General features: G+C 40.7%; 10 protein-coding genes and 6 non-coding genes across 19 annotated transcripts in view; 12 read left to right on the top strand and 4 right to left on the bottom strand.

The window, feature by feature from the left end:
• The first annotated feature begins 25558 nt into the window (after positions 1 to 25558).
• On the top strand, positions 25559 to 40520 carry adgrg3 (adhesion G protein-coupled receptor G3). Its single transcript, XM_035528739.1, has 12 exons — positions 25559 to 25669; positions 31333 to 31417; positions 32527 to 32620; positions 35020 to 35157; positions 35545 to 35673; positions 35806 to 35857; positions 36081 to 36172; positions 36292 to 36410; positions 38139 to 38401; positions 38570 to 38660; positions 38766 to 39052; positions 40289 to 40520. Exons 1-12 carry the CDS (start codon positions 25618 to 25620, stop codon positions 40387 to 40389), a joined length of 1503 nt encoding a protein of 500 aa, XP_035384632.1. The 5' UTR covers positions 25559 to 25617; the 3' UTR covers positions 40390 to 40520.
• Positions 40521 to 42809: 2289 nt separating this feature from the next.
• sinhcafl (SIN3-HDAC complex associated factor, like) lies at positions 42810 to 46869 on the bottom strand. Its single transcript, XM_027010619.2, has 6 exons — positions 46799 to 46869; positions 45517 to 45654; positions 45322 to 45421; positions 45114 to 45228; positions 44724 to 44874; positions 42810 to 44636 (listed from the first exon to the last, which is right to left on the bottom strand). The coding sequence occupies exons 2-6, from the start codon at positions 45651 to 45653 to the stop codon at positions 44456 to 44458; spliced, it is 684 nt and encodes a 227-aa protein (XP_026866420.1). The 5' UTR covers position 45654; positions 46799 to 46869; the 3' UTR covers positions 42810 to 44455.
• Positions 46870 to 47701: 832 nt separating this feature from the next.
• Positions 47702 to 82166, bottom strand: dennd5a (DENN/MADD domain containing 5A). Of its 2 annotated transcripts, XM_035527130.1 has the most exons (23): positions 81931 to 82166; positions 66753 to 66824; positions 65805 to 65914; positions 64919 to 65642; positions 62260 to 62447; positions 59977 to 60291; positions 58423 to 58638; positions 58030 to 58264; positions 57061 to 57211; positions 56699 to 56792; positions 54201 to 54332; positions 53560 to 53712; positions 53360 to 53447; positions 53104 to 53188; positions 52040 to 52168; positions 51505 to 51626; positions 51236 to 51381; positions 50991 to 51109; positions 50210 to 50391; positions 49987 to 50069; positions 49766 to 49889; positions 49489 to 49657; positions 47702 to 49153 (listed from the first exon to the last, which is right to left on the bottom strand). In XM_035527130.1, the coding sequence occupies exons 1-23, from the start codon at positions 82028 to 82030 to the stop codon at positions 48970 to 48972; spliced, it is 3921 nt and encodes a 1306-aa protein (XP_035383023.1). In that variant the 5' UTR covers positions 82031 to 82166; the 3' UTR covers positions 47702 to 48969. The 2 variants fall into 2 exon arrangements, with proteins under 2 accessions (XP_035383023.1, XP_026867213.2); XM_027011412.2 differs by lacking the exon at positions 66753 to 66824.
• On the top strand, positions 71134 to 71190 carry LOC113579298. The gene has a single exon (XR_003410857.1). It is a non-coding gene; the product is annotated as a U7 small nuclear RNA (small nuclear RNA).
• LOC113579267 lies at positions 71538 to 71596 on the top strand. The gene has a single exon (XR_003410851.2). It is a non-coding gene; the product is annotated as a U7 small nuclear RNA (small nuclear RNA).
• LOC113579300 lies at positions 71940 to 71997 on the top strand. The gene has a single exon (XR_003410858.1). It is a non-coding gene; the product is annotated as a U7 small nuclear RNA (small nuclear RNA).
• Positions 72713 to 72770, top strand: LOC113579260. The gene has a single exon (XR_003410850.2). It is a non-coding gene; the product is annotated as a U7 small nuclear RNA (small nuclear RNA).
• A 2043-nt stretch (positions 82167 to 84209) lies between the features above and the next one.
• tmem41b (transmembrane protein 41B) lies at positions 84210 to 87991 on the bottom strand. Of its 2 annotated transcripts, none has more exons than XM_027010599.2 (7): positions 87783 to 87991; positions 87161 to 87278; positions 86920 to 87048; positions 86171 to 86264; positions 85921 to 86025; positions 85619 to 85757; positions 84210 to 85449 (listed from the first exon to the last, which is right to left on the bottom strand). In XM_027010599.2, the coding sequence occupies exons 1-7, from the start codon at positions 87868 to 87870 to the stop codon at positions 85280 to 85282; spliced, it is 843 nt and encodes a 280-aa protein (XP_026866400.2). In that variant the 5' UTR covers positions 87871 to 87991; the 3' UTR covers positions 84210 to 85279. The 2 variants fall into 2 exon arrangements, with proteins under 2 accessions (XP_026866400.2, XP_026866409.2); XM_027010608.2 differs by having other exon boundaries at positions 86171 to 86225.
• A 466-nt stretch (positions 87992 to 88457) lies between these two features.
• Positions 88458 to 103147, top strand: ipo7 (importin 7). The gene is made up of 25 exons (XM_027011431.2): positions 88458 to 88649; positions 91314 to 91395; positions 94772 to 94925; positions 95012 to 95170; positions 95263 to 95419; positions 95534 to 95623; positions 96177 to 96271; positions 96399 to 96483; positions 96572 to 96706; positions 96975 to 97074; positions 97185 to 97261; positions 97874 to 97990; positions 98145 to 98234; positions 98510 to 98675; positions 98842 to 99002; positions 99107 to 99235; positions 99687 to 99753; positions 99875 to 100000; positions 100154 to 100251; positions 100334 to 100429; positions 100558 to 100778; positions 100936 to 101144; positions 101359 to 101565; positions 101667 to 101783; positions 102094 to 103147. Exons 1-25 carry the CDS (start codon positions 88566 to 88568, stop codon positions 102189 to 102191), a joined length of 3120 nt encoding a protein of 1039 aa, XP_026867232.1. The 5' UTR covers positions 88458 to 88565; the 3' UTR covers positions 102192 to 103147.
• On the top strand, positions 95680 to 95860 carry LOC113579271. Its single transcript, XR_003410852.2, has one exon. It is a non-coding gene; the product is annotated as a small nucleolar RNA SNORA23 (small nucleolar RNA).
• On the top strand, positions 97592 to 97772 carry LOC113579277. The gene has a single exon (XR_003410853.2). It is a non-coding gene; the product is annotated as a small nucleolar RNA SNORA23 (small nucleolar RNA).
• A 386-nt stretch (positions 103148 to 103533) lies between the features above and the next one.
• pkd1l2a (polycystic kidney disease 1 like 2a) lies at positions 103534 to 119413 on the bottom strand. Its single transcript, XM_035524260.1, has 41 exons — positions 119089 to 119413; positions 117752 to 117907; positions 117467 to 117655; positions 116392 to 116502; positions 115787 to 115934; positions 115442 to 115671; positions 114919 to 115323; positions 114678 to 114772; positions 114408 to 114555; positions 114104 to 114293; positions 113614 to 113722; positions 113375 to 113507; positions 112601 to 112933; positions 112354 to 112496; positions 112076 to 112258; positions 111703 to 111840; positions 111477 to 111632; positions 111263 to 111387; positions 110963 to 111083; positions 110665 to 110796; positions 110286 to 110511; positions 110001 to 110191; positions 109663 to 109893; positions 109377 to 109478; positions 109116 to 109294; positions 108868 to 109014; positions 108519 to 108718; positions 108165 to 108403; positions 107718 to 107919; positions 107186 to 107634; positions 107003 to 107099; positions 106408 to 106548; positions 106142 to 106327; positions 105726 to 106056; positions 105387 to 105520; positions 105173 to 105300; positions 104931 to 105091; positions 104514 to 104724; positions 104336 to 104437; positions 104093 to 104224; positions 103534 to 104006 (listed from the first exon to the last, which is right to left on the bottom strand). The coding sequence occupies exons 1-41, from the start codon at positions 119408 to 119410 to the stop codon at positions 103863 to 103865; spliced, it is 7500 nt and encodes a 2499-aa protein (XP_035380153.1). The 5' UTR covers positions 119411 to 119413; the 3' UTR covers positions 103534 to 103862.
• Positions 119414 to 121013: 1600 nt separating this feature from the next.
• On the top strand, positions 121014 to 126878 carry bco1l (beta-carotene oxygenase 1, like). 2 transcript variants are annotated; one of them, XM_035528019.1, is made up of 11 exons: positions 121019 to 121399; positions 122188 to 122316; positions 123429 to 123558; positions 123650 to 123797; positions 123897 to 124044; positions 124625 to 124845; positions 124950 to 125219; positions 125317 to 125422; positions 125568 to 125662; positions 125942 to 126053; positions 126167 to 126878. In XM_035528019.1, exons 1-11 carry the CDS (start codon positions 121315 to 121317, stop codon positions 126313 to 126315), a joined length of 1593 nt encoding a protein of 530 aa, XP_035383912.1. In that variant the 5' UTR covers positions 121019 to 121314; the 3' UTR covers positions 126316 to 126878. The 2 variants fall into 2 exon arrangements, with proteins under 2 accessions (XP_035383913.1, XP_035383912.1); XM_035528020.1 differs by lacking the exon at positions 126167 to 126878 and having other exon boundaries at positions 121014 to 121399; positions 125317 to 125387; positions 125942 to 126030.
• Positions 126879 to 129003: 2125 nt separating this feature from the next.
• On the top strand, positions 129004 to 132270 carry bco1 (beta-carotene oxygenase 1). Its single transcript, XM_027010873.2, has 11 exons — positions 129004 to 129082; positions 129191 to 129319; positions 129987 to 130116; positions 130218 to 130365; positions 130447 to 130594; positions 130726 to 130946; positions 131058 to 131315; positions 131401 to 131506; positions 131618 to 131712; positions 131799 to 131910; positions 132110 to 132270. Exons 1-11 carry the CDS (start codon positions 129019 to 129021, stop codon positions 132268 to 132270), a joined length of 1572 nt encoding a protein of 523 aa, XP_026866674.2. The 5' UTR covers positions 129004 to 129018.
• A 548-nt stretch (positions 132271 to 132818) lies between these two features.
• Positions 132819 to 134569, top strand: bola3 (bolA family member 3). The gene is made up of 4 exons (XM_027011796.2): positions 132819 to 132969; positions 133235 to 133367; positions 133462 to 133550; positions 134004 to 134569. The coding sequence occupies exons 1-4, from the start codon at positions 132940 to 132942 to the stop codon at positions 134067 to 134069; spliced, it is 318 nt and encodes a 105-aa protein (XP_026867597.2). The 5' UTR covers positions 132819 to 132939; the 3' UTR covers positions 134070 to 134569.
• A 1461-nt stretch (positions 134570 to 136030) lies between these two features.
• vat1l (vesicle amine transport 1-like) overlaps positions 136031 to 141277 on the top strand; it is a 20083-nt gene continuing 14836 nt past the window's right edge. Inside the window, exons 1-7 of the mRNA XM_027012931.2 lie at positions 136031 to 136414; positions 137263 to 137392; positions 137939 to 138154; positions 138629 to 138771; positions 140185 to 140288; positions 140869 to 140924; positions 141096 to 141277. The exon at positions 141096 to 141277 is cut by the window's right edge and continues 13 nt beyond it. Of these exons, the coding sequence (XP_026868732.1) occupies positions 136200 to 136414; positions 137263 to 137392; positions 137939 to 138154; positions 138629 to 138771; positions 140185 to 140288; positions 140869 to 140924; positions 141096 to 141277 (1046 nt within the window). The 5' untranslated portion in view covers positions 136031 to 136199. The remainder of the gene's footprint in view (positions 136415 to 137262; positions 137393 to 137938; positions 138155 to 138628; positions 138772 to 140184; positions 140289 to 140868; positions 140925 to 141095) is intronic.

Genomic DNA, 141277 nt, shown 5'->3' with positions numbered 1-141277 from the left:
ACGTTTGTGGTTAAGTGTGAACCCACAACCTAGCCAGATAGCTATCAATCTGAATTTTTCTCCCCAGTAAACAGCCTCTCCTTCTCTATAAAAGCCTTCATAAAGGCTTCAAGTGATGATCTGGTCTCTGAAAATTACTAACTTCTGTAATGAGCGCTGAGAATAAGATAGCTAGTTAGCTACCAAGATAAAGTTACAGAAACTACAAAATTATTCAGGATGAGCATGTAACTGTAATAAATAATTAAAAATTACTTAATTAATAACAGCTTGGCATTCAAAAAATTTAAGGAATATCAGTAGGCTGCATATTTAAGGTGTCTAAGAACTGAGTATATTCTATGCAAAATGTTGTCTATGTAACAACACAAAATGTTGTCTATGTAGAGCTCAGTAGGTATTGAGACAGACTCTGTAATTTGAATTGCAAACAAAAGGAAACAAATATGAAAATATATTTATATTTTTGCATTCCCTCTGGTGCTACTATGTTGGACTTTCGAAATTTGCTTGTCAAGTAATATATTTGTATTTTTATGTAGTCGTATGATAGTCATTGGTAGATTGGTATTGGGCAACACAATTCATATGTTTTTTCCTGGTTTGAGGGGTTTAGATTATACTAAAAACACCAAAAGACACTATCAGACATTCTTTGTCACTGTGCTTTCTTAAATACTTGGATTCTGGATTCCAGAAAGGTTTGCTTATTACTGTATTTATTTATTACTGCTTTTTTCATTTACTTGATTCAGGATTGCTAAAGCTTATTGAACTTTCCTGAAAAGCTCTGCAGTTTTCATTTTTCCTCTATGCATTTAAGCCTTTAATTTAAACAATTAACATTTACAATAACTTTTATACAAATAACTTTTAAAACATTTTGAGTCAATCACTTTGCCAAGTAATCAAAATAATAATAAAAACAAAGGCTATGCAGATGCTGTTGCACTGTTGTACTTATATCTGTGTTAACTGTTCACACTGATCATACTTTAATCTTTTAAGAAAACCTGCATTACCTGGTAACTGCATTTTAGGCAGGACGCTCTGTTCTTTTATTCTTTTTCCAGTCAGATGTAGTCAAGGCACAGTATAATATTCTGTTAAAGGCATCTTCACTAACCTACAGCTTTCATTAAGTAGCAAAATATAACTTTCCCTGCATTAGCAACATGGCTAAGTGAGAGCAGTCAACTTCAGGTAGTAGTTAATTCAGAGTATGCTTTTATCTGTAAGAAAAGTGACCAAGAAGCTCGAGAATACTGATACCACAGTTATTACTGTTTCCATCATTTTATTTTATATCCCACCTGCTAATTAACTAGACAACAAAGGCGGTGGCTACAACTTTAAACAAGGTGTTACACCCATAATGCTCAGTACATATTAAAATAAATATAAATATCGGAATTCCTGAAATCAAAAGTCAATTAACAACCATGAATTACTCATAAATGTAACTGACAAATGTCATAATTAAATGAATTGTCAAACTAAACATCATCAGGTAATGTAAGTCCTTATGGCCGTACTGATTTCATGCCACTTTGATGTATTTTTTATTCTGCCTGTTTCAATAAAGAAGATGAAACTTACTATAATGATTCTCATTATACTCATTGTTCACGTGAAAGGAGGAGGTCCCTGCAATAATTATGTAGGTAACTACACCCAAGTCAATTATCCATCTGCCAACTATTTTAGTTTCTGACCAGTGGATTACTGTTGTCTGTACATTTGGGTGGTAGACCACTCTTAACGCAGTAGTTACACAGACACATGTAAAACCTCTAGCAACACTGCTGTGCTTGACACACTAAATAGTACAACACCTAGAACAATTCCACTTCTGTGTCAAGGCTACTCTTGTGTTGGCAAATTAGTCTGCCAGCCAAATAATATCAAGCCACTTTTTTGTTGAACGTGCTATATAAATAATGTATCAATAAATGATATCTATGCCCATTACACTCTCAGCGTCACAGAATGACCGACCACTCAAAGGTGAAGTAAGTCTCAGTTGAAGGATCGTGGGCATGTGTTATTGGATAGGCATCCCTGACAATACATCGCTAAGCTCTCTCTATTGTGTTCCAGAAATGCGCCAAAAACAAGACGAAGAGATGCAAGGACCAAGCCAATGGGACCTCAGCGGTCAACTCCATTCTGCCCAGCGTCTTTTCTCCTGTCCTGTGTCCCTGTCCAGCCAAAGGTCCAGTACCCTGCTTGTCCTGTCATGGAGCCCCAAGTCTGCCCCTGTCCTCAGGCCCAATCCAAGGACCTTGCAATGCCATCCCCAGGGAGGGCCCAGGCCCGACTTTCCTGCTCCTCCCAGGGAAGATCTCCATGCTTTCGAGGGGGGGCATACTGCAATGGCTCGCTACCCTTTTCCCTAGTTCACGTAGTATAGCCCGCCATGTGGCTTTGTGTTGTTGTTGTTGTTCCTTTGATGAGTCTCAAGTTCCTTTATTTGACATGTCACAAATACCTTCACCAGAAGGTTTTTTTTTTAAGTGTAATATTAGAAAAATATTTTAGTTTCTTAATTTCTTTAAATCATCTATTTTTATACCTGTCAAATACAAATAGGAATTATTTAAAAATGGTTAACAATCTATGATTTTTTTTAAAACATTCAAAAGCTGAGATCTTGACAGCACTGTTTTGTTTTTTATTCTTGTAGGGATCATTTGCGTCTCTGAAATTCTTAAAGATACAATAAAGCATATGAAGACTGCTCATTGTGACTTTGAAAATAACCAGGGCAAGGCTATAGAGTAAGTACCCCAACATCAACACACACATCAAAGAGGTCTGAGCTAAAGTGGGCAAATGGAGGGGATGCAGAAAATGCATGGTTAAGGTATTTAACTAGTAGTCAGAAGGTTGTCAGTTCAAGCACCACTGCTGCCCAGTTGCTACTGTTGGGCCCCTGAGCAAAGCCCTTAACCCTCAACTGCTCAAGTTGTACTCAGTCAGAATTGTAAGAATTGAAAACTCTGATTTTAAATGGGGTGACCAGTATTTCAGGGTGATGGCTATAATCTTTGGTGAATGGTCCGTATTAGAAAATGCATATATGTACTATCTTTGCTATTTCATACAGGACAGTCAAGACACTGGAGACAGATCTTGAAAGCATTACAATTTGTATGCCAGGATTCCTGAAAGAAGAAAACATTATAGCATACCTATACAAAGTAGATAATCATGTTGGAAATCTTACAATTTATGCTAGTGATGTCATGGTAAGATGTGGTTTATATTATTAACTGAAGATGGTTTATTGTGTTTGTGTTTTTATGATTTAATGCAGTTGTTTCTATGCATTTCTGAGTATCTTCATTATTTCTCAGAATATAAATACATTCTTTTTATAATCAGTGCAATGCAGTGAAGTTGTAATGGCAATGGTGAAAGTCACAGTAGACAGAGATATCAAAGGGTAAAACAGGATCAATGTCAAAGTACCAGACAAGCTCAGAATCAAACTAGATCTACAGGCAGTTAAAGAAAAGTCTGACTAAACAAAACCTGTAACCTTGCAATGAGTAGAAAGAGTGAGAAGCAGGTATTCAGAAGAGGTGACTGTTAGATGGGTGATTTTATCAATTTTGGGTAATTGTAATTGTAGATGATTACATTTGTTTAATTAGTTGACCTCAAGTTGTATTGTGCATACTTCTACTTGGTTGTAACAAAAACCTGACGTCACAGCAACAGCAGTAAGACTGCCTATACCCAAGCTTTGAAGTGGAGCTATGGAGTGTACAGGTGCATGATAATACCTGGTGCTAGCCATCAAGTAGTTGCACAGATATGCTAGCTAACTGAAGGAAACCCACCAGATAAGCTAATATCATCGGCAATAGTTTGCTGAGATCATTCCAGCAGTCGAGAGGTACTTCCCTTCATTGGAATCTGCCTTAGCTTCCCTGCAACTCTCATGGTCTATTCCAGTAATAATAAGAAAAAAGTTAATGAAGACTACGTTTGTTTTATACTGTGCTTTTTAGATAACTTCACAGACTTCACAACAGAGCAAAATGGGGAAAAAAGAATCAGCCAACACAATATGTTTTACAGTTACAATATGTCCAGCCATCATTAGTTGAATGCATGCTTCTATTATTTTTAATATAAAAAATAAAACATACTTAACCGAACAGCCAAGTCATTTGGATTTTTTACGAGTTAACTTGTAACCAGGACTCAGGATTGGATCCCAAAAATGCCATGTCATCCATGTCTGGTGTGTTTATACATTGTTTAGATGTAGATGTGTCTATTGTTAAATGGCACCTTTAGACTTACAATTTCAGTTGCCAAATCTGAGTACAGGTGATGCCACAAGACAACAGCAAAAGAATATTTGGACATTTTCTCTCTTTTGTAGGAAAAAAGGTAGTACTAGGGCAGACAAAATATAGTTGTCCAGCTTGCAAAATATCTCTGGTCAGTGAAGAATGGTGTAATCACTGTTGTATGTTGGGCAATGTCATGTAGCTTGACTATTAAGTGCTAATGTAAAAGGGCCTTCATTGAACCCATGATATACTGCATGTTCATTTGACTAAACATAACCATTGTTTAAGGACACAGTGTTTTTAATTTTTTTCAAAACAGGCATCTTCAAATGCAGCAGAGGTGGTGAATACTAGCGTGCAGGTCTTCCTTCCAGAGGAGCTTTTTGCAGAAACCTCCTGCAGAATCACAGTTCTCTTCAGTTTGATAACCTTATCTACGAATGATAAGGTACAGCCCTGTAATCCTAATCACTTTATTGTCCTAGTCGAATCAATGAACATTTCTCTTTCTCATTCAAGATGATGTAAAATTGTTAAACTGTTATTTTCATTGTAAACACATGTAGATTAGATCAAAAGACAAATAGGAAGTGAATAAAAAATAAAACATCTTTATTTGGAATATCTTAGAGTCTAAGTGATTTGTTAACTGGGAATACTACCATATTTTGTCTTCCCATTATATCTGATCATTAACTTTGGCTAATTGAAATTGCATGTCTTTTGCACTCTATTAGTCTTTGGCTTTAAGAAAGCATACACCTCACTTGTTTCAGCAGATAAAAAGGCTACAGAAAAGGCTTGGAAAAGGATATCAAAAGAGGTTAACAGGAAGTTATTGATGTCTTTGAGCAGTAGTGGAATGAGTGCAATAAAGTTAAAACGATACTCTCGCTGTTCAACATTTGCTGGCTTTATTTCCTTCCTTCTGTTTTCCATTTTTAGTGCGTTTTAGGGGATCGATGGAGAATGGCCACCCACTTTATGCATTGCACACCGCTTACTACTACTATTACTAATACAACTACTACTACTACTACTAATAATAATAATAATAATAATAATAATATTAATAATAATAATTGTGTACATTTGAATCCTTGTACTAAAATTGTAGACAATTCAGTTTGTCAACATATGTCATTTGGAAATGTCAATCTGATTTTGCATACTTACATCTTAGTCAATTATAAGTCTAGGAACTATACATAGACAAGCAGCCCTAAGTGCTTAACTGAAATTTCTCTTTCCTTCTGGATTCACTACTTTCCATCTGTTCATGATCCATTTTGAGTGAGCATAGTATGCCTAATATCCTGCTTTTCCTCATCTTACCAGCCCTATGCATGATTTAAGGTGTTTAGTGTCTGTCCTTTGTAAATAATATGTAAATGAGGCACCAGTAGACCGATGTTGTTACTCATTTCATCATCGTACAACAGTTTCATGAAACAGACCTGAAGTTTGCAAGTCATTCAAGGCAAGTCGTTACCATTATGTGAAAAACCCCATGATGACATGATTAGGCTTAAAATATTCTAAGCACATGCCTCATGCATGTAAATAAACAAAGGTCCGAGGAATTCGAGGAATTAAACACTCTATTTTTTCTTTGAGTAGCTTACACTTTATAGCTGTTTGCTGTCTGGGCATGGCTTTTTTGTTATTGTCGGGCATAATGAAATCAAGTAACTTTTGTCCCTCTACATCATCATTTATTCACGAAAACCCTTTTCCATGACCTTTTCTGTGTTTATCATTATCACCATTCCAATGTATCCACCTCATCCATAAAATCTTTTTTTTTTGGGGGGGGGGGGGGGGGATTCTGGTGAGGTTACAAAAATGTAAACATTTTTCCTTTTCTAAATTATAAGAGGCTGTCTTTTTATTTACATGTTATAAGAGGCTGTCTTTTTATTTACATGAAGTCTAAATGCATCTTCCTTTCATTGCCCTCAGCTATGGAACGGCAGTGTCAGTAATGGCCAGCTTATTGGTGTGAGCATCAGTAATATCTCTATCTCAGGTTTGAAGCAACCTGTGATTATCTCAGTGTCTGCGAAGTCATTTGTAAGTTCAAATTACTCTTAAGTATCACAGCACACCATGTTTTAAATTACACAGAAGCACTATTTTTCTAGTCATTTCTTTTTATTTCCTTCATAGGAAATACATTATAGAAATTTAGTGCCAAAGTGTATATTTCTCAACTACAGCTCCTGTGGTAAGTTGAATCACTAAAGAGTATTTGGATTATAATCACTCTTTACTGTCACAAACAACTGTGTGGTCCTTGATTGTGTTCATATTCACAACTCAATGACAAAACAGGTCGCAGTTTAAAATTTGTACAAAATGATTTCTGATAATTAAGTCTCTCTGACAAAAACTGTTTCAAGGTTATTCATGAAAAATATTGAAATCCTTGGTTTGTAACTTTGAGGCTCTTAATTCTGACAGTTAACTGTTTCTAGCCATGCCTGTCCTACAGCAAGGCCATTGTTTCAATGTTCTTTCTGCTGATGTATAAAATGTATGAGATATAAAATACAATTTCTTTTGCATAATACACGAGCAGTGAACTTTCATCTATAATGTTTGAGGTGGTGCAGGTTTTAATACACTACAAAATGCAGTGCATTATAATATATTCTATCTTCCACTGACTAGTTGACTACCGCTGGTGTATCATAATTACCACATCTTGGTTTGAGTTGGGATTATATTTTAAATAATCTTAAATAACACTTATGTATAATTGTGTTTAATACACTACTTAAAACTTCACTTGCAAATGTTTCTTCCTGAAATTAATGCATACTGTTAACAGGTATTCTCTTTTATTTCTTATAACAGCGTTTGAAGATTATGGTTGTTCAACAATATGGAAAGCAGGAGAGGACTGGATTAACTGTTTGTGTAATCACCTAACGTATTTTGCTATATTACTGGTACAGCTCCAACAATTTCAGCACACACAAAAAACGTCCAACAATCATAAACTGGAAATTGTGATCATTTCTGAGATTAAGAATTTTGTATTTGTGTTTAGATGTCTCCCAGCAATGTGTCCGCTGAAGACACAAAGATTCTAACGTGCATCACTCTAATTGGGTGCAGTTTGTCTTTGCTCTTTCTGGTGGTCACTATCCTACTCTACATTATAAAATGGTAAGATTATATCATTTTTGCACAATTTACTTTATCCTTTTTGCATAGAGCAGCAGCTTCCAAGGTACCTTTGCAGTAAATAATGTAAGAATCTGTAGGCCTCCTGCTAGATATTTAATGATAAAGTAGAAAAGTAGATTCAGAAGATAAAGCAGCATTCAGAAGTTCAGAAAATAGATACTGAATAAAGTTAGCATTATGTATTTTAAAAAGCATTAATTAAAATCAATTGCTTCTCTCTCTCTCTCTCTCTCTCTCTCTCTCTAACTCTTTTTCTCTCCCTCCCGCCTCTCTCTATTTCACTCCAAGGCGTACTGTTGCAGATCAATCTCACAAAGTGCATATCAGCCTGACTGTGGCCCTCATTCTGTTGAATGTACATTTCTTACTAAATCAGGCCCCACAGGTACCCATAACATGTATCTACTTGGCAGTACTACTGCACTACTCTCTGATGGCCACCTTCACCTGGATGGCTATCGAAGGCTTCCACCTGTACCTGCTGCTGGTGCGGGTCTTCAACATCTACACCAGGAGATACCTACTCAAATTAAGCCTGGTGGGCTGGGGTAAATGTCACCATTGACATAAGGTACCTTTCCATTCAAGTGGCTTTCTATGAAAATTGCTTTAGCAATTAAAAATGTTCATCAATGCAGTTAAATTCTATAATGTTGACAAAACGTTTATCCGTTCAACTTTAGCAGTCTGTCAGTAACACCTTTTGCATAAATGTAGTGTCATGTGACAGCTAGGGTTTCCCTTACATGAGCGCTTACCAAAAAATGCTGTATTAAAGGAAAAAGGTTTTGAATCAGGTATATACTTCCCCAATAATTAGCTACTGATTTAAAGTTTTTATCAACACATACTGGTTCTGACATGTCAATACTGCTATAATGATCAGTTTTCAGCCATTAGTTTCAGTTTGCCACTATCTCCTTTGGATATTAATGATAATTATATCTGCCACATAGTTATGCACTGGCCAATATTTAGTAGCTGTATGAGTCCATCTTGTGACACTTATCAGTTGTTATAGGAAAGCTAAGAAAGCCAAAGAATTTGGAACATACATGAAAGAAGAGATGGAATTGTCAAATCAAGCTTTTTCTGCCGGCAAACCAAAAACAGAAAAATGTCATAACGCAACATATTTCTATCACTAAAAATCAGTTTGATGGAAACAAGCTGCTGAGCAGAAGAATTCGCTAACGTCTTTTTCATTAATTTTCATTACATCATTTGCAATTTGTGCAGAAAGTTGATGGAAACATAGCTATAGAGTATTTAAATTATTTGAGTTATATCAGTATTACTCAAAATTATGTCAGATTACCTTAGATAAGTTTTATTTTTCTATAACTATTAGAAATGTATAAAAGCTGTTTATGTTCTTGACATCATATTCTTCAGGCCTCCCTGCTGTTGTTGTTATTGTGATCCTTATCGCTGACAAAACCATATATATGGAAGGGTCCTCTCCTGCAGGCAACAGTACCTTCAGTAACATGTGAGCAAAAAAGTGGCAATGTTTTGCAATGATTAATTCTGTAGCAGACACACAAGTCTAAAGAAAAATATATAAGTCAGTAAATGTGTGATTGGATGACAACACTAATGCCAATTTTTATTGACAATATTCTACTTCTCTGTCTCCACCTCACTCGACCCCTATCCCCATCTCCATGCAGCTGCTACATCTCCAGTGATGTAGTAAAGAATGTCACCACATTCAGGTTTTTCTGTGTGGTATTTCTCTTTAATTCAGTCATGTTGATAGTAGTCCTGTGGAACATCCACTTCCGACAACCTGCGAACCAAGGCAGGAATCTAAAATCTATGGCAAAGGATGCTTTTTTAGTTGTGGGCATTGCCTGCCTACTGGGCATCAGCTGGGGTGTGGTCTTCATCTCATTTGGTCAAGCAACCACCCCTGGCCTCTACCTCTTCTGTATACTAAACCCACTGCAGGGTGAGCCAAGTTGACACCATGTCTACATTGCCTGTCTGTCACTTAAATTCATTACATTTAAAGCACTGGACCTCATGCAGAATCTTTGGTATTCTATTCCTTAATTTGTTTTAATTTGTATGATGCAAGTCATTTTTTTACAACTGTGCCAGGTCAGAATTAAGTATTATAAATTCACCAAATTACATTTGTAAACAGCTTATTTGACACCACAAAATTTCTTTATAAGCCTAAACATGGGACCTGGAAGAACCAGAAACCTGGAATAGTCACTCTGAAAAAATCAGATAGTCACTCAGAATTCTGAAACCAGTCTGTCACTGGATGACAGCAAATACAGATACACAATATACAGACTACAAGTAACATATAAAGCTAAAATGGTTAGCACCATATTGTCACTGCAAGAGCCACACAAGACAACAGACAAAAGTATAGTTGTGCATTAACACCTGGTGGTGCAGATGACAGATGCAAAACAAGCAAGTGGTGAGAACCTATGAGGTTTCTGTTCAGCATTAAGCATAAATGGCATCAATGCTGTTTAAGATTAAACTTTGGTACAAATTTGTGGGATCTTAATGGGACTTACTCTCCCTTTTTTCTTGCTTCCTCAGGCTTTTTTCTTGTTCATTTGGCAATGGGTGTCCAATTCATCACACAGCAAGAATCAACCTATTGTGGACACAAAAACCTCCACTACTTAAATGCATCTCTGTGGCCACAATGTTGTTCAATTTCAAAGTTTATTTGTCATGTACATAGTCATACATGGTATAACTGGCAGTGAAATGCTTTTTGTAACTGCTCTGTCCGTGACTGAGGAGAGATGCAGGGAAATAGAATGTGCTTTAATGAATAAATAAATATGTTATGAATAAATTTGTTATGATGAATGAAGAGTGGAAATGTATACTATGCATATATACACTGTACAATTCCAGTTTTTACAATTTACAATTGACCATTTTTCCAGCTTTTTTTTTTATAATGATGTTATTGTGGATATCATACGCAGAGTAGTCCCATCAGTTCCATTAGTGGCCCTGATTCAGGACCCGAATGGCTTGTGGGAAGATGTTCCTCTTCAGTCTCTCTGTGTTGGTCTTCAAGGAGCGAAAGCGCTTCCCTGACCTCAACAGAGAGAAGAGCCTATTGTTGGGATGGGTGGAGTCCTTTACAATCCTTCTGGCCTTGGTCTGGCACCGCTTGTAGTCCATGGTCTGCAGGTCAGGAAGTTTTCCTGGCACCAGTTCTCCAGGTGTTTAATCTCCTCCAGGTAGGCCCTCTCATTGTTGTCCAAGATCAGGGCAATGGCAATGATGGTGGAGCTGGAAGTGGCCACACAGTCGTAGGGGTACAGTGAGTAGAGCAGGGGGCTTAGCACACAACCCTGGGGAGCTCCGGTGCTGAGGGTGAGGGTGGATGAGGCGCAGTTGGCCACCCGTACTGATTGTGATCTGCCTGTTAGGAAGTTGGAGATCCAGTCACACAGGGATGGATGCAGTCCTAGATCTTCCAACTTGGTAGTGAGTCTGGAGGGGATGATAGTGTTAAATGCTGAACTGTAGTCGACAAACAGCATTTTAACATAATTACTCCTTCCTTTGTCCAGGTGGGTCAGTGTGGTGTGGAGCACATGTGCAATTGCATCATCAGTGGAGCGGTTGTGGCGGTATGCAAACTGCAGTGGGTCGATGGAGGCTGGCAGTGAAGAGGTGATGAAGTCTCTGAACAGCTTATCAAAGCACTTCATCACGACTGATGTGAGGGCAACAGGGCGGTAGTCGTTGAGACAGGAAGGCCGAGGTTTCTTCGGGACAGGAATGATGGTGGACTGTTTGAAGCAGGATGGGACGATACCGTGTGTCAGGGATAGGTTAAAGATGTCAGTGAATACCGAGGCTAGCTGGTCTGCGCAGGCTTTGAGGATTCTCCTGCAGATGTTGTCTACTGTGTTATTATTGTGTTAATATGTATACTGTTTACACTCTGCTTTTATGCCGTGATCTTTTCCTCCTGTATTTGTCTATTTCTGAGTGTTTCTTTAATGGTATTTTCCTTCATGGGTAATTTCTTTGCTTGATGAAAAAAGTTTCTGAACTATTTTTCCTCAAAAATGTGCCACAATTTCTCTCTCTCTCTCTCTCTCTCTCTCTCTCTCTCTCTCTCACACACACACACACACACACACTTATTAAATACATCAAGTTGACATTAATTTCAATTTTTATTTTACCTGTTCAAGCACATCTTAGTCTTCAAGAACCCTTATCCAGGACTTCCTGTTTCAGTGGGGTATAAATATGAGGTAGCGTTGTTTGTCATCATAGACAAAAACTAATTAAACTAATTAAATGACATAAAGAATGACCTTCATGAACCAGCCAATGTCTATTAAAAAATGAAAATGTCAATTTATATACTGTTCAGGGAATAATTAAGCACTAATGTTTAAACCAGATATTTGAGAAATATACCCTAACAAACATAGCAGCTGTGACTTATGTGGTGTCTACACACCCCTCTTCTGGTACTACTATCATGCCATCTGTTCCAATTTCAAACGCTCATATCAATCACCCACCCACAACTCTTAAAAGTCACATTTGTGCATGAGCTTTCATAACAAATGTTGCAATTTTGTTTAAAAATTGTAAGCAAGTTACATGAGTACCATACTATTCTGGCTAAGCTACTAACTACCATACAATTTTCAAAACATTTGATATCAAGTGGTGGTTCTACAGTTCTACAGTTAATGCCTGTAGCTTCTCGTGTTTCCAAAAATATTTGACTATGAAATATCAGTTTATGGAGTGTGCTTTATTACAACATACCAGTGATAGATTTGACTATGCCTGTATAGAGAATTAGGCACGGCCTTTGTACACACTGCATCCCAAAAGATACCAGTAGGGTGCATTCGATAGACCCTTATTTGTATATGCAAAATAATGAGAGGTTGGATATAACAAGCAGGAAATGAGCTCTGGGAAAGTTACACTGACACCCTTTTTGACACCTTCCATTCTTCACTGTTGTGAGATTTCTTTAGAAATATTTATGTCTGTTTTCAGAAGCAGCCACATTCTATAAGGTATCAGACCGTCTGAATGAAATGTGAGGTGAGTTTCAGCTTCTGCTACATTCTTTCATGTTTATGGGAGAGAGCTTTTCATGCCCTTGAGAGGCAGTTGAGTAAACTTTAGCTGCTAATGTCATTTTTTTAACAATGCTGATCATGTGTGCTGCAGTCAAGACTCAAGGACAGAGTACAAGCAAAAAAATGAACACTATGTCTTCACAATGGGAAAAAGCTAAGCAGGTAAATACATGAACAATGTAAAGTGCATAAAAGTAATACATATAGCATAATTAGCCTGTTACAGACAGACATTGGCAACACTCTGAGCTTCCTGGGAGCCGCACACTTATATTGTCCTGGACCCGTAAATGTAGTTTTGTTTGTATGGGTCATCATTGATGGATTCTTGGGAGTTTGCTTCTGCATCCATTAAAATTTAGGTTTTCCTTCCAGTTTTTTCTTCCAAAACTATGGCAAGTGAGTGTGAAGCAGATTTCTGTAGGACATTTCTTGTACTCATGCCCAGTGTGCTGAGACATAACTGATATATCTACCACTGTCATTTCTATTGACCTGTGGTTCAGGTGGTTGTAGAAACTAAAGCGAGAGATGGCCTTAACAATCATCAATACAAACACATTAAGTCCAACATACACATCTCCTTGTAATGTCATCAAGGTTATTCACTGACCATGTGAGTAAATGGTTATGTTTTCAAAAAAAAATAAAATTAGTTTTTAAGCTAACTAACTTAGTGTTCTTAGTTATTGATTACATAACTTCGGGAAGCCTGCTCTACCAGTCTTATGAAGAGTAATGAATGAATGTGCAATAGCATGAAATTATTCTTCTAACAGGCCTAGCTATGCCCAGTAAAACTTTCAAGCTGTGTGCGAGAAACATTTTCATGGGTCAAAGCATGTAATATAAAGACTAAGCAAGTGAGCAACCCATCATGGCTGCATGTGTGTGTATGTGTGTATACATGGGAGAAAGAATGGCCATTTTTTTAGAAATATCTTGTTACGGTTGAGCCCTCCTATCATCCATGTTTCCATGGTTTTCTTGTCTCATATTGATGTTTTACTTTCTCCATTCCTGCTTCAGTCCTTGTTTTGCTTTTCACTGTGCATGATTTGCCCCAGTGTCTTATTTAGTGTTCATTAGTTCATGTATTTAAACCCTGTCTTGTTCCCTGTGTCTTGGCTGTTTATTGTATTAAGTAGAACCATTATTTTGTTATCCAAGTCTGTTATGTCATTCCTAGCCTGTGTGTTATTCTTAGTCTGAGTTTATCCTAGCCTTCATGTTTCTTAGTCTCTGAGTTTTTCCTAGCCTCTTTGTTATAGCCTGCTTCCCCGTTTGCCTTTGTGTGCTTTTGTTGTTTGTGATCATGTATTCTCAGACTCTCTATGTTGGCTCTATGACCCTGGACTACTCTGACGACTTTGAGTCTGGATTTGAGTCTCGCACTTCTCCGCACATGTCTGCCTCCTTACCACTTACTGTTACACACCTGCCCTTTCACAAGTGAAGGTTCCCTGTATAGAAATTAGACACAATTAGATACATGACTCAGGAGCATAAAATCTAGTAAACAGGTTTTCTGTGGATCAGAGTGAATTCACATTAGAATGGGAAAATCAAGTATTCTGAGCGACTTTGAATGACTGAGCACTTTGGCCATCAGTGCTAGAATAGCTGGAGGCCAGTATTCAAAAACTGCCAACTTTGTGGGGTTTTCTCATGCAATGGTGTTAAGAGTATACAGAGAATGGCATGATCGAGGAAGAACAGCGAAAAGAGATCTTATAGATGTAAACAACTTGGAGGATCTCCAGAATCGGTCTGATGAACAGGTGGTGCACAATCAAGCAAACTGCAGCCAAATACAACAATGTTTGTGCTCCAACTACCAGTTGAATCCAGATTTGTTACACCCTGCTGAAGGGAGGGTCAGAATTTGGCATAAGCAGCAAGAATCGATGAACCCTTTCTGTCAGCTGTCAACAGTTCAGGCTGGTAGAGGTAGAGTAATGGTATGGGGAATGTTTTCTTGGCACACCCTGTGTCCCCCCCCCCCCCCCCCGGAGGATGAACGTTAAGACAGTAGAGCTTTCCTAAGCATTGTGGCCAACAAAGCTCATCCCTTCATGGCAGCCATTTACCCTGTGGCAGAAGGACACTTTCAGCAGGATAATGAACTATTCCACAAGAGGCATATAGTTAGGGATTGAATCCAGAAAAATGACAGTGAGGTTCTCTTGCTTCGCTGGCCTTCACAAGTCTATAGAGCATCTCTGCAATGAGGTAGAACAGATTGTTCAGAGCATGTCACTACCGCCATTTAATTTGTAGCACCTGTGAGATGCTATGTTATACGCATGGGCCAAGATTTCTGCAGAATAATCTATGCCCTGACGAATTGCTCTGGTGCTGTGGCCAAAGGAGGTCCAAGACACTAATAGATGGGTGTCTTTAATAAAGTGGCCATTCAGTGTGTGTTTGTATACACATACACATGTACTTTTTCTTTTTGTTCTTACATACATCTCTTTTTGGAAGCACATTGAATGCAGGAAATGGAACACTCAGGAAGTTAGAGTGTACTGACAATGTTTAGTGGTATGATCCGTGTCATGCAGTATTAAAATTATGTGAGTATGACTGGTACTGCAAGGCTGGAAGAAAGCAAACAAAGAATAATCCCATATTACTTTTTGGTGGTTGCTCTTTTCAAATAGCTATTGGAATTATAGTACTGAACTTCTCATTTTTTGAGTAATAAGATTTGATCTTTCATCTAGCTGTGTAACGTTGAGCGGTGAGGAGGCAGACGTGTGTGCTGAGAGGAGCGAGATTTAATAGGGGCAAATCCAAAATCAGGGTCGTTTCGGCAGTCCAGGGTCACAGAGCCGACACGGAGAGTCCTGGGATACATTACAAAAAAAAAACACACGAACGCAAACTAGGGAAGCAGGTTATAACTAAGGCAAGGGAACACTCAGGACTAGGAAACACGAAGACACGGAGTACAAAGAAACAACCATCAAACATTCATTCAAAATGAAACCAACAGTCAACCCTCCAAACAAACAAACAATGAACAGCCACAACCAAGGCACATAACAGGGTTTAAATACATGAACTCGAAACGAGGGACAGGTGTACACAATCAAACAATGTGAGGACAAAACGAAACTATGGAACAGAACTAAACACGACAGGGAAAACACAGATCATGGAAGGGACTGATTGTGACAAGCTGTATGTTTGTTTGCAATGATATTAGGCAAATGAATAGAAGTTTGCTTTCTAGCACCAGTTTATACAATGAAAAACGAAAAACATGCACATGTATTGTGTCTCATTCCAGTCAGCTGCAGTGTAGGCTCAGTATACTAGTCTGTGAGTAAAACATTCTAGTCAAATTCCTATTAAGTACCAACATTTTAAATTTCTCCACATTAATAATATGGCCTACTGAACGTTTAGCTGATAGTTGGTTCATTCAGATTATGATTCAGTGAGCAAGGGGTCTGAGAAACTGGTCATCAGTGAACTGTACTTCTGAATATGTACTTCTAAAAGTGAAAGGCCATCAGCTTCACAGGACTATTCGGTGAATATGTTGTAATTAAATGCAATGTCAGAATAAACATCAGGAAATTATGAAAGCTCTTCTCTGGCAATACTGTGTAATGCCACATTACTTCTTTTTCTGCCTGTCTCAGATTGAATTCAGAAAGTGGAAAATGGAATTTACTGTAACAGTTCTCATTATACTGGTTCTTCCTATGAATGGAAAGATGAGCGACTCTACAGAAGGTAACCAACGCCCAAGCAAATGGTCCATCTCTCTATTTACCAATTTATGTGTCCAAAATTGAAATCTATACAAAGAATCTAGCAAAAATAAAATGCAAAAGCAAATAATCACACAAATTACCTTTTAAAACTAGCATTTTACATAGAATGAATGTAGTATCAATACTACATCAAAGGTTCATGTATTGATACCTTTAATGCAAAGAAGAGATAAACCGATGGCAGAAGAAAAACTTTTATGACTGGTAAGCCTCACTATTTAAAGTTCTAAAGTAGTTCAGCCCAATATAAGGAATCTACTTACTGATGGCACTTAAGAGTCTGTTTGTAAAAAAACAAAAGAAAAACCAAAGGTGAAGATTTAAAAAAATAAAGCACACAGATCCAGGAAGCTGCAGGTCATCAGATCCTCGAAGGGGAGCAGGGGAGCTGTGAAACGCAAGCACAAAAGAAATTACAGAATTTTTAATTGAACACTATTGTTGATACATCCTATAAATCATATAATTTACACTACAGCAACGCAACCTCAGAGATACTGTTGATGCTAGACGTTGAGCTGGTTCAAGATCAGCACAACCTGTTATGGCTTAGTTAATTGAAAAGCAACAGTTTCTTTTTAATGTACATTTTACGTGTATTTATACAGTACTGCACAAATTGTCTTATTTCTCCCAAGAAATGATAACATATTTAGCTGGGCAGTAAATATTTTTTATATAAAATACATAAGTAAACACAAATAAAGTAATGCATTTATGAAGATAAACATAAATACACAAAAGAACATAAATATAGTTTTAAAACTAAATATTTGTTAATGTTTTCCAAAATGTTTCTGGTGATGGCTAAAATATCACAGGTTTGGTTTGTATTTTGGATAATCTGGGTTATCATTTTCAGCATGAACTTCAAAAATATTTAAATACATTTAAGACACACTGACTGAATACTTACAGATGGGCAAAACAGAACCTCACTCTCAAAACAAAAACTGTGGGATCACTTGGATAAAGTACATAAAAAACACATTTATACAGGAACATTTTCTTGGGTAATCTAAAGTTTACATATACTCAACCTTGTTTTCTTGCTTCCCTATTTCCTCTGTTCTCCAGCAGTTTGGATTTCATATCCTATATATATTAACAGTTCTCATGATCAATCATTTATTATTAAAGAAAATATCACTGACTTACAATGCACGTGGAATGGGAAACCATGTTATATAGAGTGCACAAGTGCCAATCTCACCATGAATCTCTCTAATCACTTGAACAGTTGGACAATAAACCCTGGCTCCAACAAACAGATACTTGGGCTAAGTAAGAAACTATATTGTGTTTTCATACATAGGTTTACCAGGTTTGTGTTTTAAATAAATTGTTAAATTATTTGATGACACGTTATTAATGTTTAGTTTACTTTAGTTTAGTTAATGTAAAGTTTACTTATTGACTTTATCTGGAACTATTATTTGACAGATTCTTCAGGAGAATTCCTTTCTGAATGTAATGTCACAAAGTGCAGACCAGACACCATGTCAGTCCTAATGTATGGTGTATGCGACAAGAATTCAAATGCAAAAAATTTTAAAAGACTGTTGAATATGAAGAATGCATGTTGGAACTTATTGCTTGATCATACTATTTTAAATACATATTTCAAGTAAGCAAACAATTCTTCTAAAGAACTTCATGATATTGATTAGTACATGTCCCCAACATTATTCTGACTGCAAGCTTTATCAATACTTTTGCAACAAAGGGAAGAGAAAAAATGTATTGCTGCCATCATCAGTATGTCATTTGAAGGGAAAAGCAAAGACTATGACCTAGAGGACCTTGCCATGACTGTGGTTAAGATGGATATGAGTCTTGTAACTAATGGTTATGTGCAGATCTCTTCTCCAGAGGTAATGCTCAACATATATGGTTGGTACAGAAAAATTAATGATTAATAACAATTACTTAATAAAATAAAACCAATAAGCTAAAAGAGAGTTTTCATTTCAAGGCACATACAACAGCTGTACCATCTGACATTTTTTTAAAGCAACAAAATGTGAAAGTCTGCCTTTAATATGTGCTGTCTCAAAGGTCTTTAGTTATGACACGTCTGTGGAAACATGGATCCCCATGGAACCCTTTCTAAATGCCTCAGGGGTGCAGGGCAAAGTCGCGGTAGTGTCATATCCTGCTTCAGCAGTCCACCTGTTCCTGGTAAAAAAAAAAAAAAAGATTTTGTCCACTTAGTTTTATTTTTTTCTTTGATGATGGCTCTGTAAGTTTCTGCTCATTCACAACTGAGTGATATTTTCAGAAGTAGGCATAAAAGGCCACCATTTTCTGTTTTAAATGTTTGCAGGCTAACCAGAGCAATGTGCTTGTGATGTCTGAAGTTATTCGTGTAGAGGTTTTTGGACGTGACATAAAAGACTTATCAAATCTGCTTAGCATCAATTTCACAGTGAATAACAGTACAGCAGTATCTGTAAGTGACTTTCTAGAAATAAATGTCAGGAAATCATAGTTTTGTCACTCTTAAATTCTTGATCAAGATTCCATCACTTGTTCATGCTTTTAAATGATTTATTATGCAATTTTGTTAATTTTCACAGAGAAACCATAGGCTGTCATGTCAGTTCTATGATGACAAAGGTATGTCAAATTTTGGCGCATTCTTTACAATTTTAGTAATTGGCAAGGAAAGAGAAACACCATAAATACAGTTTCCATTAATAGTCAAATGCCTTGGACCTCTGGACAAATTATTCAGATCCTTACTATATACTGCGTTTATATATCTCACTGTTACTAGAAAGGGTGGTCATATATTTTTCCTCACACATTGGGACTGGGAGTTTGAGGGTGCAATGACAATTTTTCTCTTCCTGGGATCATGCTTTTCTGAACTGACATCAATGTCAATCCTGGAATCTTTTGGAGCCACTCCTCCAGCTTAGGGATCCACTATCTCTACTGGATCAAACTTGGTGTTAACCTTCCACATTCTCTTTATTTCTTCTTTCAGTCCGTAGTATTTTCTTATATTCCTTCTTTTGGATGTTTCCACCACTTGGGACTGCCACATCTATTATCACTGCTGTTTTTTGCATCTTACCCACAATCACATGTCTGGTTGGTTTGCCACTTTTTGTTTATCTGCCTGGATCTGGAAGTCCCCAGTCTTGTTTTTCTCCACCACTGTCTGGATGTATCCAACTCATATGTCCCTGTACATGATCCCTGCCACTGCGGTATGTGTATGCTTTCCCTGACAGCAACTTGCATCCCTTTACTACATACTGGATTATCTCAGAGTCATCTTTGCACATTTGGCATCTTGGGACTTCTCTGGTGTGATACACCCCCTACTTCAACCAACCTACTCCTCAGTGCTTGATCTTGTGCTGCCATAATTAGTGACACTGTGCTGTCTTTCAGTCCTGCCCCTTCCAGCCATAATGGGATGTACATTCCATGGGCAAGGGGCTTATCCTGTCATGACACCTGCTCTACTTCCATGGCGACCACATCCTCCATCTGACTGAGACACTCCCTCATCAACTCATCCTTGGGGGCCATTGCTTGGATGTATTCAAGGATGTTTTGTTTCTCACCCTGGACAGTGGCTCTTAACCCCTTTCCCCTTCTTTGGTGTACAGCCTTTGGATGTTAGATCTTGGAATGAGTGCCCCATACATTGTGAAGAGTTTTCTGGTCTTGACATTGGCAGCTGATAGTTCTTCTCTTGGCCAGCATATTGTGCCTGCTGGGTATATTATGACTGGTAGGGCATATGTGTTTATGACTTTGATCCCATTTGTCAGTAATCCTCTCCAGAGTACTAGCCTGGTTGCCATAGCAACCTGCATTAAACTCACCTCTCCCCTATTCCTACTTCATAAGCCTCCCTACTTAAACACACCCTCAAGTATTGCTGTTGCCACTGTGTCTGCATACCAATCTATGTTTACTACCTGCTATTGCTGTTTTTGTGCCTCAGACTGTACTTGTATTCTTGTATTCCCCCCCCCCGAATTTACCATTCAACTAAATCGGGAGGACCAGTCTTACTCTATGGAGTTACTTGGATGTTATTGTCTGTTTAGTTTCTACCTCATGGTTCCAGTGTAATTGGAGAATTCCTTGGTATTTGTAGCTGTGCTCCAGGTCTGTTATATAACCTTGTGGAATTTATTTCACCTCAGTCTTGATCACTTTTCCTCTTTTCACTATCAGCCAACTACACTTCTCCAGCCTGAATGACAGTACACACTGCGAGTCGTTTTCTAGTCTTCCCGTTCTTCTTTTGGCCATCCTATTCTGCCTGCTGAGTATCTGATGGATGGTAGGGAATAAATGTTGATACCTTTGATCTTGTTATTTCTGTTCAGCTGGCTGTTAAGAAAGTAAGTATGTTTTGGAAGCTGCAATCATAGATCTTAAAGGAATATATAAGCAAATCAAGATTCTTTAGAAAGTCAAAGCCACTATATTCTGTAATGAACTTGGAGCTGGTGAACTTGGACCCAATACCTGAGCTTTTCTTCATACCAGTTAATAGCTGGGCTGCAGCATTTTGCAATCACTGCAAATGAGACAACTCATTTAGAAATGGCCCGTTGATCCCATGATACAGCATGTTACAGCAATCTAATCAGGATCCAACAAATTCAGAAAAGGCATTGGCATTTCAGGTAAGGTCTTTGGAATTAAGGTCTTTAAGAGGTCTAAGATGGAAGAAGATACTCTTAACCACCACACTGATTTGTTAGCTCACCCTGAGTTAAAAAACAAACAAACACTTTTTTTTTCGTGTACCAAAACACCTGTCTTACTCTGTGGAGATACATGCATGTTGTTGCCCTTCTGATTTTTGCCTCATAGTTCCTGTATGATTGTTGGATTTCTATTATATGACTTGCAGTTGCTTTTTTATTTTCTAATTTGCTTTCTACACTTTCACTGAGAATTCATGTGTTGATTTTATGCCTGCTGATATGATGTCCTATCAGCCTCAATGTAATTATTACATGAATGTGACTAAAGACATTTATACTTTTGCACAAATATATACCATTTGATATTGTATCATTTTGTGATTAATAGCTGAAATCTGACAACAAATGTTTTAAAACAAATTTAATGACTGCAGTATCAACCCAATGGTCTCAAATACTGCACCAGTGGAGTGACTATGGATCATTCACCACCCTCGACTACTTTAACAGCAGCAATATTGTGAAGTGTTCATATAATCACATGACCCCCTTTGCAGTGCTTCTGGTAGGCACTGAATTTGTCATTTAATGTATTATTATATAATTATTTACATAAATCAGGTCAGCATGCAACTATTTTTTCTAATACACTTACTAGCCACTTTATCAGACCTGTATTTTAACTCACTGACCCCTTTATTAGGTAGATCTGTCTTATAGTTGCAGTTTATTTAATGGTGACTATAGATTGTAACCCATCTGCTGCTATTGACAATAGACAGCCACTCACTCCCCCATTCATCTGTGGTCCAACCATATGATTACTACTGACTGGATGTTATTTGGGTTTACAACATTTACACTGATGTGGTAGTGATATCTGGGTTTAGAGTAGCCCACCACCCAAAAATATAGTATTACTGTGGTCAGAAACTCTCTCATACTATATACATAGAAAGTGTTACTACAGGGTAGCCATTTATAATAAAGTGGCTGATAATTATAAATCATACTCTCTAAATTCTTTCTTTCTGCCCATCTCTCAATTTGTCTGTCTGCTTCTCTCTTTCATTAGGAAGATATGAAAATTGATGAGCAGAACTGGAGAATTTTGTCATATATAAGTTATGTAGGGAGTGGTCTCTCATTATTCTTCTGTGCAATCTCAGTATTTGTCTACATTGTTAACAGGTGGGTAGTTATTTGTTCAGTGTTACTCTTGGTGTCTAACACAGCTATATATATATATATATATATATATATATATATATATATATATATATATATATATATATATTTATATATATATATATATATATATATATATATATGCATTTAATTATTAATGTATACAGTATTGCTGAACAATATTATATTTTTTTAATGTTTATTGAAATATATGAAGGGCAGAGCCTGTTCACATGCTTACATAATATATGCTTTTGTTTTCATAGGAGTCCAAATGTAAACTACTCCAATAGTATCCATGTGTCTCTGAGTGCTGCCCTGCTCCTCCTAAACATGAGCTATCTGTTCAGCGAATGGACAGCCACCCTGGGTATAGAGAGTGTGTGTGTGTTTGTGGCCGTGGCAATTGAGTACAGCCTGCTGTGCTGTTTCTTCTGGCTAGCCATTGAAGCTTTACACTTGTACCTGCTTATGGTCAAAGTGCTCAACACCTGCGTCCAACACTACATGACCAAGCTGTCCCTGTTTGGTTGGGGTGAGAAACATTTCGTCCATTTGTACAAAACACACTGCGATACTAGCCCAATGAGTCATGAAAATGTAAATTATAATAGTAGTACAGTATATTTCTCCTGAATAATATATTATATGAGTAAAGAAATGTCATTATTGGTGCATAAAAATAAAAGCAATTATAAAGAACATTTGTGACTGCAAATTTGTTGTTTTTTGTGGGGTCCTGACATGTTTCCTGGTAGGAGTACCTGCAGTCCTTGTTGGCGTTTCTCTGAGTGTGTATGATGTTTTGCCTCTCTATGGCACCAAAAACATTACATTATCAGACAGCCAAACAAATTCTAAAATGTGAGTTAACACTATTAAATATGCCTCGTAATCATTATGCTGCATATGCAGTAAAAATAAATAAACAAAACAACCTCTATGAAATACCTGCTTGAAATTGTTCACTTGATTGGTTAAGAACATTGCCAGTATATACTGCAGCATTTTATTAAAAAGTCTTTAGGGTTGTACAACGACAACAACAGAAAATGTTTGCCTTAATCTCCTAACAGATACTTCTGTTTATACCCTGCAGCTGCTGGATAACCAACAATACCTTCCTCTATGGAATGAACCTCACCTGTCTCAGCCTGATGTTCCTATTTAACATGACCATTCTCTTGACAATGATCTGTCAGATCATTAAGCTTCAATGCTGGGGCACTAAACACAGCAGACTGACTTCTGGCAAGAACATTTGCATTGTGCTGGGCCTGACCTATCTATTGGGAATACCATGGGGATTGGCTTTCTTCAGCTACGGATACACAAACTACCCTGTCATCTACCTCTTCTGCATCTGCAACAGCTTGCAAGGTAGTCTGGATACAGGCAGACGGAATTATGAAAGCTCAGAAGGTATAGGCACAAGTAGACATGTTTGTGAAAGATTAGGAATGTGCTCAGCAAAACATTCGGTCAACCAATCAAATAATATCAAATTTTCTATTACTAATATTAAGGAAAAACACGATTCAAAAACAGTGGATGAAAGCTTTCAGGGATCAACAAGATCTAAAGTCCATAACACTAAATGATGCCTTCAGGCTGTCCATAGGAAAATTATCATTTTCTTGGAGAGAAGGATTACACCATAAGTATTTAATATTTGCCTTTGTACACCACAAATCACCTGCTGTCTCCTCACTATTATTTCATTATAGAGTGAATTACTGGTGAATGTCATCCGATTAGATTAAAACAAACTATAACAACTAGTAATGCAGAGAAAACATGAGGCCAACGCCTACACTGAGAAAAGAGACTTATAAATGACAAATCCATAATCAGAGTCAATTAGATTGTCCAGGTTCAAATAACCAACACAAACATAACCAGAGTACAAATTAAACCAAAGCAGAAACACAAAAAGCACAACAGGATACACAGAAAAGGGCAAAACAGTGTGGAACACTGAACACGGACAGAATAAACACAAAACAAGGTTATACGAACAGCAGCTTGTGCAGAAAAAAGTTAGAACAAATAAAGGCTACATACAACAAATACAACAGAGTCTAGAACAATGAACACAGGTAGTGTAGGCTGGAACACAACTAGGACAAACAATGACCAGCCAGGAGACCTATAAATCATAAGGTTTAAATTCATATACTAAAACTGATACAGGGTGGTGACAAAGAGCCAGAAGAGAAAAGCAAAACAAAGACATGAAACAGAAAGCTAGGGGAGAACCAACCATGACACATAGTGAAAATATTAATAATGCAAACCATGTTTAGCATTATGTACTGTCATACTGATAAATGTGTGAGATGCTATGGATGATTCATGATTTGATGAAAAACATAAAGAAAATACTGGGTTGTATCTGCAAAAACAAAAGTCGACAGCTAGCCGTTTCAAGAGTAGAGAAAAGTAAGATTTCACAAGGCGTTTGATGAGCAATAATGTGATGTGGGGAAATAAAAAACCCCAGGAGGAAAGGTCATTTTCTTTACAAAATGTCTGAGGAACTGAGATGTGTGGGAATATGATATGAAATTGTTTTCTGTTCATGTCTAGGTTTATTCATGTTCCTGTGGATCTGTACCACAACAAGAAGCACCAGGCATCCTGTGGCTGAGAAGCTGATGCCATTCAAGCCATGCTCTTCCCTTTCCACATGCGATAAAAACAACTTTCCTGACAATACAGGCCACTCGTAACAGAATTAGATGCAGCAACATTTAGCTCTCAGTAGGGCATTTCCAACAATCAATTACTTAATATCACAAGATGTTCAGAGCTGTCACATTGCATACATCACAAGTTGCAAAACCTACCGTGTCATGTCACACTCCACTGCCTAATTACCAGTTTCACATCAGCTTCACAATTTGCACTTCTCTATTTAGGAGAGATCCTGTCATTTAATACTGATAAACTATTTTCTTTCAGCCTAAGCAAAAAATAATATGATTGATAAACGATTAATATATAGATCTCTAACCTGCGAAGCAAGCAACTTTTTTCTCTTTCTGTCTGTTTCCCAATAAACTCTGCTTTATACCTCATGTTTTGATTGATAGATAGATAGATAGAGTTTGTAAGTTTCAGTTTTGGTTGTTACATAAAGCAGATATATGCATGTGCTTTGGTATATGTACGTACTATGCATGTTCTTTGGAATGCTTTTTAAATGGGTGGTTTTCCGTTTTGTCAGGAAACCACAAACACGAGTGACACAAATGAGGAGTAAAGAGTACTTTGAGCCAGACGAATACACTGTCTTAGACAAAGACAGAGACATTATTCTAAAGAAATGAGGAGACCGTATATACTTGTTTTTTGCTTATTTTCCATGGCACAGCCAGGTAAGACAAAGAATGTTATACAAAAATTATTTCAATTTAACTGAAAGTAAAAGAGGCATTGGATTTCAACTTTAGGTTAAAATCTTTAAAATTCCTGAAACATATGGAACAATTACCTAAAGCTCTTAGGGCACAGCAAAATTTCAATTAAGCCTTAATTAAATAAGGATAAAATAGCTCATTTTGTTTAAAATAAGTAACTCTGTGGCTCAGTATGCACAACGTAGTGGTAGGGTGAAACATCTTGGGTAAACTGACCAATTGAGCTTTCAATTATAACTTAATAATTCTGGCTCTTTCTCCTGATTATAGCATTATTCTTATTTGCTCAAGGGTGAATTTTAAAAATATGAACCAATTCCATGTGTAGTGAAATATTCAAAATAGCCTAATGTATTGAAACAATAAAAAATGAAAAGCAACATTAACAACTGACATAAACATACATAAACATTTATAAATGTTTATTCCCAAAAGTGCCATAAAAGTTGCTTTGATGTCAAGTTGACATAACTATGTCAAGTGAAATTTTTGGTGACAAGATGTGCCATAACACTGTGTGGGGAGAAATTACATTGCAAATGATGATAACTGGCAAAGGCTTTTTGTTATTTCGTTTGTTTTTGTGTGTGTGTGTGTGTGTGTGTGTGTGTGTGTGTGTGTGTGTGTGTGTGTGTGTGCGTGCGTGCGTGCGTGTGTGTGTGTGCGTGTGTGTGTGAGCTTTGTTTGGTTTGTTTTGTTTTTTTGTTTTGTGGTTTTTTGGTATGTCAAATGTGACAATGCTAATGATATGATACAGCTTGCTAAGTAGCAAAGCAAAGTTTATTCATATAACGCATTTTACAACTCCTGTTGTCACAAAGCAGCTTTACATATGTGCGGGTTCAAGCCCCAATAGAGCAAGCCAAAGGTGACCGTGGTGAGGAAAGCTGAGAGGAAGAACCCTCAAGAGGAACCAAGACCCATAAAAGGGAACCCATCCTCCTCTAGTCGATACTGGACAGCATGATGACATAGATGATATGTACAAAAGATAACAAATGTGAACGAGGAATAATGATCACAGCAAGTGGGGGGGATTATATTAACATTATTGTCTCTCATTCCAAAGTGTGACATGGTAACAGTGTGATCTATGGCATCAAATGCAGCACTGAGATCAAGCAGCACAAGTATAGTGTAGTATAGCCTCTGTCTACTGACAACAGTAAATCAGACAACTCTAGTCAATGCTGTTTCAGTGTTGTGGCAAGGTCTTAATCCTGACTGGAAGGTTTCAAATATGCTATTCCTTTGCAAGTAAGAGCATAGTTGTATTGAGATCACTTTTTTAGAGTTTTTGCAATTAAGGGGATGTTTCATATAGGTCATATAGTGTGTTTGAAGTTTGGTTTCTTGGTTTCATTTTGGTAAACTGAAAAAAATAAATAAAAGGGGGGGACCAACAGGCCTGACGTGGGTTAAGATGTTTTGCATTGGCTAAATATTCGAGATTCTTATGGTCACTAAAACCAGGAAGGGAGGTTAGCTCCCTCTAACCAGTGGCACCATTCCTCCAGTGCCAGCTTATTAGCAAGAAGCTCACCAGTGCTATAGTTCTTCTCATTTGGGGTGAGCTTGTGAGAAAGAAAACCATGGGATGCAGCTTGGGGGGCGGTTCAACTGACCAAAAAAACCCCTCTATGCAATCATAAGATGCATCACCTTCAACCTCGAAAGGTTTATAAGGGTCAGGATGTCTCAGAACAGTAGCTGAGGTGAAAGCTTTATTTAAGAAAAACAAACGCAGCCTCACCCTTAAGAGTTCCATGCCAACATTCTAGGTGCTCCCTTAAGGAGGCAGTTAGGGGTTCAGCTATGCTACTGTAGTTTCTGATAAATTACCTATTAAAAAATGATGAAGCCTAGAAACTGTTGCTGGTCCTTAACAGTGATCAGTGTGTGACTGCCTTGATTTTTCTGTTGTCCAATATTCCACCAGGACTAATAACATAACCTAGGAAGGCTGCCTTTTGTACATGGAACTCACATTTCTCTCCCTTAACAAAGATGATTTTCCAAGAGTCTAGCTAAAAGCTGATGAACATGCTTAATGTGTGTGTGTGTAGGTCTGTGGAAAAAAGCAAAATATCATTGATGTGGTATATTTTCCTAACAAAGCTTTCAGGGATCAACAAGATCTAAATTCCATAACACTAACTGATGCCTTCAGGCTGTCCATAGGAAAATTATAATTTTCTTGGAGGGAAGGATTACACCATAAGTATTTAATATTTGCCTTTGTAGACCACAAATCACCTGCTGTCTCCTCACTATTATTTCATTATAGAGTGAATTACTGGTGAATGTCATTTGATTAGATGAAAACAAACTATAACAACTAGTAATGCAGAGAAAACATGAGGCCAACGCCTACGCTGAGAAAAGACACTTATAAATGACAAATCCATAATCAGAGTTATTTCGATTGTCCAGGTTCAAATAACCAACACAAACATAATCAGAGTACAAATTAAACCCAAAGTATGTCATTTACAAATGCCTGAAAGACTGAAGAGGCATTACGGAGGCCAAAAGTTAGGACCAGATGTTTATAGTGGCCAGACATGGTGATAAATGCAGTTTTCCACTCATCCCCTTCTCTGACATGAACTAAATTGTAGGCGCTTCTGAGGTCTAACTTGGAGAAAAAGACAGCCCCACAGAGTTGCCCAAGAGCCAGAGGGACTAAAGGCAACGGGTATGTGTAGTGATGAGTGGTGAGGAGGCAGACGCATGTACTGCGAGGAACAAGATTTAATAGGGGCAAATCCAAAATCTGGGTCATTAAGACAGTCCAGGGTCACAGAGCCAACATGGAGAGTACGAAAAAACATTACAAAACAAAAACACACGAAGGCAAAATAGGGAAGCAGGCTAGAAACTAAGGCTAGGAAACACAAAGAAACAACCCTCAAACATTCTAACATTAATTCAAACCTTCAAACCATGAAACAATGAACAGCCACGACCAAGGCACACAGCAGGGTTTAAATACATGAACTAGAAAGGAGGGACGGGTGTACGCAATCACTGTGAGGACAAAACGAAACTATGGAACAGAACAAAACACAGAACATGGAAGGGACTGATCGTGATAGTATGTGTATTTTTTGTTATAGTATTCAATCCCTGATACTTAATACATGGATGCAAACCGCCAACATTTTTACTCACAAACAAAAATCCGGCACCCGCTGGAGAGGTTGATGGTCTGATAAAACCTTGGGCTACTGCTTCCTGGCTACAAGTGTCCATGGGTCTTTGTTTTGCTTGTGTCAAGGGGTAAACTCTAGACCTTTGGAACCCTCAATAATATTCATTGTACAATCATATGGATGGTGTGAAGGGAATTGTGTGGCGTTACATTTGCTAAAAACTGCTCCAAGTTCAGAATATTCAGAGAGAGTAGTGAGAGTGTCAGTGAAGGGGCTTTCAATGGAGGTAGACTGGGAAGACACAGAGGGGGGCAAACAGTTCTCAAAACAGGACAGTGAGAAAGTAACAATGTCCACCGAGGCCTATGAGATGAGAGGGTTTTGACACTGGAGGCAAAGGAGACCTAAATTGCCCATATAATCAGTAGAGTCAACAAGGGAAAAAAAGGCTACTAAGGTGTACTAAGTAGAGAAACGATCCTTTGTCCCACAGGGGTGCTCAGGGTTTCTGTGGCAATGCTAACTTGTTGTGCTAGGCACGCATGCACGAAGCAGTTATTTCCTTTATTTGCACATTTATCGTTAGAGAATCTTTATTGTGCAATCTGATATTAAAAGCACACGATATGGTACAGTCAGACATAGTGTCACGATTAGTCCCTCCCAGCTTCCGTGTTTTCCATGTCTTGTGTATTTTAGCTCCGTTCCATATTTTCGTTTTCTCCGTCCCTCGTTTTTAGTCTTAAGTTCATGTATTTATACCCTGTCTTGAGGCTTGTGTCTTAGCTGTTCAAATTGTTTATTTGAACGTTAGAGTCATTGTGTTGACTACGTTGCGTTTATTTTAATGCGTTTGTTGGGTTCATTGTGTTTGGTTGTATTGAATGTTGGTTTGTACTCCGTGTATCCTAACCTTCGTCTTTCTTAGCCCCGAGTTTTCCTAGCATCTTTTGTTATAGCCTATTTCCTTGTTTTGCCTTCGAGGGTTTTTTTGTTTGTTTGTTTGTTTGTTTTGTCATGTATTCTCGTAATCTCCGTGTTGGCCCTGGACTACTATAACGACTCTGATTTTGATTTTGCCCGTAATAAAGCTCGCTCTTCTCCGCACATACGTCCGCCTCCTTATTGCTCAAAGTTACCCATAGATTTTACTGGCATCATCTCAAACAGTCCGACATGTAACATTCTTATAAGACCACTGAAATCGCACAGTGTAAGTCTGGCTTTAGACAGGCTCCATTAATTGTCTGTAGGCTTCATTACATTTCGTGACACATACTAATGTCACCAAACACTTGTATCACTTCACACTTATTAAGGAAACTTGATCTAAAAGTTGACACGTTTTGTAGCTAACACTGGAATAAGAATATATTAATATTTATGTATGTCAGTTGTGATAAAGGGCTTATGTAGTCTTCATGTAATCACCTGACTCTTCAGTAGTGCTCTTCAGTAAAGTGTAACAAATTCACTTGCAAACGTCACAAAGTGAAGCCTCAGCACATAAACCTGCTGATGTTTGTCGTGTCCGTTGACGCAGGAAAGAAGAGACAGGAACCAGTGCGTTACCCTGTGGCCTTTTATTAATGCAGAGCTCTGGAGATGTCACTTCACAACGCAGTGCGAGTGAGATCCAAAGCAACAGACAAACTTATAGTTTTTCTCGCCTTGCACCACTTCTGCTTTTGTTTTTTCCTTCGCAACCGTCACCTCTGTTTGACCGTCTCGTACACATGTCTTCTATCGTAGTCACACATATGCACGTTTAGGGAATTTCCTGTTATGTCTGGACATACAGTAATTATTTTATTTATTCAAGCACTAGTCCTATTTCATTCTGCGCATTATTTTCTATTAGTGTAAGCTTAGCATTAATTTAATTTATTAAACCCCACATGTTCAATCATATTAGCATTAATCATGTCTTTCAATTGTTTGGCAAAAATGTGAACATCTATTACCGGGACTGCAAAGAGTTCTATCAGGGCCGTTGCTTTAAAAATGGGAGCTTCTGGAGGGCCTAGAGTCTGTGGAATAATGCATGTGTTTTGGTAGTGCAGTTTACAGTGTTTGATATATCATATATAATTTTAGACCTGGATAAATTTGATTTCAAAGTATAATCATAACCTGTCATGAAAAATATTTACTTTGACAAGCAAAAACACATGCAAAAAATCTTCCAATCTTCCCGTATTCTTCTTGCCATTACTCCAGTATAGAAATCATTCTTTAATATATATACGGTCATAGGTGCAAAATTATGCAAAGCAGCTGAGACACAGTGGGTGGATTAAACTCAGTAAATAAATATATATTTATATAAATGTATATTTGTGAAGGCTTTGGAAGATGTCAGCATATTAAAGGTTTGCCAACATATACCTAAAAATGTATCCTTATACTTGGAGTGACAGTGTGTTGCTAAACGTTGAAAAACTGATATCACACTAATATTTGCAGGGACTGCCAAGTTCCTGCTCTCAGGCTTTCCACAATTCTGCTCTCAGGCTTTCGACACTTGTGAACAAAACGTGGATACCCTTGGGTGAGAAATTAATAAAGTTTGTTTGCTGTTTGCAGGAAGTTGAACAGTTTTTGTTTGAAATTGAGCTGCATTGTCTAGATGCAGTGTTGGGAGGCTGTGGTTGTAAACTGTAAGCATCTACTGTCAGCCATGCGAGTAACATTTGGGAATGTTAGGCTTTAATTGTAGACTTGTTATTGAGGCTATTGGCTAATGTTATAATATTAGGAACAGTGCCATCTTGAAGGCTGCAGTGACATCTGGATTTGAATTAAAACCAAATATGATGATAGAGCCTGTCTCATTACATCTGCAAAACTGTGATTTGCTAGAGGTTAATACATACCTCTGTCCCTAAAGTCAAAGTGCAGTATGACTTTTTTGTACAACAGATAAAGACAGCAGAAAATCAGGGTCATTATGCTTCAATATGCATTAACGCAATAGATTTTCACCCCTGGAATTTGATGAAACCGCTTTAAAATGGCTTCAAAGTTAATTCATGTAACAGATGTAGGTGGCTTACACGTGTATTTTATTGATCTTACTAATGAGTCTCAGACTCATTTTATGCTTTTTTAAAATTTATTTATCTTTTATAAATGATTACATATACTCAGTCTTACATGAGGACATAATATTAACTACCTTCTTTGTAAGACACATTACCAAATAGCATATGGCTTAGTGACTTACAAATAAAATGAACAAAACACCTCATTTAACAGATTATTTATAGTGTTGACTTGCCTAAAAGCAAGTTGGAAACTGAAGATTCAAAATCATAATAAGTACAGCAATAACAAAAATGTTTCAAGGTCTACCTTACTTTAAGGTAGTAAAGTTGCTCTAAAATAGCATATTGAGATTTGTATTCTAGATACCTACACAGTTTTATTATACATATTTGATGTATTTTCCAATATAATTACTATTACTACAGTGTTACACTGCATTACTGACCAACATTTTACACCTCTAAAAGGATCAGCAGACAGGTTTGTGAGATCTACATCTTTTCAAACCGAACAGCATGGCAACCACTCATTCATCACATTTGAGATATTTCAACACAATTGTGCATAATTAATCTATAGAGTAATTTATTAATAATAAACATTTTTGGACAGATGCCTTGAAAGGTATATGAGAAACTGTACTAAAAAGCCTGGAAGACTGCAAAACCCAAACTTGCATTTGATGACTGTCAATTCCTCATATACGGTAAGAATATGTTAATATATCTCTTATGTTAACACGAAAACCTAACTGAAATTTTTAAAAGACCTGGTTAACCTACCATTGTTTTGAGTTTTAAAACTATTGTAGAATTTGACTACAAGAAGGCCTATGATTCAGTGCACCACACATGAATTCTGGAATGCTTGAGGATGTATAACATCAACAAGACTCTAATAGCCTTCATCAAGAACTTAGTGGGGCTATGGAAGACAACCCCAGCCAATTAAAGCCAATAGCATGAGTCACCATCAAACGTAGGCTTTAGCTAGGAGATGCCCTGTCCCCACTGCTGCTCTGCATAGGCCTGAATTCCCTCAGTGAAATCATCACCAAGAGTGGCTACGGAATGGAGCAACCATCAGCCACCTCCTCTACATGGACGGCATGAAGCTGTATGCCAGACATGAACAAGACAACTAACTAATCTCTCTCAAGGATATAAAGCAATGACATTGGAATGTTATTTAGACTGGATAAGTGTGGTTGGATGATTACAAGGAGAGAAAAAGTAGCTAGAACTGAGGGGATCATACTACCAGAAGGTAACATGACAGATGTTAAGGGCAGCTATAAATACTTTGGAATCCCACAGGCAAATGGGAATCATTAAGAGGCCAAAAGGGAAGCATCTACAGCCAAATACCTACAAAGAGTGAGGCAAGTCCTGAGAAGTCAGCTGAATGGGAAGAACAAGATCCAGGCTATCAACACTTATGCTCTATCAGTCATTAGATACCTCACTGGCATAATAAGATGGACAGAGGAGGAAACCACTGACATCAAGATGAGGAAGCTCCTCACAATGCATGGAGAAATTCTTCCCAAATCCAGCACTCTTAGACAGTACACTAAGCAGCAGACAGCAGAAACCAGAGGAGGATGGAAAGGAGCAGGAACCACCATGAGAAGATAAACCCTTGCACAGTATGTACCACTGGAAAACAGTGGGAGTGTCTGATATGGATAAATCCTACAAATGACTGAAAAAGGCTGGAAGACAGCATGCACACACTAATCACCAGGCAGGACTCCAGATGCAGGCTGTGCCCTTAAGACAATCCAGCATATAACAGTGGGATGCAAGATGCTAACAGGCAGAGAGTACATGGAATGCCATAACTAAGTGGCTGGCATAGCATATCGAAAGTTTCGAGGTCAAAGTGGGATACACCCCCAAAGGTGGTGGAGAATGATCAAATTAAGATCCTGTGGGACTTCCAGATATTGACTGACAAAATGGTAATGGATAACCAATCAGACATAGTGGGGATGGACAAACAGCAGAAGAAGGCTGCAGTGATGGTGATCCCAGGAACAATATTTGAGATCTCTGTCCAGAAGAGTGCATTCCTAGGAACAGCCTAGGTAATACACAGGATATATAGTTTGTCTCACACTCAGGATTGTTATTAAGGTGCCCAAAGTGTGCCAAGAAAATATCCCCCACACCACTCATCAGCCTGAGATGTTGTGCAAGGCAAGATAGATCCATACTTTCATGTTGTTTACACCAAATTCTGACCCTACAATCCGAATATCACAGCAGAAATCGAGATGCACCGGACCAGATGTTTTTCTACACTTCTTTTGTCCAATTGCCCAATGCAAATTGTAGCCTCAGTTGCCTGACAGGAGTGGCACCCAATATGGTCTGCTCCTGTAGCCCACCTGCTTCAAGGTCTGATGTGAATTCACAGCTGCACTTCTACATACCATTATTGTAATAAGTGGTTATTTGAGTTACTGTTGCCTCTTTAACCAGTTTGGCAATTCTCCTCTGACCTCTGCATCAACAAGGCATTTTCACCCAGAGAACTGCTATTCACTGGATATTTTCTCTTGTTCTGACCATTCTCTGTAAACCATAGAGATGGCTGTACATGAAAATCCCATGCCAGCAGATCAACAGTTTTTTTTTTAAATACTAGCCCATCTAGCACCAACAACCATATAATGTTCAACTCATTTATTTCACATTTCTTGCCCATTCTGATGCTTGGTTTAAACTTCAACAGGTTGTATTGACCATATCCACATGCCTAAATGCATTGGGTTATTGCTATATGATTGGCCAATTAGATATAATTCGATTAGGCTAATTAGAGTGACTAGTTATAACAGGCACTTGAACAGGTGTAACTAATAAACCTAATAACTGTGTGTGTGTGTGTGTGTGTGTGTGTGTGAGAGAGAGAGAGAGAGAGAGAGGAAAAAAATACTAGTAAAAGTGTTAGGTTGTTTGATTTATTTTTTTTAATTTAACACTATATTCACCACAATAAAACTTAGCAACTGTATATGTGGTTCTTAGTAAAAATCCTCTGTAGTGTAGGAATATGTATGAATACAAAATTAACTGTTTTAACCCACTGCTTTTGCAGGCCAGAGTGGATACTAACTATGGACATGCCATTCATATTCCTTCAGAAGCACTCCTGAGAAGCATTAGGGTGCAGGCAAACATCAGTAGTTATCACGTGGACTTGAAAGTATTTGTGCTAAATGCCAGCCTTTTTGAGGTTAGTTGCAGATTTTGGTCTAGATTGTCAAAACTGTTTTTAAACCAAAGACTCCTTGAGTCAACTAAATTCAATACATCAGTTAATTACAAATCCCTTCTTGAGCTGAACTGGGCAGAAAGCCCCAAACCCTGCAGTGCTGTATATCTCCAGGACCCAAGTCTGATTCCCCTGATTTAAATCCATCTACAGGATGTTTTTAAATATCTTTCAGCTGTAGTCAATCATGAAACGCTCCATACATAACGATTGAGCTACAAAAAGTACATTTGTGTATTTCAAATACATGCACCAAACTTGGAGTGTATTTTAACATGACATTCAAGCTGTCTTTTGCATCCAAAGTAGTAGGTTAAAAGTGGGTTTCTCACATGTATTTGGGAACAGGTATCTTCAGCATCTGTTCATGAGAATGAGATCGTAAGGGATCATAAAGTCTTAGGTGTGTGGCTTGGAGAAAAGCCTGTTCAAAACCTCTCTCACCCTATTACAATGGTATTTGCCAAAGACAACCAGGTAAAACTGTCTCTTGTACAATGTTGTAGGAGTACCAGTTAAACATGTTATTTTTGAAAGTACAAAAATAGAAGTAAAAATAAGAATGATTAGTTCTCATTTGTGCTTTTTCAAATTATGCATATGTTTCAGAATGAGAATGGAACGTGTGTCTTCTGGAAGCACTCAAATGGTAGAGACAAAGGTCCTGACAAATCCCCAGAGACAAACTCCCAGATTTTTCAACAATGTCCAATTTTGAAGGAAATACTCCTTTTCTTCACTTCCCCTCCTAAAATGATGACAGTAAAAAGATTTTTGAAAAATGAAGTGGAGAACTCTGTAAATTGTGTTGTTGTAGTCTTTTGACTTCCTGTTTAGGTATGATGTTGGCCTTTATCTGTGGTATGTTCCTATTTGCTCTTCAGGGAACTGGAGCACTGATGGCTGCAGCACCTCAAGGGAGAATACACAATTAATCTGCACTTGCAATCACCTTAGTTTTTTTGCAGTACTTATTGTAAGTTCACAATTCAAACACAGACTCTGTTCTCTCCCCAAAGAGCTGCCTTTGGATCAGTCATTCTCTCCATCCTGTCTGGTTCTGAATATATTATTTGGTCACATGATTCCTGACAGAATCCTGGGAGTGTGCCAGACCATGAAGACACTTATCGTCTTACGTATATCACATACATCGGGTCTTCTTTCTCTGTGGTATTCACAGTCATCATCATTGTACTGTTTCTAAGAGAAAGGTAAGACAGCTTCAACAAAGAACTCAATAATATTTGCTCCAAAAGCAAACAACTGTTTCTACAATGTCACAGTCCAGGTGTGCCCTGAAAGCTAGCTACCGTATAACCAGGCATACTGCATGGAATAAGAAAGCTTTTACAATCGCTGAGGAATTGGCTGCTAAAGGAAACTGCAGCAAAAAAAATACAGAAAGTACCAGTCTCTAATGATAGCATAAGATGGATTGTTGACATGGGGACTGTCATACAGAGCCAGTTTTTATACAGAAAAAATACTATTTTATATAAAAAGTTGAGTTTTGTTTTCTCGAGGGCCGTTATGCTTTCTAGTTATAAACAGGTGGGTCGTGAGGTGGAAAAGGTTGAGAACCCCTGTTCTAAGCAAGTAACTGCCTTTCTCACATTGGCGAAGGTTAATGTTCATGAGCCCAACATCAGGAGAACACTGAACAACAATGGTATGTATGGCAGGGTTGGAAGGAAAAAGCCACTGCTCCAAAGAAAAGGACATCCCTGCCCATCTGCAGTTTGCTAAAGTTCACATGGACAAGCCAGAAGGCTATTGGAACAATGTTTTATGTATAAATGAGACCAAAATAGATCTTTTTGGTTTAAATGATACGCTATATTTAGAGAAAGGAAAACACTGCATTCCATCATAAAAATCTTCTACGGAACATGGTAGTGGTAGTATTATGGTTTGGGCCTGTTTTGCTGCATCTGGGCCAGGATGGCTTGCCATCATTGACGGAACAATGAATTCCAAATTATACCAGCAAATCCTAAAGGAAAATGTCACACCATCTTTCCATGAGCTGAATCTCAAGAGAACCTGTGTCATGCAGCAACACAACAACCCTAAGCACAGAAGTCGTTCTACCAAAGAATGGTTAAAGAATAAAGTTAAAGTTTTGGAATGGCCAAGTCAAAGTCCTGACATTAATCCAGTAGAAATGTTGTGGAAGGACCTGAAGCAAGCAGTTCATGGGAGAAAACCAACCAACATAAGTGAGTTGAAGCTGTTTTGTACTGAGGAATGGATTAATATTCCTCCAAGACAATGTGCAGGACTAATCCACAGTTACCGGAAATGTTTAGTTGCAGTTATTGCTGCATAAGAGGGTCATACCAGATACTGAAAGCAAAGGCTCCTATACTTTTGCCACTCACAAATATGTAATATTGGATCATTTTCCTCAATAAATAAATGACAAAGTCTAATCTCTTTACCTAATTTGTCTGATTTGGTTCTCTTTATGTATTTTTAGGACCTCTGTAATAATCTGATGAAGTTTTAGGACAAATCTATGCAGAAATATAGAAACTTCTAAAGGGTTCACAAACTTTCAAGCACCACTGTATCCTATAGAAGTTTATGTAGAACTACGTAGCTAATGTGTAAACCTTTGAGTTTAATTGTTTATGCAAGGAATGTATGATGTAAATAGTATGATTGCTAGGGTAATGTTTTATATCAAAGAAATACAAAACTGGATAAACTACTTTTATTGTTAATTATTCTGAACTACAGATATAGTCAAGAAAGGTATTAGCGAACCTGAATGCTTTGAAAGCTGTGAATATAAGGGTTGCTGTGTTTAATGACACCTATAAGAGCCCATTTTCTGTTTTAACCTACTGTGCTTTTAGAAGCAAAAGCATCAGGACAAAACTGACTTTGTTAAACATTTCTGATTGTGGCACAGTGATTCTCTCTCAACTTCACAGGAAGACAAAGGCAGAGCACTCAGTCATCATTCATACTGAGCTAGCAGGCTCACTGTTACTCCTCCACATCACCTTCCTGGCCAGTAGTCTGTGGTCTGAAACAGAGAGGGTATGTCAAGTCCTGGGGCTCATACTGCACTGGGCCCTGTTGGCTGTCTTCACCTGGACAGCTATTGAAGGCGTACACCTGTACCTGCTCCTCGTGCGGATCTTTAACATCTACATAAGGAGATACCTACTCAAGCTAAGCCTGGTGGGTTGGGGTAAGTTTTGAAGATAAGGCCAGTTGTCATAAATGCCAAAATATGTCACAACATACTTGTTCTGAGCTCTAATGTTCCTTTTCTTTCATTTAGTAACAGAAATAACTGAATTTTAGACCTTCTCTTGCAATTTCATATTTAAAACTGATCTCTTCTCTCTTGATGTAGGCATTCCTACCATTATAGTGATGATCTGTGGAGTGGCTGGTACATATGGCAAGTACACTATCACAGAGAAAGACAGCAATAGCACAGCAATGTAAGATCTAGCTAACAATTCCTAAATACTATTCTAATTAAATTCCTTAAGTTCACGTCTGTGTCATGTATCTCCATATTTGTGCATTTCTTCCCCAATGTGCAGCTGCTGGGTTACCTCTAAAGCTGTAAGTGATATAACTGTGAAAGGTTATTTGGGGCTGGTATTACTCTTCAACATAGCCATCCTGGCAGTGGTCGTAGTAAAGCTACATAAGCTCAGAGCACGGGATGTCCAGAGTGGAATCAAGGTGAACAGGATATGGAAGGACTGGGCCACTATACTGGGACTCAGCTTGGTTTTGGGGCTGCCCTGGGGGCTGGCCTTCAGCACCCATGGCCCCCTGAGTCTAATAGGAGTGTACATCTTTACCATACTCAATTCCTTTCAAGGTGAGTGTCATTCTATGATGTATAACTGTTTTTGCATTAACTGTTCACATGTTGTTGATTAATCACTATTCTTGAAGCTTTCAGGCATGAGATGTTGCTGCTTCTTTGTTTGCATGTTTTGTATTTAACCATGCTGTGGTTTTGTTAGCTAACAGTGCTGTGTTGTGGCTTGGGCTGTGTTGTGGCTTGGGTTGTGCTGTGTTGTGGCTTGGGCTGTGCTGTGTTCTGGCTTGGGCTGTGTTGTGGTTTAGGCTGTGTTGTGTTGTGGCTTGGGCTAGGCTGTGTTGTGGTTTAGGCTGTGTGTGTTGTGTTGTGGCTTGGGCTAGGCTGTGTTGTGGTTTAGGCTGTGTTGTGTTGTGGCTTGGGCTAGGCTGTGTTGTGGTTTAGGCTGTGTTGTGTTGTGTTGTGGCTTGGGCTAGGCTGTGTTGTGGTTTGGGCTGTTGCATGCAGACATTTATGTCTATCAATGACAGTTCAAAGCATGTTGTTTGACTCTTGCTGCTACTTCTCACGAAGTTCTGAAAGGTTTTGTTTTATAGCTTCTTTTAAAATCAACAGAATATATTTACATTTCACAGTTTTTCTCAGCCTCTTCTTCATTAACCTACAACTGATACCCTCTGGGGAGAATCCTCTGGCAGCTTGTTCTGAGTTCAGAGATTCTTTATCTCTAAACTCGGTTCTAATGCTTCTTCTTGCCTGCTCTAGCCTACATCTTAAGATGTGCCTTCCTGCCATCTCTGCTCAGATGTTATAGATAACTTTGTTTTGATTAGCAAACAGACTTCAGTCACAGGTTTGCCCTGGCGATCACTCCTTAGACCTCACTTTGTCATTAAATCAAATCAAAAATGTTCATTTTACCTATAAATGGTAACAACTACCAAAGTTCTTTCAGTTACGGTGGGCACAGATATCCTTCTGCATTCAGTACAAACTCCTGATTATAGCATTTCAGGCCATATATGGTCTTGCTACTTACTTACCTTGTAGAGTTTCTCCATTCATACATGGATGATGAACGGCACTCAGGCTCCTAGCTGTCCACCATAGTGTAGACAGTTTAAACTAATTAGATATTCTGACTGTCCACCATGGGGGGTGTAGATCATGTAGTGTCTTAGAATTCTCTATGAGATTATGCAGTGTTGGCTGGCCTGCATTTTTTTGCAGAGCACAAAAACATAAACTGATAATAATAATAATAATAATATAATAAATGTTTGTTTCTTCTAGGATTCTTGATGTTCCTGTGGTTTTTATCTATCACATGTCATTTAAATCGTGAGGATCAACATACAGGGAAGGGCATCTCCATGAGTAACCTCAGCTCATGATAATGGCATTAAGGCACTGAACTGCAATGTACTGGGGTTTTTCCAGAAAACATATTAATATAATTAAAAAAAATAATAGCTTCTATGTTCTGCCTGTGTCTATGTGGGTTTCCTCTAGTGTCTCCAGTTTACTTCAGTTTCCATGCACCAAAAACATGGAGGTTAGCTTTCATTACAATCAATATACGTCCTATCGTACTCCACTAAGAGATTCCAGGTAGCAAGCGCCCTGGAATCTTCGTAGTCCTCTTGTTCTTGGGGACCTGCGGGTGTACAAATAGGGAAAAACATTGATGAGGAGCAGGTGTCCCAAATCAATACTCAGGCGATTGGGACCGAGGTAGACGAACAATACGGTCTTTGTTTAACTTGCCACATTATCAGCATCAACAACTAATGGAGTACTTTGCTATTATGATAGCCTGAAAATAAGTGTGAAGGATTCACCCTCTGTAACTTAAACTTTATCATATTTAATAAAGTCCAGAATGTTAACACATAGCACTGGCATTATTCTACCCCCTGCCCTCTTACTAATTCAAATAAACTGTGAAATACAGTAAAGTAGTGCTTATAATTTCACTGTCAAGAAGCTAAATTCATAGTGAGCAACAACACATATTAGGGTAAATTGTTAACACCAACAGACCTGCCCCACTACTATACCAAGAAGACTTTGTAGGGTAACATAATTAGACAAGTAATTCTGCAAAATTATTGTTGTCGCCACAATGTGTGAGTGTATGCATATATGTTTAAAATTCTCCACGGATTTGCTAAATTACTTTATCATTCAATGGCGTAGATGCAAACAAAGTCATTAGTGTTTTTGGTGTGAAATGCACCATTTCCAGGGAAGCTGAACCTGTTTACAAGTACCAGAAATCCTTAAGTTGTGACTGTTTTGAAGCTATCAACAAATACCAAAGTCGAACGACTCTACTCCGCATAGTCTGCCATCTTCCAAAATAGGTAAGGAAACCGTATTTTAAAAAACCTAACAAAAACCTCTGCTGGCATTAGCTGTGTTGAAAGGCTGTGGCTAGGCTCAGTTGAGAACGCGTTCTGAGAGGAATTACACAGCCTAAGTAATCCATGATAGTACTTTTAGGTCAAACACTTGTAACAAAACTCGCAAAACAATGTCTCAGGCATCAAGCAACGTATGTGTTCATGTTAAGTAATAAAGTAGGGTAGCGTTGATCTCTAGTACAATTGTGAACATTTCTGACTCGATAAAGTTCTCTAGGACGGTGAACTCCACGCCAAAACACTCCTAATTACTTTCTAAATAGATGAACCACTGAACGACTAAGAAATTTTGCAAATTTGGCGGAGTTTCACTTTAAAACAAACACGCGTGCCTTCACACAGTTATTTGATTTTTTGGAAGTGTAAACGTTGTCGTCAGAGCCGTAGACAGTATGTTATTCATCTCAACAGATTTACATTACAGATATCTGTAATTCATTTACGACTAGACATAATGCTAATTCAAGACATCTCTAGTTACACTTTGACTAGGCAAAATGCCAAGGTAAGTTCTGTAAATACAATAATAGTACAATATTATAATAATAATAATAATTATTATTATTATTATTATTATTATTATCATTATTATTATGGGTCATTCTAGGGTCAGCCAGTTTAAGAGGAACTTGGTTACTTCGTGTATCCAAAAAATTATTGCAACACACTAGAGGGCGCCCGCGAGCGGGTCCAAAATTAAAGATAAAAGGCGGTGAATAGAGCTAAAACAGCTAAAAACGAAAAAAAAAGTAGTTTCTCGTCAGCTTGTCAGGCTCCTCGTTCATTTTTGAACATTAGAAGTACATCTTACACTTACAAATCTAAGAAAACGTACCTGTATATTTCTTTTGTTCTACAGTAAACGGGTTTTGGGCTGTAGCATTTCTATAGCAGCCCAACAGTACTCATTAGCAGAAATGCTGGAGTATAGCATTTAAGTGCATGTACCGTTTAGTGCAAGTGTTTAAACACGCTTTCTGTTTTGTGCAACATACATGGTGCCGTCTGTAGTGAAATATAATTGGAAGCTTCAAGATACATTGAAGCTACAAAGAACACCGAATTTTGCAGACGGTAGCGAACTTAATCTATTCTGGTAGGCCAATGGTGGTAACAGTAGACATCCTACATTGTCAGCATACGGACAAAAATATGCTGCAAATCGTAACCTCAAATGAGCCTGTGGTGCCATCTACTGTTTTTAAACGTGGCACTAACTTGTAAACATTATCCATGATATACCATTTACTCTATTACCAATGTAAATGTGAAATGTATTCCATTACACCCTAGGTCAAGCAAATTACTCGTTCCCTTATTGTCTTTACTCGAATAAACTCCGAAATCCATTTTGGCAACAGAAGTGAACGTTTCCATACAAAGTTTTATTAAAATACAGATGTGATGCAAATTAAGATACAAAATATCAAAACATTTTAAAAGTATAAAAAAGTGCACAAAAACCTCTTTACAGCATCAATTGTACAGACAGATCTGAATAAATAGTATAAATTAGAAAAGACAATTTTATGTTCTGATATCAGTTAAATTCCTCACAAGGCACATTAACATCATCTGAAAATGTACCAAGTAAAGTTTCCCTGAACCTTATTGACATCATGTAATATTAGCTTGTATTCTGAAAATCAGTTTAGTTTAATCAAGTTGATTCATATTGCTGGTGGAATTCCAACATTCATTCAAATAATAGTTGTACAAATTAAATGCATGTTATCAGTCATTTGAATCTGAATTCCATTGTACCATTTTTTAAATTAGAAGCCACCCAAGCAAATTTTTCCTTAGGTGGCCAAAAGCTACCTTAATAGCTTTATGGAATTACAATGGAAAGGCTGCAGTGTGTACGATGCAAACACAGGTTGTAGAATTTCAGTTTTGACTGATTTCACTTTTAGCACACGGAAACACATTTGTACCAAGCGAGAAGCATGCTTACTAACACACTGGATTAAAAAAAATTCATATCTGCTTATAAGATATCAAAAATGCATTACATTTATAAACATCATTTTGAAAAATCCTGCATCATGGTAGCAACAGATGCTGTTAAAGTCTGTGTAGTGAAATAGCTAGTGCCAAAAATTAAAAACTGACCAGACAACTCCCAACAGTACAGCAGCACTTACTGTTGTGCAACCATAACCAAACATGCACTTGTATAACTGCATACTTAAAGCATGCTAAATAAGCATGTCTTGTTGTTTGAGACAAACATTACAGAGAATTTATCATTTGAGGGGAAACAAAAATGCCTTTAGAATCATATTGCATACAAGCTGAATCAAAATATGCTTTCAGATGCCACTGTCTCAGTAACTTGAACCATAAGAGATGCATGCACATTTAATTGGCAAAAGTAGAGCTGTATTCACACTGTGAATATCCACCAACCTATTCATAGCTTGGCACCCATAATGTATTTATAAAAAAGGACTGCATTACCAACACAGACTGGAGCAGATAAATTGGTAAGTGCAGCATAACCGTTTTGCTTAAAATTCAAACCACTGAAACACTGAGCAACATTGAGACAAATACATGGACCATTTCATGAAAAATTTATAACTCAATTTAAACATAAGAACGTAGGAGCCAAATGAGGCTTTTGGTGCACTGGTACTGAAAATAAAGATATATACAAAAAACACTACAAAATCCAATGTCAGACATTTTACAGTGCCAAAAAAATATATAAAAATAATTTAAAAAAAAGGAAAATACCTGGATTACAAGCATCAATAAGCCATTTAACTTGAACCTGATTCTATGAATATTCACTAATGCCCATACTTATTTTTGCTCCTTTGTTTTCTTAAAAAAAAGAAAAAAAAAGGAAAAGAAAAAAAAGAAAGAAAAAATTCTCACAAAAGAAACTGCTATAACAAAAACCTGGAGAAACAGTCAAAAGCATTCATACACAGTGAATTAATGTGGAAATGATATTTGAGAGTCTGCCACTGGAGACAAAGGGAGGAAGCCTCAAGGAGACATGGAAAGAGTTGCTAGAGGTTGGTCACCAAGTCTCCTTCAAGTCCTCAGCAAGCTGAGGGGGCAGAGTCGTGGAGCGCGGGGAGTCTGAGGTGGACGCCAGTGCCGCCTGCTCCTTGGAGCTGCAGCAGGGTTTGAAGAGGCGAGGATCAATAATTACCTCGCCAAACCGCCCTTTGTAGACAATCCCACAGCACACTTTCTGCCTGTAAACATTGGGAGGGGTCCAAAGTCATTCTCTCTCGCTCAGCACAGCATCTTGACCAGTATCATTTCATCACTTGGCACGTTACCTTTTCCAGTAAGAGAGATCAAGAAATGAGAAGCCAGCGGGCGTCGGACGCCTTTGCTTGGTCTCGATGTCTGAGCCATCATCGGACTGGTTGCTATGGCTGGGAGACTGAGATGGAGACATGCTGGATGTAGTACTGTGGGCATCAGAGTCTGAAGAGTAAAACAGACCAAAAACATTTAAAAAGATATTAAAAAAAAGTTAAATACGTTTGGCAACAAAAATCTGAACAGGATTATTTTACAGACCACTGTCCCATTGAGAAGTACTCAAAGATGCGCATCATCATAAAGGTTTGCTTGTGCATAATTAAGTATGCAGGCTTATTCCCCTTTTCACAAATGTTTGACAAGAGGAAAAGAACCTGCTCAGCATAGACAAGGAGACCCACTTTGACGTTTAAGTTTATGGAGCTTCTTCAGCTTGCTCTTTTTCTTTCCATCAACGGTTTTCACTTTTTTGGGTTTTGTTAACTTGAAGCCAGGTCCTGCTCTTGCATCCACCACCTTAAATAAAAATAAATAAATCAAAATGATCAAACTGCATCCTGCCCATGCTAAGCCAGTTGTGGAAGCCTAACGGAATTTAATTTCACATACATGGCTCCAGTTCTTCTTTGATCCAAGTGGTAATTTTTTCCATCTTTTTACTAGAAGTACACAGGCATTGCAGATATCTCCAACTCTGTCCTCGGATAATCTGTCAATAAATAAATTAATATTATTTGCAACAGCAAATTAAGAGCAAGGGTTTGGGAATTGAATGATTATCTCAAGGAATGCTGTAGTTCTCACCCAAAGCAAAGTCGGAAATTTTCCTCATATCTGCTGCTGTCTGTAAATCGGGAACTGGAGGACTTGGTTTTACAAATACAGCAACCTTCATGACTGCGATAAATCTTGGATTTATGAAATCCAAACATCTCGTTCATTCTATAAAAGTTGATTGAAACAAGAAACGAGCCCGTTTTAAATACACTTCAGCCGTACGCCACGTTTAGGCGGGTAATGAAAGGAGTTGGGACATTTTACAAGGCACTTGTGCGATCCTTAATTATCATCAGTCTCATTGTCGTAAAACACGTACATATTTCCCATATGGAAAACATACAACGGATGCAATGACCTACTTTTGATTTATAAATAAATAAAATACAATACATTGGTTACGTAAAAATAACAACCGATTTGTTTACAACTTTCGGTGCACTCAACTTATTAAAAGAAGGCGCTGGAAAGTCATTTCAACTATGGAGAGACAAGACGTTACATTTACTAACCAGATAACCTACATGCGTCAAAACAAGATTTGTTTGCTGGAGCAAGACTAGTAAAACCGAAAGTGCTTTTAGATTACACGATGTAACGTTTTAAAGAGTAAACAGATCAAATAAATCAAAACATGGGCTAAAATGACTTTTCGACAGTGCTCCTTCATAACACCAAAAATTAAAGGCGCGTATCCGAGATGGAAATATCGATTTCTACGACTTTTTACGAGCCAAGAGTTACAAGCGTTAGTTTACTGCCTACAAACAAACAAAAGTAACAGCAGCAACGCTTCGGGTTTCAATTAGGAAGTAGGTTAAAGTTATAATATAAACGGCACGTATAATAAGCAATGGCTTGATAGAAGCTGTCGTTAACCTACGCGTTGTGTGCTCACGGGTGCTCGAGACAAAAAAAAACGGGGTGGGAGGACCTACTTCAGCATTTATAGCAAATTCTTCATTACGGATTTTGGCAAATATTTCTCCGTCGCGTAAAACGTAACTTAACAAACCCCGAAGTGTTAAGATTTAAAAAGTCTGCGTTTCCTCTACATTCAAACTTTCAGCTCCGGAGCTCGGACGGAGTTTGCTATTGTCGCGGCTAGCACGTTAGCTCGCATGCTACCATGCCACATGCATGCTCCAAACCTTTGTTGGGAGGTAAATAACATTTCTGCACCGCTGCCGCTAATGCCCCCTTTCACACGACAATGCACGGAAAATCCAATAAATGCAAACAAGTGCATTGCATACACGTCGCGGCAATGAATTATGAGTTTACACCAACAATAACAAACGACCTTTACCGTCACAAACTTTGAATCCCGTCCGTTTTATTCCTCAGCACCGCGCATGTCTTACTACTACACAGATGAATGGTGGAGCTCTATTAGCATACAAATGCTGCAGGAAAATGGTGCAAAGACCCATAGGAAGTCCATATAAGGAGGTAGGCGCCATGTTTTGAAAATAGAGTCGACCAATCGACGAGGTTGTTACTTTGCCTTTTAAGACGGTTGCATCATGGGAAATATAGGAAAAAAACGTTCGCATATCCGGGGTGGAGAGCGTTTGTGCGGTCGTTCAATGACTCAATTTCCCAGAGTACATCGCCATAACAGCAGCGTCGTGTTTGGCTGGTATGCCTCTGCAAAGAGCGCGAACTGGACATAAAACTGGGTTATGTTGACGTTAACAATTATCCAGTGACACAAGAAACCATAACAATTCTAGTTAGTTAAATCATTCATTTTCTACATGTATTTAAAATGCAAACTTCGCTGGTCCGAAAGGACGAAATAGCTTTCGCCAACTGATTTAAAGTACAACAAAAATACACGTATTCCAGGCGGCGCTTTAAAACCAGTCATAAGCATGACTAAATTAAACCAGACCGAAAATAGTTAATCAACTGATCAAAGCTGTGCTTAAAGTAGTTTAAATACATGACATCTTTATGTCATGCTACTTGTCCTTTCTGTGTTGCAGTACTTAAAGCTTTACTTCGCTAGATATAATGTAGGGATTTGGCCTTCTATTCATTTTGATATTTGCTTTTTTACAGTCGCCATACACTGCTTCTCAACGTGTGCGTCTGCAGCTTTAAAATGTATTTGATTTGTAGGGAACAGCTGAATGGAGAGGAATAAGATTATCTGGACATTTAGGCTCTGAAGGACCTACTATAATGACGACGCATTACACCATTATGCAACTATCACTTTTAATACATTTTATACACTGTACACTGTTGCTCACTTATTTAGCACATTACAGTTTGCTATAAACGTATCAAGAAACAATGTTCATGCCAACTGTGTCTAGATTGGTGACAGGTTACCAGAAGTACTGATATTGGCACATGAATGAGAATCTGTAATGAGCTTGTCATCCTGACTACATTATATGCTACAATTTAAAACAGTTGGAGAAAGTCCGTTTTGACAATATATTCTAAATCAGTGGTGGTTTTGTTTGTTTGAGATGTAAATATTGCATAGCAGAAACAAATGGGCTGAGCTGGGGTTTTCGTGGAGGCAAACAAACACTCAGTGTGCTGCTTCTAAATGTCCCTGGGCTATTTCCACTGGCTAGCGTGCAAACCTGAGGGGTAGACAGATGAGGAATGTAGCATTGTGGAATACATTAATCAGAGGTATTCATGGGGATCCAAGAAAAGTCTGGCTAGAAAAATGCTTGGGTAATAATAGAAAGTTCTCTAAAGTGGTTATAGAGAGAAATGTGTGTTGTTTTTTTTTACTTCATAAAATACATTTGTGCATTATTTTATGCATCCTATCATTCAATATAATGGACCATATTCTACTGTCAGCATGTGCTAATGGATATTTGCATACTACTTTTGGAGAATGACAAGGTCCCCTGCCAATGTTTTAAAAACAAGAGCTTATTTCTTGTTTGTTTGTTTTTGTTTGTTTGTTTGTTTTTGTTTTTTAATTAAAACATGACTTTCCCATGAGTTATACTTATAAAGCATACTTCTGCATCATTTGCTTTAAACTCTGCATTGTGACAGTATGGATTAGATAGACCACAGAGCAAGCAACTTGACAGACATATCAAAATAATACTGTTCTTTGAAAATATATTACCACTTTTTCATCCTTGTTCTCCTTTTAAATATAGCCATTGTCAGCAGTTCACAATAACAATGAAAATATTGAGCTTTCAATAAAACAGTATAGCACGGGTGGGTTGTTTTCACCTTTTGTGAAAAGTATGGATCATAATACAAAACATTTTAAATGTCTAACAGCAACATCATCAAGGATAAAAATAATGACACATTTTGAAAAGGCTCATTGCACTTAATATATGGCAAACGTGACAGTAGCTTTAATGTAAGCCAGGTTTAATCCACTTGTTCAAGTCTCTCCATGTAAAAAAGCAAATAGTCCATGGTCCCCGGTGAACTGCCGTGGTGAGGTCCTTTTCACCAGATAAGGAGGGGGAGGTTTCAAATTCCAATCCCTTTCACTAGAGAGGCCTCCAGAGTAATGTTGAATTCTTGCAAAGTCTGTAACACTCTGATCAAAGAGTTCACCAAAGAATGGTCCTTTAGTAATGCTGTATCCTCATACATCTGTGCTGTGATTGGACAGTCTGCCAGTAATGCTACCCAGTGATGTAACAGGTGATCTCTGCAGGAGATAAAGAAAGACAGGTATTTATTTAGTAACTGCACTGTCAAAACATTTTAAGATATTAAAGTGCACCCTCATTGGCATATACACAAATATATATCACTAATTCATAATTACTCGCAGCTAGCAGAATTTAAGAGGAGAATGGACAGCAACAGGAAAAGAGTGCCTGTGTTAGCCAGTAATTAAAATATTTTTTTTTCTGCTGGTAAATTATTGGCCATCTTTGAATTATTAGAATGTAAAGTACAATTTCTTTTAGAAGTGAATCTTTAGACACCACATTGGTGGTCTGATTAAGTTGTTTCTTTAAAACAGCACCTCTCATTTACCTGGCTCCGAGGCACACAAGCATCTGGAACTTTCCATCTTTGCCAATGTTCCTGGGTGTGCTGCTGATGGCACGCATGAAGCGACAGAAATGCCGCACCCTCGTCTGATAGTTCTCGTCCTGAGTCACTTGACTCTGCTCGGCACTCTCAAAGTAAACTTGTGCCTTTTCTGAGAGGGCAGAAGCATATGAAAATATTACATCCAGGGACTTTTGAGAAATATGGCTTTACAGAGTGAAAAGAAACCTGGGATGGAATTTGCATTGGTGTTTATTACCCAGAAAATCCCAAATGAAGACATTCTTGAAGAGACGAGGTGACTTGAATCCATGCTGAAACACCTGCTCCAGAGCCCAAACAAGACCGTATTCTCCACAGAGAAGCAGAGTCAGGCTGCCTCTCTGAGACCAAAGAGACGGAGACATTCAATATCTGTCCTCTCTTGTACTGTGATTCTTGTGACACTTGTGAGGACAATGGATGGAGGAATCTCCTTACCTCTTTCTCTGGCTTATGAAAGTGCTTCACAATGCCATTGATTGCCTCTCCCACTCCTTCTTGGATCTGGCCTGTGTTCAACTCTGGTGAAGAAACAAATCAAATCACTCAGAAGATCCCAGTGTGGGCCACAGCACAGCAAATGCCTCTTACTGCACCCGAACTGTGAAGCCCCTATAATAATTACACTTTTGTGGTTTGCGCCGTCGCTAAGGTTACTCACTTGGTTTGCTGTTGGGCGAGATGGCGACGAGCCTCCGCATCATTCCAGGTGACTGCTGCATGGGAGGGGTGCGGCACATTCTCTCATCACTCTCCGATCCAGCAGTCACAAGCTCTCCCACCAAAATCCTCTCTAGACTGCCATCATCCACGCCCTTCCCCAACCAGCGTCCGCACGGGAACCTACACATACGCGCACAACGGGTTCCCACTCTTTTCTAGATATCATCTTCCAGAATATTTTCAGTGATGATCTAGGTGGTGTGTGAGACAGGGACCACACCATATGCTTATATATTCCTCTTTGTAGCCTGCAATTTTTCGTGCTGACAATTTAAGACTGAACATACCTAAACGTACCATTCAAAGTTAGAGTCAGATTTGCTAGAATAAAGATACTGACACTGACTCTCATCAGTTTCATACAATACTTCAGCCCATTTACTGGTAACATTAAGTGAAATCTTTAACAAGGCTAATCACATCCACTAAAAATTCTCTTGTCTATAAACTGATCATATTTGAACATTAATATGATCCTGAACATAACCCTCTCAGATGGCAATATTATTCCTTTTGTGGAGCTCTGACAGACAGCCTAGTTGTTCGTTTTCATCTAAAAATAGGAAAATAGGACAATGCTAAAATAATGTTCCTGCAGAACACAAGATTTTACTTTTTCTCTCATTTCCTAAGCATTTCCAGTGACTGGAAAATTGGTCAACTGTCAGCTGTTTTCCAGGCTTCAAGGATGACAGGCAATTCTGGTACTTTGTACTCACTTATAAGTGTGTCCTGTGATTCCATTTCGGACCATAACACACTCAACCAGCCACTTGGCATACAGTCCTGAGTTATCATGACCCATCTGCACTGTGGTCAGTTTGCCCAGGTTCTGGCACTTTGGAGGAGGTCCAGCAAACAAGATTTCAGCAAAAAAAACAAAAAACAAACAAACATTCAACACACCTCTATCCAAGTGATATTATTTGTGCAAAATCAATCAAGGCTATAGTCTGTGACTTACTTCAAAAGTAATTTCCAAAGTGTTCTTAGGCACTTGGAGTACCCCGGTCTCAGCCAGCTCTCCAGAGACGCATACCCAGGGGTTGGCGGTGAACATGGATCCCCCCAGTTTCTTACTGGGAATGACCACCACATGGTATGGGATCACTGCAGGAGTGGGACATCAGACAGGGGAGAAAGACATGAGCAGCCCTGACCTCCTGATTGTGGTTCCTCAGTCATGTGGTGTTTATACATCTGCTACTTGTGCTGTACGTGGCTGCCACTCACTGATCGTGGTGAAGACGTTTGTGAAGCAGAAGTAGTCAACAGCATTGAAGGACAGGAGGTGATAGAGGAACTGCTCCTTCTCGTCATCGCAGCGTAGGAAAGCATAACGCTTATATAGTTTCCTGCAGGAGAGGGAATAGAAGAGGACACTGGAAACATGCCTTGAAGAGAGTGCAAGCAGGAAGCATGTTCTCCTGTGTGTGTTCGAATGCTCCGAGTCAGGTTTATTCTTTCAAGTCTAAAGAGAATGCCAGCATGAAATGTGACCCAGTTCACCCAGAAGCTCTCATCAATAATACAACGCTTTTCATTTTTAATAATAACTGCTGCTTTGAAAGATGATGCATCCAATGTGTTTATTTATTATAGATAGGAGTCCGAGTTGCCCGATTTAAATTAAAATTGAATTTATATTCAAATATGTCATCAGTCAAAAAGAATGGAAAAAGACATCTCCTAAGTTTGTTACAGAGACAAAAGAATCAAGCAGTTTTATACAAGATATAAACAGTATGCACAGAGGTGTGTGTCTTACTTGGTGAGCTCCTGGTCGGACAGCACCTGCTTGAGGTGTCGAGACAGCAGTTTCTTCTCCATGGAGAGCCGCACCCAGGCTCTGGCCTTCCCCACATCCGTCTTAATCTCACCGATGTTCTGAATGTGCCTGTGCAGAGCATGGGAGAGGTCATACAACTCAAGACGGAAGACCTGGGGTGACGAAGAAAACGTGACAAGGAACTGACCCATCAAGCAAGTGTGTTTGTGTACACGCTTCTCCCCCTAGCACAACATGGGTTTCATCTGTCAAAATGCAATGCTGTTAGATCAACTGATCACCTTTGCTAGCTAGCCTATCCCGCTTCAAAATTGTCACCACCCCCACAAATATCAGTTAGCAGCTCGCTTGACTAAATGATCAGCGATTACCAGATTTCAGCTGGACAGCAAGAGCTACAGTGGCAGCTAAAAAGGGGAGGGGTGTGTTTTGAGGGCATGGCCCAGTGGCACGCCAAGGGTTTCCTGCAGTGTGTTGGTGCACCAGAGGGCCCTATTGCTCTGCTAATTAGACTGGAAGTAACGCGCGCAAACGCTCACACTGGCCTTCTCCTTCATGCAATGTGAGGGAGCCAGCAGAGACTACCTGCCCCAGTCCAGTCTATATTCCTAATATACTAATATACCTACTGTTCTATATTGCAAAATAGAGTATCATAAGAGAAGTAAGTAGTTATTGAAATATGCATGAAGCCAAATATTTTTGAACTCAGAAGCTAGAATGCAACTTATACTGATTAACATAGGATTAAAATTATTTGTACCATTATGGCATAATTTATATTTTTATAACAAATAATTACAATAATGAATGCAGTACCTGTGTTAAAAGGTATTTTCTCCTAATAAATCCACAAACCCATCCAAGTCTGAACAGATAGAAAACAGACTTGTTTTTCACTTATCGGTCACAAGATGGCAACGATCTTACAAATTCCACAATTTCCCCTTTGTCAGAAATGACAGCAGCTGCAGATGTCAAGATAATGAACACAGATGCAACATTTGTGCTTCAGAAACAGCCACACGTTTTGTTCGACTGACCTCATGTCTTGTATGAGGGAGACTTTGAGAGGGGGCATCGCACAGCCAGCATCCGACTTCCGCCTCTCCGTGTCATGAATGAGTCCTGAGAGACACAGAAGAGAGCAGGATGGGCTGAGAGAGCCCAGCAAAAAAACAACAGCATCTACCCATTACATGTTCGAACAATGCCACCAATGTCCATCGACCACCAAGGAAAACAAAATACATCCTTAGTAATGCGAGTTGTCCACTAAATGAAAGTCATCAGTCTTACCAGGAGGGCCCAAGCCAGCCGGTGTGGCATCCCTCTTCTCCTTGCTCTCCTGGTAATGTAACAGGTGTGACCATAATGCCGATTTTCCCTAGCAGGGATAAGGAGAAGATGGCACCTCACGCAAAGTCAACTCCATCCCGAGTGGGTGAAAACCGCGGCAGCAGCAGGCCTGCGTCCATGGCGGCGTGTTGGCGGCCCACCTGTTTGACTTGCAGGCCGTGACTCCAGATCCTCTCCAGCAGGTCACAGAGGCTGGCGATGAGCGTGTTCTCCTCCACGCCAGTGATGCTTCCCTCACCATGGCCCAGCTCCACTGCCTCCCTACCCATCTTCTCCACCAGCATGCGCTTGGTCTGAGACAGGCACAGCCAAGGGTTAGAGGCAGCTTAGGGCTGCACAGACATCCCTTACCTAAACTAGACACCATCCCTTAAAACACCCTAACCAAGCGACAGTCACTACTCCTTAAACACTTTAACTAACCATAGTCACTATCCCTTAAATACCTTAATCTAACCAGTCACTGGCCCGCTATGCTGCAAATGTTCGCAAATTTTTTTTTTTTTTTCTGGGACGTTGGCTGTTTAAACTTAATTTACCTTTGCAGCATTTTGCTGAAACTTTAATTCAAAGTGACTTACATTTATAACTGAATACAGCTTCAGCAATTGAGGGTTAAGGGCCCAACAATGGCAACTTTGTGGTCGGGCTTGAATTAGCAACCTTCCAATTACTATGCAAGAACCTTGGCCACCAAGCTACCACGGCCCCTACATCACGTTTCTGTGTACTCATTTAGTACACATACCTTATTTTCTCTGTACTAAATTAATACATATACCTTATTCCTGCACTCCTTCAGCAGGCCCTCTACGAACTTCCAGTTGGTCTGGGCGATGACAGAGGGGGACAGGTTGGAGAGCTTAGGCTGTCGGATGGTGGTGCCCAGGTTCCTGGCCTCCTGGATGTACTTCTGAAATGGCAGAGTGAAGATGTGAGTATACAGTATAAACAATGTTGTACATGCTGAATAGTACGGAACACACCACATAAAATGACACTGACCGCATTTAGCTAACGTTTCTATCCAAACCGACTTACAATTATGACTGAGTACAATTTGAGCAACTGAGAGTTAAGGCCTTGCTCAGAGGCCCAACAGTGGCAGTGGTGGGGCTTGAACTGGTAACCTTCTGATTATAGGCAAGTACCTTAACCACTGAACTACCAACACCTTCTGACCTTCCCTACTACAGTAGGGATTAGCATATTTCTGATTTACTAACAGCTGGTAACATTTTTTGTTAAAGGGGACCCATCATGTTTTTCTGTTTTTTCAGTATGTTATATAGCTTCTTGTGAATATAAATGGTCTGCAAAGTCACAAAGCCCAAAGTTCATGTCAGTAACTCCCTCCCAAAGAAACCACTTTTCTCAGCTGCCAGAAATGCCTTGTCAGAGTTTCAGCCATTTTTGTTGTTACAAGATGACGCAATCTCGTAACATTCCATATTGCCTGCTTACTAGCAATCTTGGCACACCCTCCCACAACACACAACAAGTATCAGAGGCCAAGGAGAATTAATTCAGGTTTTTAGCCATGTTGAGAAGACACTATGTACTGTGAGGGAAAATCTCCTTCTGTATGCTCGGCCAAAAACGGTTTGGATTTTCACATCTCTTACTCTTGAAGTATGGGACAGTTGCAACTTTTGTAGCGCAACACACACCTGCATTTTCTCAACCTTTAAGTATGCATTGTTATTTGTGTTTTTTGATATGTCTAAACCATGCAAGGTAACTACGATAAGTGTTCAAGTGTAGAGTTCTTGTAACTTGACAACTAATCTTATTGTGTTATGTTTTTTCTAACCAGGTACATACCCACTTTTACCTAAAACTGTGGTTTATGTTGAAGTGTGAGTGTGGAGGTGGATTTATGATTAGTCACAAACCACTGTTTCGGGTGGCTTGGAAACCACCTGATACTGTAATGATTTCTAAGGTAATGTACATCTTGAAAATAAATTGTGCATAAAAAGAAGCAACACAGAAAAGCGAGCCAGTTTTCAGTCTACACCTTCTTCAATCAAGAACTTTGGATAATTTATTGTAATTGATAAACCTAGCAAATAATTTTGCATTATTTTCAAGCAACAACATTCCAGCAGACTGCTCATCGGGGGTGGGGCATAAAGATACAGGAGCTCTAAGAGAGTGCTTGAAACAGGGTGGAAAAAAAAAAAAAAGTTGTATTTATGGAACACTGAAGCCTATAAATCTATTCTAGTAGACACCAAAAACTTTATTATAAACATTGAAAATAAGTTTAATAGGTCCCCTTTAAAGTAGTTGAACATGAGGTGTATGAACCTGCATAACAGCACAAACGGCAGTCAGATTTAGACCAGCTGAGTTCATATATTGAGGGATAAATGAAAAGAAAAAGAAAAAAATCTGAAAGTGGACTTATTTAACAGATTTGAGAAATCACAATAAGCATAGCCACTACTGATGATGACCTCTGGGTTAAGATATGAACCAAATTCACATTTGTAAATTCTAAATTTAATCTCAGTATTTCAGTTTTTCATTCATAGTTTGGAGTTTATCAAACCTTGAACCACTCAAACTGTGCAGCAGAAATATATTTAACATGTTAAAAAACACACACAAACAAACATTTTAAAAGGATTACCCACCTTCAATCAGTCTATCAGTTTGACTAGTCTATTCAGATTGAGGTGTACGAGTTATTAATCAGATTATTAACGGTTTACCAGGCTGCGTATAAACGTGGCAACGGGGACGTGTGCAAGTGCTTGTTTACAAACGTGAAACTGGTGACAAGGAAGAGTAGAAGGGCTAAAGCAGATGAAGCTCTAATGTCATAACAGGACACACCACAGCGTGGCGTGACCGTCCACAGTCATAACCAGCACATGCCGCGTCCACCTGGACAGACTTTAAACAGGGCCTGTACGACTGTGAGAACCAGCAGTAGTCCAGAGACATCAGCAACCGGAGCTCATGAAACAGCCACTCCACATGCTGAGTGTGCGGTGCGTGCGTGGGAGAGTGGGAGTGAGAGAAACATCAGGCCCATGCAAGAAAGAAAGACGAAGGCCGAAAAAGGCGGTAAATGGTGGAAAACGAACAAAACAACGAATCCGTATTGCTACACAGAGAATGCTGAGACAACAACCAAAGCATAGATTACAGAGAAGACTGCAAAAAGAGAGAACACCACACAGTGAAGCCGCATGCACCAACAAGCCTAAGGGTAGGCAGCATGACAAAAGGTGAGGACGGTATTGTAGCGGAGTGAGAGGTCCTTGCCTCTCGCTGGTCGTTGTCCAGGTAGAGGTGTTCAGCATGCTGCTTCTGTCGGTCCTTCCTCCTCCACTGCGCTGGGGCACTCCGCTTGGTCCACCTAACACAGCGCAATGAGGCAGACAAATGAGTCACCACCCCAACTACACCGAGAAAACAGCGCATACACAAAACAGCAATAGAGAGGCAGTGAAGGTTGGCACTTTACAGTGAGGTTACTTTAACAAACAAGATTGAAGATAATGCATTATATTAATGAGAAATAATCTTTACAATTTTCATAACTTTTTGATAGAGCTTAATACTGTCTTAAATACTCTTTGTTAATGTACTGGACAGAATGACTGGTTTTGGTGGGCTAGTCTCACTTGTTGCTGGTTGGTCCGGTAGAGAGCACGTCAGACTGCAGGCGAGGGAAGAAGCCCTGCTCGTAGCGGCCCTGGCCTATCTTCATATCCAGGAGATGGGGGTGCACAGCCGTGTGGTCCATCTTGGACAGCCGCATCTCGATGGCCTTCTCTGGGGGAACGACAAGGAACGGGGGGGGCGTTAAGGACGTTAACTATGCGGGTGTGATAAAGGGAAATGAGAGAAAGTGAAAACCACTGAATCTTGCCCACACGTCAGGCTATGAGTAAGCGTTACACAACCCACCGCCTCCTCTCCTCACTCATCAAAGGCACTCACAGACTCCGCAACCATGTGGGCTTAAACTGTTAACATTCTTTCTTTTATCAATGGTTAGTATATGCAATGCCCTCAACACAAATCTGTTGCCATGTACTGCTTTAAAAGAAGAGGAACCAAAACAGACCGCTAACCATGACAACCTCACTAAAATACGCAGTAGGAGATCAGAGCCGATTAGAGCTCAGGGCTGTTATGTCTCTTTCCTTTCATAATGATGACCTTTAGCACAATGTTTGAGACACAAAACTACTGTTTCTGGCAACTGCCTTAACAGGATTAATTGAGGACAGGCTACTGACATCAGACTATAATCAACATAATTTCCACAATTTTACCCACCATGAAGGAATGAGTGCTAAACAGAACAAGAGGCCTGAATTACTAAGGTGAGCCTTGACCTCCGAATAAATTGGGTGTGGCACAGAGGCCACCAAACCAACTTTTTTTTAGTGCTTTTTAAGAGGTGTCTCTAAAAATGGAGAAAAGCCATATCCATCATCAGATTGTCTCAGTCAGTATCACATGCTTCTTCAAATGACAAACTCCCTCGCATGAGAAGTTTTCCTATTTTTCATGCCCTTTCACAAAGGTGTTCAGAACATTCGCAGAGTAGGGTGGCCCGGATCCCGACCCACGTGTGCCCTGACCTGCGTCATCCATGTTGGTGCACTTCTGGTACATGGAGGTGCGAAGTGTGGGCGTGCGAACGTTCAGCAGGCGAATCTTGTCCACGCGGGCGTCAAACACCCGCAGCGCATGCTCTTTGTCTTCATCATCGTGGTACAGGATCTTGCTGTCGATGAAGGAGGCGAACATTTGCGTCTCCAGGAAGCGAGAGAGAAAGGGCAGGTATGGTTCCGGCTGGTCTGACAGGAAGGAAGCCTACGAGCGATAATATTCATGAATATTACCATGTACTACTTTCTGCACAGAGGCTACTTTCTGCTAAGGTGAATAAAATGTCGTATAAATGGAAATAAAATCCCCCAATTTGGCAAAAAATTCACAAAATAGTGCTGAAATCGCAAGCACATGTTTACCTTGTCAAAGTTTTGCATCTGGTCACGGTTGCTGAACCAGGACTCTTTGTCCTGACTAGGCTGGATGACGAAGACCTCGTAGTCGGCGAACATCTGCGTGAAGCGGTTGGCGAAGACCTCCCGTACTTGAATATTGAGCTGGTGCATCTTCAGCTCCTCCTCATCACACTGCACCTTCGCGTCTTTGTTGGTGCTCGCGTCCTCTTTGACATCCAGCTGGCAGAAAGAGTTGGAGCACGCTCATAATCACGGACAGGGGTGACAAAGCCAGAACGATACTTACCGTCTTCAACTGAAAACGGGAGAATGTAGCCATCCTCAAAAACAAATGACAGCAAACAGAATGAGGAAGAAGGATGGCGAGAACAGCGAAGCATTACTGTCATTTTTGAAGTTCTTTACCGTGTCCTGTCATCACCGGATAACAGGCTGCGAGAACACAGGAACGTTCAGGTAGAGGGAGATTACAGAGAAGGACAGAAGGGTGTGAAAGTCAAGGCTGTGTTTAGAGGTCAGAAAGCCAGTTATCTCCTTGGTAACACTCTGTCTAAGGGCAATAGGAGCCTGGGAAAGGAAGTGAGCGAGGATGTTTTAAATGCCAGGCCTCTGAGACTTTGTAATTCAGGGGGCACTGGAAAAGAAAGCCTGATGAGCCTGTACGCGACATTGCAACACAGACGTGGAAACGCAAACAGTCGATCACCATGGGACGCAAGCCGGGCCCAAGCCATGACCTTAGGGGGGGGTAGGGCTCGGTGGTGCATGACTGTGCCTCGCACCCTGCTTTTAAGAGTTTAGAGCGAACGCTGCCTCGTAGACTGAAGGCAGGCGATGGGTACTCTTGCTGGCCTTCTGACCAGGCTATTTTTAGAGTATGGGCTCATTCCTTCCCCTTCAGAGGCTGCAAAGTCCTAAGCTGCTTACCCTGTACAGGAAAGGGACCAGTGCCTACTAAGAATCCGTTTGTCAAGTGTTAACAACATCACAAAAACTGACTTCTACCCCATTCCACCTCCTTAACAGCTGGGTTCAAATCACCCAGCAGTGAAGCCTGGTGATTGCTGGGTATGGTCTGTTGCTCATGAAGAGACATCTGTCTTTGTTAGTGCTCTGGTCATCACTCTGGGTTAAAAGGTCTACGACTAACAGCACTGTACATCGCGTTTAGCAAAGAAATGGGATACACTTCATTTCCCATTGAATAAATCTGTGGTGTACTAGAATGGGCCATCTTCTCTAGATTTTTTTTTTTTTTTTTTTAGATGACCCTAGGACAAATTACCTGACAAAATTGAGATAAGAGGGAGCAAATTTGCTGTTAAGTGCCATCAAACGTTTTTGTCCTAATGAAACTGAAGCAGTACAATTAGCATCTTTTTACAAACTGCTGTGCAAAAAGACTGTTAAACTGTGACTGCCCCTGCAATATAGGCTGTAAACAACCACTTTCACTCCTATAGGACACTTGGCAATGTCTGACCAAGGCCAGGGCTAGTGTGTACGAAGCTATCAGGTTGTGGGACGTTCTGCAAGTGGATTGTTGGGCAGACCCACCTTCTCCAGGCTCACTCCGGTCCTCTTCACCAGGGCCTGCAGGCGGGCAATGGTCTGGTTCTCCCGTAGAAGGTAGGAGTTCAGGGGGGAGCCAGCCAGGTTGCCGTTGCGCTTATCGGACACCACATCAGACGCACGGAAGCCCTTCAGTTTGGTGGGACCATCGCTGCAGGGCACATTCCCCTCCGGTGATACCCCGAATGCAATCAACACTTCCGATATCTCCTGGATGAATTCCAGCTTGTTGGGGAACTGGGGCAAGTCCTCGGGCAGCTCAATGAAATGGTTGTCAATATCAACGAAGCACAGATTGGCCTGATGGGGGGGGGGAAGGGGAAGTACCCTTTTTTCACTCTCATGTGTTGATATTGTAGGAGCAGGAATTGAGAAATGCATAGGCAGTTATATTCATTACCAGCCAACATGATATGCTGCCTCTGTCCACTAGGTGGCTACTCAAGTAACACAAACTGCAGTCACCACCCACTTTAGTAAAAACACCTTCCTTGCACATACACTTACTGTTCACTTCATTATATTACCTTATTGGTACATTTTATAGATGTACAAATACTAACAGTTGTCATGCACAATACATCAGCAATCCTCTAACCCACTGGTATTCAAATCTGGACCTCGAATCCAAATCTGGTCCTGGGTTTGGTAATCTGATCCTGGATTTTGTAATCCCTTGTAGCAGATTAAACGATTCATGTAACTGATTGACCATTTTGATTTAACGTCTTACTCCTAGATAAATGGAGGGTGAAAAATCTGTAGCATCTGAACCTTGAGGACTGAGATTTGAAGACTTCTGCTCTAACTTATTCATCACTGGTCTGTTCAAGACTGCAGGCCCACCGTTAAGCAGGTTTTATTTCGGTAGTGGACCGTTCTTAACGCGTAATGGAAGTGGCAGGGAAATGGACGTTGAGTGTATAAAGCACAGCAGTGTTGCTGGAGCTCTCGTATGGCTCAGTGTCACTGCTGAGTTGAGAGCGGCCCACGATGGAAAAATGCCGTCGTGCAGTCGTGTGGTGTGAACCTGACCACTGACGAAGAGCAGTAGGTTAGAAACAGATGCACCATAGCTGATAACCTACACCGTTTTTCTAATAAATAGATGTTTCTAATGAAGTTCTGGTTGAGTGCCTATTATGTTGCTGAGCTGAATCTTAGTACTGTAAACTTTACATAAATGAGACACATCCCAACCTCACAGACAAATAAACAGAATTAACATTAATGTTCAGTTACATTTGTTAATATAAATGCTTATTAAATGAACACTATAAATGGCAAACTGTGCTTTTCTTAAATCTATTAAACATTACAATTGTTGCTCATGTTTTTACATTTAATGAGCAATTTAAAAATGTGATCACTAATGAATAAAGACATTTACAGATAAAATGATCATTCACAAATTTGGCACCTCTCACTGGAAATTCCAGGTGCAAAACTGGCACGCCTGCAAATGCACAACCTATTCAAGGACGAATGACTGGAGAGAGTTGAGGATTTTCTGTCAGGTGGTCTCTATGCTTCCTTCAATCTCCTACAGAATACATGTTAAGAAAGATCTTCTCAGATCCCACTGTAGCCCATTAGTGTGGTCCGAATATAAGGTGGGACAGAAGTGAACTTCCAGAATAGCTTGTTACTAGTCCAGTCACAGGTCCAGCACATTACTCAGAATGATGGACCTTTTCTTCTGGCAGGTAGATTCTGAGCAGAATTAACCTAATAATGTTCAAAAGTGACATCATGGGGCAGTGGTTGCTCAGTGGTTAAGGTATTTGACTAGTAACCGGAATGTGGCCAGTTCAAGCCCCACTGCTGCCAAGCTGCCTCTGTCAGGCACCCGAGCAAGGCCTGAACCCTCAATTACTCAAACTGTACTCAGTTATAATTGTAAGTTTCTCTGGATAAAAGTGTCATGTAAACATCACTTTTCAGTGACATTCCAAAGACTGAAAGCTATTATCTGTCCTTTGGCTGTCGCTAAAGGCAGTTCTCCACTAAGGGCCCCGTTTTAGCTCGGGGATGCTCCCAAGCTATTCCTCACGTCTGAGGAATCACAGTCCTACACACCTCAAGCTCACATCACATATTCCTCACATGTAGCCACTAGGGAGTATTTCACAGCAAGCAGTTCCCTTGAAACGTGTGCTGCTAGTCTGGCAACACTATGACCCCACCACCTTAGCATGCCCTTCTATTTCTCAAAAGCTGAGCGCGTTTTCCGACATTCGGCCCGTAATCGCCGTGCGCACCACTGACCTCCTGGGGCAGCTCCAGCTTGGTGCGGTCGCCCTGCCCGTTGGAGTGCAGGCCCATGAGGTAGGGCACGGGCGCGTCCAGGAAGTGCAGCAGCGAGGCGGGCAGGATCGGCACGTAGACGTGCTGCCAGCGAAAAGGGAACATCAAGGCCGTGATGCTCTCGGCCACCGTCATCAGCCGCTGGTAATCTGCTCGGCACACAGAGAGGGTAAGAAGGTGAAAGAAAGGGACATTACTACAGGAACGCCACGGTCTTCATTTTCTGCAGAAATTTCCAGAAAGCCCTGGGCCTTTTAGCAAGAATTTTATCAAAAGCCCAGATCTCTTCAACCGAAACAGTGTAACTCTTGACCTTCTGCATTTCCATATATAAAATATCCCTGCTTGCTTGTAGGGAACAACACCTAAGGGTGTGTTTCAAGGGGAGGACGTGTTCCATTTTTATATGGTGAAACTAAAAGACTAACGACACCGTGTATTCCAGGTACTGTATAACTGTCAACAGTGAGGTAGGAAAGGTGGGTTTGTAGTGCACCTTTATTTGCCAAACATCTGCTCCAGTTCTTTCTCTGCTGTAATGCTCATTCACACCCTTTCCCTCCTGCTCCCCCCTTAGAGGACTTTTATCCCCAGGAAAGTGCCAGTGTCTAAGAGACAGGAATACTAATCTATCCACAGAGCTCTGTGGACCAACAAAAGGCCTATTCTCTCTCTCTCGCTCTCTCTCTCTATATCTCTCGCTCCCTCACACACACACACACACACACACACACACACACACACGCACACACACACACACATACACATACACACATACACACATACACACACACACACACACACGCGCGCGCACGCGCTTTACCGATTCATCTGAGGTGACTTAAGGAAATGGCACACCTTAACGAGCTCATTCATCACTTCATCATGTGACTTAAGTCCACCAACATAAGCCCTTCACTGTCGTCAACATTTCCTATAATGAATAAGTTCATCCAGCTCTGTCAGAGTGCTTGGGATCAGAAAGAGAGCTACAGTACAGAATGCTGATAAGAGACACAGATAACACATTTGCATTAATCCAGCTGGAGTGGGTGTGAAAAAAAAAACAAAAAACACCAGACGCTTGACTAAAGGACACGTGTGGGAAGCATACATTTGCTAGTCTAAGCTATGAATTAGCCTGCTATTTTTATACCAGCCCTAAGAGCCAACTCCTTTTTTGTAGAGACTGTGGGGTGTGTGTATGTGTGTGTCTTCATCTAATGACACGCTTTTCATTTGGAATCTCACACTTGTCACACGTTCTGCTGCACCAATGAGCCTCCTGGAAAAAAGGGGGATGATGTCATTTCCATCCAATCATATTTCTGCTGCATCACCACCATCCTCCTCAACCGAGGGAAGGTTGCTAGGCAACACCCCACCAATGCAACCGTGCAGCCCCTTGTGACGTTTTGTCGAGCAATTGCCCTTCCTAGTTGGTGTGATAGATATGGTCGCCACTTCCACTGCTGAATTCTTAAACGGCAATCCAGCACTCTGTACATCTTTCCAAAGCTATCCTCTCAGTATTTTTACTTGAACACACAAAAGAACAGTCAGAAACGTTATGACTGATAGACAGGCCAAACCAGCTTGACCCATTAGAATAAAGCTTTAAAGAGTTTCAGAAAAACTGCAGTGTTCAACTGCAAAAGACCCAATAGTGCATAGAACAGGTTCCAAATGAGCTGAAATTAAATAAACTCGTTACATGTTAACGAGATTATTATTATCAGATGTGCTTAGGTCACAGTGTGCCAGGTCTCTGCAAGCTAAGTATGGGCCAAGAAGACTGGGAGAGAACAAAGCACTGATAATCACAGAGGGAGGGAGAGGGAGAGAGAGAGAGAGGGAGGAAGTTAGCTTTTCACAATATACTGCTAAATAATTTTGTTTACCCCTTCAGTTTGTTTTAGTTTTCACTGAAACCTGGGTCATTAGTAGAAAGCAACACTTGCAGTAGCACATTAAAGTCAGATAAGAGTGAATGACACAGTTTAACTACCTATAAAGATCTAACAGTTATTTGTTAGTTATTTGGTCCTTAAACAATATTAAGCACTATGCTAGCTGTTTGGTGTTAATTTCCAGTTTCTTTTATACAGGAAACAATTTGCTGTTTCACATTTGCAGGCCACAGCTTGACAGCTACTGACATTCACTTCACAAAGACTCAGCTAGGAAACATAACCAAATGAAGAGAATCTGATGTGGATGTCTGACATAACTCCGCCGCTGCTACTTAGAAGAATTACTTATAAGGTACTCAGGCGTTTTGGTGTCTGACATCACTGTCTGTTCCATAAACATTTGTCTCTAGAATAATTGAGTACAGTGCAGCCTATCCATTTGGTAATTCTTTGCTATAAATGCCAGTCAGTTGTTGGCCACATACATGCAGAGGACCTAAGAGGGATAAAGTGTGTCTTAGTGGGTTAAAACACGGTTCAGAGTAGAACAAGGGATTCTCTGTGTATTACTGTTGACTCTGTCTCCTCAGGCTCAAAACCTTAAAACAGTGCTGTGCTCTGTAAGGTCTTAAAGTTTACCCCCTTGGTGACGGCGTGGAGCTGGCCTACAGAAGGCATAGGCACTGGTAGCAGTGGGAGGAACTCACGTTGGGAGTAGAGCAGGATCTGGATCTCCAGCAGGGCGCAGGTGAACAGCTGCAGCACGTTCTCCACGCCAAGCAGCTCGAACATGTCTCGCATGGGGAAGTCGAAGAGGGGCAGCTCGGCCGTGCTGGGCCGCTGGCACACCACGGGCCCGTACACGCCGGAGAACTTGAGGGAGCGGCCGACGGGTGGCAGCGGCACCTCGTACAGCACGTTGTAGACGTAGCTCTCCAGCGGCAGGGGCGGGGGCTGCAGCGAGGTGACGGCGCGGTGCAGCTGCTCCAGCACCTTGCGGCAGGCCTGGGCAAACGCCATGGGTGCCATCAGGCAGATACACTTGGACACATAGAGCGTGTCGCGGCTGATGTCGTAGGAGTTGAAGCGCTGCAGACGCGAGAGCGTCGGCGCGGCGCGCAGAACCCCCCCGCACGAGGAGGAGGAGGAGGAGGAGCAGGCGGCGGCGGCGGCGACGGGTGCAGGGAGGGGCGGAGTCCTGGCAGCGGTGGGTGTGCCCGACGTGTGCAGGATGTCATACTGCTCAGCGTTGTGCATGTGGTAGAGCGTCTGCATGGCACTGCAGATCTGCTTGCTGGTCACCTCCTCGAAGAAGGTGAGGGCAAATCCGTAGGTACGCGAGCCGTCCTCGCGCGTGATGATGAAGGAGTGGAAGTCGGGATTGCGCATGTCCGCCTGCGTCCGGAAGGACAGGCCCTTCGGCATGCAGAGCTGTGGGATGGAGAGGGCAGACCGTGGCCTCAGGATCACATCGCACAGGATTTCAAATGGCGTAGTGCAAAAAACAAACAAAAAAAAAAAAACAAAAAAAGAAACGGCACCGGCATGCAAAGCAGGGTGTCGGATATCATACGGCGCCTGCGGTTCACTTACCATGCCCACCGCATCCTGGTCAAATGGACTCCACTCCACATTCTCTGGGTAATGTGCCAGAACTTTGGATTTGAAAGTTCTCCGCAGTGGACTCTGCTCAAAATTCTCACCTGCAATCAAGTGGAGAGACGCGAGGAAAGAGAGAGACAAAGAAAGAGAGAGACCGTCAAGATCAGGGAAGGAGAAAAGAAGAAGCATGAAGGCAAAACATGATACCAGAGGATGTGTTTCATAAAGAAGTGCAAAAAAACAGTGTTGCATCACAGGAAACCACTATTCTTGGCAATTCAGAAATTAAAATAAAAAGGCAATAAAAAAGTGACAGGAAGTAAGATTAAATCAGTGCGTGAAAGATGTCAATCTATTCAGGCATCTATTGTGTAGAGTTTCATACATTTTGGTTGCACCAAAAGCTCATTCACATATTTAATATTTTGCCAAGAACTTTTAGAAAGAGACAATAGAGTTGACAAAGCACGCCCACCCAGCAAATCACAAAAGAAAATGATTAAAAGGAACCATCAAATCATAGCAAATGCAAAGTGAGGCAGAAGTGACGTGATGCAGCGAGTAGACATGGCCGACAAACTCATTTCGAGTGAAAGAGGGCGAGCGCAGTGCAGTTCAGTGACCGAGCAAACACCAGAAGCTCTGGCGACAGATCTAGAGTCAGCAGGAGAGAAGGAGGCAGTGACAGTCAAACAGTCCATCCATAGTTGCTGCAAGGGTTCGGGTGAATGATGGGGAGGGGCGGAGGGAAAATTCGCCTCGGAATTGCCTTCACCCGAGCACAGAAACGCAGTGCTGTGAAAGGAGCACATGTGAGGACAAAGGTTAAAGGTTAGAGGGAACAAGCAGAGCCAGAGTCATTTGTGACAGGAACAGAAGCATCGCCTGAGGTGGAGGGGAGGAAGAGGATGTTGGGGGCGGGGGCAGGGGGGGGGTTACCTTCGTGTGAAATCGCCAACTTTCCTTGGGCACCATCTCTGAACTTAGTAGCCTGTATATACTGGCATAATGCTACACAACAGATAAAACAAATGATACAATTAATCACACATGCTACAGAGAGGACAAAAGTATTATATAACCATGTACAGTCAGTTGGTACAGTTAGTAGTGCTGTAATACTACACAGAGGAATGATATGCTCATAATAATACATAATATAAGGAGGAATAGTCTGAACACAAGTTTACATGGAGAAGTTAGAACAGTATGCTGGCACCGTGTTTTCTTTCTGTTCGACTGCCGTGCAGATGTCTATTGGCTTAAGTCACTCTGATGGCATTCTTCACAGCTTATGCACATTATCCTTGCAAGAACGTTGCACACGAACAAGATATATAGGAAAACCAACCTCATGTCCCACAGCTTGTATGAGGAACAACTGCTGGATGCATTTTCCCTACTGAGGCTAATGATATTAAATGAACATGCAGTGCAGCAGAGAGAGCCATGCACAGCCCTGAGAGTCGGTGTGCGGACATGACACGTGACCAAGCCCAGTGCATGTACCGCGGCCACTTGGTATCCCAGGAGTCTGAAGTGCTTGAGGCCCAGAGAGAATCAGCCTGGCTGGCCCAACAGACAGCACAAGCAAACAGATTTGCTAAGCATCAGCCAACACAAAGCACGGAGTTTCTGTTGAGGGGGGCTTATTTTGCCTCTTTGACACTGCCTGTTCCACTTCTTCCCCTATCCCTTCTGTCTCTGTCCCTGTGGAGGTCCCAGCACCTGCTCTGGGTTGGGGGATGTCTTTTGCGACCCCCCCTCCCCCGGGGAGGGGGGATTTTGCTGACTCATCCTGTGTAGCTTTGTTTCGGCCTATGAAGTCACAGCACACTGAGACAGCGCACGGTCTGCAAGGGGCTGTACATTCTGACAAAGCGAAGTAGCATCACGACTACACGTGAAGGCCACAAGTGAAGTGCACAGGATAAACCATGCAACAAAAGGTCAGCTGGCTTATGTGGCTGTGCTTTCAAAATCTGCTACCACTGACCTGCTGAACAGATGCGCCGGGTGGCCTTGTCTAGGTGCTATGCAGAAATAAAGGTTGGTTTGCTATGGGGTCAATATGTGAAATGCATATATTTGTAGGAAGTTGTGAAACCAGTACTGGCTGTGTTTAATTTGCTGCTGTCCAGCCAGATCCTTGAGCTCCGTTTAGAATCTAGGTCAGGAATGTGTGGAATTAGACAGCCCAAATAGTGAGGTTGTGCTCAAGTCTAAACATAGTCAAAGCCAACAGGCTCTGGACATTGGAAATGTGACAACACCAGTCAACAGTGGAAGGCTTATGACCAAGATCAAAAATATGTGCAATGGAAAAATACCAGTCCATCCATATCTTGGTGACTTTATCTTGGTGGTGCAGTGTGATATGATGGATGCCTCATGTGTTAAATGGAAAATTTGCAAATCTAATCATCTTTCGTAACTACAAAATTACAAAAGGATTCAGGAAAAAAAATTAATTTTGAAAGATTTTTTATATCTTATTCCCCTCTCCCTCTCTCTATCAATCTATAGTGTGTGTGTGTGTGTGTGCGCACGCACGTGTGTGTGTGTGTGTGTGTCATTCCATATAAGAAGTGAATCTAATATCTGATAACCATCTTTTTATTCAGCCAACAGTGCCCATCCATAAAAGAAAGTCTAGCATTTATGACCCCTGATCGACTGGGGTTTATGACTTGGAATAAATGGATATACAACAGCTGCATAAATGCTTAAATGGCCATGAGAGAGTGAGAGGATCCTAAAAAGAGGGATAAAACTGTCTTTAAAAATGACCAGTCGTAACACATTGACACATAGTTGTCATCAGCTGAGCTCTGTGTAGGGGGTTTCCCTCTTTTCTGTAATGACAGAGGTTAGACTACATGCAGACACCAGTCCGCAATCAGCGCTGAAAGGGTCGCATCTCAGGTAATCTGCTCCATTAGTTCTGTGCCAGCATATGCAACTAGTCTCTGTCACGAGGCCCACACTGGTCTCTTAGCACTACTTGTACGGATGAGTCATTGTGCAGCCAGAAGGGCAAAACCCCTCCTCTTTTTAATCTGCTCAGTAGCAAATAAACCTTTAGCATGACTTGCAAATGGATCACTGGGCCCAGAGGTGTAAATGCTAGACCTGCAAACAAGCAGCCCTTTACACAGTGGTATTACATAGTGGGGCAGGAGTCCCTGGCTGACTTTACAACTATGGCACACAACAGATGATTTGGAGACAAATAACTTTGCTTTATACTGTCATCGTCTTCTAGGTGGAAAGGTCAGGAACACACACACACACACACCCCCATTCAACCAAAAGTATCTGAAGACCATGATTAAAAACCCAAGCTGACAGTGACAGTAGGTGATGTGGTCAGTGATGTCTTAGGCACATATGGAACATGTGACACACTCACTCTCCCGTTTCCTCTTTCTGAATTTCCCACGTTCCCCTGCACGATGACAGAAGAGACTCAGACTGAGCTGCCTAGTGAGGAGCCTGGCGTATGTCAGCCCTGCGAGTAGTGTGGGTTCTCAGAACAAGTCCTGCCCAGTAAAGCCTATACATATCTGCAGTTACACAAACTAGACCAATTAAAAGTGAACATGACACAACAAAGTCCAAAGAAACCACCAAAAAAAAAAAAAAAAAAAAAAAAAAAAAAATTAATTCAGTATGTAGTTTTTGAGTTAGTAATTATTCTTACTTGTTTAAGTAGATTTATCTTGAGTAAAATGGGCTGTAGCCAGCTACATAACGGGATAATATTAAATCTTCATATTTTAAATTATGAAGATCCACATCGTCACAGATCATCTGCTAAAAATGTATTTTGCTGTTTTTCTCCTGCATAAATTAATTATGTATAGAATTCTAGTTAAAGAGCATGGGAGTATGAACAATTAAAGAGCTGGGCCTAAATCCACACTGCCAACACCCAAAAACACCATGGGTGGGGGAAAAAGCCCATGGTCTGTTTATAACCACACAGGGGAGGCCTCAAATAGTTTAGCGCCAAGTACAAGTCAAGTACAAAAGAGTACACTACATTTAAAGCCCTGCCCTGACAGAGACACTGCGCTGATAGGGGTTCCTCTCAGAAACCAAAGAGTGGGAGGAACAGATATAACCAAACTATGAATATTTACCCACAAATCCTCACACAATTGTTGTGTAGAATATTATTCATAGCCAATGCACTAACATTAATGTAATTTTAGGTATCAGGCAAATAATGTTTAAAGATATTTTAAAATACCACAAGTAATGGCAATGTAAACGAGGCAAAAATTAAGGTCCTACATTTTTATTCCATAAGAGTATTAAACATAAAATCTCAATATTAAAATGTCTAGCTTAGGAAGTCCCCGTAATAGCACAACTGTACAAGTATTTCATACACACTATATGAACAAATTATGATCCAGTTTTCACATCAGAAATTTGCTTTTTTCCTTCCGTAGCTACACATGATGTATGATAGACCAGAAAACAAGATAAAATATTTGGATTCAGCATGCAAAATACATAATGAACAGATAAAAAAATATTTTTTTGCAGGAAGCAAAATCATTGTTGATGAGTGTTACTTATTAAAATACAAACCATTTATTTTAAAATTGTGTCTATTTTTTGCTTTTGTTCTGGCTTCTCAGAATAGTAGTAAGAGAACAGCAGGAATTACTGTGTAGTCCAAGGAATATAATATATTAAAAAATCCAAATACAACTGCATTCATTCACCACTGCATTCACATTAACGGACTGTTTAAGGTAAATGTGAAGGATATTTGCATATGACACCACATTTTTATTTACAGAAGTGAGCACCATCCAAGTGCATATCGCGTTAGAGTGCAGGCACCCCCAGGGGGGATCTCGGACTGCACACTCTGAAAATACAGTAAATACAGTGATTACTCTTTTTGTAACTACTCAGAGAATAGCAGTCTCTTCATACTCTGTTCATTTCCTTTTGTGCACCAGAGATTGCCTCCTACCGGGATTCTCAAAGTACAGTTCCAACATGCTACCTGCTGAAGCCTGCAGTCCGAGGATCACCGAGTTCAGATGGAAAGCCTGTCGTGCCAAACATTTAATAGGCCAGTACGATTCTACAAGTGACCGGAAAAATTACACCTACCACAAATTAAAATTTTCCTACACTAAACGGACTATATTAACTTTCCGTGATGTGAAACTCACTTGATGAATGAATTGAACGAATCAAGAAAAACCTGCATGTGACACGCCCACAGCTTTCACCGTCACTGTAGCAACGGTACAGGCCAATCACCACTATAGTAAAGCCCCTCCTGTGCTAGGAAAGTTTGCTCTTTTAGTATTTGTCTAGAAGAGTCCTAAAACATTTAGGGCTCCATGCATTTGGTTTGAAAAATATGTTGGGTTTTTTTTCTGCAGAACAAAATTATATGTCTGCATACTCAAGTAGTTGCATAATTCTTCAAATTATGCATTAATAAAAATCATATTGTGCATATCTGACAACGTAATTTATTATGTAATTTATGTTACATATTGTCATCTTTTGAAAGCTTAAAGATGTCTAATAAATTAAATTCATTTTAAAAACCCTACCTACAATTTTAACTTAATTGGACGAATCATGCAAAAATCTGCATATGACACGCCCACAACTTCACATTTCCACCGTCACTGTAGCAACTGTACAAGCCAATCACCACTATAGTAAAGCCCTTCCTGTGCTAGGAAAATCTGCTCTTTTAGTATTTGTCTAGAAGAGTCCTAAAACATTTAGGGCTCCATGCATTTGGTTTGAAAAATATGTTGGGTTTTTATCTGCAGAACAAAATTATATGTCTGCATACTCTCAAGTAGTTGCTCTAACATTCTTCAAATTCTATATTAAGTAAAAGCATATAGTGCATGTCTGACATATTGCAAAAGTGTTTTACTTAAATTAACTCTTAACTTAAGATGTCAAATGTAAACTTTAAATACATTTAAATACTCTACCTACAATTTTAACTTGTTAATTGGACGAATCATGCAAAAATCTGCATACGACACGCCCACAACTTCACATTTCCACCGTCACTGTAGCAACTGTACAAGCCAATCACCACTATAGTAAAGCCCTTTCAGCGCTAGGAAAATCTGCTCTTTTAGTATTTGTCTAGAAGAGTCCTGAAATATTTAGGGCTCCTGGTATTTGGTTTGAAAGATAAGCAACTACAAAATAAACTTGTACACCAGTACATTCTCAAGTAGTCTTTTCACTGATTTGACCTAATAAAATTCTCTCAAAATGAGGGATTGTGTTCAAAAGTAGAGAGAAAGTTTTTCAATAAGCAAATATTTCCTTTCATTAACAACACCCCCCGAAAAAAAAAGAAAACAACTGCTCAATAGACTGTAAAACGTATACGGTCGGACTCATTCTGCCTTTAAGGAAGGAAACCTGTCAGTCTGTCTCATGTGACTGGCTGCTATCCACTGTTCACGAGGGGTCACAGCGATAAAAATAAAGGCTTTCATGCAAGACTTGGCTCCCTTTGTGTTTACAAAAAAGCTGGATTGGTTCCGAATGTAACATCATTACATCTTATGTTTTGCTCTAATAAAAGTTTTATCCAAGATTAAAACTTTTTACCCCAAAGAATAAAACTTAAATTGTTATTTCTTTTAAAATCTTAAGATGTATGTGTAATGTAAAATGTTATGCATAACTAATATATAACCTTAAATTTATGTAAAAATAAATAAATAAATAAAAAAGTAAACCCTACCTACAATTTTAACTTGTTCATTGGACGAATCATGTAAAAATCTGCATGACACGCCCACAACTTCACATTTCCACCGTCACTGTAGCAACGGTACAGGCCAATCACCACTATAGTAAGGCCCTTTCAGTGCTAGGAAAGTTTGCTCTTTTAGTATTTGTCTAGAATGGTCTTAAAATGATTTAAAGTCTCCAACTTCTGGTCAAAAATATTGCAAAAACTAACTTCAAACATATTTTTCAGTGTCTTCTCTTTTTATCTCAAATGATGAAACAATGCCTTTACAGTGCCATATGTCTTCAAACTGTGCATAAATAAAAAGTAAATATAAAGCAAAAAGCATTACTGAAATCTGATATCGCAATTTAAGATGTTTTGTTTAAATCAACTGTGAGCATCTTATAGCATTTCATGCAAACTAAGTTCTATAAAAATGTTCCCCCTTCTTTTTTTAATTTTACCAATTTATTACACAAATCAGGAAAATCAGAACCTACAACATTAGGTAAACTTGTGCTTTTAGTGTGCAGGTCTTAATGTGCTTAGGATTCTCTGTCACCTGGATAAGAAAAGCTAAACAATGATCTTGTAACTATACATCGATTCTGCTACAAATTCAAAAGAACTTAAAGTATAATAATTATTTTTAGTAACCAAGTTCATCATCATAAGAGCGTACTAGCAAAAAGATTTAAGAGCATATTTTCTAAGTTACTAAGTGTGATCACTCAATTCTGAACTGAAATGAAGATTGTACCATCTTAGCTAACAAAATCCATTTTGTGAATTCAAAAGACTTTTAGAATAAATTAAATATTTACGATTGACTCAAAATTAAAAAGGAACTTTTAAAATACCATTTTTCTTTAACACTGAAAAGTATATGAAAAGCCCATCAGAAAAGCCATCCCTCAACTGGGAAGGTCAGCGTCACTCATTTACAGGCTCAGTGCTGCAAAGAATATAAAAAGCTTTTTATAAGCTCAGTTCTGCAGAAGCCAGAGTCTGCAGTTCTGGCCCAATCAAACAGAAGCAGCTTCAGGTGATGACTGAACGCTATGTTGCTCTAAGACAGGGAGAGACTGCACAGAGGTCTGACTCCAGGTTGAGAGATGATGCACAGCCTAGCCAAACAGAGTCCCATATCCACACAGCCAGGCACACAGCATTGCCAATCCTTATGGTGCTTGTTGCAATATGGTCTCAACTTAAACAGTGATGTTTTAGCAGAACATTACATTGCTCCAGTATACAGCAACGTAATAGACCAGTTATGAAATTGCATTCTAAAAGAACTGAAGCTGTGTTGTAATATGATCCTGCAAAAAGGTGTAACAAATTTTTTTTTTCTGATGTTTATAGAATAATAGCAGCAGAGAGATAGAGAGATACTATGAGTTAGCGAGAACAGAAAACACATTCTTAAAAGGTTTCCATGTAAAAATTGGCCATGTTGCCAAACATACGCAAACAACTGTAAAAAAAAAAAAAAATCCCCTTGTGAAAAGACCAACTCTCCTCACCACACACGTACAGTCCCTTTTACTCAATACAGAACTGCAGCTTCTTTTTTACTTCCTTTCTGTCTTCTGTTTAATGTGCAATTGTCTCAGTATGTACTTAAAAGCACATGTTCTCGCCACGGCTTATCACCAGAGTCCAGACCCACTGTTCAATACCTTTCAAGTACAAGTCCTAGTAATCTGAGGTAACTAGCTTCACATCTGCAGCAGTTCTAACCGTTCCCTCACGCTTCTTTCATAATGGATTGACATGAGCGTTCATGTGCCAGCACGGCGTGTTTCTGAGACCATGAGGACCCTGGAGATGTACTCAAAGCTTAAGCAGAGGTGATAGAGATGGCACATGTGTGCGAGAGGTAATGTGTCGAAAGGGAAGAGATTTTTTGATAACATTGGTATACAATGAGAGATTGAGAGGCTCCAGAGGCATAATTTCACCCTGGAAAACGTATTCACATTTCAGCTCCTCATTCACAAACAAGTATGAAAAAAGGTAAAAAATGATGACTGCCATCTGATTCTGTCAGACCTAAACAATTATTATGATCCAAATGTAAGGCAATGTAAGGGATCAGCAACTGAAACCAAAAGTGTCACACTCTTGGGTTATCGGCATGTGTGAACTATGTGCAAAAATAAATCCATTCTGCTTACTTCAGTATGTTGCAGTAACGGCCAAACAAAGTTTGTTGCATAATAAAAAAATCTGCCTCCTATCTGACTTAGTAACTGTCTGTCTTAATTTTCAGGCATTTTTCTCAAGAGAATGTAACACATTTCTTGAATATAAAATGAAAATATCAGATGTGAGTAAAATATCCACACACACATGAAATATTTGAATAGCTTGTGTACTGCATTACCTACAGTTTGCATGTACATGTTTGTCAGCAAATATTCTAGCCAGCGCACATTAAGCTCTGTCATCATCAAGCTGTCTCCCAGCTCACGCAGCCCATAGAGAGCAACTGCAGCACCTGGATCTCACCAGATTATAACGTCGCATGTCATCACGACGTGCTGGTGGCGCCAACACCAGTTGGACCAAAAAAACACAATCGGGCATGCTCTATTCCCAACGAGGCAGCAACCTATAAACACCTGAACCTGTCTGATGGTAAAAAGAAAAAGCGTGATATGAATTGGATGATATTTAATCCAACAACGTATGGTTACTCTTGCAAGCCATCCACAAAATTGTGCGCAAATTCAAATTACCAATATGAAGCAACTCGAATCCAATTTTTTGCGACTCAAATCAGATTTTTTTTCCCAGGGCTGTGTTTATATACCATGAGCCATCTCACAAATACGACCTATTTTGTTGGTGGTGATAGAGGTGACTTGTGCAATAACACATTATTGTGCGCATGCACACCTTTTCAAAAAACAGATGTGTTCACATTACAGAATCATAAAGGTCACTTGCAATTAATGTGAACCACTAAGATAGACCAATCTAATCTGAGCAAAAAATCTGAATTGAACAATGTGGCTTGTAATGGGAACGTAACTTAACTGACATTTTAAAAGGGGTTTTTTTGGGTTTGTTTGGAGCAATCATGATGGTACATTCTGCAACTGCAATAGTCAGAGTACAAGAAACGAAGGAGACTTGCTTGAGCAGGATCTAAAAATGCCACAAACAAATAGGAAATGTAAACTAAGATGTTTGAGAGGAATAAAGTATAAACAGATACACACTGAGGAGAGAGAATTTTTTTTTAATATCAACTCAGTGCAATCGTGCATTTCTTGTCTTAATGAAAGGTAGAAAGGCTGTACATTTTGATGTAACTGGCAGTTTTCAGTGTACCACTGCTCTTAAGACTGGACTCAGTCAATCATTTGTCTTCTGACATAGGTTTTTAATATGCTCTGCTTCATTTACATGTCAATTTTAATAAACTCTCATCTGGGGTGCAGATGAATTTAACAACAACAGTAAGTTGACAAAAGTTAATTATCACCAAGGTAACTTCATGAAAAGGAATCAAATATGTTGTGCATTTTGCATGGTGGGTTACCATCAAATTTTATGAATCCAGGCCTACGTGTTCTCCTCTGAACGCCAAACCCATGGCCTTGGAGTTTCTAGCACCACGGGCTACCTGCTCTACCAGATGAGCTACAGGAACAAAGCTCATCTGTAACAATTCAAATGGCAGGCAGTGGGGAAAGGTGGAGATGAGACACCACCATTCCAGCCATGAACGCAAATCCAACAACTAGGACTTCCAAGAAACCGGGCACGCTTTATCCGACCCACGCCTTTGTGGTTGACCCTTCACCCCCACTGTGCCCTGCAGGGTCAGGCGCAGAGGTCAAGCTGCAGGCACTGGAGGAACAGAGAGATGGGGTAAGCTGAGCTGGGTGGTATCGGAGATGCTGGGAGCCTCGCTTTTCAACAGCCGCGTGCCTCCAAAATACCTACTATGTTTGCTTTGGTACAGCATTAACAGTAGTGCGTCTAGTGAGTAAACGTGAGCACTGCTGTACCTAATCGGATCATAATAAAACAGGCCTGATGAGAAAAGTACTACCAACAAGATGGCTAACGCCATGAGGGTTAAGATATCTGAAATCTAAAATGCCATTTTTACACAACTCTATTAGGTGGTTATTTTAAAATGAAGCTTAACATCTTTGATGAAATGTCCTAAATAAATGTCCTAAGACTTCATTGATGAATTCCTGAATGTTTCGTCAGTGTATGCATGAATAATTGACCAGCAGGGAAAGTGAGGAGATTTCTTTTCTCTTTCAAAGTGATGTCATTGAGAAAAAGATTAGGAGAGTGGGGGTGCATGGGAAACTCCAGGGGGGTTACCATTTAAATGTGTGTGTGTGTGTGTGTGTGTGTGTGTGTATTTAGAGCCCAGCTGCCTGTCTCCAATGTTCTAAGGGCCTGGTGGTACAAACAGGCTGTTAGCCAGCCAATCATAGCCTACTGGCAGGAGGCCCCCACTTCATACATATGCTAATGAAGGCCTCACACCGTGCCCTGTCATTGGGGATAAATGGGGGTTTTGTCACAAAGTTTAAAACATTCTGGCTCCTTCTGTCATTTAATGGACATTAAATTACTCAAAATCAAAAACATGCTTATGTTGGCTAAAACAATGTTAGCATCATAAAATGAAAAATTTAGTTTACCTGAATTGGAATACAAGATAACCTGTAAAACAGCCTTGTTTACAAAGCTTTGTTTTAGTCAAAGCCGATAAAGAAAGGACTGTAACACACTCAGATGGGGGACATGCCACTCAAACTAATGGCAGGACTTCACAATCTTATTGCTTCCAGATGACTTCTAACATAGCTGACATAAAACATTTAGAATGAGCCTAGTTTCAGAGGCCTTGATGATAGAAATTAATTAAAAATCAAGGAAAATGTGACAGAGGAGCGATTATAATCTCTCTCAGCTTTGTGCTAAGGACAAAATTAAATGGACTGCCATGCAGAACAAAGACCCAAGACAACAGCTGGGGGGGAGGACTAGATCTCTATCCCAGAGTCCCAACTCCTAATCTCCATATTACAATAATGATTAGAGCATGAGCATTCTAATTACTCAACCTCGGGGAACCCAAAGTTTTATTACTGCATGGGGAACCCGACCACCAAAACATCTGCGTCATTTGTGTTTATGCCAAGGCCTTATTAACATCAATAAACCTCCTGAGGAAAGTACGCAATGATTCACAACAAGACACAAAGACTCAAAAGAGAAGTAACCAAAAGAGCCTTGCACTGTCACTGAGATTAAAGTCATCATTGCTGAGCAATGCTGACAACCGCAATTTAAGAAAAAGCCCTCAGCGTCTCCCTCCATGTATCAGCACTTTGTAACATTAATGCATGAAAAAAAGGACAGTGGAGGCTGTGAGCAGAGCAGCCCATGATTCAGTCACAAATATGTCTGTGATACAGTCAAAAAAGACTGCTGTCCATCACGGCAGCATCGTTGTCCTTATGCAGTCGCAGATACAGTGAAATGTTACACTGTCCTGAGCATTCTCCTTCAGTGTTTACCCAACACAGAAGACCAGCAGTCGCTCGAGAATGGAGTGATGGAGAAGAAAAGCAGGACCCCTCCTCCACATCATACCGCTCACGCTCTTCTGCATTGTACCCGAGTATCAGCGTGTTCAGTTCAGGCAGGACACGCCGACGCCACGCACATGCCGAGCTGCCTCCATAGCAGCATGGGCTTAACCAACACACAGCCAAAGTGCTCTCCTCCAGCTTGTGAAGAGCTTCCGTAAAAAAAAAAACTCTCTGCTCACTGCGAGAGAATTTTCTGGATGGCTGAGGCAGACAGAAGCAGTCACGCTGACGTCTCCACACCCCACTCCCATAAGATGAGACAGAGAGTGAGCGAGCGAGAGATTGATCCTCCTCTACAGGAGAAGCAGCAGGCAGGTGAGGGCCTCACCAGCCAGCCACAGACCCTGCTGCAGAGAGGGCACCTGAACCTGAGCGTGTGCTGCGGAGCCGGAGGCGCACCAGCAGAGCAGAGTCTGTGAAGGGCACGGGGGGGGGGGGTAAGGGAAGTTGGGTTGCATAATATGACCAAACAAAAAAAGGAGAGGGAAGTCACGTTTGTGACTCTTCTCTCGCTCATGTTTCTGGTCAGCTCTGTCCTTTAGCTTTTTTCTAGCCATGAAACTGAGGCTCATAGTGTATATATAAAGAGCAAAGCTTTGGTTTTCTTTTGGCGTATAAGGCCAGTCAACGAGGGGGAGAAATCTGAGCCTACATTAAACACCGCTGGTCAACTAGAATCACTAAAATGCAGACGTGTGGAAGCACAGGGGCACAGACAATGCAGCAAAAGTCCGTGGTCTGTAATTAGGAATAAGGCGTCACCCAGCTCTAGAGACGCACTTGGGCCCATTTCAAAGTTCAAGTCTGTTTATTAACTCTTGCTTCTACGAACAGCTTGGCATTTGTATTTGTACATGTTTGGAAGTACGTGTACACTCAAACATCTATGGTAACAAATAGCCAAGATGTACATTTAGTGAATCTAAGGATATAATTTACACTTTACACACTACCACACAGTACATACTGAAAACATGTGGGAATTGTTAATGTTGCCAAAATGTAAACAGTACTGTAAACTACTTGTGCGTTTAAACTCAGCTTGCTTCATATATCACTAATGTAAATGCTGTATCTGTGATAACCAATGCATATAGATGAGGTACTATGTCAATAACACACTCATATACAATGATGAGAGTTCAGTCAGGCTGATTAAATCAAAGGATGATGAAAAGTCTCTAGATATTCCTCCTTTCACACAGACTATCACCATTAAGTATTTGAAATAAATACTGGGGTTTCTAAACATCACAAAGCATAATTTGTAAAAGAGGAAGTACTTAACCACAGGAAACGCACCTCTCTTCTAACTCTGGTTTTAAGACTGTGTACAGCCTCAAATACACTTTCTATACAAACACTACAAAGCAGTTGTAGTTCTACAGTGAGCATTTGGGAATTATTTCGCTGACATAAATTTGTAACTGCATGTTGTGTAAATATGATGGCGGGAGTAAAATCAGAGCAAATGTCCGAGAGCTTCCAATGGGACAGCTATTGGGTGGCAAAACCGAACCGAAGCGTAGCCTACTTAGGAAAGGACAAGATGCTGAAAAAAGTCATGCAACATTTTCCAGCAAATCCTTGTCCTGGGTGTTGCGTCGCGATTTACATTCTTCAGTAGGAAGACAGGCATCACTAATGTAAATGCTGTATCTGTGATAACCAATGCACTGTTTCATTGCAACAGGTGACCCAGATTCTGAATTTATGCTTTACATTTACCCCAGAAAAATGGGCTGCCAGGCTCAGCAGCTTGCACTGTTGCTACCTTACTGTACTTGACAACCGCTCCTCTAAGCGCCAAAAGATGCGTGGCATTCCCAATGATAACTGCAGGGGAACACAGACAGCGCATGGTACGTGACAGTGGATCCATTTTGAGTTGTTTGGAGCACAGTGACATGACTCATGAGTCATGCCAAGATCACAGTCACCTTATCAGGGCTGATGAGATGAAAGCTATATGGAGAATAAATCACCCTCTTTTATCACCCCTGTGGCAGAACACCACTAGAACACAGAAGTTCTAATCTAGGAGGGAATATGTTAAACACAAGAAAAAAACTAAAATGAGCAACTAAAGGGAAGGATGTGTTATGGTGTGACCGCGACAGCGGTCATCAAATGACCCCGGACTCTATATACCTTAAAGGCTAAGCATAACAGCAACATTTGGGAGTAAGCAGCCAGCTCATTTTCACTGGCCAACACTGATATTGCATGTGTCTTCCAGTGTTACATTTGACAATTCAAATGAGTGAAAACGAGAACTGGAATATATTAATCACAAACAATACATTTGCTTGCAGAAACACTGCACATCAATGGCTAAATACATGAACTAAGATTTCTGCATTCTAGCACTGCTGTAATCACTGATTTAATTAGCAATTTTTCCATACTCAGAAGCATGTTAAAGCTACAATCATTTAAAATGTTACCCTATCAAATTTAAGATATATTAAATTCACCATAGGCAGGGTGTAGCATTTGATGGAAAGATTTTGATGAAATATTCTACATAGCCTTAACAAAATGTCTTTTACTGAGTGAACCATTAACCACCAAGCAGTCTCCTGAAATGTCCCGTGGAGTAACATAACAGATAACGACTTCTCATGGGGTTCTACTTAAACCTTTTCTTCAAGCCTAACTGCAGATGATTTTCCCCATTCTGACACATAGAAAACATTTTTATTTGGGGGGGAAAAAAAATATATTTCTCTGAAAGTTTAAGAAAAACAGACTATAGGCTAAACGAAGATCACATGCTATTCTCTTTGCATTCTGTGGCAAGATCACAACAACATGAAGCAGCATGAAACCCATCCCATTAATCCAGCAATCTCTCTACTTCATCTCAATTTATCTAACCTGAAACCACAGACGAGCTGTTTTTTTCTTCATGCAGGGATGAACAAAACGTATCCAAATCTAACTGAAATAACTGTCTTTTGTTAGAAGACCATAATTATTAAGTAATTTTAAATGTACAGGACAGTGCTTGATATAGATGAGGTATTGTCAATAACACACTCATATACAATGATGAGAGTTCAGTCAGGCTGATTAAATCAAAGGATGATGAAGTCTCTAGATATTCCTCCTTTCACACAGACTATCACCATTAAGTATTTGAAATAAATACTGGGGTTTCTAAACATCACAAAGCATAATTTGTAAAAGAGGAAGTACTTAACCACAGGAAACGCACCTCTCTTCTAACTCTGGTTTTAAGACTGTGTACAGCCTCAAATACACTTTCTATACAAACACTGCAAAGCAGTTGTAGTTCTACAGTGAGCATTTGGGAATTATTTCGCTGACATAAATTTGTAACTGCATGTTGTGTAAATATGATGGCGGGAGTAAAATCAGAGCAAATGTCCGAGAGCTTCCAATGGGACAGCTATTGGGTGGCAAAACCGAACCGAAGCGTAGCCTACTTAGGAAAGGACAAGATGCTGAAAAAAGTCATGCAACATTTTCCAGCAAATCCTTGTCCTGGGTGTTGCGTCGTGATTTACATTCTTCAGTAGGAAGACAGGCATCATATTTTACTGGCACATTTTTGCACATAGCATACACAACCAGATTGATGCCATGTACACAGAAGCTCGGCATACGACATATCCGATTCAAACCAAAACAGAACATTCATTTCCATCTTAAAAAACGCTCGGGTTTTTTTTTTTTTTTTTTTAACACTTACCGGACAGCTCGTCTGGTTCCAGCCCGCTGTCGGTGTCAAGTCCGCAGATGACGAAGTAATCTGCAAATCGGCAGGAGTTGGAGCTGAACCCGGTGGTCATGTTGAGCCCGGTCCGGTTGCGCTCTTCCACTCGGGGCCCTTACTGGGGCGCACGGTAAGACACCTCGGACTCGTTTTGCGCAGCCATTGCGAACGCGCTCGTCACCCGAACAGCAGTGAAAAAGCCTGTGAACGCGCCCGAACTGCATTATGGGCCCTGGCACAGCTGTTCTCGACGGCTGCTGGGGAGTGCTACTGCGCACGCACGCTACTGCGTTAACGGTGACGTTATGTGATGAAGCCTTCATCAGGCAAGGTCGCGTCTACTAAGGCAGCGATACTTCAGATTAATAAAGGTTTATGTGTTTTAATTAAAGTCTAAATGACCTTAACAGATTCGGTGGAACAAGCGGGTACATACAAGTACAATCTAAGACCGCTGACCATGTCTTTTATCTATAGGATGACAAAACAAAAAAAAAAACGTCTGAATGTCCTACATAATTACATTTTCATTTAGCATATAACAGACAGAGATTCTCTGTTAAAAGAACCAATAATGCTCCGCTGCACTGCAATATAAGAAATTAGTCTATATAGTCTAGAAATGAGTGACTGCCCTCTTCTGACTGACGGTAATAAAAAAAAATCCACTTCCAGAACAGTAAGCTGGGGAAAGTCAGTTCGTCTAGGATCCACCTTTCCACTCAGAACGGTGATTGTTTGTTTTATTCGATGAATACTATAATTTAAAAAAACTCAGTATTTGCATGAAGGTTTTGGGGTTTTGTTTTGTTTTGTTTTTTTTTATACTTACATGTTCTGTAATACTATTCATAAAAGTTACGGGATATGGAGTTGCTAATGAACCGAAGCCTGTTGCCTCATCTGTGAAATTTGGCTCACTTGGGTTTATTGATGACGCAGCGGGATCATTTTCGAAATATAGAAAAACACTTTCACTTACACGCAACTACAGAGTTTTTCTGGGCCAAAAAGTAGATTATAGTTGACCGGCCCCTAGTCCACTGAGTATGCATTTAACTTAAACGAAGACAAACGCACAAGAACCAGGAAGTGCGCCATAGCCCTATCTGAACATCACCCAGGAAGACCCAGTTTCGCGTGATGCCTTTGTGTTGTAGACATCAGACGACTAACTGCAAATAAAATATTTTAAAAAAGACAACCATGACAACGTTATTATGGTGCCCTAAAAATAGAGAAATGTGTATAAATAGGGTTGTGATTTCGATATCGATTGGTTATGACTTAATTTTAAACCCTGCTGAATTACACAGGTAAAATAACAAAAATGGTTACTGTTCAGTGTATTTTCCTATATTAGCACTATAGAAACATTTTGTTCGGCTAAATCTGTTCTCTAGTTTCATTTGCTGATTTTTCTCTTATTCAATAGAAACAAGTGTAATATATATATATATATATATATATATATATATATATATATATATGTGTGTAATAAACATAAGTCAAGGAAAACATTTGCCTTAATTTTTAATCATTTCATAATAAATATCTTTGTTATATAACATTTTTTCATGGCATTCAAAAGAACAGTTTATTAATAGGATCTACATACAAATAACATACTGCAATACACCAACTCAGTGTAATACTGTGACTGCAGAGATAAGCCAAATCATAAGACTTAATAGAGGAAAACTTAGTCAGAACATAACTTGAGATCATGTGTCATACACATATCTACCACAGTCACGTTTCAGTCAACATGTTGGATGGGTTTTAAAATGATTATAAAGAACAATTCTACTCGTGTTGTAAAGCATTCACATTCCATTCCCAGTCTACAGTTAAGATGTCTTTGAGGTGTGGATAGCAATCATACTGACAGAGATGGTTAGACTAAATCATGGATTGGACAATGAAATAATGATCAAAAGACACAATCTTGTAATATGAAATCACACCGAATGAAGCATTCAGTTCCTACGCATTCTGAGTATCTAACCTCCTCCACAGCTCACCTTTACAGGAAGAGATAGTGCAAACCAGACTGTGTATCTGATATATGCTACTCATTGTTTCATATAGGTCCATCTTTTTAAAGAAATAGAAGCCAAAATGAAATGCAACTAATAGACATTAATTTGCACACAAAACTACTGGGCTACACATACAAAAAAAAAAAAAATAAATAAAAAAAAAAAAAAAAAATATATATATATATATATATATAATTTTTACACACAAATAAACAGTATTACTGATCCAGTTACACCTACACAAGAAGGTAATTTAACTCTACTCTTTCTAACCTAACTCTTGTGTTCTTTGTATCTTAAGCCTGCTGAATAAATCAAACCTAACCCTAATTCCCAAAGCAATCTTTGCCACAGGCTTGTTTTGGTGAATCAACTAAAATACCCTACTTTTTCCAGCAATTTTCCACTAGATAAGACAAAACCAAATTAAAATGAAATCAAGCTAAAAAGGTCCCAAATTTCAATACGCAGAAGGTGTTGTGATAAATACAAATCATCTGTATCTGAAATCACATCTTTTTTGGACAATAGGTGGTGGCAGTGAAGAAACTTCTAAAAGATGAGCCAAGAGCACTAGCACCTCCTACATGTAGTTGGCAGCAGTACGTAGGGCACTAACAGCAGATCACCAAGGATCTGTACAGTTTGAGCTGGCATAGCAATACACTTGTCTCAGTCTTCCTCAGATCAGCCTTAAGGCTGTAACAGTCCCAGAATGTCCATTCTCCTAGCATAAGTCTGCAAAACAAACCTGCACCTCTGAATACAACAGCCAAGCTGAAGTGTGAAATATCATGCTGATGGCACATTTGTTTTCAAAAAGATGTCGGGGGTGTATGTGTTATGTTTTTACAGGTGTGTCACACAGTAAAGAAAACAAATGCACATTGTGTTGTCTAGGCAACACAACATACAACATCTGAAGTATTGCTTTACTGTTCCAGGAAAAATGGGAGAAATTTTGGACAGACAGAAACTACTCAAGTGAACATGGCAGGAACATAAATTAAAACTTAGTCTTATTAAAAACATGGGGAAAAAACAAACACAACACAACCACCCTGATCATGATTTGAAATCTTCATTCTATGTGGAAACAATGTCAAGGTAAGCAAACTAAACATGAGACGGAAAACAGCTCCACTGTTCTGGGCCCCTGTTCATCCACAACATGGGCTTGCTCTGCAAGAACATGGAGCAGTAGGGTGAAAGCCGAAGGACACCACCTTACGCAGGGCAGGTGGGGGCGGAGCAAGGCAGGGTGGGCGGAGCAAGACAGCCCCCTACTCCAGCTTCTGCTGCAGCTTTTTCTGGAAGCAGACCGGAAGGATTGAGAGCACAGCTAGAACAGCCAGTACAACCAGGGAGTACCAGGACACAGCCTCCCCCGCCGTCGTCAGCTTGTAGAGTGTTGTGCCGGCATTGATTGCCACGAAGGAAGGGGGGGCTACTCCTGAGAGAGGGGCGAGGCAGGCTGATTAACCACATAAATTCAAAAAGGAAGTGACTAATTAAATAAGTTTGAAGTATGATGCATGAAACAAAACGCTGAAATGGCAGATTGTGAAACCCTAAACAGAGAGAGCAACAAACTAAAAACAAAATAATTAAATAAGTCTTACCAAGGAATGTACCAAGGAAAAAGACTCCCAGAGGTACATTGATGACAGGGGAAGTAATGTTGATAAACCAGTTTGGGAGGAAGGGGGTAATTCTCAGAAAAATTATGTAGTTGATTAGATGTTCTCTGTGCTTATCCACCTGTAGATAAAAGGAAGGAAACATATGCATCTAGTGGAATTACATCAAAAATAAAAACAAGATGCTACAAACAAATACACATACATGAATTACACTTGGAGAACTCATTTTAAAATCATGGCGACTTATGCCAACCAAACATGTGGCCATATTAATACCTTACCTGTTGAGACCATTTCTGGGCTCTCTCTGTGAGGTACTTGTAAACAACAGGTCTGCCAACCAAATAGGACAACATGTAGCAGAAAGAGGCTCCCAGACCTGAGCACTTGGAGTCAAACAACCATTATGTTACTCAAGAGTACACTTGATTGTTGATTAAATTGACATCTGCACTGTTCACAACATTTATGTCACAAATTATATTCATTACAAAATTGTTTTACATGCAGAAAATGACTATTTACACCTACCAAACAGACCAAGAACAAGGCCAAGGGGAAGGGATATAGATAGCCAGACAGGATACTGAGAAAAATTGAGCCTGGAATGGCAAACGTCTGAAGGCTGCAATATCACAATCAAGGCCCACAATACATTTTGCAGATTTATGCCTACCTATTTGTATATTGTTGTGCTCAACCATAAAACACAGAATTTACAAAAAAACATCTCTTGGAGAAACATTTCAGATGTCAAAGCAAAGCAGATGGAGATTTACAAAATAAGAAAAGTGTGTTTGTCATTTTTACCAAACTCTAAGTAACTCGCAGTTATCACCAAGTCAATCTGTCACTTGTCTTTACAGTTCACTCTCAAGAATCTTTATTTGGTTAAAATATTAAGTAGAGTTCACTTGGCAAACCTCCATGTGACTGAACACCTGCTTGGCTGGACCCAGTAAAGCACCCTGCATCATATTTCATATTTAAAAAACAGAAAACAAAACATTTACTTCCAATAGTACACGTTAAACAATCAATGCCCGCACATACCCTTCTGAAGCACAGAGGACTCATACTGCAGGAAAAAAAAACTACACCAAACTCCTATTCGGTAAAACAGGACAGAATTGCACTGAGAAATTGCTCTACAGATATTACTGGCCACTTCAGCATCCCAAAACATGCTCACCCCAATCAAAGTCACTAACATCGTTCTGGCCAATAAGAAGGTGAAAAAGAAATCTGCAAAGCCTTCTTAGCCATGATGCAAAGGATACAAGATGTAAGTAGCAAAATAAGCTATAAGCACTTGGCTATAATAGGTGTCCTTATATTTAGAGAGTACTGTGCCTAATGCCTTAGCATCATCCATGTCTTTAGGGACTTTTATCTTTTCCCTCTCATCTCTGAGGAAAAAGAAAAAAACAAACAAAAAACAAAATGAGCAATAGCTTTCCGAAGACACACACACACATCTACATACCAGACATTCAGCTAAGAGAAAAGCATCCTACTTACTCGCTGAGCTCAGGAAAATTCCTATAAACCAGATACATTACTGATGCAGAACAAGCAAAGATCGAAACCAGAATGAGAAGGGACATACGGGCAGATCCCCCTCCAGAGTACTGAGTCGCTGTGGAGCAAAAAATGAATTGAAAACAATAATTTCTTACATAAAAATGTTTAGTCATTGAAGATAATAAGTAATGTATTGCCCAGCTTTGCGTCATCTGTTACGAAATGCCCAGGGACAGACACACACGGGACAGACATGGCCTTCATGTAAAACAGCGTAGGTTGTTAGATACCCAGCTGTTACACACAAAATGAAAGCTAGCCAATTTAGCTGAAAAACCTAAAATATCAGATTACTGGAAGAGTATGAGGGACAACTGTCAAAAGTCCCTCCGGTAAATCGTCAACTTCAGGCGTTCTTGGCTATTTATATACACTGTCAACTGAAAAATTACCGTTATCAAAAACAAGTTAACTAGCCATTCCTGGCGAAACAAATATACAAAACTAACTTTCCTGGCAATGTGCCAAATCTCTCAGTTGAGCAGTTACTTCAGGTTAAGCTCAACACTGCTGTAGCTAAGGTGAGAGTGGCTAGCGAGCTAGCAAAGTTGCCAGTTACCTTTAAGGCACTGAGTTTCTTTTATCACTTCTTCCTCTGACAGAGGTGTGACTCCCGCTTCAATGACACCGCTTCTCTTTTTGGCCATTTCAGTGTGTAAAAAACGATGTTAAAATCCGTCTCCGGTCCCTTTAGATATTCATTTAGGTCAATCACCGCACACTGCAGACTCACCCGGTAATTCCCGACTACTGCTGCTACAACGCGAATGACCTTTTACCTTGTTCTTTTTCGACGGCTGTGGAATTGTTAACTGGATGACAAATAGCGCCCTCTGCTGTTTTTACTTAGCTGGCAATGGTTGATGGAGGGATGAATTAATGGCAACAAGCATAAACAGTGAGGCTTTATTGGCTTTTGTATATTAGTTGAGTGTACATATAATTTCTCACTATTTTGAATATATTTAAAATATTTGAATATATTTTCGTTGTTTTATGTTTTTCCTTTGTAGTGTTATAAGTACTAAACATACATCAAATATCATATTTGATGTATATAACATGTATATAGTGAAAAGATATTTAAGAGCACAAAGGAAAAAGAAAATGCTGGAGTTTTAACCATTAGCTTTCGGTAGTAATAAAAAAACTACATTCCCCAGAATGCACTCTGTAAAAAGCGGAAGTTCGCTAGGGGAAAATTGGCGCTGATCTATCCGGTCCGTCCAGACCCTTCTTCCTTTCGCGCCGGTAGCTGGAGAACCGTGCGTCCATGTGCGCATTGCCCAGGACTTCATAGATCGCCGAGCCTTCCACATCTGAGCCTTACGAGAATCGTGCTATGGATCCAAACTCTTTGATTGAAGCCCTCCGGGGCACCATGGAGCCAAATTTGCGTGAGGCCGCGGAGAGACAGCTGAATGAGGTAAAGGGTTCACTTCTGTGGTAGTAATGGTGACGGCGGCGGCGCGTACGGGGCCTTGTGTGTGTGTGTGTGTGTGTGTGTGTGTGTGTGTGTGTGTGTGTGTGTGTGTGTGTGTGTGTGTGTGTGTGTGTGTGTGTGTGTGTGTGTGAGAGAGAGAGATCGTGGTGCTGCGGCAACGTCGGCTGCTTGCCAGGCGTAGTGTCTTTAATTGAGGCGAGGTTCGTTTACAAGTTGCGCTGTAAATTCAGGCTACTGTTTTCAAGCGCGTTCCTGGCTTTTTAACATAAGCTAAGCTAGTCGGCTAGCGTCGCGGGGATACGTTAGCCCGTGATCGCCAGTTTCCTACGTTTCCCTCGCAGTTGGTCGGAGATAACGAATTAACGAACCAACTTGCAACGCAACGTGTTCTCGAGTCGCATCAGGCAACGTGTGAGAGCTGTTGTCGCTTTTAAGCCCGGTGTTTTATCACACCGGAGGAGTCCGTTAGCTAGACGGCTATCTTAGGCAGCTCGCTAGCTGTCCGTTAGCCGGAGCTGCACGCGCCAAGATCGCGTACGCCACAGAGCGCTCGTGAGGTAACTCGGGTAGTCTCACGTGTCGTTGTTCTTCGTGGCTTAGGCAGAGTTTCGGTACTTAACAACCACTAACGATATAGCGATTAGTCAATCGGACGTCGGGTAGCTTTTGAACCAGTGTGTTAAACCGCCAACTATTTTTGGTAAGTATTTAAAATCGAGAAACGTTATTAGCTAGCTAACCTTAGCTCGCTAACTGCCTGGGCCGATAGGTGTAGTAGCTAGCTTGGCTAACCTAGCTAAGCGGCTAACGCTAACCACTTCGCGTAAACTGTAGCTCACTGTTCCTGCACTGACTCGCAGGCCAGTTTGTAGCGTTGACTACCCGGCACAGTGGCAGCCCGGTTCCTTTTAAACCACCGCCTCGGAACCCGTGTGAAATGTGCCCTTTTTAGGCAGCTACCGTTCAGCAAAGCCTGCTCTGTTTGATCGAATGGACCAAGCTGGTGATCAATGTAGTAGGATGACTACCGCTAGCTAACCTAGCTACGTTAGCGGTGTATGACGACGTTCCGTAGTTTTCTAGTTTTTAACCTACTCAGAAATGCTGTTAATCGCACTTTTGTGCTTTCAGTTTTGAGTATTTAAAAGGTTTGTTATTTAGCTTTTTGAAAAATCCTGAAACATCTGCTCCGATACTGCATCGTTAACAGTCAGTGAACTTGTGGGAATATTTGTTTACATTTTCCGCAGTTGGCAGATACTCTTATCCAGAGCGATGTATTTGTGTTCTCTTTAACTTGTGCATTGTTTTTGTTTTTATATAGCTGACTAATGTAGAAACTTGTATGAATATTACTTTGCATGAAATCTTGGTTTTCTCTTGTTTGTGATGTTTGAAATCAAAATAAAGTGTTTTTGCCCCACTGTGCTTAGATGAGTTATTTTCCTATTGGGTAAGTCAGGACTAAAGAATATAACGTGAAAGTCCTGAGCATGAGGTGAGTCATGTGTGGTAGTCAGGGAGAGGTTTGAGTGCGTTTGTCACTGCAGGGAGTGAGAGGGAGGCTCACCTACCAGTCTTCTATATGCAGTATTTGTGGAGGTTCAGCACAAATAGTTACACAAGGGTATAAAAGACAACCATCACTATTATTTTAAAAAAAAATTATTCACTGATGTGGTTTTCTGCTTTCATTCTGCTTTTTGACTTTTAAAACAATAGCCTAGCAAATGAAGCCACAGCCAGTCTGAAAAGAGCTGTGGACTGATGCCTGCTGCAGTCTCCAGTGACAGAACCACCATGCTGGCATGCTTCCAGGCAGCCCATGTGGACGAAAGTCCTGGATGTCTGGGTGCTGACACACTCAGGAGAGAGGGAGGGCGTGAACACGCAGCGCCAGTGACATGGCACTTCAGTTTGATTCCTTTCATTTACGACACTCTCTGGGATATCGCTAAGGAAACACTTTCTAGATAAAATGAAATGAAACCCGAAATGTAGGAGCTTCTGTAAAACGTCACCAATTCTGAAAAACCTAACCAGTTATTTGGCTGTAATGGGCAAATTGTTAGGCTCTGTGCTTATTTGGGTCTGCCTGTGCAATTAAGCATTTACTTTAGCTGTTGCACCTAAAAACTCAGTGGCCAACAGATTTTTCTTGTGTTATCATCTTTATCCTTGTTTGACTTCAGATCACTGCATTTGAAAGTGTGAGAAACATTTTAGTCCATTTCATTTAACTGGTCATGTCATTAAGGACAGGTATGTTGGAGTATTTTCACACTCAGATCTAGCATAATACTGATATTGCATGAGTACAATAGTCTTTTTTAAGAAATACTGAAAAAGTGAATCTAATGAATGTGCATAGAGTTGTTTTATGGTTTTGGCTTGGAATGTGAGCACCCAAAAGTAAACAAATGTGTACCGAAACAAGCACCCTGTGTCACCGAAGATCAGTTCCTTGGAATTCTTTTTTGTTTTCTGGTGCTTTGACAACCAGGGTTTGTTTTTTTTTGTTTGTTTGTTTTTTCTTCCCCCCCTCTGTATTGTTATCTGCTGAGATTGACAAGCTACTGTTCACACACTCATCCACGTCCATTCCCCTTTACAACACTAACAAAAGATCTTTGGTTTTCATTGCAGGGCCATGCCCAGGTAAACTTCACATCCACGCTACTGCAGGTGACCATGTCTGAACAACTGGATTTGCCTGTGCGGCAAGCAGGTACACGCATTTAAAGACGCTTCAGCATAGGCTTACGTCGACCTGTCATAGAGAGCCCCAGCTGCCTACAAGTGATGCACAACCCGCTGGTGTTGGTTAATGGGCCCGGCATGGGCGCTAGCATCTGTGACATCCCTAGTTCTGCTTCAGCAGTCTGTCGGTTGTTGTGCAGTGACACCAAGCCAATATGTTCCATCTGTGTCTTTATATGCCAAATTTGTGGCAGCACATTGCCTATGGACATGCGAACACAGGGACGTAGACCATAGCACCACACTGCTGGGTATTGAAGTTCAGATCTTGATTACTTGATTACTATAACTTAACCAGAGTAAATATCAAAAACATCTCATTAATACTTCAATAATCTCTTAAAAATAAAGTAAAAAGAAATCATTTGTGATGAGGGCAAGCATGAGTCGAGGTTTTCAAACAACTTTACTGAAGACAAAAGTAGAAAGATGTTGAAACAGTAGTACAAAGACAGAGCAGTCTGTAATACTTAAGCATGTAGACATCAACAGCACATGAAGATTCCCTTTCTAATACTCACACACAGCAACAACAAAAAAAAACAACCAGCGACCAAAAGAAACAAAGAATATACACACACTAACCGACTAGGAAAGTTACACAGTAAGTAAACAAGGGGGCGTGATGTCATGGTGTGTGTTTGTTTTTTTTTGTTTGTTTTTTTTACTTAAGTACTTGACTTGAATCTCAAATTGTTATGAAATAATTTCCATAATTGGAGTAATATGCATTTGAGACCATCCATGTTACTGTATTTTTGCAACTGTTAGGACAAGGAAAATAATGCTAAATGAAATGATTTACAGACAAACATAACAGTCAAACATTAGTTTAATTTTCATACTCATACATACCTGTTATACTAAGTAGAAAGCATATAACCACAGAGGGGCAAGGTTGGCTAGCTAGATGTCAAGTAGCGTAACGTTATGTTATAGCTGCGTTGCAGAAATTGTTTTTAATATGAAGGTGATGACGTTTAGACAGTCAATTGACGACTACTACTAACAAACACATTCCACAAGTCCTGGTATATCATCTTTGGTCTTGACAAAAAGTAAACGAGATTAATGATGCCGTCTCGAAAAAGGCGTTCCAGGGTGCTTTCATTTCAAATGTCTGTGCATTGCGGTTGTACTGTTGTGATAAGCCATTTCTGATTTGCAGAGCTTACAGAGCACCGCATTGTTGGGTCCCTGTCTCAAACACTCCCACACCTTGGCTAATCGTGGCTGGGGTTTTTTTTTTTGTTTTTTTTTTGTTTTTAGCTTGTGCTTGTTCTCTGGGGGAATCTATACTTTGACTGGGTGCAGCCATCTTGCTTCATAGGGACGCGGCGACGCAGGTTATGCAAATCGATGTATTTACGTAATCGGCTACGTCAATGCGTTGCCCCCAGCCTTAGTGTGTTTGTTTATGTTTATTTCTTTTTGGGCCTGCTTAAGGGCTAAAGGTGACATCACAGGCTCAGTATTTTCCATCGAGCGGTTTCTCTGAAACACTCCTTTGCTACTCACAGTAGAGCTCTCCCCCCTTGTAAAGCGTGTGTACTCCACAGGTTTGGTTCAGCTGGTGCTGCATCCAGACCATGCTCGGTAAAGGGTTAGGAGTTCTTGAAGTACATTCCTCAGATGGTTTGCGTGGAGCACTTTAAAAAGAGCTTGTGGTGGTTGTGCTGAGATCACTTCAGGGAACGTTTGGTGTACCTTTTGGTGGTTTGCCTTAAAGGACTTGACTCATCTGTTAACCCAGAATTGTCCCCCAATTGTCTTTTTAATTTCATATATCATCTATGAGTAATTTTTAGGTCTCAGTTTACAGCTGTCACACTGCATAATGCTCTACTGTTTTAAAAAAGCAATAATGTTTTATAAACATTGTAGTTTTTTTGTTTTTTTTCAATTCTTGTTTTTCTTTGTTTGCTTTTTTTTTTTTCTTGGTCTGAGGCTACACTAACTGAGAGAGACATTTCTTCCTGCCTTTTTGCTGTGACACCCAGCGTGTGTCCTGTGACCATGTAGCCTGTCACTAAAGCACTGGTGCGTGGCGTGTGACTTTGGCCAGATTTTATTTGGTTGCAGCTGCTTGTTGCTGCAGCCACCTGTGGTCATGATGGCGGCTGTGATGGCAGCTAAGTGTGCCCGGTGTTTAGAGTTTTGAGAACTGGAGCCATGCCAACCTCCCCCTCTCACCCCACCGTGTGCCAATCCTCGAGTGCGGTCCTATAATCAGGTGCCATGACGGTAAAACGAGCCCCCGGAGGAGGCGCAGACTCTGGTCGCAGCAGCATTACTTAGATGGACGGCATTTCTCAGTTATCCGAGACCTTCTCGGTGACGGCGCTTCCCTTGTGCCTGGCTCATGATGCTTGTCTGAACGCAGAGGTCAGGGATCAGTGCAGCGGTGGACTGGATTACACTCCCCTCGGGCATGTTCTGTGAGCGTTAACCACCTCAGCAATCCAGCAGACATGCACTTGGCTCATACCGGCTGCTGTGGCAAGGCGGGCATGAACCATTGACTCAGCGTTGAGACACATTAAGATCGGCTGCTTGTCCCAGTCCGGGTCAGTAGTATGTCCTGTTATTTCCCCCACCTCATCCCCTCTGCTGGAGTACCACGGTGCAGTGCTGGGGGTTGGGCCACGCAAAGTACATTCAAAACCCATATCGCATGGCCTGTCCACATTTAGCATAGCTGCGTGAACCCTTAGCCACCCAGCGCGGCGTGCGTTCCCCTGGCTTGCTGCTGCGATGCACTGATTTCCACATGTGAGAGAGGCCCAGCCATTGTGTGGTCGTGTCAGATGACGGACGATGCATACGTGATTGCACGGGGTTTGTAACGGACCCCGGCTGTGTGCGAGAGTGCGGGTTAATAAAGTGGAGAGCTGAACTCTAAATAGGCCTGAAAGGCACACCTGTCGGTCGTGCTGAGCACGAGCTCAGCTGTGGCGCTCACTGTGGCTCCATTAGCACAGAACACCTACACTCCCCTCTCACTATTTCCATGCACATCAGCCTTTCGGTTAGGACCAGAATGTTGAATTGGTCAGAGTGAAGCACGCATGCAAGTGCCATATTGCAGTCGTTCGGTCTGTGTAAGAATGCAGCTGTCAACGGAAACATGTTTTGACAAGCTTTTATTTTAGAATGTTAAAATAACAATTGCATGTCATTACAGGAAAATTCACTCTGTTTGATTCCACGAAAGCTTTAGTATTCTCTTAAATTTATTATTTATTTCCCTGTTTAATTAAACCTGAGAACATTTCCCCCATATGCTATTTCACTTGAAACTCAATTGAAACTCAGGTGCCTGCATATGTCCTTTCCTTGTGCAGGCGTCATCTATTTGAAAAACATGGTCACACAGTTCTGGAGCGAAGGTGAGAACGCAAACAACGAGGTGCCTACCAGCAACATCCCTGAGTCGGACCGCCAGTTTATCCGAGACAACATAGTGGAGGCCATCATCCAGTCGCCGGAGCGCATCAGGTAACAGGCCGACCGCAGGCGAGGCAGCCGCCGGCGCGGGGTTCCTTTAGTGCCGCCTGACCATTTTCTCACTATGTTGGCTCCAGAGTCCAGCTCACCACCTGCATTCACCACATGATTAAGCACGACTACCCTGGCAAATGGACGGCCATCGTGGACAAGATTGGCTTCTACCTGCAGTCCGACAACAGTGCCTGCTGGCTGGGCATCCTGCTGTGTCTCTACCAGCTGGTGAAGAACTACGAGTAAGATGGCGGCGGTTGGGGTTAAGCGCAGCACACTCGAGGCACCCCCCCCCCCCCCCCCCCCGCTGATTGTGTGCATGTGCACGTCGCAGGTACAAGAAGCCGGACGAGCGCCAGCCTCTGATCGCCGCCATGCAGATCTTCATGCCCATGCTGAAAGAACGCTTCATCCAGCTCCTGCCAGACCTCTCCAGCGACTCTGTGCTGGTGCAGAAACAGATCTTCAAGATCCTCTACGCACTCTTTCAGGTACTCCACCCACACGGGTCAGGGGTTTGCTTCTAACCTGTTTAAAACGAGACTGACAGTCAATGTTGAGTGAAGATATGGTTTGAATCTGTGTGGTAACATTCTTTCCCCCAGTATAATCTTCCTCTGGAGCTGATCAACAAGCAGAACCTGACCGAGTGGATGGAGATCCTGAAGACAGTAGTGGACAGAGATGTTCCTCCGGTAAGGACATGGGGCTGCCAGCGTGTAGTTTGTGAGGTTAAATGTCTCTGGCTGTGGGCGGGTGGTGTGCGCAGTCTCCGTCTGCGTTCAGTGCCGTCTCCAGCTTGTGTCTTACAGGCTGGGTGTCTGTGCTCACACCAGACCTGCAGCCACAGAGCCGCCGGAGATCATAGTACTGGCCTAGTGACGTCTCTGAGACTCTCCACCACTGGCCAGCCTCCATTCTCTCCCACAAAACGTTTGTGGTAGTCGATCTGAATGCCAGGCTCAAATCTTCCTGCCGTGAACAGTATAATACAAAGGGCTTCATCCTTTTTTCGGAAGATCTGCTATAATTTATTTCTAACCCTAATGTGACGTGTTTAAACTGAATGTTGGGCTGTCTACATTTCCCTGAATCAAACTGGAGGAGCACCATTCTAGGTTTTGTGCATGTTGGGGGGGGGGGGGGTATGGGTGTCCATTACAAAACATTGAAATGACCCTTTAACAGGAGTAATTTCTTTAGCACATGTATTATGCTGCCTGAGTCTACCTGTGCGCTGTTTCCCAGGAGACGCTGCAGGTGGACGAGGATGAGAGGCCTGAGCTCCCCTGGTGGAAGTGTAAGAAGTGGGCCCTCCACATCCTGGCTCGGCTCTTCGAGAGGTACGACACGCCCGCCCGCACTCCAACCGACATCCTCGCTGCTGACTCGCGTAAACGCCAGGCATCTTTACAGGCTCACGTCGGTTAGCTTTTGTGCATCCGACAACCTTTCTGCTTTGTGTCTTAGGTACGGGAGCCCCGGCAACACGACCAAAGAGTATACAGAGTTTGCCGAGCTCTTCCTCAAGGGTTACGCCGTGGCCGCTCAACAGGTAGGGGTCGCCAGGGGCACGCCCCGTTCCCCCCCATCAAGGCATGGCCCTGCCAATGCTCTCACCTCCCACCTGTGTCTCGTCATAGGTCCTGCTCAAGGTCTTGTATCAATATAAGGAGAGGCAATACGTAGCACCCAGAGTTTTGCAACAGGCCCTGAACTACATTAACCAGGGCATAGCTCATGCCGTCACCTGGAAGAACCTAAAGCCTCATATCCAGGTAAGAACACTTCCCTTTATTCAGTAACCTAGTTAGAAATGCTATATTTACTTTTTTGCAATCCTATATTCCTTCCAGCTTCTTTCAGATTTGTCATATTTATTGCTGCTGCAGACTAGGAATGGTTTCCCATATCTGAATCAGTTTTCTCTGTGAATTAAAGAAACCTTTCACCCTTATAAATGTTTGCGTTTGATTGCGTGTACGGGTGCATACGCGGCTCTTCCTTTGACGGGACATGACGGTGTGTGTGTGTGTGTGGTGGCAGGGCATCATCCAGGACGTGGTCTTCCCCCTCATGTGCTACACGGACAGTGATGAGGAGCTGTGGCAGGAGGATCCATACGAGTACATCCGCATGAAGTTCGGTGAGCGTACTGCACCTTAGCCCGAACGTTCGGCTCCGAGCTGCCTCAGCACAGCAACGGGGACGGAATGCCGGAAAGCTCCTCACTGTTGTCTCGCTCTCCCCTTGCAGACGTGTTCGAGGACTTCATCTCGCCCACCACGGCTGCCCAGACCCTGCTCTTCACCGCCTGCAACAAAAGGAAAGAAGTGAGTGTCGCCATGGCGCCGTCTGGAACGCCAGGGGGCCCAAGGATGAGCTTGTTTGACTGCACTTCCGTTTGCGCGGACCTCCATGGCAACGTGCAGATGCATTCCCTCAGCACCATGCTGCTCCTGGAGAGTCACTGTTGGGCTGCTGCCTGGCCAGACTGAGCAAGAGCATAAACACGTCTGTCAGGGAACAGTGTGTCTTCTTTCATTCAAATGGCTTTTGCGCAGTAGAGAAAGTTTTTGTTTATAGCTGGCATGTCTTGTGTGTGCAAGAGGTCCTTGGTCAGTGCTGAAACGCAGTTCATCGGTAGTGTGTTGCTGGCTGTGGGCGGGTGGTGTGCGCAGTCTCCGTCTGCGTTCAGTGCCGTCTCCAGCTTGTGTCTTACAGGCTGGGTGTCTGTGCTCACACCAGACCTGCAGCCACAGAGCCGCTGGAGATCATAGTACTGGCCTAGTGACGTCTCTGAGACTCTCCACCACTGGCCAGCCTCCATTCTCTCCCACAAAACCAAGAGGAGTGACGTTCAGATGCTGAAGATTTGTAGGCATGTCATTGGTTACGTCCATGTTTCTGTGCCAGTTTAGTTTACTCTGGTTCCCTCACTACAGGTATTGCAGAAGACGATGGGCTTCTGTTATCAGATCCTCACCGAGCTCGCCTCAGACCCCCGCAAGAAGGACGGTGCCCTTCACATGATTGGCTCCCTGGCCGAGATTCTGCTCAAGGTCTGGACAACAGCTTTTTCTCTCCTTTTCCTCAGAAAAAAACGATGATCCCCTCTCACGTAGTGCTGGCATGGCCACTTTGATGGCTTGGGCTGAAAATCAACTTCATTATGACTCAATTGATTTAAATTTTTGTTTCACTGTTTTTTTATAGAAAAAGATTTACAAAGACCAGATGGAGTTCATGCTGCAGAGTCACGTCTTCCCCCTTTTCCGCAGCGAGCTCGGTTACATGAGAGCGAGGGTAAGACCTTGACCAAAAAGATACTGTGGACTCTCTCTAAAACTTTAACCCTTATGCTAGATTTTACTTGAGGAAAATAAGTGCTTTTAGAGGTTGAAAATCGGGTATGAACTTCACAAATATCTTGATGTACAATTGGTGCATTTTTCAGAGTGTTTCTTATACCTAGAATGTTAACTATTTTAAGTGAGGAAACGATGGCCCCTTTAGTCCGTGGCAGTATCTTATTCGAATGCTGTATTGAGTTTCTCTCGGCCCACGCCTTCTGCTTGCAGGCCTGTTGGGTTCTGCACTACTTCTGCGAGGTGAAGTTTAAGAGCGACCAGAACCTGCAGACGGCCCTGGAGCTCACACGCTTCTGTCTCATCAGCGACACTGAGATGCCTGTGAAAGTGGAGGCAGCCATCGCTCTGCAAGTCCTCATCAGTAACCAGGAGAAAGGTGGGCTGGCGTGTCCGCTTCTAGGCACCTGCTTAGACGCTGGTCCTTGGTGATCGCTAAGAGAGAGTGTGTGTGTGTGTGTGTGTGTGTGTGTGTGTGTGTGTGTGTGTGTGTGTGTGTGTGTGTGTGTGTGTGTGTGTGTGTCTGTCCGTCCCACCCCCAATAGCCAAAGAGTACATCACCCCTTTCATCCGGCCAGTGATGCAGGCTCTCCTTCACATCGTGCGTGAGACAGAGAACGATGACCTCACCAATGTCATCCAGAAGATGATCTGCGAGTACAGTGAGGAGGTGACCCCCATCGCCGTGGAGATGACTCAGCACCTGGTAAGGCCCACACCTTAGTCCGTCCTCCTGAAGGAAACTCCCGGGGAAGGACTTGTAGAGGCCACTGCCTTCATGCCCTTTTTACCCGTGTCCCCTCTCTTCAGGCCATGACCTTCAACCAGGTGATCCAGACCGGCCCCGACGAGGAGGGCGGTGACGACAAGGCCGTGACTGCCATGGGCATCCTCAACACCATCGACACACTGCTCAGCGTAGTGGAGGACCATAAAGAGGTCAGTGCAACATGCTGTCGTGTCCATGTCCCCCCCCCCCCACCCCGCCCTTCCCTTATCTCTGGCTTGTATCACTGTGCTGACGCACTTCCAGCTGCCCACTTGCTCCAGGGAGCACACGCCGTTCTCTAGCCCTTAACCAGCCCCATACGTGAGCGCGTGCTCTCCAAATATATCTAGCAACCAGTGCGACGGAGCATGCCACCACACAGCCATTCCAACACCTTCTTGACGCTCTGTACTTATCAAAAGGTGGGAGTTTTAGTTTTAATCGGCTGGCGTGTAATACTGAGCCTTTCCTGCCACTGCTTTACAACGACGTGTTAACGTTGGAAGGTAGTTATTGTTCCAGGGCAGGGCAGTCGCACGCATTTGTTGGGGTGGGTGGGGGGGTCAGCTGCCTTTGCAAGTCTCAGTGACCTCAGCGTGACCAGGTGCTGGCTCCTTTCAGATCACGCAGCAGCTGGAGGGGATCTGTCTGCAGGTGATCGGCACAGTGCTGCAGCAGCATGTCCTAGGTGAGTGGCACCCTTCCACTCATCGGTGCAGCTGATCTTCTTTTTTTTTTTTTTTTTTAATAAGGTTTTGGAGTTACACGGGTCAAGTGGCTCACTGTGTGCAACCGTGTCCGTTCCGCAGAGTTCTATGAAGAGATCCTGTCCCTGGCTCACAGTCTGACGTGTCAACAGGTGTCACCACAAATGTGGCAGCTCCTGCCTCTTGTCTTTGAGGTCTTCCAGCAGGATGGCTTTGACTACTTCACGGGTAATTTGCTTGAATCCGGACTGCGTACCATTCTGTGATTTTTGTTTTGTTTGTTTTATAAATCCTCCCCCCCCATAAAGGAAGGCCTTTGTTTTGAAATGAAGCCCTGACTGCTGTGTTGGAGTTTATTCGTGCTGCATGCATTTATTTCAGACATGATGCCACTTCTCCACAACTACGTTACAGTTGACACAGACACTCTTCTGTCCGACACAAAGTACCTTGAAATCATCTACAGCATGTGCAAAAAGGTAACACTTTGTCTACTGTGTACACAACACATTTTAACATTTCTCAGACTTGATTAGGTGATAACTAGTGTCCTTCCTTTAGGTTTTGACAGGTGACCCAGGCGAGGACCCAGAGTGTCATGCGGCCAAGCTTCTCGAAGTCGTCATTTTGCAATGTAAAGGGCGGGGCATAGACCAGGTACCTCCCTTAGACCGAACCACACTTTCTCAAAAGGCTGTCCCCGCTACTCCCACTGCCCAGACCTGGGCCTGTGTGTTTTGTGATGCTCTAGAGATGTCGTCGCCATTGCTGGATGTGCCCCACAGGTGGTGCCTCTCTTTGTAACCACGGCCCTGGAGCGTCTGACGCGGGAGGTAAAGACCAGCGAGCTGAGGACTATGTGCCTGCAGGTAGCCATCGCCGCACTCTACTACAGCCCGCCTCTGCTCCTCAACACACTGGAGAACCTCCGTTTCCCCAACAACACAGAGCCCATCACCAACCACTTCATTTCCCAGTGGCTCAAGGACATTGACTGCTTCCTCGGGTACTTGCCCTGCCTGCTCCTCTTTCTCTGCTAGCTCGTGTCTGAGATTTTCCAACTCCTCCACCCCAACAGCAGAAGATTCCACTAGAATGGATGGTTTTTATCATTTGTGTGTGTGCGCACTGTAACTGCTGTATGGCGTTGCTGTTTTTTGCAGGCTCCACGACAGGAAGATGTGCGTGCTGGGGCTGTGTGCCCTGATGGATCTGGAGCAGAGGCCCCAGTCGGTGAGTCAGGTCGCCGGCCAGCTTCTTCCTGCCGCCATCCTGCTGTTTAACGGTCTGAAGAGGGCATACGCCTGCAGGGCTGAGCATGAGAACGAGGAGGACGAAGACGACGAAGATGGGGAGGAGGAAGATGATAATGGTAATTGAGGAGCGACATGAAAAGCATGTCAAATTAAAGCATGTGGGTAACATTCACCAGGATGGATGTGCCGTTTGTCGAGGTCACATTTTATTTGAAACAGCTGAAAGTTTTAGTGATGTCAGTGCTGTTGTGTTCTTTCTAGAAACTAGTCAAGAGTTGAGTTTCTAGAAAAAGAACTAGTGTAGAAATAGAATTCAATTCGTGTCTCCAGCTGAGCTTGGAAGCGACGAGGATGACATTGACGATGAAGGCCAGGAATACCTCGAAATGCTCGCCAAGCAAGCCGGAGAGGATGGCGATGATGAAGACTGGGAAGAGGATGACGCGGAGGAGACTGCACTTGAAGGCTACACCACCTCCGTTGATGATGAGGAGAATCCTGTCGATGAGTACCAGATCTTTAAAGCCATATTACAAAGTAAGAGCTGATTTAATAAAGAATAATACATATTCCTCAGATAAAAGAAGGGAGTTGCTTTAAAGATACCTCGCTGATTCAATGGGCTTTTGCCTCTATAGATATCCAGTCCCGCGATCCAACATGGTACCAGGCACTCACCCAGTGTCTGGACGAAGAACAGGGCAAACAGCTTCAGGACATCGGCACACTCGCAGATCAGAGACGAGCAGCACATGGTACGCACTAAAATTTGGACAGGAATGTGCCAAATGAGAACTTATGGGGTTTTATTGGGTTTCTTCTTTTTCCCCTCCATCATTGCAACCCTTTCCCTCTGGCTTGGTTTTCACATGTACACATTGTATGTAGAAAAATGACCAGATGTATTCAATTATATCATCTCCTTTGGTATTTGAAAGGATATATTTCATTGTTGGCGATGGCCATGATAGGAGCAGGTAATTGTAGTATTTTGAGAGGAATGTTTAATATTTCAGACTTGTTCAGTTCATACTTTATTTGCTACTGTTTCTTCTCTGATTTCAGAATCAAAGATGATTGAGAAACATGGGGGATACAAGTTCACAGTGCCAGTGGTGCCAACCAACTTCAACTTTGGTGGCAGTGCCCCTGGAATGAATTGAGTCCTCCCTCTTCACCTCTTTCTTACTCTGTGACTGATTGTAGTGAAGTGAAAAAAAGCTCGTGTTATTCCCTCAAGTAGTGGTTCCAGAACTGGTTCTTCTCACTCAATCTTCAATCTGACTATCAAACTGGACAGCACCAGAAGACGTGGGAAGGGAACCAAATGCAACCAATGGCTGAGGAAAACAAACCAAGAACTTGCAAGTGAAAAAAGAAGCTTTGAACAATGCTGTCTTATGGAATCCAAAAACAAGAGGGATACCATGATGGCAGCTCCTTTCCCCCACCCACATGCATCGGGGCCTATAAATAATCGAAATTGATAACGGGACTAAATCTCATCATTTTCACTGTTCAGGCCAAAGGGCCTCTATAAGATTATACCTCTGGCAGTAGTGTTTCAACTTTTTCTGCATTAAAAAAAAATGTTATTGTATATACAAGCCAAGGCTCTTGATTTTTAAGTAGCCTGGTCAAACAACCAGAGGCATTTGAAAGGTGTCAAACGTGTATTCAAATGTAGCATATTGGATACTTGTCATAGCACTATGTGATGCCTGAAATCTGTAAATTAATGACTAGCACTTTCATATTGTTCAGGTCTCTTAGCCTTCTGTATCAGACTGCAAATTTTTTTAAAACTCGATTGAAGCTATTTAAAACAGTAACATTTGTTACTTGGCAGGCAACGTGTCCCATACTGTCTGGTTGTCAGATGAATTACGCTAAAATAAGTGGTGGTGCTTTGCTGCTTGCAATGGAAATGTTTAAGGTTCCAGAAAAAAAGAAAGCAAGCAAGCTCTTGGTGTCCACTCTGGACACTGTTACAAGCACTGAAAGCTGTTTGAATAATTCATTGGAGCATGTACAATTGGGCTGGATTGTCAAGGTCTCAAGCATTTGGTTGATGTATGGATGAACCATCTATATGATATTAAAAAAATAACTTCATTCAGGTTTTTTTATGACGTGATGGCATTTCCATGTTGAGGGTCAGTATGTCTCCCAGTCTCGTGGTGGTGCAGGGCTTTCTCATTTGATGAGGTGACACTGGGTGGGAATTTCAGTCAGTAGACATCTTGTCAAATGAGGATATTTTTCAGAATTGGAAAAGGGCCTTGTGATTCTGTAACTAAATTACTGTGTTTTTTGATGTGATGCTTCACTATCAGTCTCAGAACTGGAGAGCTGTGACTGTTGCCCACCTAGATAAAAATGCATGCTGACTTCTGAAAGTGAAGAGATTGAGTGCATGTTGATTTCATGCAGAGGAGTGATGCATGTCTTGCCCCTCAACCCCCCCCCCCCCCCCCCCTTCCCCCCACGTGTTGGTGTAGATAAGAAAAACATTGATTCGCCAGACAGGTTTGCAAGTTTCATAACTATTATTCAAGCACATCTCAGATGTCAAGCAGTGAACACAACTTTGACTTCATGCAGAAAGCTCCAAAAGACAATGTTATAGAGGCTTTGTAGTGGAGGTATGCATCTACAATATTCAGTTCAGTGTGCTGCAATAAGAATGTGATTAAAAAGCAGCACAAGCCTCTAGGTCTAATTGTACTATTTTGCATGTAGATATTTATAATGCTAACATTTTCAAAGGTAGAAAGAACACATAAAAGCCTCCATTATCTGTATGAATCTGCAGTAAAGCAACCAACCTATGCCTAAGATATGACAGAAGGTTGTGTGTTTGAGGCTGCCAGATGGTTTGGTTTAATATCGTCTGTCAGTTTGTTCTTGACCTTAATCCCAAAAAGGTTACAAATCTTCATCAGCATCAAGTCCACAATTTCCTCCTCTTCAGATGGCTGTAAAGTAGAGATATGGGGGCTTGTAATTTGTTTGTTGCATGATGAATTTAAATTGCTCTTGATTATACTCTGAACGCTTGTACCTGGTGGTGCAACTGCTCTTGACTGAATGCCACCAGGATGACTGATATAAAGAGGTTCAGTACCACAAATGTCATGAAAATGATACAGGAGCCAATGACAAATGCACCAAGAACAGGGTTATAATCCAAAACCTATAAACATGAAGAGAATTGCCATTATACAGATTACAGTCATTAAAACATTTGTAGCAGTTTTCACCCCATTATACAATTTACTATGACTTCAACATTGTCATGCCTCACCTCATCATAGTTAAAGATCCCCAGCTGTAAACTGACCATGGTCTGGGCAGCATGGAGAAGAGTTCTGTACGAGTACAGCTTCCAGCCGTACATGAGATTACACTGGGAGGACAAAACGGTGAAATGGTACGAATGGTTATACTGGGGAGCTAACGTTTCAAGTGACATCATTACTCACGGCAATGGAGTAGGCCAGGAACATGATTGTTATGACCACGATAAAGCCAGAGATGTCGTTCCATGCTCGCCGTAGAGTAGCGGTGATCATGTTCAGTTTGGGGTTGAGTCGCAGCAGGTGCCACAGTTTGATGGTGGCCAGCAGAACTAGAAAAGCTATAAGGTATCCAAGAACTGCATCTGCGATGGCAGTTTCATGGAAACCAGCATACCTGGCAGAGGATAAAAATGGTTACTGAACAGAACACCACCAAGTCTAATATACAATCAACAGTGTCAACTAACAAATTATCAAGGCATGACCATAGTATTAAGAAAGTTTATAAATTAAAATGCTTATATCTTAACGTCATAACATTCATCAGAGTATAAAGAGTATGTACAAAGTGTTAAAACATTTGGATAAATATTCACTTACTGGTCTTTGTGGTTTTGATAGTACTCAATATCTCGGTTGCCCAGCAGTGTCCTCTTGATAAAAACAGACAATGCACTCCAGCTTAAAATAATGATGGCCAGCTCCAAAAGGTTCCACTTGCTCCTGAGGTATCCCCATTTCTGTATCTTCATAAGCTTTCCCTGTGAATACCAATGCACCCTCGATCTGACCACAGTTCATGGCCTATATTTACATGAGTGACAATATGTGAAAGGACTGACCTGCTGAACCATGTAATACAGGATGAAAAGGCAATAGATAGCCTCAGACGCCATTACGAATATATGGAGACCACCTGTGGACTGATAAAGATGGATGCTCTGTAGCTCACTGTGATACTGGAATGCTCCTAGGAAGAAAAAAAAAACACGCTTAAATTATCTGGACTTAATTTAAACTGAAAAAACTCAGAACTTGCAAGAAATTAATTCTTACCCACTGCTGTGGTCTCAAGCATGAGGGTCACAATACAGAAGAGGTTGACATTGGCATTATAAACTGTGAACTCCACGAAAATAGCACGAGTGTATATATCGAGCCAAGTGTTTTCAAAAAGGTACTGAAGCAAACTGCAAAAGGGGAAACCAATGGTTTGCCATTTATTTAACAAATTTCCATTTCTGAATTCAACTACATTAACAGTGACATTACTCCTTAACAGTAATTGCTACCTGAGAACTATAAAAGTAATAAGCTTGAAACTACTACAAGCTACTGGAAAATATGAAGTCTAGCCCATCTTCCACACTTCTCATAAGATAGATGGAAAGTTACCTGCTTGCATTTTGCTGGTACGGGCCTAGTTCAACCACAAAGCCTCCACCTCTGTACATAGCTGCACTCCCCCAGACAGGATGAGCCCTGAGAATAGACTGGGTTTGGTATTGCCATGGTGTGAGCCAGCGCTCAGACCCATTGATCTGTATGGAGTGGTTCCAGCCTGGGCCATAGGAGCCCATGTCTTCCACCTCCCAAGAGTATGGAGCACTGCAACCAGGAACAGAGCTACGCATGGAGCTGGCAACCTGGCAGGAGCCCTTCTGCACTCTAACCTGGCGGAGCCGAGCACTGCCCACCAGCTTCGAGTTCCCATCTGTGATGAACCCTAACAGAGTGACCAAAGCCCATTAGTCAGTATCACCTAGCCTGCTCAAGATGCATATATATCTTGCATCAAAGATACCTGATACCTGGTTGTCGTCCAAAGAGATTTTTCAGCAGTGTGGTGTTTGTCCAAGTAAACACATCTCTGTAGCTCATACTAGGAGAGATGCCACTACCGAAGCTCTGTTGAATGTGTCGAGTGAGCAAGTAAGCATTTGGGTCACGCTGACCATAAGCTACCAACAGCAATATCCACAGGAACCCCACATAGACTGTAAAAGAAACAGATGTCTTACACCATCTGCTGCTATTCACTAGTTGACCAATAATGCACAAGTGGATATTTTCTTACTGAGAATCTCTCTAAATAATGCAAAGACTTTTTGTTCTTTGATCATGTTGTTCCTCATCTTTTCAATATCAGAAGGGAGAGGGGGCTGATAGAAGCTGCATGCACTGTCCCTCCTGGCAATGTGTATGCCATCAGGATCACCTGTGGATAGGAGCGATATTTCAGATATTTCACTTTTTACATGTCATGTTGCCTGTGGCAGAGACTGTCATTCAGGAGAGTAAAATCTGTGTTCTGACTACTGTGGCTGATAGTTATTTGGCCTGCTGGTCAGCGCACAGGTTTGCCACCTGAATAAGGATGGGTATAGTTGCTGCCCTCAGCCTTTGTTTCAAATGGGAAGGTATGATGAGGCCATAAGGACTGTATCCATCGTTAGAGGATACTCCCCTGCTGTGCGGGGGTAGTGTGGAGGTTAAAATGTACAGGGAGGTTGTGCATGGTTCTTTGGTCTGGTAGTATGAGCACACATTTGCCAATGAAAAGACTCACTAGAGACTTTTTTCTGAAATACTAAACAATAATGAACACCCTTTTGGAGGCCTTTATTTAAAGCTTTTACATATTGCACAGTATTTTTTAAACCCCAGTCTACCTGAATTTGCAAAAGTCCTATCGATTGGAACCTCTCCATATTCTTCCTGATCAACTGTTTTCATCACCAGAGCAAAGAAGACAGCAAATCCTAGCACCTGAATAAAAGCAAGTGCAAGAATATCAATTAGAGTAAAATGGATTCATCTAAATATAAAGCAGTGAATTGTTGAATGAGTCTCACCTTTATAGGCTGAGTAATGAAGAGGCTCTCAAAAAAAGACACAACCATAGATATGAGCCAGCTAATGGAGCGATCTTTCCCATAAGTCAGCCCATACATCATGGTGAAGTAAGCAGACACTCCACTTGTGGCTGCAACAAGAAACCAGCCCACAAACACAAACCACCAGGGCAGGCCTTTCTGACAGCACCTCTTCCTGCATCCTCTGCTGTCCTCTGACGTGCTGGAGCTGCAAGCGAACTGGTCTCGCATGGAGCTCGAGGAGAGGTGGGGCTCTAGAAGTCCCTTCATACCCTGAACCTGCTGCATGGCCTGACTGTAGCACTCTGGACTGGAGAATCGTGAAGGACCCAGTAGCCTCAGTTCTTTTTCCACATTTTGGAGCTGTTTGTAGAGATACTGCTGGTAGACACCGTGTTTATCATTTGGCATTCGTTCAGGACTCCGTTCTGTGGACAAATGGCCAAAATTCTACAATGGCATTAAGCAACAATTTTCAAAAACCAAAAGATATGCATGTTTGTGCCCAAACCTTGCAGATTCACAGCCCTCAAAGAGACAGCAAGGTCTTTTTTGGGGTCATTGAAATAGAACTCGCAGCCTATGCGATTTTGCTGCCGAATTATATCTTCAACCAGTGACAGCAGAGCATTGATATCCATTTTACCACAGTCTATCCTTGGCATGGGGCTCCTCAAAGCTTTAGAGAGTGACTGAGCTATCCTTTTGATATCCTAAAATATTAAATTGTTAAACATCACATACACTACAGATATTCATATATATATATATATATATATATATATATATATATATATATATATATATATATATATATTATACATCACATTATACATCACAAATGCTACAATTATTTCATACCAATAGTTTCCTTAAACAGCAGTATTAATAGAAAAGAAGAATTTTGTTGTTTAATGTCAGGAATGTATTCATTAATGGTCATTGTGCCTTCATCTACCTTAATTACTGCATCTGGTGTGATCTCCCTATGATCATTCTTTGGAGATGGAGGTTGAGTCGGTGTCACACGACCTGTTTTTCCTTGTTTAATAGATTCCATCTTAGGGTGCATTTCTGATTTTTGTTCCCTTGGACAGGCATTTCTGAAGATGCTCACGATGAGGAGGTTGATAGGGAACATGATGATGGAGCTTTGGATGCCAATCATCACCTGCTGCCAGGTAAATTCGATCTTACCTTTGGCCAGAGGTAGATAAACTGTTACTCTTGACTTAAATTTAAAGTACATCAATTTCTCATGATAAACAGTAGTGAAAATACAGCTTTTGGTGCAAAGGAACATGTGCATTACCCAGGTCCATGGTCTGCTCAGAAGGGTCAGTGGGAATACCCCAGAACATGATACTAGTCAGCATGGTGCAGAGTAGCAGGGAGAAACAGCAGGAAACACGTTGCACACGAGTGAAGTTACTACTGGGGGGCCGGCTAACCACAGAGTACCAGATGTGACCATCTCGAAAATCCTTTGCAGTCTTCATGAAGAACAGATTGCTGTAGAAACATCAGGTGTATCTATTACATCAGATGTATGGCCTTAAAGGAGAAATACTAATGGTATTTTCTTCCCACATTATCTCAGAAAGGTTGTTTGTTATGTCTTGAGGGAGATATTTTTCATTTAAACTGCCAAAGTAACTCACCTAAAGCCTTTTAAGTCCTTCTCTGTTGCTGCAGGGAACACTTTGTCCAGTGTGCACTCTCCTATATCGATGGCCAACCACGAACTACACAAGAAGTGCCACTTCTGTCCGGTCTCCAGGTCCTGTACCATCACCTTGTTCACATACCTAAGTGGCACACATCAAAGGTACTCACACTACTCCAATTAGAGCATCCATTTTAGAAGCAATAGATAAATACAGGCTATAAAGAGTATTCATTTCCTTACCAAGAAGGATGTTTTCCAGAGTTGTCATGCCACAGCCTGATGCTCTGGAGCTCTCCAAGAGAGAAAGGAGTGGTAAGGAGGAACATGTCCACACCTCCCCTTTCAAAAACCAGCTTGTCTGGGTCAGTCAAATGATGAGGCTCACTCTCTCCCTCAGAGCCAAGTAGGGTCACTGCTACCTGTGATGCCAATGGTTCCTATTTAATAACCTTTAGACTTCATTGTTAAAATCACAGTTTAAGCAAAAGTAGATGTACTGACCTGAGAGGAAGTGGAAGCTCCCCGGCGATGCCCCGTGCAAATGGTCACCAAATAACGATATTCAGCCAAAGGGTCATTGTCTTCTAGCACCATTACTTTCACCTTTTGGATCACACACATTTTTACACAAGGGTTTTCATGGAAGTCATATGCCAGTAAAAGTAATCATTTGCACATGACAAAAATAAGATAAATTAAAAAAATTCTATAGCAGAATCAAAACATTAGTGACACAGAATTCTTGGTCTTGCAATGAAACCGGAACAGTAAGATCTACAGTGCAGACCTTGGCTGTGTCCTGGATGTCTTGTTTTCGTGCCCATACCACTGCAGCAAGATAGACCAGGAAGATGGCACCAACAAAACACACCACCACAGGGTTGTTGACAAACGTGGCAAAAAGCTGAGCTGTGCGGGTCACATCCACCCGGTTGGGCATGACAAAGAAAGAGCTCCCAAAAAAGGTCAGGTGGGTGCACAAGCACTGAGTGACTGTCAGTGTTGTTCGAGGACCAACCTGCATTGGAGTTGGATGGAGTAATAAATGAATAAGTAATTGGTTGCGTGCTAGATGGTGATAGAATTTCTTTTGTAGATTTTGAGCAAATGAAGTGTTAAACTCACTCTGCAGCCGTAGTCACTCCAGTTGGTCTTAGTTTCATCCCAGTACAAGCACTGGGCAGTGATAGATGTGACAAACACTGAAGCATTTGAGGAGTTCACACCTGCTCCAACAACTGGCCTCACTAGAAGATAGTAAACTCCTTCTTCTAGTGCCATTTCCCTGTGTCCCAGAACCCATGTGTACCTCTCCTCTGTGACACAGATAATATATGTATTATTTCATGTTAATTTTGAATGACAGTGGTAACTAATTATATCATTCCACAGTATCAGTCAGTGAATCACCTGATGCATTTCCTGGTTGAGGGAGATTCATTTTGGCTTTGTAGTTGGTGTCATTTGGGTAGTGCTGAAATCCCAGGAGTAACTGTAAAGGTGTCTCCTCTGTGGGGTCCAATTTCAAGACCAGAGATATGTTGGGTGAGGTCATATTGATGACAAGAGTACTGTAGTTTCCCAAGTCCAGAAATGTGCTGTTTACTTCTGCCACCTCTGATCTTGGTAAGAGAATCTAAGGATCAGTAGTATACAAGGTGAACTTACAATCTAACTGCATATTATCCTATGTATATCTACCAGACACATTTTTTAGCAGTGTTTAGAAACGTTGGCATGACTCCTATGCATATTGTTCAGAATTGTTTTAATGGCTAAGGTCTATTACCTCAATTTCCTCAGTCAGGTCTGACACTGGGATGACTGAGCCATTTTCACTGGTCAAAGAGAGAGACCCCACTGTTCCACTTATAGGCGGACCTTTGCTCCATGAGAAGGGATTCTGACGAAAACTTAACATCTATAAACAGAAATATCAATAAACTGCTTTTTTACATAATGTTTTTCATAGATTTAAATGCAGCTCAACATAGATAATAAAGATCACACATGCAGGATCACCATGCTATAAAGTTTAACAGCTTTTTTGGCACGTTAGTCATGAACCAATCATTTGAGGCTCGCACCCTCACGTCCACTGGTCCCTCAAAAGGCAGCATGTCAGACTGCAAAGCTGGAAGCATGAAGCTGACTGAGCTGCTGTTCTCAGTGCTGATGGACTGTTTCTGGAGTTCTCCTGGTGACATTCTGGACACCATAAAGTACTGGTCAATAATGTCTAAATGGCTGTAGAGCACTTCCAGTACACCAGTCTAGAAAGTCTACTAGTCTTTTAGTACACCAAGCTTTAACACAATCTTTGAAGATAAAGTTCTGTCTATAAAGACTATGTTCTGTGCGAAAAAGCCATAAGAGTTTCAGCTAACCTGTTTACATACACGGTGATCTCAGGGGTGCTAACAATAATAGCCTCTCGGTCTGCACTTCTGCCAGACAGCAAGGCACTCTGCACATTGTCTGCTATGTTCAGTAGATGTTTGGAGAACGTTTCCTATAGGATAAGAAAGGGCATCAAAGGAAACATGCAGTATTACATGTTTGCAGACAAGATCGACCTGAGATTGAGATGGACTGCTGTACCTCCTGGTCCGTGTCAGAAGAAACCTTGAAGATGTTACCAGCAGCTTGTATGATGGGTGTGGCTGCATGCATCATTAGTTCTTCATCATCTCCCTCAGAAGGTGTGAGAGTGGCCAGGGACTTACTGAGATTTAGCAGAAGAAAACCTGCCTGCAACTGCAGAGAAGAGAATTAGGGTGAAAATGGATGAGAGGCCCAGGACCTCAAATAGTCCGGAAGAGGATACCTGGGCTGTGGATGTTAGCTCCTCTCCCTGCATTGTTATCCCCACAACAGCACCTGCAGTAATCTGCACTTCTGAAGGGTTCCTGGGGGGCCCAGCATTCATTGTTGTGCCCAGGTCCAACAGCATCTGCTCTCGTAGCTTCATCAAAGAAAAACATTGTGTTATTCTTTTATGGTTATATCTATGAAACAAAAGATGAATTTCTTGCCTTGATTGCACTATAAAATTATACTTCATTCTATTCTATTATGCAAAATAAGCACTTGACATAAATAAGTCAGCATTCCACTCTATGAGCTTTTTTGGATCTGATTAATGAGCCTGAGGTAGAAAAGAAGGATATGTCAATTTGGGGAGTCTATATTATTTGTACCTTCTTTTTGGCTGCTTGATCTTGGCCTACAGCTGAACCCTCATTCAGTCTGTTGGACACAGACTGGTACATCTGTGCTAGTGCAGGACCCATGAGTTTCCCATGCTGCTGCAGATGGTCTACCTGCCCGGACACGAGACTCTCCAAGTCATGCACTGTGGACCCAGTACTAACGCCATTTACCTGGGAGTGTGGAATAACAGGAAGTGAATTAATGAGAAACAATCAATTTTAATTTGAAACAGTTTTATTAGGTGGTGGTCTAGTTGCGTGCAGACCTGGGCGGACAAAGTAGTCTTAATCTTCTGCCCTGCGCCATTCTCAACAGTAATTGCCACCATCAGGATGTGATTTTCGCCAGCTCCTAATGGGAGGAAGAGTGACTCCACCACAGGCTCATGGCCACAGTACAAGTAGTCACCTGGAGTGGAGGTGGGGGATATGTGTAAACCAGTGGTGTTCACTTGTCATTTGTGGACAATAACAGTAATAGTAGTGTGTTTTGAAAAAGGAAATATCATGTACCTGTGGATGTTCTGAAGCAATATGTGCACGGTGTAGCTTTGCAGAATGATGTGGCCACAGTGCATGTGATGTTAAAAGGGGAGAGGACGTCCCCCACAGTGGGTATAATGATACAAGTTGGTGGACTTTGATGGGCCTGTGGAGACACAGATGGCAATGTGGCAACTGTGATGGGAGAACTAACATGAGCACTGGATGTGGTCAGGGTGGTCTCTGAGGTGGGATGCCCTGTTGAGGCTAGACTGGTAGACAGTGATGTAGGCCACGCAGTGGAGGAGGCACTGAAGATCGGAATGGTGAATCGAACAAATCCAGATAAGCCATCCTTTACACCTAGGAAATGGAAACAGAACGCATGTGGACCTTACTAGTAAAGTGGTAGTCAGTGGTACCTCAGGGTTAAGGTAATCAACTAGTAATTAGAAGGGTGCCAGTTCAAGCCCCACCAGTGCCAAGTTGCCCGTGTTGGGCCCCTGGGCCCTTAACCCTCAACTGCTCAAGTTGTGTTCAGTCATATTTGTAAGTAGCTTTGGATAAAAGTGTCAGCTAAATGCTGCAAAACTGTAAAGTATTTAGTAAATGTCTTCATAAAATCATAAATGTATGTTATATATAATATTATTCATACAGAGTAGTTATAATGTTCATATAATAAGTGAATGTCCATACCAAGTTAATTCTCAGTGAAGTATCTTGTTCTCATACAAGAGCTTAAGAGTATAACTGTTTTTAACCCCAAAGCCAAACTCCATATGTAGAGGGAATGATACCCACCATAAGCCACTACAGTAAGATTCTGCTGTGCATTAGTCAGAACTGTGCTCTCAACTGTAAGAGAGCTGTCACCTTCCTTCTGCTTTATCAGTGGCTTCTGCCCCCTGTTAGAATAGCAGGAACTTAGCAAACCCTAAAAGTAATGTACAAAAGTATTAGATGAACTGAAGAGGCACCATATAATCCTTTACACATCACAAACAAAGAGTAAATAAGCTGTTAGAGGACATGAGGCTTACAGATACAGGGTCTGTGTCCTCCAAGTACCAAACCATTTGCTGACAACCTTCACATTGTAACTGCAAATTAACACTGGCACTTATATTTATTGGGTTGCAGTTCGAACATCTGAAAGGAAGTGAGAACAAGATCGTCATGGTAGAACATGTCAACCAAATTAGAATGCAATTAATCGAGAACTATAGAAACAGTTGTTTTGGACAGGGAACTAACACATTTTGCACATCATAGAAACTAATAGACAAAGGGTCATAATGTCTTAAACTGGTGTGAGATGATTTACAAGTGTAAATTTGCATTGTAAAGATGAAATGAAATCAGTTCCTCTCTTGCCTGTGTTTGCTATATTATAGATTGGCACTGCTGTGTACTTTGGTCTCAATGTCGAAAACCTGGATGATAACTAAATGTCAAGAAATGTTACTTTCAGTTTGGTTTAAATAAGTTCTGGTTTGTGAGTCTTTGCGATGAAAGGAGCTAAGCTCTTACGTGATGACTGGATTAAAATCAGTCCCTGGGGTGACACAGACACATCTTGTTGCTGTTAATAGTTGTGGAGGTCCTGTTAGCTTCATAACAGTGACAGAGTAAACTGAGAAACTGTAGGGCGGAGGGAGACACGCCATACTAATCTGATGAGTTTCAGTCTCAGTTCTGACATTACATGGACATGTTCCATCTGTCAGGAAAAGAAGTGACAACAGATTCAAACACCAGGAACACAGGATTACATACAGTGCTGCCTATACAGACAAAAAATGTTAAAAAGCACCATAAAGTGACATTCACTTACTGCAGCTCCAGGAAAATGTATAAAGACTAGCATTTCCATTTAGTCCCTCCACTCCCAGGATGACACTGCCTGTACCAATGATCGGGTTCTCTGGGTTTGACGTGATCACCAGGTTACTGTCTCTTGGGACTCTTGCATGCTCTTCAGTCTGAGAAGGAAATCCCTAGTAAGAGCGCTTACTCTGGGGTGTGATATTTCAGTGACATGACAAAAAATTATCATGAACGGTTTTCATTATGAACCATTCTGTTGTAATTCTGTTTCACATACTGTGGGGTCTTCTTGGCAGTCCACTGTTGTGCTTCCAGCATCCACTTCCATTACTGAGAAAAGATTCCACGCCTTGACTACTACCCTTAATGTGCCTGTAATGTGCCAGCAAAATGTTAGATTTTATTTGAAAATAACAAAGAAGTGCTGAGATATAATAATACCAAAAATAATTTGAATATATATTCATGTTTCTCATTGTAATAAATAAAAAAAAACAATAATGCAAAATTGATGGCACCTTTTATTTTGCTGGAGACACTGATCTGCAAACTGTCATTGCGCATCCGATGGGTCTCAGAGAAACTATCATTGGCAGCAGACAAAAGGACCAGCAGCTCCACTGGAGCACCTCGAGCCAGAGAGACGTTAACATATACGACTGAGTCCAAGCAGGACTCCTGTTCTGGTGCCACAGACACAACCAGACCCTCCACCGGCTCCACCAAACACAGCTCCAGAGCAGTGGACACATCTGTATCTGTTACCTCATTTGAGGCAAGGAGCATCAGTTGATGGCATCCTAAGCCCAGGCTCTCTAGGGTATCTGGAGTTAAGGTGATATTGTGGGGAATTATGCCTTTGACTGCATAGGAGGAAACAAGTTCTGTAGCCCCATGGTGGATTTTGTAGGTGATGTTGGTTCCTAGTGGAATAAGGGAAGGTTGTTATTGTTATCTGTGTTATTTTAAAGAACGTTCATATATACTTTACCATATCTGCTGATGAGTGTACACAGCATAATTGGGAGTAGTATATATCACCTGCATCTAGCTCTACTTGGATTTTCAGTGGTTGGTGGTAGAGACCTGTGCAGTTCTCAATGTTCATTGAGTGGTTGGCACTGTGGCATCTTATTATACCAAATTTGCCAAGCTGCTCCTGAATGGTGATGGTTTTTTCAGCTGTCACATGCCAGTCGCTGGTACTGCACTCCACTGTAACAGTGTACACTCCAGCATGCTGATACTTATGCACCAAAATACCCTGTGAACTAAAATAATGATTACGTTTTACTGACAGTGTGTACATCAGGAATAACGTAGACTTAACAATATATTCTGGGAATCCAAGAGTATTTTTTTAATGTAAAAAGGAGTGTAATTTACTTTTCAGGCCTGTAGGGGTCAATGATGTGTCCATCGCCAGCACTCAGAGTGCATGTTAGGTTGCCTTGGAAAGGGTGGAGCAGCCACTTTACTGTCATGGTGACATTCTTAAATACAGCAGCCAGCTTGTTCACCATTAGATGAAGACCTGTTAGCAAAAGGTCCATTATCCAAATATCATCTACAATGAATATTTATTAAGACATTCAAAACCTAAAAAAGACTTTCTCATATCCATATGACAGAGACTGTAACTCGGTTTATTCATAATTTCTTGACCTTTAGCTCTTTATTTTCTTTGAGACAACAACACTAAAGCATATGGTGGTTGTGCAACAGATAAGAAATGTACTGAAACCATGTCATGAGGCACGTATCATATCCATAAATGTAGCAATTAAAGGCTCTGATATTGTTTCAACCATAAAAAGATTAAGAGCCTAAACCCAGATTGTGCGGCTCTTTAGATAATTTCCATGTATATTTGTTCTCTAAATTCAAAAATTGGAGCTCTTGTAATGTAAATGCCGTAATGCCAAGTGTAACATTTATTGACACTACAGGATGCTGTCCAGATCAGATAAAAGAGAAACTGGCAGTCTGACCATCTTTGCAGTGGTACTCCACTAATAGGTAGCTTCCCAGTCTTGGACAAGGCTCTCCAAAGGATGTGACATCAGTGGTAGCCTGGCATACTTGCAGCCCATGGCAGAGCTCTGGGGGAGTGGGCATTGCCAATGATAATGACATGTAAATCTCACTAAAACAACACTAAAACAACACTAAAACAACTTTAGCACAATATTATCAGTATTTCTTTGCAAATGTAAATTTGCTGAAGAAAGCACAATCCCTGACTCACTAGCCTAATATTTCCTTAGATTTCTGTTGCTGTAATTGTAGATGGGGGACATAATATTTGTGCTTTGCCTTCTGTATTTAAACATTCAGCTAGGTAACATTATCTGCCCAGCGCCAGCAAGCAAGCAATGTGCTTGAGTAATCTAGTGTTCACATCCCTCTGTAAATATTTAATTTGTGTTAGTTTGGACATAATTTGTCTTAAAGGCCTTCAAAGCAATGAGACTGATAAGGGTCTTGTGTAGCTCAGCTTATAAGACAAAGTTTAAAATTAAGTTATTTTGCATGCCTTCCAGCTACAGATTTAGTATATGATAACAGACTTTCCATACATAACAAAGACGATCTTTTAAACACACAATAACAAGATCAACAAGATATAATCTGAAAAACAGTTTTACAATGAAAAACTGCATCTACACAATCAAAAGACCAGCACTAAATTTTCACTTAGCAGTGATCTTTTTTTTTCCTGTACAATCTTTATTTGTTTGTAAAAATGGAAATTTTGCCTTTCAGAGGCTCAAGATGTGATGGATCAATTTTCCACATTTATAAAGACCTCTTAGTTTGGATATATTGCAGGGGACAAAAATTGCTGTGTGTGTCCTAGGTGAGTTTGAGGCTCTCAGTATACAACTGCAGCTGGGAGCATTTCTGATGCTGACCCTTCTGTATGATGTTTAACTTTTATGTCCTATAGCACCTTGTTCTCCACTGTGTTTTTTAAAAGAAGACACCCCGGAGCTACTTTGGATCCATGTTTTCTACGACAAAAGAGTTGTGCAGGACTTGCAGCATTGTCCGTTGCTAACATACCTGATACAGACAGTGCTACATCCACCCAGCTGCACTCCTCCTCCGAGGGTGTGGGAGAGGGTGAGCGGCTGGCCCTGCAGTAGTGCCGTGTCTTCCTGCCATAGAAGCCGTCATCAATCTGGATCACCTGCCCGGAGCCACACTGCAGTGTGGCATTGTGGCCCACACAGGCTAGGGAGCGTCCCAGCTCTAAAAAAAATTAAGAGGCGGGGGGGGCGCTGAGCAGTATATGTCACAGGAATTGGACTCTGAATTGCCCCTATATGTGCAGCAAGGAAGACCAACCAAACTGGCAGATGAAGTAGAACTCCAGGTTGCAGTTGCTGGTCGTCCCCCATTGAAACCTAGATGTTGAAATGTAGCCGCACTCTGCATCTGGTACTGGTTCACCAAGCCAGTTAGAGTAACTCACGTCGGAGCCATCCAGCCAGGACAATGGACCTGTGGCCAGTCAGAGAGAATGTATATGGATGTACATGTCCCCACACATCAAAGATCATTCCAACGAGTTCAAGTAAGAAAACGTTTAGCTGCAGAAGTTTGTCAGTGCAGCAATTTTCTTACTGCACATTCAACTGTCATTTACCTTTCAGTAGCTGTAATGGATTGTGAGAAAAATCTACTATATGAAATTCAAATTAATTTACGATGTTATATGCAGCTAGTCACATATACAAGCATTTAACATGTGGAACGCTTTTTATAATTCCATACTCTTCTATGATTGAAGAGGATTGGTCCAAAACATAAAAGCCAATGGCTGTTAGACTGCTATTCCTATAAACAGGGGACCACAAAGGAAATAAGATGTATGTCATGGCTGCTGTGCAGTGTAATGTGTATTTTTTAATCATCAAATAAATAAATACATTTGTTCAAACTATATTGCAAATCTAATCACTGCCCACTCAACTCCTTACACAGAACATTCAAGTATCTTCATCTTTTTTTTTTCATGCAGGCAATGTGCGTGTTTTAAAATCAGCACTCATTAGTAGAACTGAAATAAAAAAATAAAATCAGACTAATCAGCAATGTAAAGATGTAACACACCAGGAGCTCTGCCAGCTCTGAATGATAAAGCAGTTTCTCTGTTGCCAACAACAAAAGGTTCTCGTTAAACCAAAGTGGCTGGCCCCTTTGGGGCCTTTGTGAATGAGGGAAGCTTCATATCAGACCCATAAACCAGTTGCTGCCCTGTTGAGATAATTAGGGACAGCAGCGTGCTGTAATGTAATTGTCAGTAATGAATTAAGTTATCAGTAGAAAGCAAGCTGATAGGAGAGAGATGTGTTCATGGACTGTGTGCTTTGTGCCAGCTGTGCTGGGAGGAACCTGGCTGATAAGGTCAACAAATGGTGCAGATGGTGTTTGCACACTACTGCTGTGTAAAGAAAATCCTATTACAAGCTTAAAATGTAATTAAAGTGTAATTAATGCATTAAGTGACATTTTCAGTACTGTTTCCTGGAGACATTCAAAAAGAGCTGGTGAAGTTCAAACGCCGGCATTCAACTTAAAAGACGGAAAATTTCTAAACAGGTATGTAGCAGTACCTACGTTCTTCCCGTGACACCAGTTAGCACAGAGATGCAATTAGTCCTGAAGTCCATACCACTTACTCTCAGTGACAGCGGAGTCCAGGGAGACGTTGAAGGAGGCAGGCGCCAGACCGAGCCACCAGTTGTGCTCTGGCTGCAGATGCCTCTGGAGGAACTGCTGAGTCTCGTCGTTCTGGACGAAGGCCAGGCGTCCGCCGCCACGCTCACACCAGCCCTGAGCGCTGAGGAAGGTGCGCTGCAGTTGCACAAATTCATAGCAGGAGCCGTCAAAGGCCTGCTGGCGCTCGGGGCAGTACAGGCTGTCTGGGTCCTCTTCACCACACACTGCAGTGGCACTGAGAATCAACCCAAGCAGCAGCGTGGAGACACTGTGTCTGACCATCTTCATCACCACTCACCCGCACACTGTTGCAGGCGGTCTGGTCCCTCCATACTTAAAAAGGCCATTGACGTCAGCCTCCCAAATGAAAGTCTAATCGCACCAATAGGCCTGGCTACCAGGGCTTTGTGCTATTCTGTTAGACGCATTGTCCCCAAGCACCAGGGTATGAGGTACAATACGGCCCCTCTTAACTACACGTAAATAACGAAGGGTATTCTTCTCTCTTTGTAGGCAGTTATTGATGTCTTAAAACACACCCTGCACAGTGAGCGATAAGCCAGGGTTGAATGATGGACAATGGTCCTGTGGCATCTGACCATCATTTATAAGATAAAAGATTTCACATTTGTTATGTATGATTTATAAATAATTTTTATGTCATGAATAAATCATAACATAAAAATAAATAATTAAAACTGATATTGTAGTGGCAGCAAACTTGCAAAATACTATAATGTGTAATACAATCTATAATAGCATAGATTTTTTTTAAATCATAACACTGTGCTGAAAAGTTTGACTGTTCTAACTTACTAAATTAAAAAAAAACAGCTGTCCTACATTTAGTGTATAACTTGAAAAAGTTACAGATCCCTATTAAAAAGGCAGATAAACATCTCAATGTACTGTCAGCACAGCAGTAATTTCATGCATGCTAATTGTCACTGTTAATGACTAACTGAGAAATTATACTTTGATAAATCATACATTCATGGGGTTCACCTACACTGTTCAAAGTCCAAAGTGAAGAGTTATACTTGCAGTTAAAACAGAATCATGGTGTTATGCTGTTAGACTACATTTCTGTACTGAGCTGTATTTCTGCAGTTATGATGCAACATACGTTGTAGAAGAGATGAGATTTAACATTTAGCATGATATATTTTCGTTTTCAAAATTGCTGGAAACATTATTTGTCTAATGTCCAAACTACATGGTGACATTTCTAAAAATTGAGCTGTAAAATTTAAATAAATGTTTTTCCTGAGTTTATTCAGTGGTCTATTCATAATAGTTATTCAAATATCGTGTGGTAATAGGGTTTCATAATCTGTTTTTATCATAATTCTTGATATCCTTGTTAAGACAATTATATGCCGTGTTTGAATAGCACTTACAGACTGATAAGGTATCAGTCTCTTCTCTGAATTCACCTAGATTTATAAAGTGGAAGCTGTAATGTTCTAAGGAAGTATCTAGTCTTGTGTGGAATTAACCTGTATGAGTAATGGCCCTCAATGGTAAATGCAGCTCAATTACTTATCCAAAAGCAAGAAACACTTTCAGACTAAACACCATTTTCTTGGCATGACGGGCTGTACCTTTTTCCTCATTTTGCCTTATTGCTGCATAAATCTTTGGTGGTGGTGTCCCAGTCGTTGCTAGAGTCAGTGCTGCATGAGTCTGATATACATAACATTGCTTTAAATTTAATTAAATACTTATGCATACATACATGCATATAACTATACTTCCGCAAACCACTGTATTTTTGAGTCACACATTTTTTCCTCCCAGAGTCAGTACATTCCTGCTCTCATAATCTGATTTCTGTTCAGTTCATAAGAATCCTTCTCTGGCAGAAGGGGGCTTGGGGGTGACCGGCTCGTTAGTCCCTTCTGTTGAAAATGTGTCTACCGGCACCTGAGAATATTAGGGTCCACGACGTAAAACCTCTTCATATCACACATTGTGTCAAACGTCTTCGAAGTTCTTCGGCGTTACAAGATTATGCAGATAACTATGACTCACTTCCGTTGGAGCCTCTTTTCTATCGGACGACCAATCTGCGTGATTACGTGCAAAAAGCATGCTTACTGATTTATCTGTGCGGTAACGACGGTTTAAAAGACCGACACAGCTAAACGAGGCAGTGCCGTTAATCTGCGCGTTTGGAAACACTCATGGCGGAATCAACGCAAAATATGGAAGCGATATTCTATAGGAATGGAAAGGAGACACCGGAGCCCGTCAAAGCAGAGTTGTCGGGTAGGAACGACGTTTCAGCTGGCTTTCTGTCAAGCCTTTAGGCAGGTTTTCATTCGTAATATAATGACGTTAGAGCGGTTTCGGTTTCTGTAATGTATTACATTCCGTAATCTAATGTATTCCTTCATGGGAACTGCTGTAATGAATGTTACTGGTTATATTTGCACGTCCAGAAACGGGTGGCTGTATGCAACTAATGATACCAAGTTACATAACCAGAAAAAAACCTCAGTGTAAATTACTGTAAATCCCATTTTTTAATAATGGTGTGAAAATTAACAGGTTATATAGATAAAATAATTTAAGGTAACCAATAACAAATGGAGATTGCATTAAGAAATTCCCAATTCCTAGCAGAGCATTCTCTACACGTCCATAGCGATATATAGCCTATGTTCATTATGTAAGTCACTTAGTGTTGGTAGTGGGGAAAAGTGCAGAAGAGGTCTGGTTGCTAGAATACTGTTTCACCATGACACTGGAAATGCAGCTTTCACTGTTGCTTGTGGTTTGGCTGGATTTAAAGCATGGTGCTAAAGCATCATCTGCAAAAATCACTTCACCGGAAAAATCACTTTACTGCAAGTGCAGGGAAAGGGAACGAGTAAAGATGAGAGCACAAAACCTCATCAGGGGGACATGATCTCTGAACAATTGTAAGATCACCTTCTAAACTATAAATTATCTATGCGTTGGCACCTAGGTAGGTACAGGGTATGACGTGCATTTCCTTTTCCTGAATGGTGTTAGTGTTTCAGTGTGATCTATTGTATGGTGTATCTTTGCAGGTACCATCCCATCATGGCTTCAGGGGACACTGCTGCGCAATGGGCCTGGTCTTTTCTCCATTGGAGAGTCTTCTTACAACCACTGGTTTGATGGAATGGCCCTCATCCACAGCTTTACATTTAAGGATGGTAGGTTACATAAGGAACAAGGAATATACATATATACATATATATATAGAGAGAGAGAGAGAGAGAGAGGTATGCCATTAATACCTCAGTGTCTGTTAGTATTAAAATACTGTATTAAAATGCATTGATGACATATCTATTTCCATTGCCATTTTTTCCTATGAAATTAGGAATCTCAGAGAAAAGGACATTTACATTTATGGCATTTAGCTGACATCTACTTTTTCCTTATACTAACTTGTTCCTCTCGCTACTACTTCATACTACGTGCACTACGACTTGCTTGCATAGCTGATGAAGGACCTCTGTCCAAAACTTTCCCTTTCTCTAGAAACTTTGTGTACTTTACAACAATTCTGAATATCTGTACTGTTTCTTACTACATTGCAGTTACTCATCTGGGACGTTCATTGGATTTCATTTATATATGTATTTGTTTTACTTGTCATCAAGTATATCATATCAAGCTTGAAGGGCTGTGGGCTTCTGGAACTGAGTTTCAACACTTCTGATAATTGCTAAGCCATCCGGAGCCACCTAGAGGTTTCATGTTGAAAGAACCTAAAAGACCCACTATTGCTGGAGGTGTAACGTGGGTGGCCCGAGTGCCAAAGGGCACTCCTGGGGGTGTTCCCCTCCACCTCTCCCCAATGTTCTGGGATCCAGGCAGCAGGGCAGGGGTGCCTATGCACCTCCCGCTAGGAAGTCCGTTTTTTGCTGCGGAATCTTGCGTCCTGTGGTGGTTGGTCATTCTGTAACGTAGGTGGCCCGAGTGCGGAAGGGTGAGGGGCAGGACGCACAGGCTCCAACAACTTGGATGAACATTTATTCAAACACATAAAGACAACGGTGTTACAAACAAAGAACATGATAAACATCTAACAACGACGAGTATAACATTACCATTAACACGTTACGTCAGCAATGACCAACACTCTGCACACTTCGACACGGGTTTTAATACCTATAAACAAACAAGGTGCAGGTGTGTGCAGGTGTGGCCACAAACAGATCCTCCCACTACACGTGGCTGGCCAAACCACTTGACTCGCGGGAGGTGAGCGTTCCGTGAAAGGAGGAAATAAATGGCATTATGTCCTTTTTTTTGTCAGGTGAGGTGTACTACCGGAGCAAGTTTCTAAGAAGTGGGACTTACAAGAAAAACACTGCTGCCAACAGGATTGTGGTGACAGAATTTGGGACCTTGGCCTATCCTGAACCCTCGAAAAATATATTCTCAAAGTAAAGAATTGTTTTCATTTTATTTTTTTATTTATTCTTGTATTGTTCTTTTTTTCAGAAAAAAAATTAATGTTCTTAAAACACTTTTTAGGGCCTTCACCTACTTGATAAATACTATCCCAGATTTCACCGATAATAATATTATAAACATTATAAGATATGGAGAAGACTACTATGCATCGTCAGAGATAAACTACATCAACCAAATTAATCCATCATCTCTTGATACTATAGGAAGAGTAAGTTGAAATACATTAGGTTTTTGTCTGGTTGTTTTTTTACACAGCATTTTAAAACTGCATTTGATTATAAACATTGCAGCTTGGTTCCCGTTTCAGAGTAATTACAGGGACTATATTGCCTTGAACTTGGCTACAGCACACCCTCATTATGACGATGAAGGGAACACCTATAACATGGGCACTGCTATTATGGCACTTACTGGACCCAAATATGTCATTTTCAGGGTGCCATCCATTGCATCAGGTATATTTGAATCAATTATGTGCTTCCTTCTAAACTAGGTGAATCCCTCTAAGACTATATTTTCAGTAATTCTCTACATGAAAGGCTGTGAACCAACGACACCCTTAATGCTTTCAAAAAAAGAATCTTAAAATATATTTGTATATATATTTGTATAAGGTTGTATTATTCCTTTTAAGTCTTTTATTTTTTATCTCATTGTATTTTAATGTTTTAATCACTTTTTAATCACTCTATAAACCTGTCTTAAAAATTCCAATATAAATACAATTATTATTATTATTATTATTATTATTATTATTATTATTATTATTATTAATAATAATAATAATAATAATAATAATATTATGCAGCCTGCTTCTCCTGTATCTCCTGTGATTGGATTTTTTGTGTGTAAATTAATGATTTATGTTCCTGTTCTGTTAATATTTGCATGCAGTTTATATCTTTCTGTCTTTTCCTTGCTACTTTGACTTGATATGAGCTCTGTGAGAAGTGCCTGGCATGGAAGCCTGTAAGGTTCAGGCTAAAAACCTGATAGGTACATGAGTATATTAATAGGTTGCATTACCCCTTGCAGACAAAGAGAATAAAAGACCTGCACTGAGGAAAGTGGAGCACATTTGCTCCATTCCGTTCCACTCCACCCTCTACCCCAGCTACTTCCACAGCTTCGGGATGACCGAGAACTACATAATCTTCGTCGAGCAGGCCTTGAAGCTGGACATCATCCGGTTGACCACGGCGTACATCAAAGGAGTCTCCTGGGGCAAGTGCCTGAAATACGACAAAGATGACATAGTAAGCAGTACCCAGCCCTGGTCACTGCATACCTGCCGCCAGTGTAGATGTGCTGACCGCCGCTCAGCCTTTTGTTGCGCTCGATTTTGCGTGTCGCCCCGCAGACGCTGTTCCATGTGATCAACAGGCGGACAGGGAAGGTGGCGGGAACCAAATTCTACACTGACGCATTCGTTATGTTCCACCACATCAACGCTTACGAGGAGGACGGCCACGTCGTGTTTGACCTTATCACGTACGAAGACAACAGCCTCTACGACATGTTCTACCTAAAGAACATGAGACAGGACGCTGAGACATTCGACAAGAGCAGTAAGGTCTTCTCTTTACCGGTCTGCCAGCGATTTGTCATCCCCATTGACGTTGACCTCAAGGTTAGTGATTGCAAAGGAGGTGTGTTCATTTTTTCATCTTTGTCTGCAACACTGCTGCTGTTTTTACACTGGGGATTCGTTTGCCTTGCATTTGTAGGAAGTTCCGTCAGGCACCAACCTCATTAAGCTGGAGGGCACCTCAGCTAAAGCTGTGTTCCAGAATGACGGGTCCGTGTACTGCACGTCTGACACACTGCATCAGGGTTAGAATCACAGGCTCCTCTTCATCATCATCATCATCATCATCTTCCTCATCCACTCAGAGGCACAGCATTGTTGACAGTAGCCTTAGAAATCATAATTTTAGTTTAGAAGTAGGGTGTACTCTAGTATCTGGCTTCTCTGCAGGTTTGGAGTTACCTGGGATCAACTACAAGTACAATGGAAAGAAGTACAGATACTTCTATGGTACCAAGATTAAGTGGTCACCTCCAAAAAATAAGGTAACATGCATTCTGCAGAAAAAAAAAATCCTAAATTTTGTATTCTATGATTTTGCTAACTGACTAAATGTACTTTGCTAGCTAACTGTTAATGGCAGCACATTATGTGAAGAAAAATATAAATTGTTTATTGATGATTGTTTAAAAGTTAGGGTTGTCGAATGGAAATAGTCAATTCAAAAGTTTAATTCTCATCCAGGAATAGGTGCAAGACTAGATAAAAAATTGAACTTCCAAAAGGTCTACACACTAATCTCACACATCTTGGTACTGAAACAGATCGCAAAAGTTGACACAATTACCAGGACACACATAGAATGGATGGAAGATGAATGCTACCCATCAGAACCAGTGTTTGTGGCATCACCAGGTGCTGTGGATGAAGACGATGGTGAACTTCTTAAATTTCATCCAAAAGCACCTTATAGCAACATATAAAGATATATTGAGTGCTCAGAGATCACTATGAAACATTTCAGAATCTTCCTAATTTTGATCCTTCAGGTGTTATTCTGTCAAGTGTCATCTCACTCAATCCCAAGAAGACACCCTTCCTGTTGGTCCTGGATGCGAAGACCTTTAAAGAGATTGCTCGTGCATCTGTGAACACAACAGTTCACATGGACCTGCATGGACTTTTTATCCACCAGTAGTATTAACTGAAATGGCCATCAGCGGATATCTTCCATCCAGATAACATTCCTGCAAGACTGCGCATATATTCAATCCTACCTGGTACCTGGTACGTCTACAATGGTGTTGGTATTAAATACTGCAACAAAGCTACCACACTAAATAGAGTTGTACAATAGTATTAAAAAAATAGATACATCTACATGATGTCACAATATGTAAATATGTATGACTTGATTGATTGCTGCACAAAGTTCACTGACATACAAGTTATTCAGTAACTATGTTGAAATTAATATGAAAAGTTTTTAAGAGAAGAGATTGTCCCAGATTGTTAGTGTTGTTTTCCAAATTCTATTTGTTTTCTCCACTGAACTGTTAGAAACATTTTAGTTTAGAAAAACATGAATAAATCAATATAAATAACTAAAATGTTTATTCTTTAAATAACATTGTGAAATCAACCTTACTGTTATAATATACATATTTTGATGATTCCTATAGCTGCTTAGATATGTTATGAGTTTAAAAAGGGATGAAACCAAATAGTTGTAAATAAATGACTCAGTTCTGTGAATGTAAATAAATGACTCAGCTCTGTGAATGTAAATAAATGTCTCAGTTCTGTGAATGCCATGTTTGTATGCCATATCTTTTTGAGAGAAGCGAGTGACAAGTATCTAATCAGACAAGCACTTACTATCAGTAATTTATAACTGTTATGCAAAGAGTTTTGAACAAGGTTCAGAGCAGTGTCTGAGAAGAGCAATGTTCATCCACGGAAGGAGAGGTCACTAAGATGCCCACTGTAGGCAAGCTGACTCAGTTCAATCCTTCTACCCATGCTTTAGTCGGGTCAGAACATCCCCTGCTGAAGCTATCATCTCAGCTTCTCACAGCCCCTTCAAAGTTCCTTTAGAAGCCTTTGATGGTCACCCAGTTTTCCTCCATCCCACCATAAAGACCATCCCGCCACCATTCCCACAGTTTCCACTTATCAGCTCGATTATACTCGACCGTCCTGCTGCCTCCTGGATGGTCATGTTCCATCACCACCTTCATGACTGAGTCCCCTTTTTCACCTTTCTGTTGTGATCCAGGGTTTATGACGTGTACTATGGCCTTGGTCCAGTAGCCTGGACCACAGACCCCACACTCTATGCCTGATCCAGTCCTGTGTAGTGTGTGATGCTGTCGAGCACCTGATGCAGGTCTCAGAGGAGACGCATTGTTTATAACTCATACTGAATTCCAGTTTTTCTGTTCTCTAGCCTTCTCATGTAACAAATTAACCCTGCGGTTACCAGAACACTTGCAGATGTTTCTGCACTTAAATGATACTGTTATGTTAAAGCTGACAAGGTTTTGTGTGATAAAATTGACATTTTGTGCATGTAATAAAGAAGAAAATTCACAATTTACAATTTGTGATTTATTACATTCTAATACAGAGGATAGAGAGGCCTTGGTAAGAGAAGTCACGGTCCAGTTGACACCCAGTCAGGGCCTCAGACACACCTCAGTCACACTCACAAATCCTCCCTTGCTCCTAATCTCTTCATTATCTCACTCTGCACATCTGACCCACTTTAACCTCTTTATTATTTAAGCCCACAGGAACGTGCCTCCAGCACTTTACATTCGCTGCCTTACTGGAGATGCCAGCCTGCTTTAGGAACTTGTCTACACTTTTGCTACCGTTGTCTTTTGGGTTTGCTTTTGAGTCGCAGTTTGCACTCTCTCTTTTGTTTTGTCATGCTTTGCTCTCTCTAGCCGATATGTATCCGATATGCTTGAAATAAACAATTCTGTCTCTTAAGGAATATAAATGTAGCCTATATGCTCAAGGAGTTAAACATAAGCTTATGAAAAGTCATCATAAATATAGCTAATATTAATACTTACTTTGTGTATCTTGTTTCTCAAAAATTGCTGTAATTATGATCCAGAGCAAACTAATTTGCCTCACGTAAATGTTAGACTGATATGTAGGTATATTTCCATTTAAAAATGATCTAGATGTAAAATAAACTGGACTATGATCTTCAGAATTGTATCTCTTCTTCATTTCCTCATTTCCCTAAACAGGAGTTTAGGAGATAAGCAAGTCCTAAATTAATTGTATTACTCTAATATGAGAATTGCCTGTTGCGCTTGAGAGAACAGCAAAATAGTTGTAATAGTTCTATAATAGTTCTATAATAGTTCTAATAGAAAATTCTACCCATGCTACCAAAATGCTGTAGAGAGTACACTGAGACATTCTGTTGAATTATTTCCATGGTGCTAGTCTGTTTCAACTGCTAAAATATTCAAAAGGACCACATTTAAAAAACAACAACAAAGTACACAGATAAAATATATACAACAGTCAGTTTTTGAATTCCTCTTATAGCATTCTTTATCTTCTTCCTTTATTTCAAAAGCAATGTGATCTTTTCCAGCTTTAATCTACAAACAGTGCTGTACTCATACAAAAACACCCTAAAACCTTGGCAATATGTTATCTTTCCTTTTTGGAAAATTTGCAAGCCAGTTCTTACTAGAGCAAACACAGCAAAAAGAGCGAGCGATAAGGTATGCTGATTTGCCCTGGAGTGAGAGGCGGAGAGATCTCTCTTAACACATGTCATCAGAGCAGAGTTGACTCTCATTTCAGACATTCACCAAGAAGGATAACGTGTGCAGTCTGAGTTCTGGGGCTATTGCTTGCTTAAGAAGAGATGCATTATGATTATGGTAGAAACAAGAGTGAATGTCCTGAACCTATAAAAGCAGAGGTAAAAGGTATGTAAGAAAAACAAAACAAAATACTTTTGCAAAATATGTCCGCAAACAAAATATGGAATGCTTGAAATCTGGATAACAATAGTTGAAAACATGATTATTGTCCAGGTTCTCTCCCCCATTGGCTGCAGGGTACTCTTGTGAGAAATGGTTCAGGTCTTTTCTCAGTCGGGGAGTCTTCTTACAACCACTGGTTTGATGGAATGGCACTCTTGCACAACTTCACAATCAAACATGGTATTTATTTACTCCTTAACCTGTCCAAGATGGACTAGAGCAATCTAACATTAAGAAAATACTAAGATAAAATGACCAGTCAATGAAGTTAGATTGATTTAATTTTCCTTGTTTTACTTAATTAGTTTGACAGCAGAGCTAGACTAGATATCTTGAGTCTAGTCTTGTATCTATGTAGTCTAGACTCACTTTAAGCATAAATTGATTAGGTCTGGAATTTGTATTAATCTCAATTTGAGTTTGTGGTCTAGTAGATAAAACTCTAGGGAAGTCAAACAAACAGTCATGATGCTTAGTGTCCTGAAAGTCTGCAGATGCTTATTGTAATTCTTCAGATTGACTTGTCTAGTCCCACACTCCTTTTTATATTCTGTATTGACAAATGACAGCCTTGAATAGATACCTGATAACATAACCTGTGCTTCCTGCATACTCTGTCTGTTTGTCTTCATGCGATAGTCACTTAAATTAAGAGAGACTCCCCCACATGTGCTCAAATAGAAATCTTGCTTCAAACATCTGCTTACCTAAAGAAAAGCTATGTTTCTGTGCATGACTTTTCTGTATAAGGGGGTGGCTTTGATGGAACATTACTGATGAACGTTATAATTTAGGAATACTATGAATTAAAATATTTTAAATTAGATTTTTTTCTTCATTTAAATAGGAGAGGTTACCTATAGAAGCAGGTATCTAAGAAGTGACACTTACAACAGCAACATAAAAGCCAACAGAATAATTGTGTCTGAGATGGGGACCATGGCCTTCCCAGATTCATCCAAAAGCGTGTTCTCCAAGAAAGTAGCAAAATCCTTTTTTTTTAAATCAGTACAATTTAGCATAGTCATGGAACTTTGAGAGATTGCTGACAATCCAATAAAATTCTTTTTATTTTCAGAGTGGTCACCTTTCTTAATCATACCATCCCAGACTTTACAGACAACTGTGCCGGCAATATAATCAAATATGGAAATGATTATTATGCCACATCTGAAACCAACTACATTCGTAAAATTGATCCAGTGACCTTGGAGACTCAAGACAAGGTAAAGCAGTTCTTTAAGCATGTTGTCACAGATGTTCTTTATGACCTACAAAAGTTTAAGGACATCGCTTTTTTTTCCCAGCTGGACTACCAGAAATACCTTCCTGTCAACCTTGTCACATCACACCCCCATTATGATAAAGAAGGAAACACCTACAACATGGGAACCACAATTGCAGACAAGGGCAAGACGAAATATATTATTTTCAAGGTCCCTGCAACAGAGAAAGGTAAGCACAAAATCAAGATGCTTAAATGGACCTGCTTTTGCAGCCTGCTTCCAAGAATGACTCAACTTCTACCTGTTGTTTTCAGCTTGTAAACAATTTTAGAAATCTCCCAGTGTGCTTGAACCCTTCAGGTGCCTCCGAGAGACCTGCAGCCCTGAAGAGTGTCGAGATCCTCTGCACTCTACCCTGCCGCTCTCTCTTTAGCCCGAGCTACTATCACAGCTTTGGCATGACTGAGAACTACATCATATTTATTGAACAGCCCTTAAAGCTGGACATCCTCAAAATGGCAACTGCCTACCTGAGAGGGGTCAACTGGGCCAGCTGCCTAAAGTTCCATCCAGAGGATGATGTAAGCATTATCTCTGTGTTATTATTTGTTGGGGGGATCAGGTCATGTCAGAATCTTCTAAATTTGTCTTCAAAGTGACTTTGTTTTTTACTTCTACAAAAAAAAAAAAAGACCCTGATTCACATAATTGACCGAAAGACAAAGAAAGAAGTCAGCATCAGGTACCACACAGGTGCTATGGTAGTATACCATCATGTCAATGCTTTTGAGGAAGACGGCCATGTGGTATTTGATGTGATCACCTATAACGACAACAGCCTGTATGACATGTTCTACCTGGATAAGCTAAAACAGCAGGCTGCATCTGGAGCAACCAGTAGCCCTGTCAACCCTATGTACAAACGATTTGTTCTGCCGCTCACAAACAAGGTACCTTGGTTTCCTAATCCCAGTGCCTGAATGTAAAATGTAAAGATGGAACGGGAGCTGCAACATGTTTGCATTTTACCTGTAGGTCGCTGAGACTGGAAAAGACCTGGTCAACCTGAACTACACAACAGCTAGTACTGTAAAAGAAAAGGATGGGAAACTGCTCTGCCAGCCAGAGGTGCTCTGTGAAGGTAATTTGATACCATTACAGTAAAAAAACAAACAAACAACAACAACAACAACAACAACAACAAACAAATTAAACATAGTTCTTCACTGTGATTGTGTTTGAATATTTCCAGGTGTGGAAGTCCCCAGAATCAACTACAACTACAGTGGACAGAAACACAGATATGTGTATCTTAATGTGGTTGGTATGTCTTCGTTAGCCACAAAGGTAAGGAAGTAGACACTACCAATGTTTATGCAGGGTGACATGATGTATCCTGCACTGGTGGAAAATACAGTGAAATATTTACACAGATCACAAAGCTGGATGTTCAGACAAAACAGCGGGTGGACTGGACATCAGAGAACTGCGCATTCACTGAGCCTGTGTTTGTACCCATGCCAGGCGCAAGTGAGGAGGATGAAGGTAAGTTGTCATTAACATGTCTGAAATGCTTTCACAGGCTGATCTTTAACTGATGTAGTAGAGTGTTATGATCAGGAAAAAAGGGAAAATGGTCCATCTAATTGTCGTCTTTAGTTGTTTTTTATTTGACTAAATCCAACATGGGTGCCTCTAGAAACAATGGCGCTATTATTTACTTGTGACTGCTGCATTTGTTTAGGTGTAATCCTAACATCGGTCATAAATGGCAATCCTGGAGAGTCTGACTTTCTTCTGGTGCTCGAAGGGAAGTCATTCAAAGAAATGGCACGGATATATGTGAATGCAGAGCTGCACATAGACATGCATGGCTTCTTTATACCACAAAACGATGAGGTGTAGGTATTGGACCACTATTGGTGACATACCTGAAAAGAAATGTGCAGATGTTAAGATTTGGACTGGATTATTGAGTAAACTTTACTGATTTTAAAATGTGATAACTGTGTGATGAATGCAGCTGTGATAGGTTTGATTGTGGGTTTTTGCGTGCGCATGCATGTTGGCGTGTGAATGGATGTAGATTCGAGAGAAAGTATTTGAGTTGTTGTTGAGACAATGGAAGAAATTTTTGTAATGTAAACATAATAAACATATGCATTGTGTTTGTGTGTGTGGTTGGGAAAGTACTTGAGTTGTTGAGATAATGGAAACAATTCTTATAATGTAAATGTAAACCTTTTGTAAAAAAAAAGATTAAAACTTTTTTTCTTTTCTTTTTTTAAACTCACATAAAGCAGATTCTGCCTTGAACCTCGGCGTAGTGTTTTGATATTTTTGGAATCTGTCAAAGTTTTGAGTTGAAGCTGATTTTCAAAGGCTATGAGAAATAAATAAATTGTTATGTACATGTGGTCTGAGAGGGGGCGACAACACCGTTGTGAAAGGAGGGGGTAAACAGGCCAAGGAATATGGCGTCATATTACTGCGACAATAATCTCTGGGGCATGACTTTTTCGGTTAGGTTATGATCAAGCAGTCTGAATCTTAACATAGTGATTTAGTTCAACGATGCCTTTTCTTGGACTACTAAGATGCAAAGTAACTCTTGTTTTTTTTGCCTTGACATTTCGTGGTGTTAATTCGACTCGTTTCTAGTTAGAAATTATGCATCCTTGCTAGCTTGTTGGCTAACTTTGTATTTGTCAGTACAATGTGGCTCAAGTAGCATTCACTTGAGAGCTTTAGGTAGTACTTCGACCTGTAAAAGCAGAATGTTATGCAGACGGTATTTGGGTTGGTGGTGTTTCAAAAACATCAACTAATGTAAGCGGTTCATTTAGCTAATTTTCATTTTCGCATGCAGACTCTGCTGTCGTTACCGTGCAGAAAAACGCTGAGGACGTTTTCAAGTAAAACGGATGGGGAAGTGCGGATTACAGAAATATTAAAACACAAGTTCCCACTCGCGTCGGCGCTCAAGGTTCTGGACATATCTGGTGAGCACTGTCGCATAAATAAAACCAGCTTCCTGTAGCTGCTGGAGCGCTTATTCTTTGGTATTTTCTCTGCGGTGTCGTGTTTTTATTCTAGGAGGCTGCGGTGCGATGTATGAAATACACATCGAATCGGATGAATTCAGAGAGAAAAGAACGGTGGAACAACATCAACTAGTAAATCAGGTATGTTTAGAGCATTGAGATTGCTCTTGTGCGAAACACTGATGCAGGGGTCCAGACCCAGAGATCTTCCAATCTGCAAAGTTTAGTTCCGAAACTAAATCTAACACACCTTGTTCTAATATTAATACTAATATTAACACTCTAATATTAGTACGGAAGAACTTGATGAATTGGAACAACCCTGGTCTAGTGCTTTAGAATGTCTGGTGGGAGTGAATAAACCACTGACGTTGTGTGTCTTTAAACATGATCTACCACTAAGCCCATCCGTCATGATGGTACACTATCATGAGACCAATCTACTATGCACATTTTGTACTTCTGAACACATAAAAAAAAAGAAGAAAAAAAGACAGATTATTTAATTGCACTAATGTCTCTGGTCAAGGCTATATTTTATTACTGCATGCGGCTATACTGTAAGAATAACATTATTTTTTTGCAATCTCACAGGCACTCAAAGAAGAGATTAAAGCAATGCATGGACTGCGCATATTCACTGATATTCCAAAAAAGTAGAATCTACTGTTGTGTTCTAGACAAGGCACTCATTGATTTCTTCACCAGTTTTATCATCACCTGTTGGATGAGAATATAGCAGTGATTTAAATATTTCAAGTATATTATTACATGCTATATAAAGAAATGTCAGGGAAGCCATTAGGTAAAATGTATGACATATAATATTGCTATTTAATGGGTTGTCTTCATTTGTTATGGATTCTAAATGTTGCAGTACGCACAAAATGTGGCTCATGGATGCTGTAATACGCACAAGATGTTACAGTGTAGCACCTCTCACAAAGGTACACTGTTGTCCCCTGGGTAGAAGAGGACCTAGAATGCAACTGTTTAGTAGCTGAACACACTGACTTTGTTATCTGTAATACAGTTATATTTGACAGCATTATACTTTTGTCATTATTTGGAAGGAGGTCTACTGCTATTATTTCCAATACTTCTTTTTGTGTGCATTGTGTGGATTAAGAACTAAAAGCTATTAAATTGCATACTACTTATTTAGTTTCTTTGTCTTTCTATTTTTATGAAAATTATTTTGTGAATTTTACATCCCGATGTAATCATGTGGAGTGCCAAAAGGGTTGTTAACAGTCAACGAATACTAGGAGATCTATAGTCAGAGATAATAGGCAGTTTTTAAAAAAGGTCTTTGTGGTACAACCAGTTTTTGGTATTGCTAGGTCCATGAACTGTGATGCTTTAAAAACAAACCAATACCAAGGCATTTGACGTGAAACTCCTGTTAAAATGACATGGACTTTTTAGCCACTAGGTGGCAGGTTTTTCTTGGTGACGAGCCAATAATGTTTCATGTATTGCAGTTATGCACATATTCATATTCATAATCATGTTTTCTAAAATATCTCATTTTCTTACAGAGGCACACACAATTATAATCAAAAGCATCTAACAAACCTATGTAAACCATTCACTTCAGTTCCTCTTATTATCCCCAAAGAGGAATTTTGTATTGATTAAAGATTCCAATCATGATTACATACCTTTGCTTTTAACATGCATCCTTTTCACTAGTATAGCAAGAACCCGTTTTTGGTACTACGTTGGCTTATCACCTACAGCGTTCTTTTTATCGAGTTCCCTTACAAAAGATGGACTAGTTTTTTCATATATATATATATATACTGATTTATATTTCATATATATATATATATATATATATATATATATATATATATATATATATATATATATATATATGTATATGAATATATGAAATATAAATCAGTATTAGAGCAAATTAAACTATTTGAGAATGCGTCCTATGTTTGAATTTAGTTTGGTCGAAACCTTGCAGATTATTTTTGGGGTCTTCCCGTGTGTTCTAGAACAGATGTTTCGGAGTGTCAATTTGATGGTATTATGATGAAGTACAGCATTAATAAAATATAGCAACAATAGCATTATAGCGTTGTTTCCGAGTGCTGCCAGGGGTAATTTAGTTGAAATACTCCACTTAACCGTGTAGCAGTGATATCAAATAATGATTCATCAACTTGCAGCTCCAGATTCATTTCCCTGTGATGCACTACATGAATACTATAGACTTTATTCCCGCCATACCAACGTTCCTTATCATGGTGGCCTGGACGAAAACTGAGGGGGGGGGGAGCTAAAAAAAAATTAAAATAAAATAAAAAGCTTTACTTATGTCGAATAAAATCCCGATTCACATCTACTTGTATTGCTCTGAAAATATTCTAAATGAGGTTGGTCAATCAATTGGTTTGAAAGCACTTTTAAGTTAATGAAATGTGGACGCGCATTACTATATTAAAATGGTGTAAATGTTAGGAAAATATTGTTTAAAAGTTCTCGTACGGTAGAAAATTCTTCAATACAGGGTAGAGCTGTTTTTGACGATTCATCGCAAACAGGGACAAGCTGGAGGAAGCAATCTTTAAAAACAGCGATGCGTACGCGTTTTGTGCCCGTTTTACGGCATTTTGTAAATGTACCGTAAGTCTCCCTGTAGATTGCCTACCCACGTTTGGATTTGGAAGCTGCTACTTCAGGGGAGACCGAACTAACGCCAGACTTGGAAGAGACGGGTCAGGAAGACCGTTAGATCGTGTATATCTTTTGGCCAGCGCCAAAAAAGCAACAGATATGGAAAAGGAGGGCACGGAGATGGTAGAAGAAACTGAGCACATGATAGTGAAGAACGGTGCCAAGGACCCGCAAAATGCAATTTCTGCATCGGATTCAAAAGAAATGCGGGCTGTGGTACTGACAGGCTTCGGAGGTCTAAACAAACTCAAAGTAACCAAGAAACCAATGCCTGAACCCCAAGAAGGAGAAGTCAAAATTCGTGTTAAAGCATGGTACATCTTTCATCTTTCAGTTTAAATTGTTTTTTCCTTTTTAATACATATTTCGAATTTTATGATGTGAAATGGCATTGCATCGGGACCTTGCGCAACTGGTATTTGGTCTCAATAGCAACACGTTGCAGCAGAGTAACTGGGAAGAGACTAGCTTGTATAAGAGTGAATGTTTTGTATGTAATTTCTTTTTTTTTTTTCTAAACGAGCATGCAGGATTACAAGTTTAACAAACATCGTGTTGAGAAGTGTAGTTCATCGCCTTTCTTTCAGGCTATTCTCTGGAATACTAAGGTGGAAAACTACGTTTTAACAGCAGCTCCCACTTCCATTGCAGCGTTTTACGCATACTCATTTAGCAGGTGTCATTAAAAAGCAGTCGCGTCGTGAGCATAAGCCTTAAGAGCAGAGCACGGCTCTCACTGCTTTGATCACCAGATCATTATAACTGTGTTTTTATGAATGTTTCTAGATTCGTCCATATGTTGTTATCGTCCTGTAAAATTAATCACAGACGTATTTCATTCCAAGAGCAGGGGTGTAAACATACGGATTCCTATGTGACATCTTAACTTTCAGGATAAATATCGTTATATTTTAAACGCAAAAATGACTCATCAGAAAATGAGTTTTAAAAAATTGTTCCATTTGACAGAAAATGAATGATGTAAAGTTTGTAACGCTATGTGACGACACCTGAGCCGCACGGGTAGCTGTTTAAAGTTATTGGGTGTGGATCAGCATTTTTCTGCCGAAAAAATAAACAACCAGATGAACATCATCGCAACGGCCAAATTGCACCGACGTCACTGAGTCTCAGATCAAGACCTTGGCATTTTGTTTTGCAGTGGGTTGAATTTCCTCGACCTTATGGTGCGTCAAGGAAATATTGATAATCCCCCTAAAACACCTCTTGTGCCTGGATTTGAATGTTCTGGAATAGTGGAATCGATGGGAGAAAACGCTTCAGGGTTTGAGGTACGTGGCATTTGAATTCTCATATTTAGTAAGTGTAAGTAGTTTATTCTAACCTGTTTTACTATATTATATTAATGATATATCATTTATCATCATCTAACTGATCTAATTTTGTTTCAGTTAAAGTTGAATCACCATGACCAACTGACGTGTTTATGGACTGTTTGTTACAATGATAAGTTAACAAAATAAACACAGTTAAAGCAAATTATTACATTCTAAGCAGATATCCAAGCTCATCCATAGGATTCACGTATTCAGTGAAATGCACTGGTAACCACTGTGATGGATTTGAAAGGAGCCTGACATGATGGGGGTGGGGACAATACTTAATCTGTGTAGCCTAAATTTTTTTTATATAGTCAAATGAATGGGCTTACTTAACCTAAAAAGGCTAGCATTTCTAATAGTAGATAAAATTAGTATCTGTTTTAATAATACATGTTTTAAAAAATGAGAACATGCTAAATAGTCCTTGCTGGCATTCTCGGTTTTCCTTTAAGGTTGGTGTGGCATGTTTAAACTCTGGGTCTGGCCTGCTTTCAGATCGGGGACCGGGTGATGGCTTTCGTGAACTACAGTGCCTGGGCCGAAGTGGTGTGCACGCCAGTTGACTGGGTCTATAAGATACCCGATGAGATGACTTTTCCCGAGGCCGCTGCCTTCTGCGTGAACTTTGTGGCTGCTTACATGATGCTGTTCGAGGTGGCCAACCTGCGGGAGGGAATGTCTGTTCTGGTTCACTCAGCCGGTGGCGGCGTGGTAAGCTTCTGGGCCAGGGGCAGTTATGGAGACAAATTGAAGTAGCGCTTCATCCTTGTATTTTGGACTCACTTTAGACATTTTAAATGTGTAAAAACAAGTATTTAAATATGAATGTGAAGTTGAGCTAAGATACGCAAACAACAGGTGGTAATAATTTCATGTAAAACATTATGAAGCTGGCTTGGTAAAACTCATTGCTTCCATTTGTCCTTTGAAATAAGCCGCTGATCTTTTGATAAATGGCAAGACTCTGGGTGAGTATTGCTAGAACTGATTACTGGTGACCTGTTCAACGGATTGTTTCACATACATCTCATGGTTTATGTTCAGTCACTGTGAAGCAAATGTCAGCTGTGATGTATTATAATTTTGGAACAAAAGACTTTTCCTATCTTAAAGCAGATTGGTTCAGTAACATGTCTTCTGTCCAAACTCTCATCTCTGTTTACGTATATTATTCTGGCTCCCCAGGGTCAAGCTGTCACTCAGCTGTGTGCCACTGTTCCCAATGTCACCATTTTTGGCACAGCTTCTCCCTTCAAGCACGAAGCTATTCGACACTACGTCACTCACCTACTGGACAGAAATGCTGACTATGTGGCAGAAGTCAGAAAGTAAGGGCTCAGTCAAGCCACAGACACTCTGAACCGCCTCTGTCTGCAGCCTTTTCCAAACTTGGGTTACGTTGCGCTGTCACCATACACGGTTGCCGTTACTGTGGTTACTGTATGTGCAGCAGTTTCCCGCTCATTGGCAAATGGGAGGGGACCATTTCTGTGACTGAGCCTTATTTTTTACTTTTTTTTTCGTTGAGTGAGTTTGCATGGGGCTGAACAGGTCATGGGCTGGTCTGATGCCGGAAGGCGACGCGAGAGGTGGCCTGCCGCTCGTAAGGGAGCAGAGCAAGTGGATGATGTGGATATGATGGTGTGAGTCACACTCTAGGGGCCAGCGCTGGCCTGAGGAGGCAGACGTCACCAGTTACCTTCTCTGGCACTGTGCGGCTGTGGTCCCCATGGCAACACAGTGCTTGGCTAGGAAACTAGTGGCTTGATGGAAGGAGGGGCACAAGAGTGCTCTCCCGGGTGTACACACAGGCAGAGGTGGCGTGGTGATGGGTGGGGGGGAGACTGAGGATTGGAGTTGTGGAACAGTTCTCCCATGGTGGACTTCCCCCAGACATTACTCTAATGTGATTTCAGATTAGAGGAGAATATCATTATATGGGGAGAGTCATTAGGCATTCAGCAGAATACATGTATCTTCTGCAGAGCAGCACTTACTTTTCCTTGTGACCATATTGCTAGAGGCTCTGTCTTTTTATTATACAACCAATATTTTTTCCTCTGTGTTTCTCCATTTTTCCATGTGGTTTCCCATGTGATCTTAGTGGCAGACAACAGCCCTGCAATGATTGAATCCAGTGTTAGTACTTCTTGCAATCAATATTAAAAGTCTGAGGTACAAGCTAAGCCTCGTTAGCCCTTATGTGCTGATTGATAGAGCTCAAATGCAACCCTGTTGCATATCAGAGCACTAATAAATAGAAGTAAAATGAGTAGGAGAGGCGAGATTAATACTTCTTTCATCTCCCTGGGTCCACATTCCTCTCAGGATCAGGAGGAAAGCAAAATTAAATTGCTCTCAAGTCAGTCCTTTTACAATAGGCGAGATTCTGGGCATCACAAGACTGCTATGCAGGCAGTCCATGCATCAAAATAGAAAAGAAGGCATTAGGACCACTTGATCTTAATGACATGGTTCCCACTCACTTTCACGTCTTCTTGTTTGAACAGTACACTATTGAAAATGCACTCTGCATTAATCATGTACCATTTCTGATTCTTTACTTACTAGATGGTTAAGCATGAGTGATGCAGAGTTTCACTTGCCAAAAAACTTAGTTACTGGCAGAAACTGAGCATAAAATTGAATTATAGTTAAGATATGTTTGGATCAGAGCTATAGCTGAATGGATTGGCTGGAGATTAGAGAGTAGGATATTTAATGACCTCTCTTTCATATAGGATTTCCCCAGAAGGAGTGGACATTGTTCTGGACTGTCTGTGTGGAGAGAACACAGGGAAAGGCTTGGGTCTCCTGAAACCCCTGGGCACATACATCCTCTACGGTTGGTAGTTTTAGCAGATACCAAAGCTCAGACACAGAGCATGACGGTGCTAAAAATATGCTAAAAATAACATTGACACTGACAAGCATATAAAATAATCTATTAGGCAAGGTCCAGTAAGTCTCATTATGATAGAAGATAGTTAAGTTCATGCATAAAGGAAGACCTTGATGTAGATGGGCCCCTCCTAAACCATACCAGGCATTAATGAGGGTGCATCTTTGACCTTTTGGCCCCTATTTCAAATCAGTCATGTGTATCCCTTAAGGACAGAACAGAGGTTAATTCACATAAATGGTGATACACTGGTTCATGCAACTATAATACCTTGTAATCCCTTAGCTTCCTGTTCCATTAGGCATTTTTAATTGGAGTGGAACCTCAAAGGGTTGTAATAAGGTATAATATGGGCACATGATGAATCAGTTAATCATTGTAATGCAGACTGAATTCCACTAATGTGAGTCAGTGTATTAATTTGCACGATTTTGTAATTTCATCATGCCAGGCATAGGACAGCTCTTTACTTCAAACTCCTTAAGCAAAAGTATAAAAACCCAAGACTATCACATGTTTGCAGGTTCATCAAATATGGTAACGGGAGAGACAAAGAGTTTCTTCAGTTTTGCCAAATCTGTAAGTCATGCTTAAACTCTCTTTTGCACACTATATAGCATTGGTTCTTTGTCTATGCCAATTACCTTAAAACTATACATCATTTTATAAATATATTGTACCACTTCAACCTGTCTTTGCAGTTCAGTTGCTTTAATAGTCAGTTTAGAGTTCTTGACTCTTCCTTTGCAGTGGTGGCAGGTGGAGAAGGTCAATCCCATCAAACTCTATGAAGAAAACAAAGTCATGGCTGGATTCTCGCTGCTCAGCCTACTCTTTAAGCAGGGTGGCTGCAGCCAAGTGAAGACTGCTGTACAGGCTCTCCTCAACCTCTACAATCACAAGAAGATCAAACCTTTAGTGGATTCTCTGTG

This window comes from Electrophorus electricus, chromosome 1 (genome assembly GCF_013358815.1).
Source record: "Electrophorus electricus isolate fEleEle1 chromosome 1, fEleEle1.pri, whole genome shotgun sequence".
NCBI classification, from domain to species: Eukaryota; Metazoa; Chordata; class Actinopteri; order Gymnotiformes; family Gymnotidae; genus Electrophorus; species Electrophorus electricus.
This window is presented reverse-complemented; position numbering and strand designations above follow the sequence as displayed.

What these genes read in the sequence shown, in the direction of transcription:
- sinhcafl (XM_027010619.2), bottom strand. Translation starts at nt 45,653, where the DNA reads ATGAACGAGATGTTTGGATTTCATAAATCCAAGATTTATCGCAGTCAT. An exon ending in AATTTCCGACTTTGCTTTGG is followed by an intron (nt 45,422 to 45,516) that starts GTGAGAACTACA and finishes ATTTATTGACAG; the next exon opens with ATTATCCGAGGACAGAGTTG. An exon ending in GATCTCTCTTACTGGAAAAG is followed by an intron (nt 44,637 to 44,723) that starts GTAACGTGCCAA and finishes CAATGTTTACAG; the next exon opens with GCAGAAAGTGTGCTGTGGGA.
- bco1 (XM_027010873.2), top strand. Translation starts at nt 129,019, where the DNA reads ATGCATTATGATTATGGTAGAAACAAGAGTGAATGTCCTGAACCTATA. An exon ending in AGTTCCATCCAGAGGATGAT is followed by an intron (nt 130,947 to 131,057) that starts GTAAGCATTATC and finishes AAAAAAAAAAAG; the next exon opens with ACCCTGATTCACATAATTGA. An exon ending in GCCAGAGGTGCTCTGTGAAG is followed by an intron (nt 131,507 to 131,617) that starts GTAATTTGATAC and finishes GAATATTTCCAG; the next exon opens with GTGTGGAAGTCCCCAGAATC.
- bco1l (XM_035528019.1), top strand. Translation starts at nt 121,315, where the DNA reads ATGGCGGAATCAACGCAAAATATGGAAGCGATATTCTATAGGAATGGA. An exon ending in CGTCAAAGCAGAGTTGTCGG is followed by an intron (nt 121,400 to 122,187) that starts GTAGGAACGACG and finishes GTATCTTTGCAG; the next exon opens with GTACCATCCCATCATGGCTT. An exon ending in GGTGCCATCCATTGCATCAG is followed by an intron (nt 124,045 to 124,624) that starts GTATATTTGAAT and finishes TACCCCTTGCAG; the next exon opens with ACAAAGAGAATAAAAGACCT.
- adgrg3 (XM_035528739.1), top strand. Translation starts at nt 25,618, where the DNA reads ATGAGGAGACCGTATATACTTGTTTTTTGCTTATTTTCCATGGCACAG. An exon ending in TAAATGCCAGCCTTTTTGAG is followed by an intron (nt 35,158 to 35,544) that starts GTTAGTTGCAGA and finishes ATTTGGGAACAG; the next exon opens with GTATCTTCAGCATCTGTTCA. An exon ending in CATACTCAATTCCTTTCAAG is followed by an intron (nt 39,053 to 40,288) that starts GTGAGTGTCATT and finishes TGTTTCTTCTAG; the next exon opens with GATTCTTGATGTTCCTGTGG.
- bola3 (XM_027011796.2), top strand. Translation starts at nt 132,940, where the DNA reads ATGCCTTTTCTTGGACTACTAAGATGCAAA. An exon ending in CAAGGTTCTGGACATATCTG is followed by an intron (nt 133,368 to 133,461) that starts GTGAGCACTGTC and finishes TTTTTATTCTAG; the next exon opens with GAGGCTGCGGTGCGATGTAT. An exon ending in AACATCAACTAGTAAATCAG is followed by an intron (nt 133,551 to 134,003) that starts GTATGTTTAGAG and finishes GCAATCTCACAG; the next exon opens with GCACTCAAAGAAGAGATTAA.
- tmem41b (XM_027010599.2), bottom strand. Translation starts at nt 87,870, where the DNA reads ATGGCCAAAAAGAGAAGCGGTGTCATTGAAGCGGGAGTCACACCTCTG. An exon ending in AGAAACTCAGTGCCTTAAAG is followed by an intron (nt 87,279 to 87,782) that starts GTAACTGGCAAC and finishes TTTGCTCCACAG; the next exon opens with CGACTCAGTACTCTGGAGGG. An exon ending in TATTTTGCTACTTACATCTT is followed by an intron (nt 86,265 to 86,919) that starts GTATCCTTTGCA and finishes GTGATATTGCAG; the next exon opens with CCTTCAGACGTTTGCCATTC.
- ipo7 (XM_027011431.2), top strand. Translation starts at nt 88,566, where the DNA reads ATGGATCCAAACTCTTTGATTGAAGCCCTCCGGGGCACCATGGAGCCA. An exon ending in TCCTCTACGCACTCTTTCAG is followed by an intron (nt 95,420 to 95,533) that starts GTACTCCACCCA and finishes TCTTTCCCCCAG; the next exon opens with TATAATCTTCCTCTGGAGCT. An exon ending in CCTGCAACAAAAGGAAAGAA is followed by an intron (nt 97,262 to 97,873) that starts GTGAGTGTCGCC and finishes CCCTCACTACAG; the next exon opens with GTATTGCAGAAGACGATGGG.
- pkd1l2a (XM_035524260.1), bottom strand. Translation starts at nt 119,410, where the DNA reads ATGGTCAGACACAGTGTCTCCACGCTGCTGCTTGGGTTGATTCTCAGT. An exon ending in GGACTCCGCTGTCACTGAGA is followed by an intron (nt 117,908 to 119,088) that starts GTAAGTGGTATG and finishes GACTGGCCACAG; the next exon opens with GTCCATTGTCCTGGCTGGAT. An exon ending in TCTCTTTGGACGACAACCAG is followed by an intron (nt 106,057 to 106,141) that starts GTATCAGGTATC and finishes TCACTCTGTTAG; the next exon opens with GGTTCATCACAGATGGGAAC.
- dennd5a (XM_035527130.1), bottom strand. Translation starts at nt 82,030, where the DNA reads ATGACCACCGGGTTCAGCTCCAACTCCTGCCGATTTGCAGATTACTTC. An exon ending in ACCAGGATGCGGTGGGCATG is followed by an intron (nt 65,643 to 65,804) that starts GTAAGTGAACCG and finishes TCCATCCCACAG; the next exon opens with CTCTGCATGCCGAAGGGCCT. An exon ending in CACCAACATGGATGACGCAG is followed by an intron (nt 57,212 to 58,029) that starts GTCAGGGCACAC and finishes TCGTTCCCCCAG; the next exon opens with AGAAGGCCATCGAGATGCGG.